The sequence below is a fragment of the Mugil cephalus genome, chromosome 1 (genome assembly GCF_022458985.1).
Source record: "Mugil cephalus isolate CIBA_MC_2020 chromosome 1, CIBA_Mcephalus_1.1, whole genome shotgun sequence".
Lineage (NCBI taxonomy): Eukaryota > Metazoa > Chordata > Actinopteri > Mugiliformes > Mugilidae > Mugil > Mugil cephalus.
In genome coordinates this window covers 46,381,950-46,509,503 of record NC_061770.1, presented here as the reverse complement: position 1 = coordinate 46,509,503, position 127,554 = coordinate 46,381,950, and the positions used below count along the sequence as shown (strand labels likewise).

The following is a 127,554-nucleotide window of genomic DNA, read 5'->3' as shown; positions in this document are numbered from 1 at the left end:
TGCAAGCAGCCACTTCTTTTAAATTAACAGTAATACTATCACAAAATGTGATGGCTTTGTTTTATGGCCTCCCTTCAGCAGTGCACGTATGAGCTTTACACTGTGGTTAACCACTCTGTTAACCACCAGTCGACAGCCATTCAGGACTCAAGAAGAATCCCTGAGGTAAATACTTTCTTTGTGTCACCACAGATGAGGGTGTTTGATGCCTTCCTGAAATGTGATGTTATACATGTTTCTCAAACTGATAAAGTCTTTACATGTTCCCTCCTCAAAACAGGTCTCGTACAGCTTACCTCCTCATGTACAGGAAAGGTACGTTTTAAAATGCACAGCATTGATTTCTGACCCTGTCTTTGGTTCTTTTAAGATTTTATATCCCAAACTTTACTTTCTCCTTCAATATGAAGTTGGTCAGGAGCTTAAAGCCAGATTTATGCTTCTGCATCAGATCTATGTCGATCTGTTCTTTTCTATTTTGTGGGATTTCAGTAAAAATAACTCGTGTCACAACTTCAACATGAGCTGCTCAGTTCCAGCCACAATTATCCTTTTGCAAAAACAGTTTAATGGAGACTATCATGAGGCGAATGGTCAGCAGCTCTGTACAAACTCAAAGCACAACAAGTGTCATCTCAACAGTGAAGGGACCCTTGCAGTGAATTTTAGAACACAGCAGAAAAACCATAACACCAAAACAAAAAGACCAAGGATGAACGGTGCTTTCTGTAAAACACAGGACGACACTGGCACAAAGACTGGAGTAAAGATCAATGGTGGCAGCGTGAGAGAAACAGTTCACCCAGAGTTAAAAGGAGAGAGTCTGAAACTAAGAAAAGAGGCTTGTGTCAGTGATATGAGTGACTCTGCTCAAGACGCTCACACAGTCAGTCTGGAATGAACCGACCCACTGAGTGGATCACCAAAGTATATCAGAAATCAGCATAAATGAATACAGGTGGAATGCGACCACTGAGAGGATAACTCCAAGATATGATCAGAAGATCAAGCACCTTAAATAGAAACAAGGTGAAAACACAGCATGACACACAAACTGTGATAAAGACAGAAAGTTTGAGTAAGAAAAGAGAAGCTAAAAGGTGTGAAGACAGATCGCTTGTGCGTTTACATGCACGTGAAAAACGAATTATTGCCTTAATCGGACTATAACAGGAGAACTTCAGTGCATGTAAACACTTTACTCCGATTAAAGTCAGAGTTCTCATTGTCCGATTGAGACGCCCAGATAATGCGATTGAATCGGATCTTCATCGGATGATGCGTGTGCGCATGCTCCACCACCGCTGCGCTGGCGTGTGACCCCGGAACAAACACGTCCAAGAAAGCCGACCGTAGAAGAAGAGAAACGGTGCCGTCTGAGGGATAGCGCGGATCTTACCTGCAGTGTGGAAGATGAGAACAGTTATTCTATTTTCTTGCGCTGCATTTAAACTGGGACAAGGACTGTAGTGAGAAAATCGAATTTTGAGCATAGCTCTATTAAACTCTGCATGTAAACGCACTGAGTGAGACCACCATGGATGCAAAGAAATAAATCGATGAATTACACTGGTTTAACTTTGTGCTGAGCTTCTTTTTTAAAAACATATATAATTATTAGTGGGTTTCTCTCCATGTTCCCTGTCTGTTACATCATTAATAACATTTCTGACAAACTATTTCTGCCACATACAATTAGACATTATGTCAGAACTGTTTATGTATGCTGACATGAAAGTGGTTTGTTTTTCCTCACAGTATTATCTGAGTTTTTTTTTTTTTTTTACAAGAGGAAGACTGCTAACATGAGTCATTTTCATTGAGGAGTTCAATTTTCATTTTATTCATTTATTTTCATTGTCCCTTTGATAGGATTAAAGGAGATCTAATAGAAGTAGAGTATGATCATAAATACATTTTGTTTTACATGATCAGCTACAGGCAGCAACCCCCACGACCCTAGTGAGGATTAAATGGTACAGTAGATGAGATAATATGGTTGTATAATAGTATGTTTGTTTATTTGTTTGTTTTCATTTTCCTGGGAGCGTGTCGACGGTGGCCCTAAACAGACAAACAACACTGTCTCTGCAGAGAAACATTTGTAGGCAGGTCATAACATGTGCCAGCATTTCCGGGTCCATGTTGATTGACAGATTTCCGAGGCTTTGACGTGTACCGCAGTAGAGGACCAACTCTCATCTTGTTCCTTGTTATTTAGGGAATTATTATTATTATTATTATTATTATTATTATTATTATTATTATTATTATTATTATTATTACCTTTTTAACGTTTCTGTTCCTTCAAAGCTACAAAAATAGTTCTGAAGAGACACTCCTCGCCTCTTGATTTAAGCTGTTCCTGTTTTTATTTTGCGGAAGCTGAAACTGAAAGTATCTTCAACCCTCTTCAACAACGGCCTCTGGTTAAATTAACTATCAGTGACAGGTCGGTGAATAGGAGTGATCTACAACATCACAAAATGGAAAACAACTTCCATGTCGTTTTTCGTAAAGAAACGGGATCGACCGAAACTAAGACAATCGACCTGGGAACCGAGGAACAGTTCAAACGCGTCACGATGCTGCAGCTGAGGGAGAAGATCATAGAGGCGTTTGAGTATGAAAACGTAGGAGGTAAAATCATTACGTTTATATCCAGGTACAGTCTTCCAGCCCTAAAACACAGTTAACTCTCTCTCTCTCTCTCTCTCTCAGATGATTTCAGGTTGATATTTGCTGGACGACAGCTGGAAGAAGACTCCACACTACTGTGTGAATATGGAATACCAACCTCGTCTGTTATACACTTAGTTCTCCGATTTCGAGGGGGAGGAACACCTTCTCTTCCTGAGAGGGGGGATGGCGGGATTGGTGACAAAGGGGGTAAAAACCGAAGCATGGAAAGGCTCTGTGATTTTTAAACCATTTTAATGACGTATCAAATCCGCTCATCAGTGACATAAGACCTCAAACAGTCACCTTAAGTTCAGTCCACAGGAAGTGTGAACATGTTGACTTGGACAGAAACATTCATTTGAGTGGTTGTGTAAATGTGTGTAAATATTAATCCAGGAACCTGCTGTTGTTATGAAATGCATCCCAGTTAAGACAGGAATAAATAATTACTGACGCATTTTTGAAACCATCTTCCACTGTTTTTGTGCTTTAGTCCTTTAAGTTTGTGTTGTCTGTTGTTTGACGTATGTGATCAGAGGCCCGTTTCACAAAGCAGATTTAGTGAAAACCCTGAGTTTATTAACCTTGAAATGAGGGTGTGTCCTGAAGGTCCCGTCGCTGATTCTGTCTGCTAATAACGGCAAACAACATCGGACTATACTGAGACTGTGTCAACGCAAAAATGATAAATAATTACCATACCCCCCCAAAAAAAAAACTTACTCGAAGAGCCAAACAAAGAAAAGATCAGCATCACAGAGAACAGAGGATGAGGGATGGAGGCGCGCACAGGTAAGCGCGCGCGCACACACAGACACAGGTGGAGCTTACAGGGATCCGTAGTCTCCTCCCTTTTATATCTTGCTCCCTCCACACAAGAGACTGGCCACCAGATGGCAGTCATTCACTGACATTAAATCAAGCACTTGGAGGAAGAGAACGGACAGATCTACAGACAGGGCACAGGAAGACAAGGCGACCCACAACAATTTACTGTCATTTACAAAGTTCATGTAATTATGAAGGAAATTCATAATACAAACATAATAAAACACATTAAATGCACCAGAACGGACTGCCTGGTGGCGACTGTACAAACGAGAGATGATAAGGAATAATAACCGTAATATTAATAATAAATGTAATAAAAGACATAGAAAGGGAAGTGAAAGTGTCCCCGGCGCTCCTTGACGTCAAATCAGGAGGAGGAGGAGGAGGTGACTAACTCTCATATTCACCCAGAGTGAGATGCGGCAGGAGCTCAGCAAGTGGCTTAACAACAACAACAACAACAACAACGCAGAATGGGGAAGATTTACCAGGTCACGATTCATGGATATAGGGGGGAGAAGATGCTGGTGGACCTCTGCAACACCGAGGAGCAGATGCAGAACATGACAGTGCTGCAGCTGAAGGAGAAGATAGCTCAGAGGATTCCCGAGTCCTCAGGTAAAGACGCAGAGAGAGAGAGAGAGAGAGAGAGAAGTGTTAGACACATCGTGTTTGCATTGAGGCACTATTTTGAACTCAATCCTCGAACCCAAACTTGATTTTCAGGGTGTGTCAGAAATATAGAGACAGATGTTTTCAACTCAACTTTTACACTTTTCACGTCCAACTCAAACGGTCAAGTTCAAAGTACAGAGGTGTTGACAGCAAAACGTTCGATCAAAAGTGAAAGTATGCAAGTCTATATTACAATGAATGTGTTATGTAATAATATAATATGTGTCTGCTTAAAGTACAAGACAATATAATCCTTTAAGATAATCTATCTATGGGGGAAATGACGCAAGGGTGAAACTAATTAAACAAAGAGCTCAGTAAGTACATTTACTTTACTCAAGTAAATGTACTTAGTTACTCTCAGCCTTTTTTTCCCCTCATCACTGATCCTCCAATCAACTGAGGAGCCACAAGGTTGTTTGTTTTAATTAATATGCCTTTTTGTGTGTGTCACTCTGTTTTATGTCACTCTGTGCAGGACAAGAATCTATAAGTCTGATCTTCGCTGACAAGAGGCTGGAGGAAGACTCTGAGAAGCTGTCTAAATACGGAGTCCAGCACATGTCTGTCATCCACATGACACTAAAGCTTCCTGGAGGACTGACAGTTTGACTGACGCCGTCTACGACCGCCGCTGCCACTACTGATACTGCTCCCTTTAAAATCTCCTCGCACTGTGTACAAATCTGAAAGCTTCAGCCTGCTGCACAAGGCTGGTTCTTGATGCCAGTAATCGTTTAATGATGGACTACTTGAAGCATCATTTCAACATTTTCATTAAAACTATTTCCTCTAACAGTGTGTGTGCAGATTTTAGGAGGCCTTCAGAATGCCACATAACCATGGCAATAAATAAAAAGCCATAAATACAGTTAAATTTTAAACTCACATTAAGATGAAGCATTCGGTGCATGTAGCCTCCAAAAGGAGGCTACAGGCTACATTTTTTTTTTTTAGGAATCATTATATTTTGACCATAGCAAGTTATCAGATGAAACATATTGTACTACTTATCAAGGGTACTTCATCTCAATGCTTACCAACTCACTGTTTTGTTTTTTGCGTTCCCAGTCAAGACTGACCAATATCACTTATTATCCAGACAAAGGCCCAAATCTCAAAAGCTTGACCACATTGCTACCACAATTAAAATATATCAATATCAACGATAACAAACTGAAGACAAATCCGCTGATGATTAAGAAGTCTCGGCTGACGTTGTGGTCACCTTTCATGCAGACCAAAAATAAGTTTTTGTCCTGGACATCCCCAGCTGAGAGGACAGGTCAGCTTCCACCTGGGAATGTCATTAGGATGAGCCCAGGCCCGGTGCCAAATGTCATATCCAGGGTGGATGACATCAAGTCCTGTTTCCAGCTTTTCCTCACACACTCCATTGTACCCCTTGTAAAAACCCTTTGTGATCCAAGGATGATCTATATATTTTAATTTCTTATATATACAGTTTTTATCCTTTTAAATGTACTTAAGAATTCATCATATGCCCTGTTTGTGTGATTACTGTTATACACATTATCCCAGGTTTGTGCCTTTAAATCATTTTTGAATGCTTTATTGATGCTTTATTGAAAATATTTGTAAACGTCTAAAGAATGTGAATGAAGTGCGTTGTCTCTCTCTCCCTCTCTATCTCTCTGTCAGTAGAGATCAGGCTTGCTTTCGCTGTACATACACTGCATGAAGACTCATCCCCACTGTGTGAATATCTGTAATACACACACTCTACTTGTTCTCTTCTTGTTTTTAAAACCATCTTAAACTGTTTTTGTGTTTTACAGTTTTTTTTACAACCATTGTGACCCATTTGTTAGGACTTTAAACACTTTTTCAAAACTGTTTACACACATCACAATTCTCCAAACAGTTCATTTCATGCTCAAAATCACGCAGTGTAACTAAACACAGACACACACTTCCAAAATACAATAATACACTAACACAGCTCACCAAATCTACCAAAGTGCTGAAGCACGTTGTCTTCCAACAGAAACATTTAGTCAGTCACAGCGTCATAAAAAACACTGACAACTGATGGAATAACACAAACTGAATCACTTTGCATGTGTCAAATCTACTTTTTTCCTTTACAATCAACAGATTATTGTGTTGATCATACATGTAAATTAATGTTTCATTTTTCATTTGTTGGGCATGATTTTTGTTCCTTTTTTCTGTACAACACTCGGCACAAAAAGTGAACAGCCCATGTCAGGGCAACTTTCCAGAACGTTTATGAAAACAGAAGATAGTAAATGACAGGATTTGCAGTAAACACTTTACTATATGGCAAATGAAAATGACTTACAGTCGAGTTAAGAGAGAAAACAAATCAGCATTTAGCTGTCATTCATTACTGTGAGGGACCGAGCTGCAAAGCATGAGGAGTCGCAGGTGGATTTTGAAAAATAATGGATTTATTTACCCAAAAAAAAATGAGAAACAAATTTCAAGAACAAATAATTAATTCCAGGCCTGTAAAAGAGGTCAAATAAACAAAACTAAACTCAGCCTATAATTATAAAGTGAGTGGCTGATTAGGCCAAGTACACAAAAGGGGGGACATCATAACACAATAACTAACAACGAAAGAAACAACACAGGACAGTTAATTTACCAGTTAAATGAACATTAAATTAAATCAAACTCAAACTATTCAAATAACCCCATATGTATGTAAAAATGTATGTGTGGTCATTTACATGTTTGTTGATGTGCATATGAATGTAGAAGTGTCACAAATCCAAACTGAAGTGTGTCGTGTGCAGGGGTTACCAATCTTGATGTGGCTGTGGGGCTGCTAGTGCAGCCATCACAATTACTGTATTGTCAAATACACAAAAAGAAAAAGGAGGAGAAAAAGTCTCTGTAAAAAAAGGAAGAAATAAAAAAACTGATCTGCTCGGTCGTCAGCATTGGGCCACATATTTTCATCCACATCACACCTGATGTCTTCTCTGGCCAAGCATCTTGGGAAGCATCTTTTTACATACCTTATCCAGCCCTTGGCAGTTGTCTGCTGTGATATCCTGGCATGCAGCAGCCATTGCATCCAGGTTGGTCAATGTTGATCACATTTGGTCATGTGGATGGTGATCGAATACTTTCCACCTCCAGGCTGGAAAACACTTCTTCTATTGGGTTGAGGAAAGGGGAGTAAGGGGCAAGGAAAAGGGACATCGTCCTGGGATGGGCATCAAACCAAGCTGTGACTGCATGTGCATGGTGGAATGCCACATTGTCCCAGGTGATCACATATACTAGCAAGTTACCCCCCAACTCACCCTTTCCCCCTCAGGGACCAGTCTGTCACACAGCTTCTAAAAACTGGAGAGGGCGTTTGGTGTTGAAGGGGCCAATTTGACTTTTATGCAGGAGCTCACCATTGTTAGATATTGCTGCACGCATGGTGATGTTGGCTCCTCTCTGGTCAGGCACAGCAACCGTGGCTCTTTTACCAATGATGTTTCTGCCCCGCCTACGTTTTTTGGCCAAGTTGAAGCCAGCCTCACCAATGTACATTATGTTATGTGGGACTTGATTGGTCTCCAACTCCATGACTCTCTGTAAGCAATCGAACTAAATGTATGTAAATGATTTAGAGTACTTTACGTATATAGGGTCATAGCAGTTTACTGTAAAACACATTATTAGTACAGTGTATTTTGGATTTACAATAATAACCTAACCTGGACATATTGGTGATGGAGTTTGTGACAAAGTGGGTCAGACCATTTGTCTCATTATTACCATCGTTAGTTTAGTTTAACCATACTTGTTTGTTTCAGCTATGTTCCCATCAGTAATCACCATTTTGCAGATACAGACTATTCCGGGTTTGTTTGTGTTTTGTATTATGTTTGGTTATATTTGGTAGCTCAACATCTTGGTTAAAATAATAGATTTAGTTATAGTTTATTGATTTACTTCTTGTTAAAATAAGTTATGTTGATATTCAATTGTGTTACTTACCATACTCACCATGTGGCCAGAGTTAAAGAAGGGAGTGCGGCGATATTTCCTGCTTATTTCCAGCGAGGCTGGGTTAGGAGGAGGAGAGGTTATTTAGGCAGGGGCCTTTTGTCTGTCAGGGGGGAAACAGTGTGCTGATCAGGTGTAGCAATTTACACATGATTTAAGTTGAATTTTGCATTTGTTATAAGTTGAGTTTTATTTAGTTCAACTCAGTTAACTGTTCAGTTATCTTTTTTTCTGTTGATTATACTTTTGTTGCTACAACAAAGCTAAAAGCACATGTAAATAAACACCTTGCGATCATTTTTTTAAACAAACGGCCTTGAATCTGCCTCCTACTTATGCCGCTCCAGTCAGCTTCCCAACAGAGTTCCTTGATGCGAACACTGTTCCCTTCAAAAGGGAATTTATAAAGTTGCTTCATCAGGACTCTGTGTTTAGCCAGAGTCCGAGAAATAGATGTAAGGCTGATTGCTGTGATGCTTTCAAAGACAAGGTTGTCTTGTAAAATATTGGCCCGAATTTCTTTCAGTTTTATTTCATTGTTGGCAATCACCATGTTGACAATGGCAAGCTCCTGTTCTTCATTCAGAAGCCTGCACCTGCCCCTGATGGACGTAAACGTTAAAGCCTTAGAGGAACGAAGTTATATATTACTATAGGGGCCAGAAGAATACAGTTACTGTAATTCATGTTACACTGTTCAGTAGGAAAGGCCTTTATACAATACAGTGAACACTGTAATCTACCTGTTGGTCGCACGAAAAATCCGGACAATGGATGCCACTGTGCTACTCTACGTGACAACCCATGGTCGATGATGGTAGCTTGTATTGACAAACAGTGTGAAAGTTAACATGTACTGTTTAGGTCTTGATTGAGCTCATGTGTAAAAGGAGTTGAAACTAATTTTAAACGTGTAAAATGTGTGTATTTTGTGACAAAAGAAGAATTGCGTGAACTGTATACCCCACACAGGCTGATGTTGTGGTAACTGTGTGAAGAGTTTTGAAAAAGTGTTAAAAGCATTGAACAACGGGTCATAGCCATTGTAAATAAAAAAAAACTGTACTAGCTATTTTAAATCTGTTGTATAAAGTCCAACATACAGGAGAGATATTAACATGAATTTCAGTGTGTGTTTATTTAGACAGAAACTTTATTAAATGATGCAGTGATTAAATCAGGGAACAATCTTCAGTAGCAGTTTTAATGCAGCATGTAATAAAACACAGTGAAGTAATAAGAGAATGCAGCTGTCTTAATGTCATTTAATGTGCACAAACAAGCAGGTCTGTAATGTTTTTCGCGTCTGATGCAATAAAAGATGAATTCTAACCAGATAGGAGACAGCTGTGAGCATGCATGAATAATAAATGAGTGTGTGAAGCTGTTTAGTTTCTGTGCCACACAGGGATGGATGTTTGCCTGGGAGCCACACCGTCACTGCAGGCGATGAAGTAAGAGCTGGTCTCCAGGCACTCAGGAGTCAGCTTCAGACACACAAAGCAGAACTCAACCTGGCAGCGAGGACAGATGATGTTCTTGCAGCCTGTCTTGTCGTGCTCCACCCTCTGACCACAGGTGGGACAGACTCGGATGGAGGGACAGGCGGTCACTCCCTGCACCTCTGTGAGGACGGTCGTGTTGCAGTTCTTGAGGAGCTCTAAGTCGTGGTTGATGCAGCCATCGTTGTCGCAGCGATCGGATCGTGGAGCTGCTCCTTTCCAAGGCTTCAGACACTGCCAGCAGAACTCGTACACCTTCTTCATGTCTGCTGTGCAGACTGTACAGCGCACACTGAGGTTAGTCAGGTCCTCTCTCTCCACGTAGCTTTTACACCCAGGACACTGTAAGAGGCATTAAATGAACAGCTGAACATTTCAGGAAATATGTGTCTTTATTTCCATGTTGAGCATTAGATGAAAAAGTTCATACCCCCTCATACCATTAACTGGAACTTACACCTTGTTATTTTATGTCACCAAAAATACTGAAACAGCTACTTGTCCAAAGGTCAAAGGCTGCATTTATGATGCTTTTATATGGCACTTTAGTCCAAAGTACGTGCTCACACTGAGCCAGTCTAGCTTCCCCAGGTTGAATATGTGAGCTGCCTGTTAGTTTGAACATCATATACATTCAGTACAGAACTCAGATATGAGAGTGCTTCTGGCCTAGCTTTATGTGTCTTGCATGTCTGCTGTAAGTCTGCAGGGTTTTTCAGAACGTAGCAGGACACTTACTGACTTATATTCACAGTATTCTGTGGCGGCCAGACGTGCCATATTCTCCTCAAAATACGCCATCTCTTCAGCCGTCAGCACAGCCAGCCTGCGCACCTCTTGATAGGACCACACAGCGCCACACTTCTGCAAGGTGCCGGTCTTCAAAGCAGGACACTTGAATTTGTACTGGCCCTGAAATTAAAATAACATACATATAGTTACTGTCCCAGGCAAGGATGCAGGGAAATGAGGGGAAAATCTCTTTTTGGTGGAGGTGAACTTCTAAGTTTTTCTCCTAACTGTAAAGTTACATTAGAATCAATAGGTGCACTACTAAAACCAATGTTTTATAATAAGGCCTCTTTGTGGTTGCTCAGTATAAATGGAAACAGTGTTAGAATGAAATTCTTTATGGAAGATGTAGTTTGTGTTGCTGCTAAACTGGGGTGAATTTAAGACATAAGTGTTTCTGTTATTTAGCCTATAGCCCAGTGACAAAGAAAAAGTAATACTGAATACCCTAACCTTCAGGAGATTTGATGTAGTGTAGGGCTGTAACAGTAGAAGGATGTTTATGTTTCTTATGCACCTAATCAATTGGTAAGTAAATGTATAGTATGCATTGTTAAATCGTCGTCTATAGTAACTATTCCTTCCAGCAATTCAAAATAATAGACTACTTCAGTACTTCAAACAGAGCTAAACTTAAATCGACATAGAAAATCAGGATTGGACAAAACGAAAAATAAACAAATAAATAAATGGATAAAACCTGCCTATAAAGCTAATGATGGTGGAAAGTACCTGATCCAGCAGGCTGCGACACCATCCAGTGAGAGACTCCGGGGTGACGGCGTGGCCGCAGGACATCTCTGCTCTAAGATTCAAGTCTCCTTCTTCAGGGGCTGAGGCGCACAACGACGAGAGACATTGAACTCAACACATCACCATCACGCTGCACAGCTAACACAACAAGATTCCATCTGTCTCATTTTAGAAAAACGCCAAGGAAATATCAGCATGCACAGCTAGCACGTAGACAAAATGACACTAAATGCACGCGGCCGCTTTATTTGGCTCTGGTATGAAATCAGCGCAATCATTATGAAATACGCGCAAATTCAAAATGTGATTTTAAGGGAGCTCGCTACAAGACAGCGACTGTTAAAAAAGTTCTTACGAAGTGGATCCAGATCATCTGGCCTGTTGACAAATTTCAGCGTGGTGTCTTTGGGGTCATATCTCTTCTCCACTGTGGTCATTTTGCTTCAGATCGGCTGGGCTCTCCGCGGCAAACTGCGTCTCGTCTGCACCCTTGTCTGCCTTTTTTTTTTTTTTTTTTTTTTTTAGACTGCGCGACCCAACAACAAGTCCGTCGGTTAAACACTTTCACTTTCTGAGGGGTATTTACAGGAACCCACGTGAAAGCAAAGAAGCAGTTGAGGAAAAGAAACACGCCCAGGTGACAAGACGATGTCTTGGAATAACCGGTAGTTTCCATTAATCAGCAGAGACCGAGGTTAAAATAGAAAGGCATTCACCTTTGGTTAGGCCACAGATACTCGGGAAAAGTTCAGTCCTGTAGAGTAAGTAAACTGTGGCAAGGCAACTGTGAAGGTTCAAATGCACCAGAACCGAGTGCTTGGTGTAGCAACAAAAGAAAGAATGACAAGGAATAATAATATTAATAATAAATATTAAATAGTAATAATAAAAAGCATAGAAAGGAAAGTGAAAGTGTCCCCAGCCCCCTGACGTCATATGGGGAGGGACGAGCCCAATCAGCAGTCTGTACAGTTATTCACTCTCAGAGACAGACTCGGAAGGAGCGCAACAAGTGGCTCACAAAAACAACAACAACAGCGCACAATGGGCAAGATCTACCAGGTCGTAGTTCACGGCTTTAAGGGGGAGAAGATGATGATCGATCTCTGCAACACCGAGGAGCAGATGCAGACCATGACAGTGCTGCAGCTGAAGGAGAAGATAGCTCAGAAGCTTCCCGAGTCCTCAGGTAAAGACGCGCATGTTTGCCCCGAGACACTATTTTGAATTTAATAATCAAAACCAAACTTGATTTCCAGGTGTGTCGGAATGTTTTAAATTTACTTTTACACTTTTCACTTCCAACTCAAACTGTCACGTTTAAAGTACAGAGGTGTTGGCCGCAAAATATTCGACCAGAAGTGAAAGTATGCAAGTCTATATTATTCTATCAGTTTATACATTGTTCGGACTTTTCCATAAGGAGTATTGTGTGAAACATAACAGGCTTTTGCTTAAATACGGGTTTAAGTTCCTCTTGTACTTTGTTTCCTCATCACTGATCCTCCAATCAGCTGAGGAGACTTCGGCCTTGAGTTGTATTGTGCTGCACGCAGTCATGTTTTAAGTAATATGCCTTTTTGTGTGTGTCACTCTGTGCAGGACAAGAAAACATAAGTCTGATCTTCGCTGACAAGAGGCTGGATGAAGACTGTGAGAAGCTGTCTAAATACGGAGTCCAGAACATGTCTGTCATCCTCATGACGATAAAGGTTCCCGGAGGACTGACGGTTTGACTGACGCCGTCTCCGACCACACCACTGCCACTAACGATGCTGCTTCCTTTAAAATCTTCCTATACCGTTTACAAATCTGAAAGCTTCAGCCGCTTGGTTTTTAATGCCAATGATCGTTTTATGCCGGACTACTTGAAGTGTCATTTTCTCATGTTGCACATAATAAAACTGTGTTCTCTCCGATGTCTGGTCTTTGATTAAGTGTGCACATTTTAGGAGGCCTCCAGAACCCCCACAATATCATGACAATAAATAAAAAGCCTTAAAATCAGTTAATTGTCTAGTAAAAGTGGTAGTGACAGCAGCAGGCAACATATCTTTACATAAGAGGGACAAAAGATAGAAACTAATCAAAATTAACATAACTGATTTTAGCTGCTAAGGCTAAAAAAGGTTATTCAAAAATAGGAAATGTCAATACAAAGCAGGCTATACCCAGCAGAACATAAAGCAGGCTTCTGCAGCCTATAAGGCCTTTCTTTCCCCTTGAAAAAATAAAGAAGTTGTGAGTGAAATGTTAATTTTTTACCCCTTTATCTGGGCAATTTGGTTTAATGGTGACTTTCGTCAGCCTTACCTTTAATTTCCCATTTTAATGTTGACATTTGAGTTGCACGTATTGCCTTTAAAAAAAAAAAAAAAAAAAAAAAAAAAAATCTGCTTTATTTAATTATAGCATATGCTGCGTTCATTTTCTACTTCTAAACAAATATGTCCCAGTCATCCAAGCAGAGGAGGAGCGTCCGATTACATCATAGTTTATTTAAACACATACAGTAACGGTTCTCGTCCTTTATCTTTGATACAGTCTAATTTCAATCTGCAGATATTGTCGGTTGACAGTTTTTTCCAGGTAATCCTTGAGTATTTCGATAATAATTAAAAAAAGAAGAAAAAAACCGACACCGCCTGAATGCATCATTACTGCAATAGGTCTGCTGCAAGGTAAGTGAAACAGAAAGCGTCCGAGGGTTTTAACTTCGCTGGAGACTCGCTGCTTGTTGTTCGCCCCGTCCGCGTCCCCAGTAATGTCGTGAAAGTGTCTCACATCTGAAGGTAAGTTCATCTTTTTCCTTTGACGTTCCCGTTGTTTTCGTCAATCCACAATGACAAATCAAAGCAAATGCGATGTATTGATTGTCAACGTGCAATTGTTTTGCAGCTCAACGTTGTAAAAGTGAACTGATCCTCTAGAGATTTGAAATGAATGTCGCTGATTACAGTACTAGTAAGTATGCAGTGGGTTCTGAAAGCCTTTCAGCCTTCAGTTATTTTTTCATTCCACACTCCGTAATAATGAACCGTGAAATTCATTCAGCCAAACCAAGTAATGGTGTCTGAAGTTCTTTTATGAGCTTTTTAACTCTGTCCAATCGATGACCAGTTCAAAGGTTAACTGGATACATGCCAAGAATAGTTAAAGCAACAAGGAACACAGCAAAGAGACAGAGATAAATGTGCAAGATCAGAAGTATTGAAACTACATTTTAATTATTGGCATCAGTTGAAGTGTTTTTTTTCCCCCATATACAATCCTGATAACAATAAAACACTAATCACATGAATCCATTGCTTGTTCAGTTTTCAGTAATGGAATGAAGACAGAAGCCCCCTACCACGGCTTGAAGAACCAAGGATCAACATGTTACTTGAACAGTGTGCTGCAGGTGCTGTTCATGACCAAAGACTTCAGAGAAGCAGTGAAAAGGTTTATTACTCTCCAACGTCATACTTTACAATGTATTTAAAGTTCAGTGTGTCTTTAAGTCACTCATGTATGTTTTTTTATTTAGGTACAGAGAAGAAAACACAGAGTGTTTTGACCATGACCTCAATGACTTATTTAAGAACTTACAAGAACGTACAACAGACACATCTGAAATAAGAAAGAAGCTGGGCATTGTCAAAGGTAGAGCACGTCAACACACAGAACAACACAACCTATGAATAGTCTGTGTGTCACAGGACCAATAGTACTTACTGTTTAACTGATTGATTAACCTTTTGTCTCTCTACTCAGTGTATGAACAACAGGATGCTGCCGAGTACTTTGAGAAGATTTTAAGACTGACCAGTCCTGAGGCATCTCAGGTAAACACTGCATCAACACCAAAGACAGTCTACAAGATGGATAAAAGAAATGAACACTTGTTTACAGGTTTCTTTATATTTGTGTTTCCAGATCTTTCGCGGGGAGCTGACACATGAGACCACCTGCTGTAAATGTGATACAAAGTCTGGCACCACTGAGCCGTTTTGGCATCTTCCTCTCGCGTTGATGGATTCCAGCAGCAAAGACTATAGTGTGGTAAGAACGGTTCTCTTCCATTTCCAGAAAAAAACATGTTACCATGATGAAAACGGACATGTCAGCTCCTTTTCCAACACCTCTTATGAGTAACAAATGTCAACGACTACAAAGATTGTGAAGCTTTGTACAGTTGGCACGTCCCAGTCAGGTCCATCACTATTAGAGTTGCCCTGGAAACATTTCCATTGTTGTTTTGGTTTATTTTAGTGTGTTTTTGTATTTGTTGTGTGTTGATGCATTCCATTTCTGTATTTGGTCATTTCAATGTAAGTCTAATTACATCCAAGGTACAGAAGGTGGAACAGAAAGGCCACTTTTATTTGGCCACTGATTGAAACCAAATCAGTACTCCTCTGCTGCTTTTTGTATTAAACTGTAGATTACTTTTAAGATGATTCTCTCTTGTTGCTGGTTCTCTGCTCCGTTTGATCGTCTCTTTGTCTCAGATTCCTCTTAGAAAGAGAAACTGGTTTGTACATTTTAGTCAGAGCTGAGATCAGAAGTAGATGACTTGAGTATATGTTTCAGGAGGACGGCATCCAGCAGTTTTTCAAGGCTTCAGTATTCAACGGAGACAATCAGATGTACTGTGACACCTGTGATGACAAAAATGATGCTACTACTGTGAGTAAAGAGCCATGAATGTTTCTGACTTCAAAGACAAACCTGATTTCTGGACCTGAATCTAGTTTCTCATGTTATTGTATTCAGCAATATGTAATCAGGAACCATCCAGAAGTTTTGATGTTGCTGCTGAAGAGGTTTGACTTCAACTACTATTACATGAAGTACTTCAAAATCAACCGTGTTGTGGCTGTTCCCTACAGTCTTCAGATACCAGAGGTACATTTACAGAGTCTATCAGTATTTGATCACAAATACTTTGTTTTTTATTCCTAATTTTAATGTCTGTCTCTTTTTTGTTGCTTTGATTAGGGTCAGACATATGAACTGTATGCAGTTGTGGATCATTTTGGTGATCTGATGAGTGGACATTACGCAGCAACAATCAAAGATGAGCCTGGAGACAGATGGTTCCGCTTCGATGATACCAGGGTCACATTGGTAACCACCTTCCCTTCAGTGTTACTGAGTTGTTACAGTGAAATAATGGATTCATCATGTTGTGTTTTGTTATTTCTTCCATCAACAGTTTGATTATCAGCCGTTCCAGGTGGACAACACTGAGACGTGAGTTTTAGTTTCATTCATATCACCACTGTATACCTGGACAGCTGGTATAAACGGGCTAGCAAGGCTAAGCCTTCCCAAGCTAACACAAATGAGAAAATTATTTTTTGTTTTAAATTTTGGTGAAACCAACGGTAGCAACAGCACCAAAAAGTCAAAAGAAAAACACAGAAACACAGACATCTCTAAATGGGCTGATTTATTACAGCAACACCGCCCACTGTCCACTTTCATTTAGACTTTAGGCTTTTTTCCGTAGTGCAGTATTGGTTGTCATAGTTTCAGTAAGTGAACATCCTCAAACAAAGCTACATAATTAAAATTATTGAATTATTTGTTAGTATTTTCCAGAAGTTGCACTTTTTATTTCACATGTTTTGAATGAAAACACCATCTGAGTCTGTTAAAAATGTCTGTCAGTGAAATGTTGTGATTGTCATGTCAGCCTTATGATTAATGCTTGAAGTGGTCACTGAACAGAACAACATTTGCAGCTAATTGTCGGTAAAAGGGAATAGTTCCCTCTCTAGCATCGCCGCTTGCTGCTTGTTTTGGTTTATCTTTATATTTCTTTTGTTTGTGTTTTCATACTCTGATATTCTATTCTAGTGTCTCAGATTCAGACTGAACAATCTTTCCATTCAATGAATTTGAGAAGTTAAATTTTTTTTTTGATTTGTCAATAAGGGGTGCAGTGAAGCATCCTCAAGCCGGACCAGTTGAAAACCAGTGATGCAGAGCGCTAAGAAAAGTCTAGTGTACCTGCAATTGATGTAACTGTGTGTATTGTAGGTGATGTTCCTTTTGAAGCTAACTATTTAATCGGTATTAGGCATCCACCAAATTTCATCACCAGCCGAAATAATAAGAAATAATAAGAAATAATAAGTTCATCATATTGAAATGAATTCATTTTTCAATGTATTTGAACAAGTGCACATTTGAACTTGTTTGGATATATCCGGTTTCACGGTTTGAAACACACAACGCATAAGACTGACATAATCTTGTCAAGCACACAAGTAACTATTGAAGAAGCTGAAGAAACTTGATTTCTTTCTAGATCATTTTTCCCGTAGGAATTGTTTCAAAGAGGATCGAATGTTTTGTTATTTTCTGAATGACCACATCCCGAAAATGCCCCTGGATACCACATAAGCTATACATTTCTTTCTTTTCACATTTCTCCCTCTAGATCCCGGAGTGCTTACCTTCTGTTTTACAGGAAGATGAAACGTAAGAGATACACTTTCATTACGAATGATGCCATCTAACTGTTTAGTACTTCACCTTATTTCATAGCTATTTTTGTTTCACTGCAGATGCTGACAGCTGCAGGCTCTCCCATAGTGGAGGTGTCCAACCCAACCCCCATCGAGATGACAACGACAACGACACAACGTCTGTTCCCATCGACAGAAATGTACCAGAAATAGTCAGTGTTGTTCCTACAGTTCCACCTCCTGGGCGATCTGAAAATGTAGAAAATCCAGACAGTGAAGTTGATGTTAGGAGGCCTGAACAAGACAGTTACCAGGATCATGACTTGTATAAGAATGTTGAAGATGAATATGTCGACAAACAGGGGAGTGATGAGGGGAAGAAAATGAAGGATGATGAGGAGAACATGGGAGGAAAGGCAGAAGCTGATGACCAGGAAGTAAACAGACAACTGATCTGTACAGAAACGACAAGTGTAGAGGATCAGGAAAAGGCAGCGATACAAAAGAACAGAGAAGAGAGTGAAGAGGAGTCACTGGTAGAAGATCAGCAGCAGGACAATGGAGAGTTAGTCAGTGTTAGACACAACAGAAATGAACATCAGGACAGTAAACAGAGAACTGGACACTATGTGAAAACTAGACGACCTATGTCAGTTGAACGTGTCAGTGTGGAGAAGAACGAAGATACTGAGATAATAACATATCGACTTATGCAAAAGGGAAAACATTCTGGGAATGATGAGAGAGTTGATGACACTAGACAAAAAGAAAGAACTGATTATCCAGAGTGTAAAAGGGAAATCAGTGACACATCAAGAAATTTTTCTCTGGGACAAATGGACCCGAAGGTTGATAGTAGGAGACGTGATGAGCACGTGCAAAGTAGAGGATCCACAGTACACTGTAGTGTGTATGTTGAGGACAATGGAAGGTCACATGAGAGACAGAAACAGGAAGTCAGACACAGCAGAGGAGATTTGAGACAGGGACTGTCAGGAAGTAGAGGACCGACACAGATCCAAGGAGAAATAAGAGATCAGGGGAGACACCATGGACCAGATGAAAAATCTGTGAGGCACAGCTCCATTAGAGAAAACAAAGAGGGAGGTGCAGGTCATTCAAAGCCACGTCCAGGTAAGAGAACCCATAGTGATACTCAAAGAAGTCTCAAGACAAAGCAGGCATGGGCAGAAGTAGAAGATACACCTCACAGAATGAACAGTGGTAGTCATGAGAGAAGATCTGATCAAAACACAGATGGTTTAACTAAAGATGTCAGTAAGTTAAACCTGAATAAGTCACCTTTCACAGAGACACAGACACAAGGACATGTAAGACTCTTTGGAAACAAAGGAGAGGACAATGAGGAAACTCAGTTAAATGTCAGTTCACCTCCAAGGAAAAGAAAGAAAGAAAAAAGACAAAAAAGAAAGAAAGAAAAGGGACAGAAAAAAAATAAAAACATAAGTTGTCTTTGGTCTTGTGTTTCTGCTCCAAAAAGTCCAGACGATGTGAACGAGAAGTATTGAGATGAAATATATGACACAAATGATTGTCTAGACTGCACGCTGTTGTTCATCGACAATGTTGTCTCATTAGTTTTTGAATGAGTGATTTTCAGCTAAATGACACTTATCACAGATCAATAAGTAACCAGACAGTATGGAGAACGCAGCCACGTGGACGAACCTCTCTTTGATCATATTCATGTGAAGTTTGGTGTCAGTTGCTCGTTGCATACATCACTTCCTGTTTAAGAAGCCAGGGCTGATTTAGTCACATTTATTCAGTGTGTAGAAATTCACACAGATGAACTGCAATGAAAATGTCAGTGCAGAGAAAAACACGTTTATTCTAAGTACAAACTGACCTGTCATATAATTTGTTGTCTTTTTACACCCAAAATGTTCTCCTAATGCAGCACGTCGTATAGTTTCAGACGTCAGCCTTGTTATAAATGTGTATGTGTTTAGTTATTTGTTCGTCAAGGACAGTTTTGAATGACCTGTGATTGTTGTTTACTGTCCAGTCACCTCACACCTGTAAATCACTGCCCACTGACTACTGCTAAAGAGTGTGTGATGAGAGCCAAACTACCGTGTCTGTGTTATATGAAGTACTTTGCTGTGATTTAAATAAATAAAGATATATAAAGCTTGTTTTTCTTCCCAGTTTCTTGTGAAGATGAGACTGTTTGTATCAAAAGAAGTAATTTAGGAGCAGTTTTGAGAGTAATAGCACAGGGTCCAGAAGAACAGATGCATCTATAGGTGAGAAAATGAAGGACTAGATGAGAGAAGAAGAGGTATGAAAAACTAATATAAACCCCTGAATTTCTGTGTGCCACGGGATTGTTTCAGCAGGAAGAGCTGCACACCAACTTCAGCTTCCTTACAGTGAGTCAGCTTCTAAAATATGTGTCCTCTTGTTTTACCCGTTCAACCTCATACCAGGTTCTGTGAATGGTTCCTTGTGACTGTAAAATATTTAAAAAAAACAACATAAATACCTCCCATGCGAACACACTCTAGTCAGGCGGTGACATGGATATAGGACCATCACCCCTCAGCCTGTATTTAGAGGAAGTCATGTGATGTGTGGGCTGCCATGAAGGTTTAGTTTCACTTTGTATCTCCTCCTGATGAAAGTTAAGAACTGCTGCGCAAATTTTACATATCTACGCAGGCAACAAGTCGCTTGTATCTGGATGAGTCTATAACTGAGTGAGTCACAACATTAACGTGCAGCTGTGAGACGTCAAAAATAGTCCGAGGGCGGGGCAGCAAGTGAAAGAGAAAGTGTTCGGAGCGATTCAAACTCACAGGAGTTATCCTGCTGTTTGTGTGGGAATTCCTTGTTTTGAAGGAATTTGTTTTACAACTGAAGGTTGACTCATGGTTTTCACGGCCTGAATTTGGATATCCTTTACCAAAATAACAATTCTGACTGGCTGTCAGCTGTAAGAGGTGGCTATCAGTTGTTTTGCAGCTGTCAACAGAAGAGACTGGCTGTCAGAAGGGTCTGAAAATGAATTTTTGGAGTAATTTGTTTTCCAGTTCTCCTCCAGGTAAGATATGCAGTAGATTCAAGTATTCAGAAACTTCACATTTTTGCTCATTTTATATTGTAAATTTTGTTTGAACTGGACGTAGTAAACGTTTTCTTCCTCAAGAGTGTTTTTTGTGTCTTCAGACAAGAGAACATTTTGTCTCATTCTCTGAATCCTCTGAATGCACTTGGTGAACTGTTGCTTTTCCTTGTCGGCTCTGTAAAGCTGTGACTGATAGACACCTCGGGATATTTCGTCAGATTACTTCTGTTTCAGTATTAATTATTAACCACTGACGTTTGGACTTGTCACAGTAGGGAAAGCAGAGGCCCAGGCCATATCATGGTTATGGGTTATGGGTACACCAGACATACCAATTTAATTTTCATCCATTTAAAACTAAATTTACAACACAACAATTAAAACATGAAGGTGTCTGAATGCTTTCTCCAATAGTTTATGATGCAGCCTGCAGGTGAAGATAGTTCTGTAAATTACGTGCCTCATTAACAATCTCCTCTGTGCAGCAAATAGTGAGTTCAAACACAAACTCTAAACCAGCCGTTTATGAGCTTCTTAACTCTGTCCAGTTGGTGACCAGTTGGTTAACTGGATGAACAATTAAAGCAACAAGGCACACAGCATAGAGACAGACTTTAAATTCTTTCTAAATACACGAAAAAAAAATGTCCAAACTACCTGATAATAATAAAATACTAATCACATGAATCCATTGCTTGTTCAGTTTACAGTAATGGAATAAAGACAGTCGTGTTTGTGTATCATTAACAATCTCCTCTCTGCAGCTAATATTAACTACCACGGCTTGATGAACCAAGGATCAACATGTTACTTGAACAGTGTGCTGCAGGTGCTGTTCATGACCAAAGACTTCAGAGAAGCAGTGAAAAGGTTTGTTTTATGTATTTATTTATTTGCAATTTCATGCTTCCTAGTGTATTTAGTTTGAACTAAAGCTTGCGGTGTACCTTTGTGTCACTTGTGTATATTCTTTGTTTAGATACACGGAAGAAAACCCTGACACAGAGTGTATTGATCATGACCTTAAGGACTTATTTAAGGACTTAGTTGAACGTACAACGTACACATATAAAATAACGAGGAAGCTGGGCATTACCAAAGGTAGAGCATGTCAACACACAGAACAACACAACCTATGAATAGTCTGTGTGTCACAGGACCAATAGTACTTACTGTTTAACTGATTGATTAACTTTTTGTCTCTCTACTCAGTGTATGAACAACAGGATGCTGCCGAGTACTTTGAGAAGATTTTAAGACTGACCAGTCCTGAGGCATCAAAGGTAAACACTGCATCAACACCAAAGACAGTCTACAAGATGGATAAAAGAAATGAACACTTGTTTACAGGTTTCTTTATATTTGTGTTTCCAGATCTTTCACGGGAAGCTGACACATGAGACCACCTGCTGTAAATGTGATACAAAGTCTGGCACCACTGAGCCGTTTTGGCATCTTCCTCTTGCGTTGGTGGATTCCAGCAGCAAAGACTATAGTGTGGTAAGAACGGTTCTCTTCCATTTCCAGAGCAACATGCTGGTCAGAGCAAGAGCAAACTGGGACACAAATTGTTTTTTTTGGTCTCTCTCTCGCTCTGTCTTTCCTCACTCTCGTAGACTCTCTCTTCTCTCTCACGAACACTCTACATTTTTTTTTTTTCACATAAGGATGTAGTCAGGTCCAGAATCACTGGATCCTCGGATAAACAGACACACGGCTGAACACTAGCAATTTCAGTCCTGAAAAGCATCAAGTGTTTGCTTTTAACCATGTCTTGCCCATAATTTATTATAAGGCGCTTGATCCTTTTCTGAGGTGAGAGTCTTGGTTTCTTTTGTTTTTGTATTCCATTTCTGTTTTTGGTTATTTCGGTGCCTAATTCAAGGTACAGAGGGAATAACAGAGAGCCAATTTTCTTTACTGTCAGCCTCAGTAGAATCAGAATGAGTGTTTTATTTTAAGGTAATGTTGCATAATGTTGCTTTAAATTTGCATTCAAAAGTCTCTAAGACTTTAAGGTATTAGCAGATACGATAATTATAGTACTTGCAACTCTGGTGTAGGATGATGATGAAATGTAACGTCTTATCCAGTAACTTTTTCTGTCTGTGATCCAACGCTATTGGCAACCAAAACAAAAAACGTCGACTAACGAAAACACTTATGACAAATGTGTCACAGTCAGAATCAGAAAGTCTTTAATGTCATTTCAAAAAAGATATTCAATGAAATTTGCAGTGAGCATCAACTTGGAGCTACGTTAAAAAGACAGGAACATCAAAACAGACCTGCATTCAGAATAAATAATGAATAAACTTTAAAAATGCGGTGTTAAAAACAAACAAACAAACAAAAAAAAGCAATTCTTCCAGAAATTAATAGCACCACTTCACTGTGTGATAAAGACCCAGTTGCTCTGGTTCTGTCAGAGTAAAAGTATCTGTTTCTTTTGAAAATGTAGTGAATAAAGTACTGTAATCCATAAAAAAAAGACTTAACTACAGTAACAAAGCATTTTTACTTAGTAGTAGTAGTAGTTCCCAGTAGTTAGATACTGGGAATGTCCATACTGGTTGTGTGTCTGCTCTCTCTGTTCTATGCCACTGTAGAAACAAAGACAAACTAGACTTTTGTAGAGAACCGTGCTTTTTGTATTAAACTGTAGATTACTTTTAAGACGATTCTCTCTTGTTGCTGGTTCTCTGCTCCATTTGATCTTCTCTTTGTCTCAGATTCCTCTTAGAAAGAGAAACTGGTTTGTACATTTTAGTCAGAGCTGAGATCAGAAGTAGATGACATGAGTATATGTTTCAGGAGGACGGCATCCAGCAGTTTTTCAAGGCTTCAGAATTTAACGGAGACAATCAGATGTACTGTGACACCTGTGATGACAAAAATGATGCTACTACTGTGAGTAAAGAGCCATGAATGTTTCTGACTTCAAAGACAAACCTGATTTCTGGACCTGAATCTAGTTTCTCGTGTTATTGTATTCAGCAATATGTAATCAGGAACCATCCAGACGTTTTGATGTTGCTGCTGAAGAGGTTTGAGTTCAACTACTATTACATGAAGTACTTCAAAATCGACCGTGTTGTGGCTGTTCCCTACAGCCTTCAGATACCAGAGGTACATTTACAGAGTCTATCAGTATTTGATCACAAATACTTTGTTTTTTATTCCTAATTTTAATGTCTGTCTCTTTTTTGTTGCTTTGATCAGGGTCAGACATATGAACTGTATGCAGTTGTGGATCATTTTGGTGATCTGATGAGTGGACATTACGCAGCAACAATCAAAGAAGAGAATGGAGACAGATGGTTCAGCTTCAATGATACCAGGGTCACACTGGTAACCACCTTTAATCACCTTCACTTCAGTGTTACTGAGTTGTTACAGTGAAATAATGGATTCATCATGTTGTGTTTTGTTATTTCTTCCATCAACAGTCCAATCAGCCGTTCCAGATGGAAAACACTGAGAAGTAAGTTTTAGTTTTATTCATTTTACCACTGCATATGTTTTTATTTTTCAAGAAATAATACAGTTTAATATTAAAATTAATTAATCTTCATCATATCATCTCAATGAACACAGCCCCAAAATACCCGTGGATACTTCATAAGCTGCATATTTTTTTCTTTTCAAACCTTTCTTTCGTTTCGTATTTCTCCCACTAGATCCCATAATGCTTACCTTCTATTTTACAGAAAAAAGAAAAGTAAGTGCACATACATTTTCGTTTTGAATGATGCCATCTAAGTGTTTAGTACTTCACCTTATTTCATAGTTGTTTTTGTTTCATTGCAGCTGATACTCAACACAGCTGTACGGTGTCCCATAGTGAAGTCCAGCCCACTACCAGAAACATCAATGACCAGGGTCAAGATGCTCAAATGATCAGAGAAGAAGGTGAAGTTGATGCAGACGACGGTAACGACACTGCAGCGTCCGTTCCGAACGACAGAAATGGACCAGAAATAGTCAGTGTTGTTTCTGTTGAAGCGCCACCTCCTGGACGCTGGGAAAATGTAGAAAATCCAGACAATAAAGTTGATGTTAGGCAGACTGAACAAGACAGTCGTCAGGATCATGACTCGTATCACGGTGGTCAAGATGAATGTGTCGACAAACAGGGGAGTGATGAGGGGAAGGAAATGGAGGATGATGAGGAGAATGTGAAAGAAAAGGCAGAAGCTGATGACCAGGAAGTAAACAGACAACTGATCTGTACAAAAACGACAAGTGTAGAGGATCAGGAAAAGGCAGTGATACAAAAGAACAGAGAAGAGAGTGAAGAGGAGTCACTGGTAGAAGATCAGCAGCAGGACAATGGAGAGTTAGTCAGTGTTAGACACAACAGAAATGACAGTATACAGAGAACTGGACAACACCATGACCCTCAACATGTTTATAAAGTTAATCAAAGAGATGAAATCATGAAAACAGACACATTACCATCAAACAGAGTAAAAAACCTGACTAGATATGATCTCTGCAGACAGAGCGATCCTGATGATAGAGAAACTTACACGAAAGGGAACATGTCAACAGATGATGAGGAGTGTGAACAAGAAAGTAAAAGCAGAAAACATGATAGAGACGGAGAGGACGAAAGAGAAGTTACAAGACACAAAGAACAAAATAGAACAAATGATGAACATCAAAGAGGAGAGGAATCCACAGTAAAATGTGACCACAATGAGGTTGTGGGGGAACAAAACGAAGGAAGATGTAGTCAGAGCATCAATGAAGATCAAGTGGAAACTAGACAGCGTAGGTCGAATAAATGTGTTGGTGTTAAACGCATTGGTGTTGAACATAAAGGAGATACTGAGATAATAAAATATAAACTTTTGAAAGCCAAAGATCATTCTGGGAGTGATTAGAGAGTTGGTGACACTAGACAGAAAGAAACAAATGATTCTGCAAATCAGTGACACATCAAGAAATGTCTCTCTGAGAAAAAAGGGCCTGAAGGTTGATAGTAGGAGACGTGATGAGCACATGGAAAGTAGAGGATCCACAGTACACTGTAGTGTGTGTTGAGGACAATGGAAGATCACATGAGCAACAGGACTTCACATGTCAAGTGTAAAGGAACAGACCAAAGAAGGAGAGCAGAGATTTGAGACAGGGACAACTGTCAGGAAGTAGGAGAAATAAGAGATGAGAGGAGACACCATGATCAGATAGAAAGACTGGGAGATACTGGACCAGATGAAAAATCTGTGAGGCACAGCTCCATTAGAGAAAACAAAGAGGGAGGTGCAGGTCATTCAAAGCCACGTCCAGTTTATTTCTTTTGCTTGTTTGTTTTTGTTTTTTTGTTTCTTTGTCTAGTCCTTTTAGTATTATTCATGTTTTACTCTGTTGTTTCTTAGTTTTTAGCGCCAGTGTTTTACTCACACAGGCCCTCCACCCTGGGAGCCATGTCTGGCTTGGGCAGTATCTGTGTGTCAGTGTGTGTGTCTATGTGTGTGCTTAAATGAGGGTCTGGGGTATAGGGGGGTTAGGGCTGTTTGTTTTTCATGTAAAGCAGTTTGTGTTACATTTTTATGTATGAAAAGTGCCCTATATATATAAAGTTTGATTGCTTGATTGGTAGTGATACTCAAAGAAGTCTCAAGACAAAGCAGGCATGGGCAGAAGTAGAGGAAGATACAGCTCACAGAATGAACAGTGGTAGTCATGAGAGAAGATCTGATCAAAACACAGACGGTTTAACTAAAGATGTCAGTAAGTTAAACCTGAATGAGTCACCTTTCACAGAGACACAGACACAAGGACATGTAAGACACTTTGGAAACAAAAGAGAGGACAATGAGGGCAATACTGAAACTGAATTAAATGTCAGTTCACCTCCAAGGAAAAGAAAAATAAGTCCATCATCGCCATAATAGATTGACAGTGTTGTATCTTTTTGAATGACTAATTCTCAGCTAAATGACATATATCACAGATCAATAAGCAGCCAGACAGTATGGAGAACACAAACAAGAATGTCCCTTTGTAGAAATTCACACGGATGAGCTTCAATGAAAATGTCAGTGCAAAGAAAAACACATTTGTTCTAAGTACAAACTCACCTGTCATACAATTTGTTGTATTTTTAATTTGTTTAGTTGTTGTTTTTTTCTTGAGATGCTCCTAATGCAGCACGTCATATAGTTTCAAATATCAGTCTTGTTATAAATGTGTATGGGTTAAGTTATTTTTTATTTTATTTATTTATTTATTTTTGGCAAAGTTTTAAATGAGCTGTCTTTGTTGTTTACTCTCCAATCACCTCACGCCTGTAAATCACTGTTCACTGACTACTGCTAAAGAGGAGAGTGTGTGATGAGAACAAAACTACTGTGTCCGTGTTATATGAAGGACTTTGCTGTGATTTAAATCAAAAAAATATGTTTGAAGTGATAAAATAAATATCATGATGCTTGTTTTTCTTGACAGTTTTTGTAAAAGTAAAAGGATCATGATGATCAAGGTAAGAAAGCTTTACAGAGTAAGAGGAAGATGAGTAGACAGCTTCCCTACAGTCAGTCAGCTTGGGTCAACCGGGTCAACCTCATACCAGGTTCTGTGAATGGTTCCTTGTGACTCTAAAATATGTTTTAAACAGCAACATAAATACCTCCGAAGCAAACACAAACAATTCAGACAGTCAGACATCGATATATGACCTCCAGCCTTTAGCCTGTGACAGTATTTAGAGGAAGTCATGTGATGTCTGGGCTTCCACGAAGGTTTAGTTTCAGTTTGTATCTCCTCTAGATGACAGCTGGTGAAAGTTAAGAACTGCGGCGCAAATTTTACATATCCACGCATAGGAAATGTAACACTGCCACATGTCCTGCATTTAATTTTATACAGTATGTCACAATTTTTGAATGTCACACAATATGCTAATTTGAGTTCCTGCACTAACAAACAACAAAAGGTTCTTTGAGTACAACATTCAACAAGTCATTTGCATCTGGATCAGTCAAGTGCAAGAACTGAGTTCTTACATTTTAATGGTCAGGTTATCTTTGCTCCACAATAATGTTCAGTTGTCATGTGAGCCGTCAAAAACAGTCCGAGGGTGGGGCAGTAAGTGAAAGAGAAAGTGTTCGGAGCGATTCAGCCTCACAAGAGATATTCTGCTGTTAGTGTGAGAATGACTTGTTTTGAAAGAATTTTTGAGGGTTGACTCATGGTTTTCACGGCCTGAATTTGGATATCCTTTACCAAAATAACAATTCTGACTGGCTGTCAGAGATCAGTTGTTTTGCAGCTGTCAACAAAAGAGACTGGCTGTCAGAAGAGTCTGAAAATGAATTTATGGAGCAATGTTCAACATCCTCCAGGTAAGATATCCAGTAGATTCAAGTATTCAGAAACTTCACATTTTTGCTCATTTTATATTGTTAATTATATATATACACACACATTTACCGGCGCGCAATTGATGACCTTATCAAACCGCACCCGGAGCCAAAACAATATTATACAACAAGTAGTTCCGACCAAGCAATCTCATTGGTCAATAAGACACTAAATTTTCACTAAAAATATCACTCCGCCATCTCCACATTGTCACGTCCTGAGAATCTATAACATGTAAACAAATACGAATAAGTTCCCTGGAGGTCAACTTCAATAAAATATACATCTGAATTTACAATTTCAGCTTTCTTTAATAAATATTCTGTTAGACCGCCCTGTTAATGCAGTCTCAAACTGGACTGATATGGACTGAAAAGGAATATTCCGTTACATAAAAACATGATGTTCATGTTGGAAATTATTCGGATCGGATATATCGGATAACGGCAAAAACTATATATATATTGGGGATTTCGTTGTTCAGATACATGGTATTTATTGATGAGTGTCAGTTGAAATTCTGCATCAAGAGTGTTTTTGTCTCTTCAGACAAGAGAATAATTTGGTTTATTCCCTAGATTCTCTAAATGCACTTTTAATTTTCATCCATTTGAAACTAAATTTACAACACAACTATTAAAATATGAAGGTGTCTGAATGCTTTCTCAAGTAGCTCAGTTTATGATGGTTAAGTAATTTACATGCATCATTAACAATCTCCTCTCTGCAGCTAATATTAACTACCACGGCTTGATGAACCAAGGATCGACATGTTACTTGAACAGTGTGTTACAGGTGCTGTTCATGACCAAAGACTTCAGAGAAGCAGTGAAAAGGTTTATTTATTTATTCTAATTTATTTATTTTCAGCTAAAGCCTGCAGTGTACCTTTGTGTCACTTGTGTATTTTCTTTGTTTAGATACACAGAAGAAAACACTGAGTGTATTGACCATGACCTCAAGGACTTATTTAAGGACTTAGAGGAACGTACAACGTACACATATAAAATAACAAAGAAGCTGGGCATTGTCAAAGGTAGAGCACGTCAACACACAGAACAACACAACCTATGAATAGTCTATGTGTCCTTATTGTAACAGTTTGCGTGTATCATGATGTGAGCTGTATCTTATTTACCCATTTAACAGGAACATCCTCCTAATTTTCACCATAATGGATAATTACTTATGATTTAGATTTATGAATTATTTAATTTAATAAATAAACTTATAATCTCTCTACTCAGTGTATGAACAACAAGATGCTGCTGAGTACTTTGAGAAGATTTTAAGACTGACCAGTCCTGAGGCATCAAAGGTAAACACTGCATCAACACCAAAGACAGTCTACAAGATGGATAAAAGAAATGAACACTTGTTTACAGGTTTCTTTATATTTGTAATTCCAGATCTTTGACGGGAAGTTGACACGTGAGACCACCTGCTGTAAATGTGATACAAAGTCTGGCACCACTGAGCAGTTTTGGAATCTTCCTCTTGCATTGGTGGATTCCAGCAGCAAAGACTATAGTGTGGTAAGAACGGTTCTCTTCCATTTCCAGGATTTAAAGATAAAAAGAATTAAAAAAACATACATGTCAACTCTATTTCCAACACCTCTTATGAGTAACAAATGTCAACAACTACAAAGATTGTGAAGCTTTGAACAGCTAGCACGTCCCAGTCAGGTCCATCACTTGGAAACTTACCCTGGAGACATTTCCAATGTTGTTTGGGTTTCTTTTCGTGTGTGTTTTTTTTTTTTTTTTCTTTTGCTCATCTGAGTTTATGCTTAATATTTGGTTTTCGTTGTAAGTCTAATTACATTCAAGCTACAGAGGGTGAAACCCAAAGGCCATTCTGTGTTTTATTTTAAGGTAACATTGCATGATACTGCTTTAAAATTGAATTTAAAGATCTCTAAGACTTTAACATATTTGCAGCCACCAAGTGGGAAACAATAAATGTCGTTACTCCTCTTACCCAGCTGTTGGTGTCTATATCAACTCAAGCAGTCAGTATCAGCAAATAATTACAATTAACACCTGGATTACTGCCAGGCCAACATCACTGATGTGTTCTTCTGCTTTTTCCCTTCAACCTAAAACTGTGACGCTCCACTTCTGAGCGAATGTCCAGTAATGCCAACAAGAACAGAAGGAGGCAAGGGACACGTAGTGCCCCCTGAGTAATGCAGTCTGAGTGCCATTATGAAATGAAAGGAGAAAGTTCAGCCTGTTTGTGAGAACTCCTAATATTATAGACCAGTGAATACCAGAAGTGCACTGGCCTGTTTAAAACAGTGGCAGGGACATAACTCAGTCTGTATTTTTACAGTTCAGTTTAAGGTGTGTGTTGGATTCACTGGCTTCTGGTGTTGAGGTTACAGACGGAAACCAACTCAGTACTCCTCACTGCACCCCTCTCCCTTCAAGCATGGATGAATGTCCATTACTGATTGTGTGTTTGCTCTCTCTGTTCTATGCTACTGACTGTGAAGGAATGAACAAAGACAAACTAGACTTTTGTGGATAGCTGTGCTTTTTGTATTTTTTGTATTTGATCTTCTCTTTGTCTCAGATTCCTCCTCGAAAGAGAAACTGGTTTGAACATTTTAGTCAGAGCTGAAATCAGAAGTAGATGACATGAGTATATGTTTCAGGAGGACGGCATCCAGCAGTTTTTCAAGGCTTCAGAATTAATTGGAGACAATCAGATCTACTGTGACACCTGTGATGACAAAAATGATGCTACTACTGTGAGTAAAGAGCCATGAATGTTTCTGACTTCAAAGACAAACCTGATTTCTGGACCTGAATCTAGTTTCTCATGTTATTGTATTCAGCAATATGTAATCAGGAACCATCCAGACGTTTTGATGTTGCTGCTGAAGAGGTTTGAGTTCAACTACTATTACATGAAGTACTTCAAAATCGACCGTGTTGTGGCTGTTCCCTACAGCCTTCAGATACCAGAGGTACATTTACAGAGTCTATCAGTATTTGATGATAAACGCTTTGTTTTTTATTCCTGATTTTAATGTCTGTCTCTTTTTTGTTGCTTTGATCAGGGTCAGACATATGAACTGTATGCAGTTGTGGATCATATTGGTGATCTGATAAGTGGACATTACACTGCAACAATCAAAGATGAGGATGGAGACAGATGGTTCAGCTTCAATGATACCAGGGTCACACTGGTAACCACCTTTAAACACCTTCACTTCAGTGTTACTGAGTTGTTACAGTGAAATAACGGATTCATCAGGTTGTGTTTTGTTATTTCTTCCATCAACAGTTTGATTATCAGCTGTTCCAGGTGGACAACACTGAGACGTGAGTTTTAGTTTAATTCATTTTACCACTCCATATGTTTTTGTTTTTCAAGAAATAATGAGCTCATCATATTAAAATTAATTCATTTTTCAGCATATTTGAACAAGTGCACATTTGACCTTGTTTGGATGTATCCTCTTTCACAGTTTGAAACACATAACACATTAGATTGACTTTATCTTGTCAAGCACACAAGTAACTATTGATATTTGGCTGAAGAATTGGCTGTAAAATCATTTTTAAATTAAAACTTAATTTCTTTCAAGATCATTTTTACTTTTTGGCAGCAGTTCAAATCTTCTTTTGTTTCGTATTTCTCCCATTAGATCCCGGAGTGCTTACCTTCTATTTTACAGAAAGAAGAAAAGTAAGAGATATATTTTCATTTTGAATGAGGTTGTCACTTTAGTACATTTAGTTCCATAGCTATTTTTTCTTTCATTGCAGCTGATACTCAACACAGTTGTGGGGTGTCCCATAGTGAAGACCAGCCCATTATGGGAAATGTGAATGAGCAGGATGAAGATGCTGAAAAGAACAGAGACAGAGATGAAGGTGAAGATGATGCAGAAAATGGTAATGACACTGCAGTGTCAGTTTCCATCCACCGAAATATACATGTAGGAGTAGTTTCTGTTGAAGCGCCACCTCCTGGACGCTCTGAAAATGTAAAAAATCCAGACAATGAAGTTGATGTTAGGCAGACTGAACAAGACAGTCGTCAGGATCATGACTCGTATAAGAATGGTGAAGATGAATATGTCGACAAACAGGGGAGTGATGGGGGGAAGAAAATGGAGGATGATGAGGAGAATGTGAAAGAAAAGGCAGAAGCTGATGACCAGGGAGTAAATGGACAACTGATCTGTACAGAAACGACAAGTGTAGAGGATCAGAAAAAGGCAGTGATACAAAAGAACAGAGAAGAGAGTGAAGTGGAGTCACTGGTAGAAGATCAGCAGCAGGACAATGGAGAGTTAGTCAGTGTCAACAGAAATGAACATCAGGACAGTAAACAGAGAACTGGACACTATGACGTGGTGGAGCAAAGCAAAGGAAGACGTAGTCAGAAAATCAATAAAGATCAGGTGAAAACTAGACGACCTATGTCAGTTGAACGTGTTAGTGTGGAGAAGAACGAAGATACTGAGATAATAACATATCGACTTATGCAAAAGGGAAAACATTCTGGGAATGATGAGAGAGTTGATGACACTAGACAAAAAGAAAGAACTGATTATCCAGAGTGTAAAAGGGAAATCAGTGACACATCAAGAAATATTTCTCTGGGACAAATGGACCCGAAGGTTGATAGTAGGAGACGTGATGAGCACGTGCAAAGTAGAGGATCCACAGTACACTGTAGTGTGTATGTTGAGGACAATGGAAGGTCACATGAGAGACAGAAACAGGAAGTCAGACACAGCAGAGGAGATTTGAGACAGGGACTGTCAGGAAGTAGAGGACCGACACAGATCCAAGAAGAAATAAGAGATCAGGGGAGACACCATGGACCAGATGAAAAATCTGTGAGGCACAGCTCCATTAGAGAAAACAAAGAGGGAGGTGCAGGTCATTCAAAGCCACGTCCAGGTAAGAGAACCCATAGTGATACTCAAAGAAGTCTCAAGACAAAGCAGGCATGGGCAGAAGTAGAAGATACAGCTCACAGAATGAACAGTGGTAGTCATGAGAGAATATCTGATCAAAACACAGACGGTTTAACTAAAGATGTCAGTAAGTTAAACCTGAATGAGTCAACTTTCACAGAGACACAGACACAAGGACATGTAAGACACTTTGGAAACAAAGGAGAGGACAATGAGGAAACTGAGTTAAATGTCAGTTCACCTCCAAAGAAAAGAAAGAAAGAAAAAAGACAAAAAAGAAAGAAAGAAAAGGGACAGAAAAAAAATAAAAACATAAGTTGTCTTTGGTCTTATGTTTCTGCTCCAAAAAGTCCAGACGCTGTGAACGAGAAGTATTGAGATGAAATATATGACACAAATGATTGTCTAGACTGCATGCTGTTGTTCATCGACAATGTTGTCTCATTAGTTTTTGAATGAGTAATTCTCAGCTAAATGACACTTATCACATATCAATAAGTAACCAAACAGTATGGAGAACGCAGCCACGTGGACGAGCGTCTCTTTGATCATATTCATGTGAAGTTTGGTGTCAGTTGCTCGTTGCATACATCACTTCCAGTTTAAGAAGCTAGGGCTGATTTAGTCACATTTATTCAGTGTGTAGAAATTCACACAGATGAACTGCAATGAAAATGTCAGTGCAGAGAAAAACACATTTATTCTAAGTACAAACTGACCTGTCATATAATTTGTTGTCTTTTTACACCCAAAATGTTCTCCTAATACAGCACGTCGTATAGTTTCAGACGTCAGCCTTGTTATAAATGTGTATGTGTTTAGTTATTTGTTCGTCAAGGACAGTTTTGAATGACCTGTGATTGTTGTTTACTGTCCAGTCACCTCACACGTATAAATCACTGCCCATTGACTACTGCTAAAGAGTGTGTGATGAGAGCCAAACTACCGTGTCTGTGTTATATGAAGTACTTTGCTGTGATTTAAATAAATAAAGATATATAAAGCTTGTTTTTCTTCCCAGTTTCTCTAAAAGATGAGACTGTTTGTATCAAAAGAAATAAAAAAAAAAAGGAGCAGTTTTGAGAGTAATAACACAGGGTCCAGAAGAACAGATGCATCTATAGGTGAGAAAATGAAGGACTAGATGAGAGAAGAAGAGGTATGAGATACTAATATAAACCCCTGAATTTCTGTGTGCCACGGGATTGTTTCAGCAGGAAGAGCTGCACACCGACTTCAGCTTCCTTACAGTCAGTCAGCTTCTAAAATGTGTGTCCTCTTGTTTTACCCGTTCAACCTCATACCAGATTTTGTGAATGGTTCCTTGTGACTGTAAAATATGTTTTAAATAGCAACATAAATTCCTCCCATGCGAGCACAATCTAGTCAGGCGGTGACATGGATATAGGACCATCACCCCTCTGCCTGTATTTAGAGGAAGTCATGTGATGTGTGGGCTGCCACGAAGGTTTAGTTTCACTTTGTATCTCCTCCTGATGACAGCTGGTGAAAGTTAAGAACTGCCGCGCAAATTTTACATATCCACGAAGGCAACAAGTCGCTTGTATCTGGATGAGTCTATAACTGAGTAACTGAGTCACAACATTAACGTGCAGCTGCGAGACCTCAAAAATAGTCCGAGGGCGGGGCAGCAAGTGAAAGAGAAAGTGTTCGGAGCGATTCAAACTCACAGGAGATATCCTGCTGTTCGTGTGAGAATGACTTGTTTTGAAAGAATTTGTTTTTACAACTGAAGGTTGACTCATGGTTTTCACGGCCTGAATTTGGATATCCTTTACCAAAATAACAATTCTGACTGGCTGTCAGAGATCAGATGTTTTGCAGCTGTCAACAGAAGAGACTGGCTGTCAGAAGGGTCTGAAAATGAGTTTTTGGAGCAATTTTTTTTCCAATTCTCCTCAATTCTCTTCACATTTTTGATCATTTTATATTGTAAATTTAGTTTGAACTGGACGTAGGAAACGTTTTCTTCCTCAAGAGTGTTTTTTGTGTCTTCAGAAAAGAGAACATTTTGTCTCATTCTCTGAATCCTCTGAATGCACTTGGTGAACTGTTGCTTTTCCTTGTCGGCTCTGTAAAGCTGTGACTGATTGACACCTCGGGATATTTCGTCAGATTACTTCTGTTTCAGTATTAATTATTAACCACTGACGTTTGGACTTGTCACAATAGGGAAAGCAGAGGCCCAGGCCATATCATGGTTATGGGTTATGGGTACACCAGACATAGCAATTTAATTTTCATCCATTTAAAACTGAATTTACAACACAACAATTAAAACATGAAGGTGTCTGAATGCTTTCTCCAATAGTTTATGATGCAGCCTGCAGGTGAAGATGGTTCTGTAAATTATGTGCCTCATTAACAATCTCCTCTGTGCAGCAAATAGTGAGTTCAAACACAAACTCTAAACCAGCCGTTTATGAGCTTCTTAACTCTGTCCAGTTGGTGATCAGTTCAGAGGTTAACTGGATGAACAATTAAAGCAACAAGGCACACAGCATAGAGACAGACTTTAAATTCGTTCTAAATACACGGAAAAAAAAAATATCCAAACTACCTGATAATAATAAAACACTAATCACATGAATCCATTGCTTGTTCAGTTTACCACGGCTTGAAGAACCAAGGATCAACATGTTACTTGAACAGTGTGCTGCAGGTGCTGTTCATGACCAAAGACTTCAGAGAAGCAGTGAAAAGGTTTGTTTTATGTATTTATTTATTTGCAATTTCATGCTTCCTAGTGTATTTAGTTTGAACTAAAGCTTGCCGTGTACCTTTGTGTCACTTGTGTATATTCTTTGTTTAGATACACAGAAGAAAACCCTGACACAGAGTGTATTGACCATGACCTCAAGGACTTATTTAAGAACTTACAAGAACGTATAACAGACACATATAAAATAACGAGGAAGCTGGGCATTGTCAAAGGTAGAGCAAGTCAACACACAGAACAACACAACCTATGAATAGTCTGTGTGTCATAGGACCAATAGTACTTACTGTTTAACTGATTGATTAACTTTTTGTCTCTCTACTCAGTGTATGAACAACAGGATGCTGCTGAGTACTTTGAGAAGATTTTAAGACTGACCAGTCCTGAGGCATCTCAGGTGAACACTGCATCAACACCAAAGACAGTCTACAAGATGGATAAAAGAAATGAACACTTGTTTACAGGTTTCTTTATATTTGTGTTTCCAGATCTTTGACGGGAAGCTGACACATGAGACCACCTGTTGTAAATGTCGTACAACGTCTGGCACCACTGAGCCGTTTTGGCATCTTCCTCTCGCGTTGGTGGATTCCAGCAGCAAAGACTATAGTGTGGTAAGAACGGTTCTCTTCCATTTCCCGAGCAACATGTTGGTCAGAGCAAGAGCAAACTGGGACACAAATTGGTCTTTTTGGTCTCTCTCTCGCTCTGTCTTTCCTCACTCTCGTAGACTCTCTCTTCTCTCTCACGAACACTCTACATTTTTTTTTTTTTCACATGAGGATGTAGTCAGGTCCAGAATCACTGGATCCTCAGATAAACAGACACACAGCTGAACACTAGCAATTTCAGTCCTGAAAAGCATCAAGTGTTGCTTTTAACCATGTCTTGCCCATAATTTATTATAAGGCGCTTGACGCTTTTCTGAGATGAGAGTCTTGGTATCTTTTGTTTTTGTATTCCATTTCTGTTTTTGGTTATTTCAGTGCCTAATTCAAGGTACAGAGGGAATAACAGAGAGCCAATTTTCTTTACTGTCAGCCTCAGTAGAATCAGAATGAGTGTTTTATTTTAAGGTAATGTTGCATAATGTTGCTTTAAATTTGCATTCAAAAGTCTCTAAGACTTTAAGGTATTAGCAGATACGATAATTATAGTACTTGCAACTCTGGTGTAGGATGATGATGAAATGTAACGTCTTATCCAGTGACTTTTTCTGTCTGTGATCCAACGCTATTAGCAACCAAAACAAAAAACGTAAAAAACGAAACACTAACGAAAACACTTATGACGAATGTGTCACAGTCAGAATCAGAAAGTCTTTAATGTCATTTCAAAAAAGATATTCAATGAAATTTGCAGTGAGCATCTACTTGGAGCTACGTTAAAAAGACAGGAACATCAAAACAGACCTGCATTCAGAATAAATAATGAATAAACTTTAAAAATGCAAACAAATAAACAAAAAAAAGCAATTCTTCCAGAAATTAATAGCACCACTTCACTGTGTGATAAAGAGTTAAATGTCAGTTCACCTCCAAGGAAAAGAAAAATAAGTCCATCATCGCCATAATAGATTGACAGTGTTGTATTGTTTTTGAATGACTAATTCTCAGCTAAATGACATTTATCACAGATCAATAAGCAGCCAGACAGTATGGAGAACACAAACAAGAATGTCCCTTTGTAGAAATTCACACGGATGAGCTTCAATGAAAATGTCAGTGCAAAGAAAAACACATTTGTTCTAAGTACAAACTCACCTGTCATACAATTTGTTGTATTTTTAATTTGTTTAGTTGTTGTTTTTTCTTGAGATGCTCCTAATGCAGCACGTCATATAGTTTCAAATATCAGTCTTGTTATAAATATAAATTTTATTTTATTTATTTATTTATTTTTGGCAAAGACAGTTTTAAATGAGCTGTGGTTGTTGTTTACTCTCCAATCACCTCACGCCTGTAAATCACTGTTCACTGACTACTGTTAAAGAGGAGAGTGTGTGATGAGAACAAAACTACTGTGTCCGTGTTATATGAAGGACTTTGCTGTGATTTAAATAAAAGAAATATGTTTGAAATGATAAAATAAATATCATGATGCTTTTTTTTCTTGACAGTTTTTGTAAAAGTAAAAGGATCATGATGATCAAGGTAAGAAAGCTTTACAGAGTAAGAGGAAGATGAGTAGACAGCTTCCCTACAGTCAGTCAGCTTGGGTCAACCGGGTCAACCTCATACCAGGTTCTGTGAATGGTTCCTTGTGACTCTAAAATGTGTTTTAAACAGCAACATAAATACCTCCAAAGCAAACACAAACAATTCAGACAGTCAGACATCGATATATGACCTCCAGCCTTTAGCCTGTGACAGTATTTAGAGGAAGTCATGTGATGTCTGGGCTGCCACGAAGGTTTAGTTTCAGTTTGTATCTCCTCTAGATGACAGCTGGTGAAAGTAAAGAACTGCGGCGCAAATTTTACATATCCACGCATAGGAAATGTAACACTGCCACATGTCCTGCATTTAATTTTATACAGTATGTCACAATTTTTGAATGTCACACAATATGCTAATTTGAGTTCCTGCACTAACAAACAACAAAAGGTTCTTTGAGTACAACATTCAACAAGTCATTTGCATCTGGATCAGTCAAGTGCAAGAACTGAGTTCTTACATTTTAATGGTCAGGTTATCTTTGCTCCACAATAATGTTCAGTTGTCATGTGAGCCGTCAAAAACAGTCCGAGGGTGGGGCAGTAAGTGAAAGAGAAAGTGTTCGGAGCGATTCAGCCTCACAAGAGATATTCTGCTGTTAGTGTGAGAATGACTTGTTTTGAAAGAATTTTTGAGGGTTGACTCATGGTTTTCACGGCCTGAATTTGGATATCCTTTACCAAAATAACAATTCTGACTGGCTGTCAGAGATCAGTTGTTTTGCAGCTGTCAACAGAAGAGACTGGCTGTCAGAAGGGTCTGAAAATGAGTTTTTGGAGCAATTTGTTTTCCAATTCTCCTCCAGGTAAGATATGCAGTAGATCCAGGTATTCAGAAACTTCACATTTTTGATCATTTTATATTGTAAATTTTGTTTGAACTGGACGTAGTAAACGTTTTCTTCCTCAAGAGTGTTTTTTGTGTCTTCAGACAAGAGAACATTTTGTCTCATTCTCTGAATCCTCTGAATGCACTTGGTGAACTGTTGCTTTTCCTTGTCTGCTCTGTAAAGCTGTGACTGATTGACACCTCAGGATATTTCGTCAGATTACTTCTGTTTCAGTATTAATTATTAACCACTGACGTTTGGACTTGTCACAGTAGGGAAAGCAAAGGCCCAGGCCATATCATGGTTATGGGTTATGGGTACACCAGACATAGCAATTTAATGTTCATCCATTTAAAACTGAATTTACAACACAACAATTAAAACATGAAGGTGTCTGAATGCTTCCTCCAATAGTGTTATGATGCAGCCTGCAGGTGAAGATGGTTCTGTAAATTATGTGCCTCATTAACAATCTCCTCTCTGCAGCAAACAGTGAGTTCAAACACAAACTCTAAACCAGCCGTTTATGAGCTTGTTAACTCTGTCCAGTTGGTGATCAGTTCAGAGGTTAACTGGATGAACAATTAAAACAACAAGGCACACAGCAAAGAGTTTAAATTCTTTCTAAATGCGCAAGAAAAAAAAAATAAAAACAAACAAGTATTATCACCATGTTTTAATTGTTGTCAGTAGTTGAAATGTGTTTTCCATATAAAATCCAAACTACCTGATAACAATAAAACACTAATCACATGAATCCATTGCTTGTTCAGTTTACCACGGCTTGAAGAACCAAGGATCAACATGTTACTTGAACAGTGTGCTGCAGGTGCTGTTCATGACCAAAGACTTCAGAGAAGCAGTGAAAAGGTTTGTTTTATGTATTTATTTATTTGCAATTTCATGCTTCCTAATGTATTTAGTTTAAACTAAAGCTTGCGGTGTACCTTTGTGTCACTCATGTATGTTTTTTTATTTAGTTACGGAGAAGAAAACACACAGTGTATTGACCATGACCTCAATGACTTATTTAAGAACTTACAAGAACGTACAACAGACACATCTGAAATAAGGAAGAAGCTGGGCATTGTCAAAGGTAGAGCACGTCAACACACAGAACAACACAACCTATGAATAGTCTGTGTGTCACAGGACCAATGGTACTTACTGTTTAACTGATTGATTAACTTTTTGTCTCTCTACTCAGTGTATGAACAACAGGATGCTGCTGAGTACTTTGAGAAGATTTTAAGACTGACCAGTCCTGAGGCATCTCAGGTAAACACTGCATCAACACCAAAGACAGTCTACAAGATGAATAAAAGAAATGAACACTTGTTTACAGGTTTCTTTATATTTGTGTTTCCAGATCTTTGACGGGAAGTTGACACGTGAGACCACCTGTTGTAAATGTCGTACAAAGTCTGGCATCACTGAGCAGTTTTGGAATCTTCCTCTTGCATTGGTGGATTCCAGCAGCAAAGACTATAGTGTGGTAAGAACGGTTCTCTTCCATTTCCAGGATTTAAAGATAAAAAGAATTAAAAAAACATACATGTCAACTCTATTTCCAACACCTCTTATGAGTAACAAATGTCAACAACTACAAAGATTGTGAAGCTTTGAACAGCTAGCACGTCCCAGTCAGGTCCATCACTTGGAAACTTACCCTGGAGACATTTCCAATGTTGTTTGGGTTTCTTTTAGTGTGTGTGTTTTGTTTTTTTTTTCTTTTGCTTATCTGAGTTTATGCTTAATATTTGGTTTTCGTTGTAAGTCTAATTACATTCAAGCTACAGAGGGTGAAACCCAAAGGCCATTCTGTGTTTTATTTTAAGGTAACATTGCATGATACTGCTTTAAAATTGAATTTAAAGGTCTCTAAGACTTTAACATATTTGCAGCCACCAAGTGGGAAACAATAAATGTCGTTACTCCTCTTATTCAGCTGTTGGTGTCTATATCAACTCAAGCAGTCAGTATCAGCAAATAATTACAATTAACACCTGGATTACTGCCAGGCCAACATCACTGATGTCTTCTTCTGCTTTTTCCCTTCAACCTAAAACTGTGACGCTCCACTTCTGAGCGAATGTCCAGTAATGCCAACAAGAACAGAAGGAGGCAAGGGACACGTAGTGCCCCCTGAGTAATGCAGTCTGAGTGCCATTATGAAATGAAAGGAGAAAGTTCAGCCTGTTTGTGAGAACTCCTAATATTATAGACCAGTGAATACCAGAAGTGCACTGGCCTGTTTAAAACAGTGGCAGGGACATAACTCAGTCTGTATTTTTACAGTTCAGTTTAAGGTGTGTGTTGGATTCACTGGCATCTGGTGTTGAGGTTACAGACGGAAACCAACTCAGCACTCCTCACTGCACCCCTCTCCCTTCAAGCATGGATGAATGTCCATTACTGATTGTGTGTTTGCTCTCTCTGTTCTATGCTACTGACTGTGAAGGAATGAACAAAGACAAACTAGACTTTTGCAGATAGCTGTGCTTTTTGTATCTTTTGCATTTGATCTTCTCTTTGTCTCAGATTCATCCTAGAAAGAGAAACTGGTTTGTACATTTTAGTCAGAGCTAAAATCAGTAGATGTAAGTAGATGACATGAGTATATGTTTCAGGAGGACGGCATCAAGCAGTTTTTCAAGTCTTCAGAATTAATTGGAGATAATCAGATCTACTGTGACACCTGTGATGACAAAAATGATGCTACTACTGTGAGTAAAGAGCCATGAATGTTTCTGACTTCAAAGACAAACCTGATTTCTGGACCTGAATCTAGTTTCTCATGTTATTGTATTCAGCAATATGTAATCAGGAACCATCCAGACGTTTTGATGTTGCTGCTGAAGAGGTTTGAGTTCAACTACTATTACATGAAGTACTTCAAAATCAACCGTGTTGTGGCTGTTCCCTACAGTCTTCAGATACCAGAGGTACATTTACAGAGTCTATCAGTATTTGATGATAAACGCTTTGTTTTTCATTCCTAATTTTAATGTCTGTCTCTTTTTTGTTGCTTTGATCACGGTCAGACATATGAACTGTATGCAGTTGTGGATCATTTTGGTGATCTGATGAGTGGACATTACGCAGCAACAATCAAAGATGAGCCTGGAGACAGATGGTTCCGCTTTGATGATACCAGGGTCACACTGGTAACCACCTTTAATCACCTTCACTTCAGTGTTACTGAGTTGTTACAGTGAAATAATGGATTCATCAGGTTGTGTTTTGTTATTTCTTCCATCAACAGTTTGATTATCAGCCGTTCCAGATGGACAACACTGAGAAGTAAGTTTTAGTTTCATTCATTTTACCACTCCATATGTTTTTGTTTTTCAAGAAATAATGAGCTCACCATATTAAAATTAATTCATTTTTCAGCATATTTGAACAAGTGCACATTCGATCTTGTTTGGATATATCTTCTTTCACAGTTTGAAACACACAACACATTAGATTGACTTTATCTTGTCAAGCACACAAGTAACTATTGATATTTGGCTGAAGAATTGGCTGTAAAATCATTTTTAAATTAAAACTTAATTTCTTTCAAGATCATTTTTACTTTTTGGCAGCGGTTCAAATCTTCTTTTGTTTCGTATTTCTCCTATTAGATCCCAGAGTGCTTACCTTCTATTTTACAGAAAGAAGAAAAGTAAGAGATATATTTTCATTTTGAATGAGGTTGTCACTTTAGTACATTTAGTTCCATAGCTATTTTTTCTTTCATTGCAGCTGATACTCAACACAGTTGTGGGGTGTCCCATAGTGAAGACCAGCCCATTATGGGAAATGTGAATGAGCAGGATGAAGATGCTGAAAAGAACAGAGACAGAGATGAAGGTGAAGATGATGCAGAAAATGGTAATGACACTGCAGTGTCCGTTTCCATCAACAGAAATATACATGTAGGAGTAGTTTCTGTTGGAGCGCCACCTCCTGGACGCTCTGAAAATGTAAAAAATCCAGACAATGAAGTTGATGTTGGGCAGACTGAACAAGACAGTCGTCAGGATCATGACTACTATAACAGTGGTCAAGATGATTGTGTCGACAAACAGGGGAGTGATGAGGGGAACATGGGAGGAAAGGCAGAAGCTGATGACCAGGAAGTAAATAGACAACTGATCTGTACAGAAACGACAAGTGTAGAGGATCAGAAAAAGGCAGTGATACAAAAGAACAGAGAAGAGAGTGAAGAGGAGTCACTGGTAGAAGATCACCAGCAGGACAATGGAGAGTTAGTCAGTGTCAACAGAAATGAACATCAGGACAGTAAACAGAGAACTGGACACTATGACGTGGTGGAACAAAGCAAAGGAAGACGTAGTCAGAACATCAATAAAGATCAGGTGAAAACTACACGACATATGTCAGTTGAACGTGTTAGTGTGGAGAAGAACGAAGATACTGAGATAATAAAATATCAACTTATGAAAAAATAAATATTTCTCTGAGACAAATGGACCTGAAGGTTGATAGTAGGAGACGTGATGAGCACATGCACAGTAGAGGATCCACAGTACACTGTAGTGTGTATGTTGAGGACAATGGAAGATCACATGAGCAACAGGACTTCACATGTCAAGTGTAAAGGAACAGACCAAAGAAGGAGAGCAGAGATTTGAGACAGGGACGACTGTCAGGAAGTAGAGGACTGACACAGATCCAAGGAGAAATAAGAGATGAGAGGAGACACCATGATCAGATAGAAAGACTGGGAGATACTGGACCAGATGAAAAATCTGTGAGGCAGAGCTCCATTAGAGAAAACTAAGAGGGAGGTGCAGGTCATTCAAAGCCACGTCCAGTTTATTTCTTTTGCTTGTTTGTTTTTGTTTTTTTATTTCTTTGTCTAGTCCTTTTAGTATTATTCATATTTTACTCTGTTGTTTCTTAGTTTTTAGCTCCAGTGTTTTACTCACACAGGCCCTCCACTCTGGGAGCCATGTCTGGCTTGGGCAGTATTCTGTGTGTCAGTGTGTGTGTCTATGTGTGTGCTTAAATGAGGGTCTGGGGTATAGGGGGGTTAGGGCTGTTTGTTTTTCATGTAAAGCAGTTTGTGTTGCATTTTTATGTATGAAAAGTGCCCTATATATATAAAGTTTGATTGCTTAATTGGTAGTGATACTCAAATAAGTCTCAAGACAAAGCAGGCATGGACAGAAGGAGAGGAAGATACAGCTCACAGAATGAACAGTGGTAGTCATGAGAGAAGATCTGATCAAAACACAGATGGTTTAACTAAAGATGTCAGTAAGTTAAACCTGAATGAGTCACCTTTCACAGAGACACAGACACAAGGACATGTAAGACTCTTTGGAAACGAAGGAGAGGAGGTTAATGATAGTAAAAACATTTTAGGGATTTCGTTGTTCAGATACATGGTATTTATTGATGAGTGTCAGTTGAAATTATGCATCAAGAGTGTTTTTATCTCTTCAGACAAGAGAATAATATGGTTTATTCCCTAGATTCTTTAAATGCACTTTTGCTTTTCTTTGTCTGCTCTATAAAGGCCTGATTGTTCGACAGTAGAGTGAGCACAGGTTTAATCACTACCCTCAGTACAGTAAATGAGACATTTTAATTCATGGTCTTTACTATATTTGACTAAAATCCTGGTTATGGGTTATGGTAAATGTATTGTCACCCATATACAGGTACGCCAAAAAAAGCAATTTAATTTTCATCCATTTGAAACTAAATTTACAACACAACTATTAAAACATGAAGGTGTCTGAATGCTTTCTCAAGTAGCTCAGTTTATGATGCAGCCTACAGGTGGAGATGGTCCTGTAATTTACATGCATCATTAACAATCTCCTCTCTACAGCTTTTAGTAAGTTCAAACACAGTTACACAAAATCTAAACCATTGTTTATGAGCTTCTTAACTCTGTCCAGTCAATGATCAGTTCAAAGGTTAACTGGATACATGCCAAGAACAATTAAAACAACAAGGCACACAGCAAAGAGACAGAATTTAAATTCTTTATAATTGTACGAGAGAAAAAAACAAGTATTACCACCATGTTTTAATTGTTGTCAGTAGTTGAAATGTGTTTTCCATATAAAATCCAAACTACCTGATAATAATAAAACACTAATCACAAGAATCCATTGCTTGTTTAGTTAACAGTAATGGAATGAAGACAGAAGCTATTAACTATCACGGCTTGAAGAACCAAGGATCAACATGTTACTTGAACAGTGTGCTGCAGGTGCTGTTCATGACCAAAGACTTCAGAGAAGCAGTGAACAGGTTTATTACTCTCCAACGTCATACTTTACAATGTATTTAAAGTTCAGTGTGTTTTTATGTCACTCATGTATGTTTTTTATTAAGGTACAGAGAAGAAAACACAGGGTGTATTGACCATGATCTTAAGGACTTATTTAAGGACTTAGAAGAACGTACAACAAACACATATAAAATAACGAGGAAGCTGGGCATTGTCAAAGGTAGAGCACGTCAACATACAGAACAACACAACCTATGAATAGTCTGTGTGTCCTTATTGTAACAGTTTGCGTGTATCATGATGTGAGTTGTATCTTATTTAGCCATTTAACAGGAACATCCTCCTAATTTTCACCATAATGGATAATTACTTATGATTTAGATTTATGAATTATTTAATTTAATAAATAAACTTATAATCTCTCTACTCAGTGTATGAACAACAAGATGCTGCCGAGTACTTTGAGAAGATTTTAAGACTGACCAGTCCTGAGGCATCTCAGGTAAACACTGCATCAACACCAAAGACAGTCTACAAGATGGATAAAAGAAATGAACACTTGTTTACAGGTTTCTTTATATTTGTGTTTTCAGATCTTTGAAGGGAAGTTGACACGTGAGACCACCTGTTGTAAATGTCGTACAAAGTCTGGCATCACTGAGCAGTTTTGGAATCTTCCTCTTGCATTGGTGGATTCCAGCAGCAAAGACTATAGTGTGGTAAGAACGGTTCTCTTCCATTTCCAGGATTTAAAGATAAAAAGAATTAAAAAAAACATACATGTCAGCTCCATTTCCAACACCTCTTGTGAGTAACAAATGTCAACACAACCAAAGGTTGTGAAGCTTTGAACAGCTAGTACATCCTACCAGGTTCATCACTCGGAAACTTACCCTGGAGACATTTCCAATGTTGTTTGGGTTTCTTTTAGTGTGTGTGTTTTGTTTTTTTTTTTCTTTTGCTCATCTGAGTTTATGCTTAATATTTGGTTTTCGTTGTAAGTCTAATTACATTCAAGCTACAGAGGGTGAAACTCAAAGGCCATTCTGTGCTTCATTTTAAGGTAACATTGTATAATACTGCTTTAAAATTGAATTTAAAGGTCTCTAAGACTTTAACATATTTGCAGCCACCAAATGGGAAACAATAAATGTCGTTACTCCTCTTATTCAGCTGTTGGTGTCTATATCAACTCAAGCAGTCAGTATCAGCAAATAATTACAAATAACACCTGGATTACTGCCAGGCCAACATTACTGATGTCTTCTTCTGCTTTTTCCCTTCAACCTAAAACTGTGACGCTCTACTTCTGAGCGAATGTCCAGTAATGCCAACAAGAACAGAAGGAGGCAAGGGACACGTAGTGCCCCCTGAGTGATGCAGTCTGAGTGCCATTATGAAATGAAAAGAGGAAAGTTCAGCCTGTTTGTGAGAACTCCTAATATTATAGACCAGTGAATACCAGAAGTGCACTGGCCTGTTTAAAACAGTGGCAGGGACATAACTCAGTCTGTATTTTCACAGTTCAGTTTAAGGTGTGTGTTGGATTCACTGGCATCTGGTGTTGAGGTTACAGACGGAAACCAACTCAGTACTCCTCATTGCACCCCTCTCCCTTCAAGCATGGATGAATGTCCATTACTGATTGTGTGTTTGCTCTCTCTGTTCTATGCTACTGACTGTGAAGGAATGAACAAAGACAAACTAGACTTTTGCAGATAACTGTGCTTTTTGTATTTTTTGTATTTGATCTTCTCTTTGTCTCAGATTCCTCCTCGAAAGAGAAACTGGTTTGTACATTTTAGTCAGAGCTAAAATCAGTAGATGTAAGTAGATGACATGAGTATATGTTTCAGGAGGACGGCATCCAGCAGTTTTTCAAGTCTTCAGAATTAATTGGAGACAATCAGATGTACTGTGACACCTGTGATGACCAAAATGATGCTACTACTGTGAGTAAAGAGCCATGAATGTTTCTGACTTCAAAGACAAACCTGATTTCTGGACCTGAATCTAGTTTCTCATGTTATTGTATTCAGCAATATGTAATCAGGAATCATCCAGACGTTTTGATGTTGCTGCTGAAGAGGTTTGAGTTCAACTACTATTACATGAAGTACTTCAAAATCAACCGTGTTGTGGCTGTTCCCTACAGTCTTCAGATACCAGAGGTACATTTACAGAGTCTATCAGTATTTGATGATAAACGCTTTGTTTTTCATTCCTAATTTTAATGTCTGTCTCTTTTTTGTTGCTTTGATCAGGGTCAGACATATGAACTGCATGCAGTTGTGGATCATATTGGTGATCTGATGAGTGGACATTACACAGCAACAATCAAAGAAGAGAATGGAGACAGATGGTTCAGCTTCAATGATACCAGGGTCACACTGGTAACCACCTTTAATCACCTTCACTTCAGTGTTACTGAGTTGTTACAGTGAAATAATGGATTCATCAGGTTGTGTTTGGTTATTTCTTCCATCAACAGTTTGATTATCAGCCGTTCCAGATGGACAACACTGAGAAGTAAGTTTTAGTTTCATTCATTTTAACCACTCCATATGTTTTTGTTTTTCAAGAAATAATGAGCTCATCATATTAAAATTAATTCATTTTTCAGCATATTTGAACAAGTGCACATTTGACCTGGATATATCCTCTTTCACAGTTTGAAACACACAACACATTAGATTGACTTTATCTTGTCAAGCACACAAGTAACTATTGATATTTGGCTGAAGAATTGGCTGTAAAATCATTTTTAAATTAAAACTTTATTTCTTTCAAGATCATTTTTACTTTTTGGCAGCGGTTCAAATCTTCTTTTGTTTCGTATTTCTCCCATTAGATCCCGGAGTGCTTACCTTCTATTTTACAGAAAGAAGAAAAGTAAGAGATATATTTTCATTTTGAATGAGGTTGTCACTTTAGTACATTTAGTTCCATAGCTATTTTTTCTTTCATTGCAGCTGATACTCAACACAGTTGTGGGGTGTCCCATAGTGAAGACCAGCCCATTATGGGAAATGTGAATGAGCAGGATGAAGATGCTGAAAAGAACAGAGACAGAGATGAAGGTGAAGATGATGCAGAAAATGGTAATGACACTGCAGTGTCCGTTTCCATCAACAGAAATATACATGTAGGAGTAGTTTCTGTTGAAGCGCCACCTCCTGGACGCTCTGAAAATGTAAAAAATCCAGACAATGAAGTTGATGTTAGGCAGACTGAACAAGACAGTCGTCAGGATCATGACTCGTATAAGAATGGTGAAGATGAATATGTCGACAAACAGGGGAGTGATGGGGGGAAGAAAATGGAGGATGATGGGGAGAACATGGGAGGAAAGGCAGAAGTTGATGACCAGGGAGTAAATGGACAACTGATCTGTACAGAAACGACAAGTGTAGAGGATCAGAAAAAGGCAGTGATACAAAAGAACAGAGAAGAGAGTGAAGAGGAGTCACTGGTAGAAGATCAGCAGCAGGACAATGGAGAGTTAGTCAGTGTTAGACAGAGCAGAAATGAACATCAGGACAGTAAACAGAGAACTGGACACTATGACGTGGTGGAGCAAAACAAGGGAAGACGTAGTCAGAACATCAATAAAGATCAGGTGAAAACTAGACGACCTATGTCAGTTCAACGTGTTAGTGTGGAGAAGAACGAAGATGCTGAGATAATAACATATCGACTTATGCAAAAGGGAAAACATTCTGGGAATGATGAGAGAGTTGATGACACTAGACAAAAAGAAAGAACTGATTATCCAGAGTGTAAAAGGGAAATCAGTGACACATCAAGAAATATTTCTCTGAGACAAATGGGCCTGAACGTTGATAGTAGGAGACGTGATAAGCACGTGCAAAGTAGAGGATCCACAGTACACTGTAGTGTGTGTTGAGGACAATGGAAGATCACATGAGAGACAGAAACAGGAAGACAGACACAGCAGAGGAGATTTGAGACAGGGACTGTCAGGAAGTAGAGGACCGACACAGATCCAAGGAGAAATAAGAGATCAGGGGAGACACCATGACTGGGAGATACTGGACCAGATGAAAAATCTGTGAGGCAGAGCTCCATTAGAGAAAACAAAGAGGGAGGTGCAGGTCATTCAAAGCCACGTCCAGGTAAGAGAACCCATAGTGATACTCAAAGAAGTCTCAAGACAAAGCAGGCATGGGCAGAAGGAGAGGAAGATACAGCTCACAGAATGAACAGTGGTAGTCATGAGAGAAGATCTGATCAAAACACAGATGGTTTAACTAAAGATGTCAGTAAGTTAAACCTGAATGAGTCACCTTTCACAGAGACACAGACACAAGGACATGTGAGACTCTTTGGAAACAATGGCTTGTTTTTCTGTTACTAAATGTCTCTAAAACAAAAAGGTGATATGAGTGAGGTGTATTAAGATGAAATATGTGACACAGTGGCGTTCTGGGCTGGCTAACTACATCAATCTCATACAATGTTGACACCCTGTGGTGTTTAACTATGTAGACAAATGCAGACAAAAAAAAAGAAATAAATAAAGAAATATATATGACACAGTTCAAAAAATACTTACTGCTAAATACTAAATACTAATACTACTGATCATTTTTATAAACGCCAGAATAGATTGACAGTGCTGTATCATTTTTGAATGACTGATTCTCAGCTAAACAGCCCTTATCACAAATCTATATTCATATTTATTTATTTACTTATTTATTATTTTACTTTGTTAGTTAGTTGTTTCTGTTCATTTGAAGTTACTTCAGATTTTTTGCAAAATGTTCTCCTAACACAGTATGTTATGATTTAATACCCGAGATTGAAAGGCAATGTGGATTTTGAACATCAGTCTTGTTATAAATGTGTATGTGTTTAGTTATTTTATCTGTGATTGTTGTTTACTGTCCAATTACCTCAAACCTGTAAATCGCTGACTAGTGTTAGAGTGCTCAGTGTTTATCATGAGAACCAAACTACTGTGTTTGTCTGATATGAAGGACTTTTGTGGTGCTTTAAAAAAATAAAAATGTGTTTAGAATCATTTTAAATATCACAAAGATTGTTTTTCTTGACGGTTTCTGTAAAGGTCAGTAGATCATGATGAACAAGATAAGAAAGGATTAGAGAGTAAGAGGAAGATGAGCAGACAATGAGTCTGTGTCTATCAAAAGAAACCAAAAACAGCCATGAGAATAATACTGCAGATATGAAACACTGTAGCTTAATGAGTATATTTCTATCTCAACTCCATGGTGCATTTCTATCCCCATCCCCATCCTACCCCTTACTGTGTGTACCTGTCTCCCTGTACAGCTAACCTCACATGTACAGACATTTGCAAACTTATTTTTTTCAGACTGACATCTAGTATTGCATACTTACTTGATCTTTTTATTGCTGATTATTTAAAATCCATTCATATTCTTCAGTTTTATTCTCGACCTTATGTAATTTAGCCCTCAACTCAAACATGATTGAAAATGGTGTAATTGATATGCATGTAATATTATTCAAATAAATATTTTGCAGAAATCATAAAGAACAAACAAGAATTATGGCGATCTTTCACAGTGCAACGGCATTTAAAGCTGTACAATGCAAAGAGTTTAATTTCAGGGAAGCGTCTCTGCTCTCATCCTGGCCCTGTGTTGTCATTTTTAATGAGCCTACCTTTTATTCCACCTTCATGGAATTCCCCAAAGATATTTATCTCTTATTACTTTCAGTTTCTCCTCTGCATTAATAAGAATTCACGTAATCCTGTTCCAGTCTGGACTGCCCATCCCTGTATTTATTTACTTTTAAGGAAGTCCCACTATGCTTACTGGACTTGTAACGCATACCTGGTTTTACTGAACTAAATTTAAAACATAAGGAGTGAAACTGCTCTTTATTGTTCCGCAGTAAGATGAAGATAAGTACATGATCCACCGCTCCGGGTAGATGCGTTCATTCTGGACTAATGGGCCGTACTGTATAACTTAAGAACTGAAGTCATGGTATTTATTTCAACAGGCAAACATCAAACTGATCTATTCAAGAGTTTTTATAATTTGAGGTTTTCTTGTACAAAAGAAAAACGTAAACACAAGGAAACATAATTTAATTAGCAGAATGAGGAAGCAGCACACACAAATAGAGATTATACAGGCTAAATGGCAATGAGCAAACATGAAAGAAGCAGGACACATAAAATAACTACATATGTTGGTGGATATCATGATATGACAAGATAAGATAATTCATCCTGCAGTGGGGGAAAAATATTGTATGTGTCTGTCATTCATCTAATTTAGGTAAGAATCAATCCACTTTGGCAGCAATTACCTCACAAATAAAGGTGCATATACACACACTAAATCTTAGTTTAATAAATTAGATGGAATTGAACGCTTTTGTTTATTTAGCCATGTCTGCTGATTAATTGTCAAAATAATAGAAACATTCCCAACAGTTTTACAAAATGAAAAACAGTTGAATCAACAGCTCTTTCACAGTTATTTTAAACAAATTCTGAATATTATAACCTTCATGAAGCTGAGATCTAGTTGAGGACTGTTATATTAGGATGCATTTCATTTCCAGTTATGAAGAAATTAAATTTCATCTAAACCAGAGACACATGTCTAATTAAAACAAAGGCAGACTTGCATCAAAGCAAAGTGAACATACAGTCTGGTGTTGTTCCTGTTATTTCCTCTTCCATACAGGTATAGAGGTCTGTCTAGGGGCGACACCACTGGAGCAATGTGGGGAACTCCTGCTTCTTTGGTAACATTCGACACTGGGCTTCAGACACACAAAACAGAACCGCGCACTACACCGGGGACAGACAATGTTTTTACAGTGTAACTTGCTGTGCTCCAACAGTGAGCCACAGGTGGGACAGGCCCGGATGGAGGGGCAACCAGTCACTCCAAATATCACAACATCTGGGCAGGTTTTCAGAGTTTCCAGAGACAGGTTGCAGCAGCCATCATTGTCGCAGCGGTCTGACCGTGTGCGTGGACCTTTCCATTCCCTCAAACACTGCCAGCAGAAGTCATAGGGCTGCTCTCTGGTTGCTGTGCACGCTTTGCAGCGAACTCTCAGGTTGGATCTGCTCTTTCTCACGACAGAAGATGTGCATCCAGGACACTGTGAGGTAGGAAACAGTAAGGAAAAAAACTTTATTAGCATGTAGGCCGACATTTTAAGTAGCAGGTTGTTGTTGTTGTTGTTGTAAGGACACTTACTGGTTTGGTATCAATGTTTTCCAGGTAGTAGTTGAGAGCCAGAGTTTCTTTAAAGTACTTCTTTTCTTCTCGGGTCAGAAGAGCCATTTTACAAACTTCTTCAAAAGACCACTCCACATTACAATTAGGCTGGCCACACACAAATCTGCTTTTACCCTGAAACAAGGAAAAGAAACATGTCACAGGTTGGAAACAAACCACTCAACTCACTCTGGAACAACTCCAACCAAATGTTAGATGGCGCTGTTTTTTTTTTTGCCAGTCGGGGTTAGTTCTTGTTTCTTCTTCCTGCTTCACTTCCATCAATGGTGACTTTCACACTTTCACAGAAATTTCTGAAAAATTCTGCCAAAAGTTTGCCAAACGTGAGTTAAGCAAATGTCTGCATCTTCAAACCTCCTCAATTAACCTTAGTGATTCTTTATCGATCCAAAGCTATCTTTCGAAAACTGTGGAGATGGAGAAGCATCAATACAAGAAGAAAGTGGAAACGTGCTAGTACCGAGGTAGGTATCTCATCTTCTACTACCGCTTTTCCACACTAGGGTTGTGGGGGTTGCTGGAACCTACTCCAGCTGTCATCCGAGTACACCCTGGACAGGTGTAGTCCATCGCAGGGCTAACACAAGCCCCTTTCACATTGAGCGTGGGCCGACCCGGGTCGACCCGGGTGATGTGGAACCCGCTTGATGTCGAATTACCCGGGGTTTTATCGGCTCAGCTTCAACGTCAACAGGAACACCACATCGACCTGGGTTTTCCGCTCTGACGTTGATGTATCTGCCTGTTAAATTCTGATCTTCGCACTCAACGGCCTGTCAAACTATATGACTGTAGGAGCTCCAGCTCAAAAACAGAACAAAAATACACCAAGCTGTCCAGTGTTTACTTGCAATGTACGTGATGACATATTACAGGGAAGGAAAAACAGGCACGCAGCTCTCACAGCGGAAGGCTGGACCTGGGACTTCTGGAGATGTGAAAGCGTGGACCTGGGTCACCCCGGTATTTTTGATGTGAAAGGGGTAACAGAGACAAACAATCATTGGCACTCACACCTATGGTCAATTTGGAGTCACCAATTAGCCTAACAAGCATGTCTTCAGAGGTGGGAGGAACCCTGGAGTACCCAGAGGAAAGCCCAGAACATGCAAACTCCACCAAGAAAAGCCAGCTGGACTCAAACCCGGACCTTCTCACTGGGAGGCACCACAAACAGTTCATAATCATTAAATTAGGATGAAATAGAAGGGTTGGAGTTAAACTAAATGAAGAGCAATTTGGGAGCTTCTTTGTATATAAATTGCAACCCTTTATTGTCTGAAGATGGGGGAATTGTTCCTGCTGTTTGACCCATCCATTTGTTTACACAGTAGTGTGTTCAGTGGGAGCAGTGGGCTGCAGCCTCAGGTGGGTTGCGCCCAGGGAGCAAATTGGGGGTTAGGTGCTTGCTGAGGGCACCACGGCTACACCCCCAACCACTACTCCACAGCTCCCCCAAAGAGCCAGATTGCTGTTCCTTCCTTGGAGCGCTCTCTGACCAACGCAGACCGGGAACATCCCCATCACTGTTCCCTCCTCAAATCCTCCCACTTGCTCATTTTCCCTGCTTCTAACATCAGCTAACATCAAAATGTAATTTGCTTTCTATCCACTGACAGGCGCCACGATGACAGGGTAATCAGTGTTGTTCACCTGAGTAACTGCATGTTACATATTCTGAAACTGACGCAGTTGAAAGGAATGAATCCGCAGCCTACCTGGTGGAGCAATACACGACACCACGCGGTGAGAGACATCGGGGTCACTGCGTGACCACAGGACATCAGAGCTCTCGGAGACTTGAACCCTTCACACAGAACTGAGGACGCACAGACAGAAAGCGCGTCACTATAACGTAGCGCGTAAGGTGTACACACAGGCGTCACTTTGAACCGTTTGACAATGACTGCTGGAGGACTACTTACAGTCTAAATGGTCCTCTCCATCGACAAAACGGAGTGTCGGATCCCCAGGATCGTAACATTTTTCCTGGAGAGCCGATTCGTTCGAATCCATTTTCGTCTTTATGGCCCGACGTCTGCATACGCTTTCGGTTGCATTGATCACAATCCGGCGTTAGAGGTGTGGTCAGGGGTGGGGTGTCTCTCAGATCTGTTGCTGGTTCCTGTTTGGGTCCAAATGCGCACACATACGTAACAATATAAAAACTGCAAAGTTGCTTTTTAATCAGGAACTACATACTGGATCATCAGCGAAACACAGACCACATGGCACAGAGGCAAACACCCACAACCATGCACACTACGATGAAACCAGACTTGTTTTTCTGTTTGTTTATTGTTTTTACCTGAATTGCAAACTTATAATGATCAGTTGAGTATGTATCTGCCTGTGGTGCGTTATGGTGAAATAAACGTGACAAATGGAGCAAAAACGTCATTATGGAATAATGAATCGAGTGATTTCTTCTTCGAATGATACCCACTGTTAAAAAGAAAGTGATAGAACTCTGGCGGGGATTTCCTGCCGCTGCCACTGCTATAAGGCAGCATCACACCTTTGGACAGCATTTATTGTTAACCGAGACGTGGTCAGCGACACAAACAGCGCAGAAATGTGTAAGACGGACCAACTCGTTCTTCACTCGTTCACGGGTGAAGTAAAGAAGATCAACCTGTACAAGAGAAAGGACAAGCTGCAAAGCATCCAAAACATGACTGTGCTGCAGCTGAAGAAGACGGCGATGAAGGAGTTCGGCAAGTGCGCAGGTAAATTCGATTCAATTCAACTTTATTTATAAAGCGTCAAAAAGAACGAAAAACAATACAAACTGTCTAAAGACGCTTTACAAAATTCGGTTTGAAACCTCCACAGCAAACATGTGGCAAGGAAAGGAAAGGTGGCAAGGAAATATAAAGGGACCCATCTGACTGAGACCGGACAGGCAGAAACAGACACGAGCAGGAGATAAACATACATCTGTCATACGACTAAAGTAGAATCTGATGACGGTAGAAATACAACATATAGCTGATGATGTTTTGTGGCAGTTTGATAGTGAATATAAATAAAGCTGTTAGTGGCAGCAGTTGTTTTTATCACAGGTGACTGAATTACAGGCAGGTTGGAGGATTGTTTATCCGGGTAGGAGTGGTTAACTGCAGGCAACGAAGACTCAAACAGACAAACATAGAACAAATACTTTAAGACAACAAATTTAAGTTTAAAAAAAAAAACTCTTCAAATTATCATTTTTGTGCGTGTATTTGTTATTAGTAAAGCAAATATGTAAACCAAGTGGCATCAAAACCTTTGCAGTTACTTTTTCCTGAATATGTATTTCATGAAATTAAATCTCCTGCAGTGGACGTTTTGACCAGACTCTGTTTAGATGAATATAAACCGATCTGTGCTTCCTTCCACGGTTTTAACACAGCTCACCTGTACAGATGTGATTTTCTGATGGGCGTAAAAAGTGAAACCCTTTTTTGTTTTTTTGTTTTTTTTTCGTGTGTGTGCAGGACTGACCCCAGATATGGTTCGACTGGTCGTCGTTGACAAACCTCTGGACAACGACTCTGCCCCACTGTCTGACTACGGCATCAAGGAGATGTCTCACGTCCAGATGGTGAGGAAGGTTCACGGAGGCTGATAGAGAGGCTGAGATCATCATCATCATCATCATCATCATCATCATCATCATCACCATAATCATCATCATCTCTATCGCCACCATCTCTGCATATTCTACAGTTATTACATTACATTTTTCCATTTTCTTATTTTCCTGCCTGTTGCCTTTTGTCAACGTTAGAGTACAATGTATGAAAGACTGGGACTGTGTGAGGAAGTCCAAGGAAAAACCTTGCAGCAATATTAATTTTCCCTTTTCATAGGTTTGTGAATTTGCTGATAAATTAAGGTGCCACGGAATAAGAACATTCAAACTGTCACTATAACCCCAGACCTGTAAAGCTCACTGTTTACGTATACACTCATATTGTGGTTACCACAGTTAGCTATTACTTTGTTTATTGATGTATATTTTTCTATTTCTATTCTCTATTTATTTAAAATATCCTTGAAGTGCTTGTGCTTAATTTATTCCGTCTCACATGATCCGATTGAAATCAAAAGACGATTACAAACTTTCTGGATGATCATTAGGTTGTTATGTTTGTAGGGAAAACGAGCAAACAACTATAATTATTAGAAATTACAGTAGTTATTAGAAATAACTATTCTCAAAATAAAAAGATGAGATGAGCTCTCAGAAATGTTCTGCTCTGTGTTGTGTGGTACTGTTCTGGATGCCTTGACTCAGACATGATTGAAAATGGTGTAATTAATGCACACATCACATTATTTACACCGTATTTAATATTTTACCTGCAGAAAACATAAAAAAACAGATATGAACTATGGAGATTTTCCACAGTGCAGCAACATTTGAAGTTTAAATTATGTGTGATGTGGTTTTAAATGAGCCTGTGTCCGGCCTGCAGGAAAGGCCCTGTTATTACTTTCAGTTTCTTACAGCAGTTAAAAGAAATCACGTGACCCTGTCTGTTCCATTCTGTATTTATTTACTTTCAAGCAAATCACGCTATGCTTGCCCATTTATGAGAAGAACCTGGTTTCACTGAACTACATTTAAAAGCTGAGGGGTTGAAGTGCACTTTATCGCTCTGCAGTCTGGATAAGATGGAGGAACCATCCACCGCTCTGGGTCAATGAATTCATTCAGGGCTAATGGGACTTATTGCATTACTTTTCTAACGCCACTGTTAGGAATTAGCATCAAAATGGTTATTGAAATACTGTAATAATATCAGTATTGTTTCACAGGATTGATGCGTTGCTTTCGCTCAGTTTCAGTCGGACAAAGGTGACGTTAATGAGCAATATAAAAAACCTGGAAACACATCAAACACTTGTGTATATCAGGTACTTTCCAGCTACGACTCCAGGGACAAGAACTGAAGCCGAGTCTTACGATAAGGAAATGAAAAGCTGACGGGCAGCGTGATACTCTTGTTTACCAAGGAGCTTTAATTCCTTTGTTTTTCTATTGTGCCGCCGCAGAGCCACAGACCTGTCTTCATGGTGTTTTGCACTGCGTTAAATTTAACCCGGATGAAGACACTCTTATTCCTCTCTGTAAAAATCATGCATTTAAGAAAGAAGAAGGACTTAATGCAAACTGTAGTCAGGCTACTTATTTCAACAGGTGAACATTAAACTGATCTAATTGATAGTTTTGTCAGGTTTTGCTGTACAAGAGAAAGAGTAAACTTAGAGTAACCTGTCTTCCTGCATTCCTCAGCTAACAAACGATTCTCTGTGTCCAACCAGTCAGAGATAGTTATTTTATTTTATTTTATTGAAGTCAGACAATGGTTTCTCAGGGCCAAGTGCTGCTATGTATCATTATATTAACGCCTACTAATGTTATATTTGCTGTGCTGTGCTATTTATCAGCATGGAAACAAAATATAACCGCATATTTCCTCCTTTTTTCCATTTCCTCCGTTCACAGAGTGACGAAGCAGCACACACATACAGATTACAGAGGCTTAATATAGCAATGAGTGAATATTAAGGAAGCAACACTAAAATGTGTCAGATATTATGATGAGATCATCAAAATATTGCATGTGTTTTTCATTCCCAGAATCAGTTGTGAAGCGATTGTAAAATGCTTTGGCAGCAAATAAAGATGCATATACACATTGCCAGTTCATTAGGTATAGTAGTAAAAAAGGAACGTATTTTAATATCACAATCACGCAATAAATCTTCATGAATGTGTTAATGTTCAGTTTATGTCCAAACAGAATCAATAACGGCTGTCATTCTACTCTATGATCATTTTTGGATTTATTAGGTGGTTTACTTTCTTTTTTTCTTTTTTCTTTTTATCCATCATGTGCACTGTCCTCATCACTGCTAATGTCCACACCGTGGGACAAATAAAGGGTTATATAATTACAAATGATTATTCTATCCAATTATCTTAGTTTGTGGTGCTGTTAAATTAGATTGAATTAAACACAAAGGTGTTTCTGTTTATTAAGCCTAGTTCACTGGCTTATATTAGGACCTGCCTTATGAACTGGCTGGTGAGCACAGGATGGCGAAATCAGATATCATCTAAACCAGAAACATATATCTAATTTAAACAAAGGCTGACTTGCATCAAAGCAAAGTGGAAAACATAGAGTCTGGTGTTGTTCCAGTTATTTCATCTTCCATACAGGTATAGAGGTCTGTCTAGGGGCGACAGCACAGGGATGATGTGGGGAAAGCTTCAGACACACAAAACAGAACGACACCCTACACCGGGGACAGACAACATTTCTACAGTGTAATTTGGTGTGCTCCAACAGTGAGCCACAGGTGGGACAGGCCCGGATGGAGGGACAACCAGCGACCCCAGATATGACAACACCTGGGCAGGTTTTCAGAGTTTCCAGAGACAGGTTGCAGCAGCCATCATTGTCGCAGCGGTCTGACCGTGTGCGTGGACCTTTCCATTCCCTCAAACACTGCCAGCAGAAGTCATAGGGCTGCCGTCTGGTTGCTGTGCAAACTGTGCAACAGACTCTCAGGTTAGATTCATTTGCTCTCACGACAGAAGATGTGCATCCAGGACACTGTGAGGTAGGAAAGAGTAAAGAAAAGCACTTTATTAGCATGTAGGCCGACATTTTAAGTAGCAGGTTGTTGTTGTTGTTGTTGTAAGGACACTTACTGGTTTGGTACCAATGTTTTCCCGGAAATAATTCAGAGCCCGGGTTTCTTTAAAGTACTTCTTTTCTTCCGGGGTCAGAAGAGCCATTTTACAAACTTCCTCAAAAGACCACTCCACATTACAGTTAGGCTGGCCACACACAAATCTGCTTTTACCCTGAAACAAGGAAAAGAAACACGAGAATCACAGGTTGGAAACAAACCACTCAACTCTACAAAGATTTAGAGGAGTCTCTATGACTGCTGTTAGCCAACAGTGTCAACATCACACATCTGTACACCCATACCTCTACACGTAAAAGAAAATGTTTTTAATCAGAGCAGGAAACCTTCCATGGATCAGTGGTTCAGTTCTGATGCTCTCATGTCCAGGGGCTATAGGGGCTAGTATCTGCCACTTCACAATTTACAGGCTATTTGCACTACTGCTAATACTACAGAGTACTGCTAATGCTACAGAGTACTGCTAATGCTATATTTTCATTACTGTCAGGACTACATATCACTCTTGCACTGCTGAATCTATTCATTCCTGCAATACTTTGTATGTTATACTGTACTCAGTATGGTGATAGAATAACAGAACAAGTATTTGTAATGACACTTTTACACATAGCTGGCCTACTGCTGTATATTTTAATACTTTGCTGAGCCATTGCATATACCTGAACGACAATAAAGTCTGTCTATGCACAGTGGAAACGTGCAACGGTTAACGATAGTATATACTAGAACACTCAGGAGATGAGTGTTTCTGTCTCATGCTACTTTATACTTTTGCTTTACTTTTTCATAGTAATCAGATATGCAAAAGTATACTTTTTCAACTTTTGGAGGATCTGGTGATGTTACTGTATTTACATATGTTACTAATACTTTAAGAAACAAGTCTATAAACCCGATGCAACATAAACAGAAGCATTGACATTATTACTTTTTATCACCCTTTTTTTCTGCAGCTACCAGGAGTCCCTCCACTCTTAATAGCAGCGGTGTATTTCTAAGCAGTGAAAACACAGGCTTCCGCTCGTCTAACAGTTGCGCATATTCTGAAAAGATCCAAAACTGACGCAGCTGAATGGAATGAATCCGCAGCCTACCTGTTGCAGTAATACGCCACACCACTTAGTGAGAGACATCGGGGTCACAGCGTGGCCACAGGACATCAGAGCTCTCGGAGACTTGAAGCCTTCACACAGAACTGAGGACGCACAAACAGAAAGCGCGTCACTATAACGCAGCGCAACACATCACTCCACCACCGTTTAACAATGGTCGTATGAGGTCTACTTACAGTCTAAATCGTCCCCTCTGTCGACGAATCTTAGAGTCAGGTCCCGAGGATCGTAACACTTTTCCCGGAGAGTCGATTTATTTGAATCCATCTTAGTTTGCCTCGACTGCTGCAACAAACTACACAGACGCTGTCGGAAGCGTTCGGCAATATCGGCCATTAAAAGTGTGGTCAGAGGGTGGGCGTTGCGCTGATGTGGTGAGGGTGAGTGGCTGGTTACTGTTTGTCCTGATGCGCGCACACACGTGGCAAAGGGAAAGCTGCACATTTCTTCGTATTTTAAGTGTCGCTCTTTTTTTTTTTTTTTCCATGTTGTTGTGCATGTTGGTTCGTCGATGAAACACAGACCACGTGACACAGAGACAATGAGTTCACGCCCACAAACAAACAGCATCCCCGTCACGCTGAACATGCCCACCACGGTGAAACCCTTTTTGCCTAAGCTGCAGACTCATGAACGATGAGCCTGAGTGGAGAAATGTCTATGGTGCGTTGTGGTGAAATACACGTAACAGATAAAGTGAAAGGGAATGCTCAGTCACGTGATTTCTTCTATTTGGTGGGGTTGACAGGACAGTGTTTGTTTATCTGACTGACGGCCAGTTGTCTGAAAAATACCCTAACATCCCACAGTTAAAAACGAAAGCCCTCCTCCAACGGGCTTTCCCTTCATCCACACTTTTTTTTTGCCTATAAAAGTCTATTCACCTCTTCACCTAGTATCAGACAACCTTTTACCTGCGAATACTAGTGACCTGCAAAAACAAACTGCACAGCATGTGTAAGACGGACCAACTCGTTCTTCACTCGTTTACAGGTGAAGTCAAGAAGATCAACCTGTACAAGAGAAAGACAAAACTCGAGTCGATGACAGTGCTGCAGCTGAAGAAGAAAGCGGTGAAGGAGTTCAGCAAATGTGCAGGTGAATAGAAACAGGCCATATAGCAAATTTAATATTTAAAATATATTTAAATTATTTTTTGTGTGTGTATTTGTTGGTATGTAAAGAAAAAATATGTAAGCTAAGTGTCACCAAAAACCTTTACAGTTTGTATTTCTTGAAATAAAATGACCTGCAGTGGACATGTTAACTTTAACACAGCTCACCTGTACAGGTCTGATTTTCCGATGGGCGCAAAAAGTGAAACCCCATTGTTTTTGTTTTTTCTCGTGTGTGTGCAGGACTGAGTCCAGATATGCTGCAACTGGTCGTCGTTGACAAACCTCTAGACAACGACTCTGCCCCACTGTCTGACTACGGCATCAAGGAGATGTCTCACGTCCAGATGGTGAGGAAGGTTCACGGAGGCTGATAGAGAGACTGAGATCATCAACATCATCATCATCATCTCCATCACCACCATCACTGCATATTCTATCTATAGAATATAAATATGTTATATAATATCTATAGATATTAAATCACATATTGATTAAAAAACTCTTATTTCCTTAAACTCAGAGAGTTGCCTTGTTCAGCATTAAAGTGTAAGGTATGACTGACTGGGACTGTGTGAGGAAGTTAAAAAGAAAACCTTGCAGGAATGTTATTTTTGTCTTTTTATCTTTGTCTTTTTATAAGTTTTGTAAGTGAATTTACTGATAAATTAAGATGCAAGGAAATTCGAATATTCAAGCCATTGTTATGACCCCAACCCTGTGAAGCTTACTGTATACAGATGTATACAGATATATACTGGTTATACGGTGAGGATGTCTTTGTGGGGGAAAAAATATATTTTTTTTAATTTAAAAAATGTAGATTGTTTGTGCATTGTATTTTGTTTTGTGTCATAAGTTCCCATTAAAATCAAAAACAATTCAAAGCTCACCAACTTTATGTCTCATCATTAAGTTGTTGCCTTTGAGGAGATAAGCAAGGAAATGTAAATAACTATCGTCAAAGTAAAAATGAAATGAGATCTGCAAAAATGATCCAAAACAGGCATCAAACTCAACTATGGAATAATCAATAAACTCTTTGGGACCCCTTGACTCAGACATGACTGAAAATGATGTAATTAATGCAGACATTGGTTACATTATTCAACTCTTTACTGGCAGAAATCATAAAGAACAGACATGAATTATGAAGATCTTACACAGTGTAACAACATTTGAAAACATACAGTTCAAAGAGTTTAATTTCGGAGAAGCGTCTCTGTTCTTGTCCTTATTATTTTGAATTTTGTTTCGACAAATCGAGGCATGTATCCCTTCTAGTCGTGACTCTCCGTCTTAACTGTCGTGTGATGTGAGGTTATCGTTTGTACCGCCTTCACGGAAAGCCCCGAAGATTTTTTATTTATCTGTTATTACTTTCAGTCTCTCGCAGCAGTTATAGGAAATCATGTGATCACTGCATTTATTACAAGCGCCTGGTTTGTACTGAACTACACTTAAAATCTAAGGGGTTGAGGTGCACTTTAGTGCTCTTTGATCAGAATAAGATGGAAGAAAGTACGTGATCCCCCGCTCTGGGCTGAGGCCACTGTTACTACTGGATGACCATAGTGGACCATGTAGTTTGTGGTGCCGTTAAATTAGATCAAATTAAGCACTAAAGAGTTTCTGTTTATTTAGCCACGTCCCCTGATTAATTGTCAAAATAATAGAAACCGTTTTAATAGTGCCACAAACCACAGCCTCAAAAGAGAAAAACACAGTAGAATCAAGAACTCTCTTTTAGTTATTTTAAACAAATGCTGTATATTATAACCTTCATGATGCTAAGATCTAGTTCAGGACTGTTATATTACGACCTGCCTAATGAACTGGCTGGTGAGTGTATACACAGGATGAAGGAATCAGATTTCATCTAAACCAGAAACACGTGTCACATGTCTAAACAAAAGCTGACTTGCATCAAAGCAAAGTGGAGAACAAAGTCTGGTGTTGTTCCTGTTATTTCCTCTTCCATACAGGTATAGAGGTCTGTCTAGGGGCGACAGCACAGAGGCAATCCATATCACATTCATCACTGGTCTCCAGGCACACAAAACAGAACTCCACGCTACACCGAGGGCAGACAACATTGTTGCAGTGTAATTTGGTGTGCTCCAACAGTGAGCCACAGGTGGGACAGGCCCGGATGGAGGGACAACCAGCGACCCCAGATATGACAACATCTGGGCAGGTTTTCAGAGTTTCTAGAGACAGGTTGCAGCAGCCATCATTGTCGCAGCGGTCTGACCGTGTGCGTGGACCTTTCCATTCCCTCAAACACTGCCAGCAGAAGTCATAGGGCTGCCGTCTGGTTGCTGTGCACACTGTGCAACAGACTAACAGGTTGGATCCCTTTGCTCTCACGACAGAAGATGTGCATCCAGGACACTGTGAGGTAGGAAAGAGTAAAGAAAAGCACTTTATTAGCATGTAGGCCGACATTTTAAGTAGCAGGTTGTTGTTGTTGTTGTTGTTGTAAGGACACTTACTGGTTTGGTTTCAATATTTTCCCGGAAATAATTGAGAGCCAGGATTTCTTTAAAGTACTTCTTTTCTTCCGGGGTCAGAAGAGCCATTTTACAAACTTCCTTAAAAGACCACTCCACATTACAGTTAGGCTGGCCACACACAAATCTGCTTTTACCCTGAAACAAGGAAAAGAAACATCTCATGAGAACCACAGGTTGGAAACAAACCACTCAACTCTGCAAAGATTCAGAGGAGTCTCTGTAGTCGGATTTCCATACAACGGCCTACCTCCACACCGCCTCATCCACTTTAAATCACTATTTCCATTGCTAGAAGGTGGGCGGAACGAGGCCAAAGGGTTAGTTTTCTGGGTACTTTTTAATACCTCCTCTAAAGTCAGTCTGAAGTAGGTGAATTGGGGCTGAAAATGTGACGTAGGACGCTGCTTACTACTGATTGGTCAGAAAAAAAATCAGCGGCAGGTACAAACCCGGATGTTTTGGTTTTGACTAGTAATAAGTTGCTCACATTTTTAAATGATGACTGTAAAAGTAATGTCATTGTGGACCAGCCCAGAGGTGGGGGCTTTTCTGCCCTTGTTGGGAGAAGAGATGTAAGGCGGGAGTTGGACGGGACCTCTCGGAACGACAAGGTTTTCCATCGGATCGCTGCTGAGATGGCCAAATTTTGCTATATCAGGACGGTAAAACAAATAAAGGACAAATTTAAAAACTGAATGCCGATTATCGGGCAGCCAAGGGGCACAACAATACGAGTGGTGCTGACTGAAAAGTCCCGAAATGGTAAGAGGACATGGACGCGATATGCGGCCACAGACCAGGGAGCGCCGGTAGGGAAGCTTCCATTGAATCCATTACACCATTGGCGCAGTCGTCCTCTACGTTTTTATCTTTTATTACGTTCATTGTGTTCTGCTCGAAAGGTCATAACTGCATGACTTATTGGAACATAACTTCGTGTGGCCGGCTGTTGCTGGTAGCAACAAGCGTGGGTATGGCTAAAGTCCACAAAACCAGGGGAGAGGGGTCAGGCTCAAGCAATGGAAAAGGTCCTTAAAAAAAGCTGGGGCGGTGCAGAGCCAGGCCGTCAATGGAAATCCGTCTTATGACTGCTGCTAGCCAATGGTGTCAACATCACACCAGAAATTAAGGAATCAAAATTCCTTGGCAGTCTAATCTAATCTAATCTAATGGGTGTTCACTAATGGATGTCACTTTGACACCACCTGAATTGCTGCATATCAAGCACACCTCCATAGCAATAGCAGACAGGGGTCAGCATGGACACCATGAACGATCTAACAGCCCCATAAAAAAATAAAATTAAAAAAGAACTGTGATGCTTCCTGTGTCTGTGAAGGTTCTCAGTCATCCAGGTCATGGTAATACAAAAAAGTGTTGAATAAGGTCAGCTGGACTTGTGGACCTGTGTTCTGACTCAGAAACAGCATGAGCGTTCTCAGCAATGTGAGCTACAATAGCTAACTTTAAGATGAGCCTTGATCATCCATGACTTTTCTTGCAGGCTTGCTGTTGTTCCTTCCTCGGAGCAACTTTTCGAATGCACTGATCGAGACTAGAAACAAAACAGACCACTGCAGACTAGAAATTTTTTGTCCTTTTTCCTGCTTCTGACATCTATGTTCAAATGTCTCTGCATCGTGTATATAAGCTTGTAAACTATTCTGTTATAGTGGAGTAAAAAGCACAGAGTACATTTTTTACTTCAGAAATAGAACGGCTAGCATAAAATCCAATTATTCATGTCAAGCACAAGTACCTCAAAATGATACTTTTTTCTTTCAGCTTTTGGAGGATTTGGTGATGTTCCTGGAATTAGATGTGACTATTACGCTGAGAAAAGAACTAAAATGTTCTGTAAAATTGAAACTGCCGTTTGTTTTGGCTTTTCATCAAGCGTATAAGGAAGGTGTGTCCAACTTTTTGACTGGTATTATGTAACACACAGTGTACTGTTTATAACCTTGACTTACTTGTACTTAAGTTGAGTATTTCTGTTCAATGCTACTTCATACTTTTGGTTCACTATTTTCAAAGTAGTTTAAAATACACTTATGAGATTTTATGCCACTACATTGAGACCGAGCAATTGCAGCTTGTTACTGTCACTGTGGACAAATGATTAGAAATTAATCTTTAAAAAAAAGCATGACGTGCAGGCAAATGACGAAAACCCTTGGTACACAGAGTGCTGCTTATAAGTACTTGCATCTCTCAGAATTTTGCATATTTCTGCATAAAAATGACCCTGAATATCAGCTGATTTTCACATAAGAGCTGAAAGTAGACAAAGAGAACACAAACAAACAAATGAACCAGAAACGTTATGCTTTGGAATTGGTTTATTCAGGGAAAATTTGCCAGTATTACATATCTGTGAGGTGCAAAAGTCAGCCTATATTTTAATTTGCTTTCGAGCAAACATTATAGTCCATCTGTTCATAAATATTTCCAATTAACGCACAGTGACTCAGGTGTATCTCTCTTGCATTTGTTTGTTTGGGTTCTCGTTGTGTACCTCCACTGGTGTTATCAGCAATGTTGATGCCGAAACAGACAGTTCTGAGGGTGGGGGAATACCGTTACAGTTACATGTGCACAGGTTTCGTTTGTGAACGTGGGGTAGTGCTTGTACAGTCTGAGATTGCATCTCGTAAATTAGCTTGCCAAATTCCCTCTGTTATAGTGCAATCGAAAGAACAAAGGACATTTTAAACTGCACCAGAAACAGAAAGGCAAAGATAAAGGGCATCATGAACTGGAAACAGTCCAGTCCATAAACAGAAGGATTGGCATTATTGCTTTTTATCACTTTTTCTGCAGAACAGAAATCTTTCCATCTGGTAATAGCAGCGGTGTATTTATGAATAAGGACATTACAGTCCTCAATCTCAACTTCCCACTAGTCTCTCAGAACTGCAGAAACTACTTGGATGAGTGGCAAAACGTCTTCTAGAAGTTATACATGTCCAGCTCCCTTTATTAAATGCCTTTTGGATGCCTTGACCTAGATAACCTTCACAGACACAGGCGTCACAGAATTTCGTCTAACAGTTTCGCTCGTCTAAGATCCGAAACTGACGCAGCTGAATGGAAAGAATCCGCAGCCTACCTGTTTCAGTAATGTATCACACCACTTAGTGAGAGACATCGGGGTCACAGCGTGGCCACAGGACATCAGAGCTCTCGGAGACTTGAAGCCTTCACACAGAACTGAGGACGCACAGACAGAAAGCGCGTCACTCTATAACATAGCGTAATATGTACACACATCACTTATGATAACGCATCACTTTGAAACGTTTAACGATGACTGATGGAGGTCTACTTACAGTCCAAATCGTCCTCTCCATCGACAAAACGAAGCGTCGGGTCCCGAGGATCGTAACACTTTTCCGGGAATTTATTTGAATCCATCTCGATGCTTTGATTCCTGCACAAATTACGGAAACATCTTTCGGTTGCATTTTGTGAGTTGGTGTGATATGAAGAATAAGGTCTGGCTCCCGTTTGTATCGACATGCGCAGACACACATTGGTTTTGCAACGAAAAGAAAACCCTGCACATTTCTCTTATTATGAAGCCTTCAGTTTGTCGATAAAACACAGACGACGCTACACAGAGACGATGCGCGCTCATGTGCTCAGTTTTGTCAACAAATACAAATGAACAACAGTTAGCCAGTTACACTTCACATGCACACCATAATGAAAACAGAATTAGTTTTACCTGAGCTGCAAAATTATGAACGATCAGCTGGAGTGGAGATCTGTCCGGCTGAACTAAAACGATTAAGGAATGAGGAAACGTCTGATTATTTTTTTCTCTCAGTCTGCATTGACAATTACAGTAACTAAACAGTGGGGGGCTGTCCAGGGTGCATGTTACGTATCCATGCTATTGTTTGTTTAATGATTAGTAGCGAATTGTCTGAAGATGCCCGATGTTAAAATGAAAGCGATAGCTCCGTGGCGGGGGATTTCCACGGCGCACAGTATAAATACCCCACTCACCTGAAACAACCTTTATCATTGATCTGGAAATATCGGCGGCTAACAAAACAAACTGCGCAAAATGTGCCAAGTCTTTGTAAATTCCTTTTCAGGTCACATGAAGACGATCAACCTGCACAAGGGAAAGATCCAACGCACGACGGTGCAGCAACTGAAGGAGGAAGCAATACAGCTGTTCCCAAACTGCAAAGGTAAATAGAAACAGATCACAGAGGAGCAGCAATCAAAAAAAAAAAAAAAAAAAATCCACGCAATTGTGTTATTAGTCAAGAAAACTTTATAAGAGCCCTCAAGGGTCATCTGTAAATCGATGTCACCCAAATTTGTTTTGAAAAAAACAAAGATTGTTTTTTCTTGAATATGTATTTCTTAAAATTAAATCTCCTGTAGAGGACATGTTAACTGGACTCCGTTTAGATGAATATAAACTGGCCTGTGCTACCGTCCACGGCTTTAACACAGCTCACATGTAGAGATTTGATTATTTTTTATTTATTTATTTTTTTATTATTAGTATTATTATTATTATTATTTTATATATCTGTAAAAGTGTGGTTTTTATGTGTGTGTGTGCAGGACTGACCCCAGATATGATTCAACTGGTCGTCGTAGACAAACCTCTGGACAACGACTCTGCCCCACTGTCTGACTACGACATCAAGGAGATGTCTCACATCCAGATGGTGAGGAAGGTTCACGGAGGCTGACTGAGAGACTGAGATCATCATCATCATCATCATCACCATCATCATCATCTGCATAGTCTCAAGAATTTATATCACATATATTTTAACATACATTCCATTTTATTTTTCTTAAACTCCAGAGTTGCCGTCTTCAACATAAGAGCGTAGGCTTATATGTATACAGTCAAAACATTATGATCACCCCAAACCTATGAAGGATGCAATTTATGTTTTGTCATTGTTAAAACTGTCCAAAATTAATGTATGTCTGTGTGACAACTTTTTACAAAACTTTTCCAAAAATTGTTCCTGCTTTATGATCAATTATGTGTCATATGATCCCATTAAAATCGAAAGCAATTCACGACTTGCTTGTTTTTGGATGATCGTTAAGTTAAAATGTTTGAAGAGATTACAGGAAAACGTGAAGGACCACTGTCAATATATTTATTATTTGAGCATAATATTTTATTTTGATATAGTGCAACAAGCCCTACTTAGTAATGTTTAACATTAGTTTAAAATGTTTTAAATCTGAAAACCTAATGAATTGGTCATAAAGTAAATGGTTTATTTTCTTTCTTCTTTTTTTTATTTTTTACGAGACATGACTGAAGATTTACTATAAATACTCAGGTAGCAGTAGGCCAGTGACTTTCTCAGCATATGACTGCATCTGGTGACACAGAATGAACTCTTAGCGTGAAGAATATGTGCAATTATGAGTACAGAGCTGCAGCTTTTAGCAAATGAAACAGGGGAGGGGGAAAACCTGCAGTTCCTCGAATATCCACTAGAGGCTGGCTCCAGCTGTGAGTCCCATAGACCTCCATGTTATAAACTTGTTTTAAAAACCAGTTTTGTTGTCTTCAGCTAATTTATCTCTTTTTTTTTAATTATTGGACAATACAATGCAGACAATGAACAAAGTATGAACACAGTATGAAAAATGTGTGTGTGTGTGTGTGTGTGTGTGTGTGTGTGTGTGTGTGTGTGTGTGTGTGTGTGTGTGTGTGTGTGTAAAAGGTGATCTAATGATAGTGGAACTGGCTCAGGCATCCTCTCAGGCATCATGAAGGACTGGTTTAAATTAAAGCCTTTATTACTGTATGGCAGTAAATACAAATCCATTTAATAATTAATTGTCGGTTATTTATTCAAGTGTCAAACAAATAAGCAAAAACAAACGTGAACCCCTAATTTGCGCGAAGCTTGAGTGACCCTTCAGGCTTTCCGTAGCAGACAGTCTTCTCCTTGTCAACATGGCCGCCTTCAGGAGCGGGGTGACTCCGCGTTGCCTTGGAAGGTGTTTCCTGCATCAGACTGGAAAATTAAACCGCGGCGGCAACAACTCTCTATCAGACAGCTGGAACCACGTATGTTTTCTTTACAGTTTCGAGCCTTTTACTTCGTCGCTGCTCCTTAAGCTAAGACACAAACGCTAGCTTTCTGCGGCTAACTCGCTAGCCGGTTAGCATCATCACTGCGGAGTTCTGTAAGTGCCTTCTGCGTGACTTTGACAGGAGGAACCTCCTCAGAGGACGCCAGTCGTTTTGTAACACAGTTAAATGCCCACATGTTTTAACCCAGAACCATATACATAGTCTTGAAGCATTGAAATATGTGACTAACGGACTATGTTTTGAATGTCTTACGCCACTTAACTGTATGTCCACATGCTAGCGAGGCTACGTTGGCAACTCTCAGCTTTGTCAGCCATCACCAAACCCAAACCATTTCTCCTGGCTGGAAGCAAATGCAAATTTTAAATTCTCCTTTCACATTAGTTTAGTTTTAATTTGAGGATTACCTTGGTTTAAACCTTGCCTATAATTTAGGCCAAACTCAGCTGTTGTGCCACTAGAGGTCACTATATCTCAGGTTTTACTTGAACCTGCTGCACATCCGTTTTTTTTATTTTTTTAAGTTAATTGACAAGAAGTGGCACAGCCGTATAATAGTGTGTTGTATAATTTTGAGTTGTATCCGTGTCAGCTAATTTTCAGCACCAGGTAAAGGAGCCTCTGGCCTTTTGTAGTTACACTAGTGTAATAAGCGGCCCACCTGTAGTTCAGTTGGTGTGGTACGTTTCAAAAGAGGTGAAAAAACTGCCAAATATTTTGCACATTGTATGGGAAGATTGCATAAAGTGATATTTCAATTATATAATCCGATCAACTGTAATTGGATACTATACATGTTTTCTTTTTGCCGTTAAATGATTAAAATAAGAATACTCTTTGATTACTCTTATGTTTGATTAACGGTCTTTGTGGAAAGTGTCCACCTGGCTGATACGCAGTCCCTCTGGTGTCCACACAGCAGTTGCACCAGAAGTCCCAGCTTCACACAGTGTTCGAGAGCCACAGTCCTGTCACGAGGACTCTGCTGGGACGCAGACACCATGGAAAGTTCCTGTGGGTGAATGCCGTGGCCGTCAGACAAAACAGTTCACAGGTGAGTTGGCAGCGAGCTGATGTAGGCTGTCACCTTTCACCGTGGGACTTGCAACAATTGTCATGCATTGAGGTGACATCTGGTGTTTTTTACCACCTTGCTTGTTGTTACCATTAAAGGAAATTATTGGTTAAGGAGTTAGTAGTGAGTAGATTTACAGTAAGTTGCTTCAGTTTTGTGTACAAAGGTGATCCACATACAGACTCGTTCTGATAAGAATTGAGCCTGACTAGGCCAAGCCTGTGTGATGCAACCTGATATGACCTTTGATAATGATTTTAAGACTACTATAGTTTGAGACCGTCTTAAGCCCTAGACAGAATGCATATGTGCTGTGTTTTATATTATAGTGTAAATATGTTTACACTCATAACTCTTAATCAGGTATAATTGTGGCTCGTGTCAGACAGCCCTGACATCCTGACTTTTATAACATCATATATCACTATACTGCTTGGAAGATAATGGTAATATCTGACTATAAAACTATTAGTGACTTTATCTGTATGTTTACACACTGCATTTGAAATTGATGAATCAATGTGAAGCCTCAGTTTCAGACCCACTTGATTCTTATGTCGTTTTATGTTGTGTTATGTTCATTTTTTCAGATTCCTGTTGAAACCGTTTCTTTGGCAGTACCAGTAGCAGACAGCCGTGCTCTTCCTACAGTCCCGGATCCCTCCCCGAAACTTGTGTCCGCCGACCCCACCCTTGTTTTATCCCAGCCAGTCACTGAGCAGGTGCTCGATGCTGCACCCACTGCAGTGGACGTCCTTCAGGCTGCTGCTACAGAACCCAATTTAGCAGATCTGGGACTGGGCGCTTATACGCCAGTGGGTCTCGTCCAGAACATTTTAGAGTTCATGCACCTTGATCTAGGTTTGCCCTGGTGGGGAGCCATTGTTGCAGGTGAGCACAATTTAAAACGTCTCTCAGCCACTTTGGAAAAATAGAAGTTTGTCATTTGCCAGAACAAATAATGTTTTATTCACACCGTTTTCCTTCTGCTTCTGTTGATTCCTCTCTTCGGTATAGGAACCGTTCTGGCTCGACTGGCTGTGTTTCCAGTCATAGTGAAAGGCCAGCGAGAGGCAGCCAAGCTGAACAATGTGCTGCCTCAGATCACCAAACTAACCAACAAAATGAATGAGGCCAAACAGAGTGGAAACAAATTTGAATGTAAATGTTCGCTCCTCTTTCTTCGTTTCATTTGTATGATCAGTCACACTTCTGCTCAGCTAATCCTGAACTCCGTTTTTCCTGCTGCAGTTGCCAAAGCCTACTCTGAACTGAGCTTGTTCCAGAAGAAGAACGACGTGAACCCTCTGCGTGGCTTCCTGGTTCCATTGGTCCAGGTCAGTTAATTTAACATTTAAGCATATTTTTAAAAGTAACATACATCTATTTTCAGTCTGGATACAAAAGTTGTTTTGTTGTGGATTTATTTGTGTTTTATTTTCTATATTTAAGTTTTTTTTCTACATTTTCTGTCTGTCCTGTGTACATTATTAGGACAACTCACTCCTCTGTCACTGTCCCTCAGGCCCCAGTCTTCATTTCTTTCTTCATCGCATTGAGAAAGATGGCCTATCTACCGGTACCCAGCCTACAGACAGGAGGTCTCCTGTGGTTCGTAGATCTGACGGCATCAGATCCTTTCTATATTCTACCTGTGTTCGTGACTGGAACCATGTTCTTTATCTTGGAGGTAAGGCCGCTTTTACTTAACTCATCAAATGTAAAATACTCATCCAGTTCATGAGTATTTCAGTTCTTTTCTGCAGTAATCACCACGTTGATCTTATTTTCTTTCAGCTCGGTGCAGAGTCAGGTGTTGATAACCCCAACCTCCGAGCCATGAAGACTGTGTTCAGGATTATGCCCTTTGTCATCCTTCCTCTCACTATCAACTTCCCCACGGTCAGTCCTAGTTAGTCCAGATCAAAACACCACTTAAATTCTGCTGCTGCTAAATCTTGGCGATCTGTGTCTAAAATGTGTTTCTCCTCCAACAAACTTCAGGCAGTGTTTACTTACTGGCTGACCTCAAACTGCTTCTCCCTGGGTCAAGTCGCTCTGCTCAGACACCCATTGGTCAGAAAGAAGTTGAATATCCCAGAGAGGATCACACATCCGGCCTCCGTCATGCCTCAAAATGAGGGATTGATTGAAAGCATGAAGAAGGGTTGGTGTTGCGGGGATAAAAGTGGTTGATTGGTTTTAAAATTGCATTTATTGATGATTTAAAGTTGCAACTCTGAACATTTCTTGTGTTGGAATGGTTTGATCTACAGGTTGGAAGAACGCTCAGCTGGCCCAGCAGCTGGAAGAGAGAGTCAGTCAGTCAGCCAGGATAAAAAATCACCTGGATCTCGCTGCTAAAGGTCAGTTTCTCTGCTTTTGTTTATTGCTAGGCTTGATTCAGAGTTGTCTATAAATGATGATAAAATAAGATGTATTAGTCATATACAGTATATATGTATAATCTCTCTTTTTTGACAAATGCGCAGCTTATTTAAAGATAAATGTACAATGATTAAAAAATAAATTTAAAAAACACAGCCTTATAAAATGGTGTGTTAAGTAGCGCCCTCTTGTGGATTTCATGACTTCTTGCAGGCAAATTAAAAGAAAAGTAAAAATGTTTTTGACCCAAAATCCCAGACCACCAGACCTAATGTTTTCTGACATACTGAGTGTTTCATTTTTGCCCGCGCTCTGGCTGCAGTTCAAGGGAGAGACACACACATTTTGAATCCCTGTAAGACTTTTAAGTGTGCTGCAAAAATAGCACGTGGCCCTGACATGAATGTTTGAAGACGTAAATACACATCTGAATCCTGCACTTAGCTGAATTTACTTCTTTACAGTATTTGACTCATGTTGTTTATTTACTGCAGCTGTTTGAAACTTCAAACTAAAACACTTGTTTGAACTATTAAATATCAAGCGTTAATGTGAACTGAATCCTTTGGTTTTGGATTATTAGTTGAACAAGATATTAAAGAACATTTTAATCACTATTTACTTGCCTTTTTATATATCAGATATGAATTAATTGGTGTTACAAATTATAAGTTTCAATTATTCAACAAATAGATAGATTTGTGAGACTTCAGATTTCCAGTTGTGTCTTGTGTCAGTAATTTCTCTCTCTCCAGTCATTAGCCAATTCCGTTTGTCCTGAAATGGTTTGTGTTTTATTCAGTAGTGCTTTCCCTTCCTCCCTGCAGGACCGCTGAGGCAGACGTTTACCCACAATCCTCTGCGGCAGACACCTCCAATTGCGGCAGCATCAGCTAAAGACAAGTCAGCAGGAGACAAAGCAAGGCCATGGAAGGACACTATTGGATGAATCTGACCGGCTGTTAGCTTGACAGTAGTATCAGCCGTGTACATATTTATGAACTGAAGAGAGGGAATGTTGGGGAAAGTGAAATGTTATGTGCTATTCTTATTAAAACGTAAACCTTAAAACCATTTCTTTGTCTTGATTATATGGTACAAATTACACACAAGTCATTCTGTGTTATCAACAAGTCATTTTATTATAAATACATGTTTGCAGTTCAACTGTTTTACATTTGACAGCCAGGGTCTGAGTCAGACTCTGCAAAAGAATTAGTTAATTTGTGTAAAAATAGCCCTTTACTTCACTAGACCTTTAGAGCTAAGAGTAAAAAAAAACTTTTTCCAACATGTGTGTAAATGCACAGTTACACAGTCTGATCTCTTCCACTGCTTGTTTTCCTTGTGCAAATAATAACCCCGCGGCTGCTTCTGTGGTCAGCAGTGCTTTCATTTTCAGATGTGGAACAATTTAACTACACTACACTATTTTGCAGCCTTAACTTAAAATCAAAAAAAAAAAAAAATGTGAGTGTAATTTCACTCAAACCACATATTGATTAAACAATTCTCAACAGGTGTTGATTTCTTCAGGAGTGCGTCAAAATGTTCTCTCTGAATTTTCGCCAACGGGCACCCGGGCGTCATCATTCGTACATTCATTAACGTGATCACCGGGTCGTGGCTGACAAGTCAGAGAGCTGGGTCCAGCTCCAGCTCAAATGTCCATCCACTGAGGCCTTGTGGCAGCAGCAACTGGCCAAGATGAGTTTGAGTGGAGAATTTGTGCGTCTCTGGCATGGTGTTGAAACCAAGTGTCTCTACTCGTCCTTGTCCATCTCCGTCAGAACAGAGTAGCAAACCTTCTGAATCAGTATACCAGATTTAGCTGAAAGGGGTAGAAACAAGTGGAAAGTTAGAACATCTGCTGAGAGACTACACTAAAAAAAAAGACCGGTGGTATAGGTGTAATAACAATGACTATTGTATCATGAGCCCAAAAACACTAAAAAAAATCCTGCACTCCTCTTACCAATGATTCTGCGTAGCCACAGCGGCCTCCTATTGGCTGGAGTTTTGCAGCAGAGGAAGTAAACGGGCACTCCGGACAGGGCGATGCCGATGCCGATCAGAGAGTTGATGGTGTCGCTGTAGAGGGGCACCACCACCAGGAAGACGGTCAGGAGGCAGAAAATGATGGGGTAGAAGAGACTGAGCTGTGAAACGAGGAGAGAGGGGGAAATGGTGAGATTATGGTGTGAATTATCAACAGTAAGATGGTCATATTCAGTTCTGTAGCTCAAAACCAAAGCCACGTCAATACTTGGGGTCTTGAGAAGTCACTGCAAATATCTAAAAGTTATCATAGGTTATCGTTAAAGAATCATTATTTGTGTGGAGTATATTTAAAATAGATCTGGTTTTGGTGCACTGGGTTTTCACTTTCTTTGTGCTTTGCTAAATCCATGGAGTAGTTAGGAGTTTAATACGTTTGAGCATTGTCCAAAGACAATCATCACAATCCAAATGTTCTGGGGTTCAGGTGTAGCTGTGGACTACTATCAGGATATCTATACTTCCTGTCCAATGAACCAGCTTCAGACACAAGACCTGAGTTGAAGTAGCAAGAATTTGGCCTTAGACTGCGACCAGAAAGGGCTACACAATGTTAGCTAGCTTGCAGACATCTAGCTTGTAGACAAGGTATAACAAGATGTTCTCATCTTCATTCTTTCTAACGTGATTGTTCAACTGATCAGAAAAGAGTCAACTGATTTACCTTAAGAGGTCTTTTCCTGTCTGGCTGCTTCCAGCGCAGATATAGTTGTCCTAAAATGGACAGACCAACAAAAAACCAATAGCTGAAGCTGTAGTAGTTGATGAGCCTGAAGACGTCCTCTACACACAGGTATATGAGAGCCATGATGCCCTGCGGAGAACAACATTGGAGGTCAGGTTAAGTAAAGCGGCAGTGAGTGGGGGGGAAAAAAAGACATGATGGCAAGGGTTGACTGACGTTGAAGAGCAAGGCGGGGACGGGGGTGTAGCGGTGGACATGGATCATGCAGAGGTAGTCGGGCAGGTGGCCCTCTCTGGAGCCCACGAAGAACAGCCTTTTGAGACATGAACGCACAATGGTGATGGGGGTTGATGACTGACAGTGAGTGGGGGTGTCCATAATGCAGGGATTACGTGGCTGTACTGAAAAAAGGAAGAACCACTCACCTGGAGGAGGCCAAGATGGAGGCGTTGAGTCCCCCAAAGCAAGATAGAGCCACGGCCAGTGGAATAGTCCAGTTCATCACACCAAACACCTGGTCTGCAAACGTCTGCAATGAAAAGATAGTGGAGAGGGAAAAAAAAATAGGTGACACAGTTATGTCTATGAAGGTCCTCAGTCATCAAGGTCATGGCAATCCAATAGGTGTTTAAAAAAGGCAACTGGACTTGTAGAGTTTTGAGAAGATGTTTCCCCACTACTTCAGAGTAACTTCTTCAGTTCAGTTTTTAAAAACAATTTACTGACGGTCAAAGGAACTTACCACAGCTACAGCATCACTGTCCAAGATGGCATTCATGGGGAGGATGGTGTAGTAAGCTACGTTGGTCAGAATATAAATCACGGTCACTATGGGCATGGAAATGGCGATGGCCAGGGGCAGGTTCCTGTAGTTCAGACAAACAAACAGCAGAGGGAGGCAGGAGACATCAGACACAGATCCTCAATCTGAAATGCAGGATTTCTCTGTCAAGGGTCAAGAGGTCGATTGACCCTGTGAGTGTGGGAAGGTTGGGGATTGGAATAAGGTCCGGTTCTTTGTCACTTAATCTGCCTGAGAACTGTGGGAGAGACTTGTGGCCTAATCACATGTGTAGTCCTGATTCATTTGATCAGCATTTGGCTGAGTGAATCAAAGCCTCAAACACACACACAACTTTCAGACCTCTACATGTGCTCTTAGTTCTTATTGAAACCTATAGTTTCTCAAACTACTTGTACTTTATTTTATAATGCTCTATAAAGACAAATGGAAATTGTACGCAGCTTATTTTAAGCATGAAGACTAATTCTGAAACTAGTGTGTGATAATGTTGTCACAAGACGAGACACAAAAGAGGAAGATCGAGGTGTAAGCTCGATCTCACAATCATTACTCATTTATGTCCATGGGAGTTTCATAACTTAAATATGACAAACGAAATTTCTCCTCTCATGTGCAATTTGTTCCATGTGTGTCTTACAAAAAAGCACACACGTGATCTGGTGTGACAGTTTTTTTCTTTTGTACGTGAAAAGTAAATGATGTGGGTAGAATCTACTGTTGCCTTCCTGTGCTAAAATATTCTCCAAATTTTATTAGGTGTTAATATGATGCAGGTTGATACAGGCTTGAAGTCATACACTAGTGTTTCCTTGCTGAACTGCAACTGTAAGTGGAAATCTCTTGCTAAAATTAGCATGATTTTGAAGATGTTGTGTCAGCCATCTTTCCTGTGCTGGCAGTGAATTTATTTGTGATCTTGCTACGTCCAATATGAACAAGAGGATAGTTTATCGTGAATAAAACATTGTTTCTGTTTCTTTTTACGACTATCGTACAATAAGGAAGTGAAAAACTGATCCTTTGAGGGTACAGACTGCCGGCAACGAAGGCCGACTGTGATGTCATCACGTGGTGCCCGTGTCCGGACTGAAAATTTGTACTTGAATACACTGTGAAGACTATGACCAGCTGGCACATATGTTCTGCACTGTATAAAAAGAAAGGACAGGAAAGGACTGTTTATACCAGCTGGTGGCAGCAGTCTGAATTCATCCTTCAAAATAGTGAAATCAGCCACTGTGTGCTAGGAGGCTAGTAAGCTTGGAAGAGCTACGAACCATCATACAAAGCTGGCCTCTCCTAAATCATGCTGTTAGCCTCTGGTTTATTCATGCTAGTTCAGGGGTCTTCAACGTTTTTCAGGCCAAGGACCCCCAAACCGATGGAGAGATTAAGTAGGGACCCTGTACCTACAATATGTGTTCTATATTAAACTCAGTCCAGTGCTATTTTGCTATTTGTAAATATATATCATCATTATTATCATTTTGCATTCACTATTAAGCTATCCCTTATCCCTTTACTAAGATATGTTGGATTCATGTTAATGTGTATTTAAAGAAACTTAAATTTGTGGGAGAAATTTTAAAAAATATATATATAAAAAAAAATTAATCGACCATCAATCAAGATTTTGCGTCCTCACAGCAGTGCCCCTGTGGACCTGCTGTTGAAGACCTATGTTCTAGATCAGGGGGGTCAAGCCCATTTTACTTCAGGGGCCAGGCTCCGCCCAATTTGATCTCAAGGGGGCCAGACCAGTAAGACAGTAGCTTATTAACTTGTAAATAATGACAACTCCAAATGTTTCCCTTTACTTTAGTGTACAGAAGTACAAGTAAATGTAATGAACAACCATATCTTTCTTAAAAAGTGCAAGGTGCAAGCTCAACTGCTGATATCTTCAGTGTAATTTTTGCAAATTCATCAAATGGGCCAGACTGGACCCTCTGGCGGGCCGGCTTTGGACCCCGGGCCGTATGTTTGACACCCCTGTTCTAGATAATCATGTTGTCTTATCATGTCTTATTTGTGTAAGACACAACAAGCTGAATCAGCTTTGTATGTTGCGGCCTTAACGTCTCGAGATATGCCGACGTGACTTATCACTCTAGCCATTCCTGTATCTCAAAATGTAATCTGTTATCCCATGTTTTGCGCTGGAACAAGCTCTCCTCACCTCTCGGGGTTCTTGATCTCCTCCGTGACAAAGTTGAGCGTGTCCCATCCAGAGTAGGAGAACAGAGCCGAGTACAGAGCCAGAGCAATGTCTCCCGGATCCCGAGAGGACCCATCGAACAGGCCCTCGAAGTTCTGAGTGTAACCTGAAAACACCAACGTCGTGAGCTCAATTCATTACACAGTCTGCATACTGCAGTTTTAAATGACCTAACAGCAGATGCCTCGTATACACATGTTGTTATTTTTTTGTGCAGGGTTTGAGGTGTAGGTCGGGGATGATTTTCGCACCTTGTCCAATCTTCACCAGGCCGGTGATGATGACGGCGATGAGAGCGATAACTTTGGCGTAGGTGAAGAAGTCCTGGACCCTGGTGCCCCACTTCACGTAGGCGCAGTTCACGAAGGTCAGCAAACCTGAGGGCAGCCGAAGCACACGCACATACATCCATGTATTACCAACACACGAGCACACACGCACAACCGCGCTTGTCGGACGGTCTCGCTGGTGACATTTGCTGCGTAAACTCAGCGTGTGCCAGCGTGTTTCCGTGTGAGAGTGCGGCTGATTTAAGGAAACACTGCTGCTGACTCAAGCAGACTTTGCTGTTGTTTGTCAGATGAGGAAACAGCTGAGTGCAGCACATATAAGCTCACACACACACACACACACACACACACACACAAGGGCGCACAGTTACAGTTGTGGGCCAAAATTTAAACGCTTGAAAGGAAAATTCTGTTGCCACCACCGATCTGATGACCTTGTATATTTCGGCCCAAGATTAGGGATTTATAACCATTTCCACTTATTGACCCATAAATTTTACTACCGATGCTTTTTTCTTTATAGTCCTCTTTTATCTTTATTTAATGTGCTGGGAAAACATGTTTTTGTGCTTCTCCTCGCTACTTATCTTTCTCAAGCGTCTTATCAGCACATGATCCCTCCTACTCCAGAAAAGTAGAGATAGTAGGAATTACTACAGCAGTTAACCTAGACTCTGCCATTTAACACAAATTCCGTTTTGTTTAGAATAAAATATTTAGACTCATTTCTCTCGTTTCAAGAGGAATGCTTCTTGCATAAATCAAACTCCTCAAGTCTGATAAAGAACTGACTGATGAAACTAATTCACCTGCAAACAAGCTGAGCGGACACATTTTTATCTCCAGCTGCACTTGTCAGTCCACGCTGACCTCCACATCAGCTGGGAGTTGAGACAAGACACCGAAACAGGGACGCGTCACCCCTCTCTCCACCGCATGTCCAGCCACCGCAATCATAACACTATCGCCTTCCTGCGCATTGACAGGTGGACGATCATAACAAGTCGGCTCCCAACAGGACGCCCGCTCAAACACAACACCCAAGACGGAGGCGACCGGCGATGGGCGGCGGAGAGGGAGGCTTTGCCGCACAGGAGTAGAGGCGTGGTGTGTTGACAGTGAAAGGCTAGAAGGGTGGGAGGTGTGAGATCAGGTTTGAGACGGCCGGCCGGTAGTGGAGGTCAAACACGATCCAGATGTGAGGTGAAATGGAGATCTTTGGAAGCTGATTTGTTGTGAGCTCGCGTGCAGATGGGAAGCTCTGAAAACCAGGCCTCCGACAGTTAGCATTAAGCTAGCGTGCGATGTGATGTACGACCGCAGACCTAAAACACCTTTTTCTTTAGTGAGCAGATTTCTCCAAAGGTTAAAGGGTTAATTTTGTCAGAACTTTCCTGTACTGTAACGTTACATACTTTGACTGCAAATTTCCACATGAGATCTGACACATCTGAAATCAGCTGATTTCTCAGCAGAAGATGAAAAGATGAAAAGTCGGGATTTTTGAATATCTGAAGTCAAATTACTAAAACCTCACGTCAGAATTAAGAGTTAACAAGTCAAAAATGATAAAATGTGAGTAAAAAGTAGACCTTTGACTCACTAAGTAAAATTATAGGATACTAAATTAAAAATGTTTCACTTTGTATTCTTGTATTTTCTTACTTTTAAAAGGTTAGAAGAATCAGAAAACACAGGACATGATGTTAAGCTCGTCCATTGTGTCAATGTCTCATAATATTGACTTTGTACTCTCAAATACACTTGGGACATGGAAGCAGAGAGGAGCTTGAGAGAGATCTGTTGAAGTCCGTTTCCACATTTAAGACAAGATAAAAGTGCTTGAAACGTTGTAATGATAAAAGAAAAAGAGTCAATAATTATGTGCCCTGAGGTCAGGATTTGTTATCATTATGTACACAGATAATGAAGTGAATAATACTGATTATCTCCTCGCTATCACAGCACCTGTTAGCGGGCAGTGAGTGTTAAAAGCATGAAAAATTGGTATTTAAATGAGTTCACCAGGGGCCGTATTGTGATGGCTGGACGACTGGGTCAGAGCATCTCCAAAACTGAAGCCCTTGTGGGGTGTTTCCAGCCTGTATTGGTTTACTGCTACTGTAGCTCAAATTGCTGCAGAGGTTGATGCTGGTTCTGATAGAAAGGTGTTAGAAGGTATTTGGTGCATATGGAGAACATGCAGCGATGAAGGAAGCTGGCCTGGTCAGAGGAACACACTGGGAAACACATGGTACCAGGATGAACTATGGGAAGAAGGCAAACTGGTGGAATTGGTGTGATGGTTTGGGCAATGTGGATGTTACTTTGACCCGTACCACCTACCTAAACATTGTTACAGAGCATGTGCACCCTTTCATGCAAATGTTTTTCACTGATGATGGCCTCTTTCTGCCACAACCACAAGTGTTGACTTTGCCTCCAAATTCCCCAGATCTCAAGCCATACAAACAAGTCTGATCTGTGGAGGCTCCACATCGTAACTTAAAGGATCTGCTGCTAACATCTTGGTGCCAAATGCCACAGCACACCTTCAGAGGTCTAGTGGAGTCTATGGCTCGATGGGTCGGGGCTGTTTTGGCGGCAAAAGGGCGACCAACACAATATTAGGAAGGTGGTCATAATGTTATGCATGAGCCGTGTATAGTATGAGAGGTCAATGCAAAATGTTCTAAGTCAAAATAGTTATATTGCTAATAGCAATAATACGTCATAATTAGGAGATCAATTGTAAAAATTACTAAATATAAATCAAAATCTGTGGTACGTCAGTGAGTCAGTGAGATTCAACATTAAAGGATGGTAAATTATAAGATAGCAAGTCAAATTTAGACTTTTTGTCCACAATACTTCACTTTGATTGATTTAGAAGCAGTCTTGCTGTTTGACCTAATCTTCTCCACTACATATTGTAAACGGATTTGTGATTACAATGCGAAAAGAAAAGACTTTAACAGAAAAAGAAATCGATAATTTGAGATGGAAATGTGACTTCTGACACACTGCGTGAAACAAATTTGAGATTTTCAATCCAAATTTCAAAATTATAAGACCATACATTATAAGATACTACGCAAAAAATTAATTTGATCAGTGATGTGACTAAACCCTGTCTCTGACCAACTGTAACAGGTCCATTTTTAATTGGTGTCCAGGGGGGCGACATTTCAGCAGATTCCTTTCAATGAGAGGTTCACTGACCAGCAGCCGGTCTTGCTCGTCTTTAAGCCTCTCACCTGTGCTGAGCTGTCAGTAACCTGTTAGCCTCTCAGGTCAGAGTCTCCCTTCAGTGAGCACTTTATCTCACGCCTATCAGCCCTCCTCCAAGCAGTCCTTATCAGCGCGCGTAGCACGAATGTGTATGTGTGCGCGTTTCTAAGACTGTGCTGGTGCACCTTTCAGTACGGTGGCTGGGCAACGTAGTTATACTGATAGCAAACTGTATGAATACCTTGAATGTCAGCGCTTATCTGGGAGATATTCCCTTAACGAGCTCTCTCTGTCTGGATTCTTGTCTCTGTGTTTGGTTGCCTGAGTGTTGGTATTTCTGTGTTTGTGGAGTAGTGCTCGGTTGCCTCGGTGAGCACTTTGGGGATTTTCTTATTAGTCTGATTAATGCAGTTCATCAGCTCTGCTCTTTCGTGTCTGGTGTCCATACAGGAGAAAAGGTTAGCTCTGCCTCTACGAGGAGTTTCCTGCTGCTCCTAGTGACTCGTGTCCACGCTGTGATTTGAGGCTGAGTAAAATTGCCTTTTCCCTTACTTCCTAACTCAGATCTTAGTTCCTCTTTCATCTCCCGTCAGCGCTGATACAGACCTGCTGACGGAAGCCCGGGCGTCATCGTTTTTCACTTCTCTCTGTCTCTGGATTTCACGTGCTTTGTCTACTTGTGAGGCTGTGGCTGGTGCAGACATCGTCATAAGCAAATATCACTCACGTACTGACACACACGCCCGTCCACACACACTCCAGACATGTACTTACATATGCAAGCAGCAGCTAGCAGCCTGTTGGCCAAGTATGGGGCTATACAGGTGGGGAAGATGGGCTGCACCATGTAGTTGGAGAACGTGATGGCGATGACGGCCTGGCTGGTCGGCTCGATGATCAGCAGGGACGTCCAGAGACGGATGAAGGCGAGAAATCCCCCGAACGCCTCCAAGATGTAGGCGTACGAAGCCCCGGACTTGGTGATCGTGGTCCCCAGCTCGGCGTAGCACAGGGCCCCGAACACGGAGAAGATCCCGCCGACGGTCCACACCACCAGGGAGAGGCCGTACGAGGCGCTGTGGATCAGGACGCCCTTGGGCGAGACAAAGATCCCCGAGCCGATCATGTTCCCCACGATCAGGCAGACCCCGTTCAGGAGGGAGATCTCCTTCTTCAGCTTCATGGACTCCTGCGAGCCTTCGGACTTCAGGGATGGGGCGGCACCGTTCGGCGCCTCTTGCGTAGGAGTGGGGCTGTACGACGCCATTGTTCAAGTTTATTCAGTAGTTCTCTAAATAAGATTGCAGTCACAAATTAAGAGTTCCTTCGGCCTTGACGTGCGATGGAAGATTTCAAGTTTTCCTCCGGCTATCTGTGTTTATCTCCCGCCATCTGTTAAGGGAACACACACACAGTCATATCAGAGATGCCGTTACCACGGACACTGATTGTCACATATATTAAATACTTAAATACTGTGCTGTTTCAAGTCAAACAAAAACATATTTGCATGCCAGAGACGCTAACACGGGAACAAACTAAAAAAACACAACAGTAGTGTGGACACTGCTGGATTTGAGAGCGGTTTGGCGGATTGGAGAGCCATTGGGCCGCACGGCAAATGGCCTTTTAAGGTTGAGTGTATTGACAGAGAGAGAGAGGGAGAGGAGCAAACATGCCTGAAAACACCGGCCCTTCACTAGTAACCGCAAGCTGAGGAAGAATTAGCGGCTGACACGCACACCGTCTCTCAGAGCCGCCCAGATATCCACCTACACACACACCAAGAATCTGACAGTGTCAGCGTTAGTGGCCGTGTCACATGTTTTCCAAAGTTCAGTACGCTCAGCTTGTACGGAGTTTGACGATGAGACGGACACGTCAGGCGCGCATGTCCAGTCGCCTTTCTGCACCAGTAAAATCTGTGCAAATAGACTCTGACTTTCCACAGCGTAATGTACTGACACACAACTGAATTGCCTCAAATTGAATTAAGTGTTAATGAAGCTTTGAATGAGAAGGAAATGTTACACGACTAAGCATCCACCGCAGAGTAAATTTGAAAAATGAGATGTTATTTTAAGATGGACTCAGTGATCTGCTGATTGTTCTATTGTTCTATCTTCTGACATTTCCCTAACACCGCATACGTCTACATGTATTTAAAACTCTTACTTTTAAAGTTTTAGCCCTTCTCTTTAACAAACGGATGCATAAATTGATCAAACTAACTACTAAGGTCTTTCGCTGATGAACAGTAACAAACATAGTTGCATTAAACTAAGAACGGTGGCTCAGACTATGGAAAACTGGTGCTTAGGAGACCACAAAATTAGTCAGAAACATGAATCTAGATAGAAAAAACGATGACGCGCATGCACGTAAAAACTGATCCTGAGATAGTAAAACAGAAGACGTCAAATGCGCAACACGACTCCAGAGGTAGAGGAGACGCTTAAAAACAAAATGAAATACCCCGATTTGAACATGCACACATGCTTTAGTCTAGCTTTGAACTGAAACGTAGAATGAAAATCAGACACTCGTGAGTTCGCGAGGAGAAGAGTAGCTGAAGTTCAGGTACCTTAAGGCAGCAGCAGGTCACAGCACGTGGGTTCAGGAAGGACTGCAAAGAAGAAGAAAGAGAGTCGATCAAATGCCCCGGCATGTGACACGTGCAATGGACACTGATAGGCAGGGCTCTGACAGAAAGCGAGTACAAGGTACAAAAGCTGCTGATAAGTAGTCCTCCTTGAGTTATTCAAGGTTACATCCTGGATCCAGGAACTCCTCTGAGCTCAGCTGTATGCTGCAAGTCAGAGATAGCTGGCTCAAGGGGGCTGAACCAGTAACATAACAGCATGATAACATACAAGTAATGACAACTACAGACTTTTTTTTCCATTTGTTTTAGTGCAAAGAAGAAAATTCAGAGAATGTTTACATTAAACTATGCTTTTAAACAAAATGTCTTAAGAAAAATAAGTGCTATTTGGGCACATTGCTGTCTGCTGTTTAGCCTTGGGCCTCAGTGTTGTTCTGTCCACTTCTCTTGGGAAAACATTAGCCAAATTAAGAACAGCGGTTATTTTCATTGAAAAACTGTAGTCGTCTGTCTAATTTTTGCAAATTCACGTTGCGTGCCAGATTAGACCCTCTGGCGGGTCACTTCTGGCCCGCTGGCCATATGTTTGACACCTGTGCTGTAAGTGCAAATCGCACTCCCTTTGCGGCGATTAAAAAAGCAGCAGACAATGAGACGAACACTGCATTGTGTTTTGATGAGTCAATATGTCATATGGAAGATAGAAAAGATCTGACAGAAGACACTGAGATATCAGGAGACGGCTCATCTGGCTCCAGGTTCTATCAGAACATCCTTCTCTTTTTGTTAATATTCAAGTCCACAAATGATAAACTGAGTCTGTTACTCTTGTGTGTTAATGGTAACAAATACCTGAGTCAGTCGGTAAAGGCTTGTTGGGCGGATGCAGTGGAGTACGAGCAGCTGTTTGGGGGAGACTCACCTTCTCCAGATGCTCCTCCGCTCTGGTCCTCTCTAAATCACTGCATCAGTCTTGCCGGCTGATCAGAAAAGATGCGTCATATTCGACTCCCCTCGGCCGCTCGGCGTCTCATGGCTGAGTCTCTCCTTTAAAAAATCGACAGCAAGCGCCCTTCCTGCGTCTTCCTCTTGCGTCTCCGCGCTTCTGTTTCCTCTTGTTTTCACTTTGCGCCGCTGCGCTCCTCAGCTGATAGACTTGTGGCTTTTATGCGCTCCTGACTTCCAGCCCTTTACTACCAAGGAAACGAGTCAGGGGGGAAGGAGGGGAGGGAAACAATCCATTGCCACGCATTGTGCCTCCTGAGTGAGTTTCGCCTTAAACCTATCGGCCCCTAATTAAATTATCGGGCACTTCAAACAGGTGTTATCGCCGCTAGAGGAACTGGGCTGTTGCCTGTGGCACATCTGATAAATGCTGAAGCGAGAACAACTGCAAGCAAATGACAATAGGGACATTATTACGCATTTAATAATGTAATGCGCCGATTTGCTGACACAGTTTTAAGTGCAAGTCATTATAGTGATTCTGATCAGGCACTGAAATGGATGGAAGATGCGACTGAGATTAATAAGCATCGTCACCAAATGATATTCGGCTAATTATTTGAGTGCTCTTCACTTCTGTACAGGAACAAAATATATATATTTAGGTTTAATTATGCGCCGTCAAAGTCTTTATCGTTTGATGGGGAACCATCAGTGGACGGTGGCTCCCCCTTGTGGATTTAAAGTAGACTGGCGGACATATTATACATTGTGGCTCTGGACTTTAAGTTCATGGTGACCTTAATCACATTGACAATCAGGTTTATTGCCACATATTCTCACAGATATAAGGAAATGGTCCAATAAACATCAGCGCATGTAAATAAAAAAAAAGTAGCGCGAAAGCACCGCCTGTTAAAACAAATACAAATACATTAAACAACCCGCCCAGTCTCCATGGCCTGCAGTTATCCACTCTGGCCTGAATGCATCCTCCAGCCTGCCAAATGCTTCTTATATTAAATCATTCTAGAGGCCAAGCAGATAAAACACCATTGAAGTATTGAAATTGCATTAAATGTGTCTTCATCATTGTTATAATGTTCAGTTTCATGTTGGAAAAGCATCAGAAAGGCGGCCACTCAATTTTTGGAGGATGCAGTTTATGGAGCTGCTAAAGTGTTTCTGTTGAACAGTGCTACAAACCACAGCCTCTAAAATGAACATGAATCAACAGCTCTGTCGGTTATTTTAAACAAATGCTGAATACCAAAGCCTTCATGAAGATAAGAATTAACACAGGATGTTAAGCTATGTTACTGTGTTAAACAAAACACATACTGATATATACACAAATAATCTAGTTTTAATAAGAAGTATTTTCTAATCCAATGAATTAAATACCCAAAAAGTTTAAGTTTCTTGAGACATTTGTGTGACCTTTAAAAAAAAAATGTTCACGAATTATAAAAAAAACTACACTCACTTTCCTCATAGTAATTCACAAAATAAAAGAGCCTGCAATGGTATAAAGTTTAAAGAATACTGACTAAAGACTCTTGGCTGTTCTTCCAACCAAGAAACTCGTGCAACACATTAAAACACCTTTTAAAGACTTTTCCGGAATAAATTGTCAAATAAGTGCTAACTATCAAGTTCGTTTATTCAGATCACACATTAGTGCTTAACACGCTGCTTTTTTACTACTAGTATAGCATGCTGTTTCAAATAAATACATACCAAGAACAACTGATGTTAGGATGTACCTACTAAAGTCACACATGAATGGCAGCGTTAATTACCAAAACTGAAATGAATGAATGGTCGGTGTGGAGGTCTTAATCTTAGAAATGGGTTGTTGATTCCCCATTGAAAAGAGACTAAATGAGCATAAACAATAACCTTTAACACCTTTAAAATCTTTTGAGTTGACTTGAGTCGATTAACGCTTATTGATGAGTGATCTGAAGTCTGTAAATGCCTCTATCACACCTTGGGGCTTCTATATTCTATCCGTTCCTTTATATAACCATTTTCTTTGTCCCCGTTTTTTTTTTTTTTTTTTTGATTGAGACACGTCTCTTGTCACTCATGAACGCATGTGGACAAACTTCTCACACATGGCTCCTTTCACTCCTTTTGTCCCACTCTCGGCCCTGGGCATTCTTTTCCTTGGTTACCGGTTGTCATGGTTTCAGGAGCCCCTGTAGGCTAAAAACTGTAGGGATTAAAGGCGGCCATTTTGGGGACAGCTGGACCAGGTTGGTCCCTGTTGCCCCCTGTCCCGCTCCCAGTCACTCTGGGGGGAAGAGGGGTGGCATTGTGTGCGGATTAGAGCTTCCTGTGTGTCAGCTCATTACATGTGGTGGTGGGGGCACGGCGGTGAGGGGGGGTGAGTAGAAAGAGTGAGGGAGAGAAATGAAAGAGAAAATGAAAGAGAGTGCATATAAAAGAGAGTATGACAGAGAGCGGGGAGGAAAAGGCAGGGGGGGAGGGAGGGAGGGAGGGGGTTTAGGGAGGGAGGTGGTAGCCTCTACAGCTGCACCCTCAATCACACTCATACAGGCCCTGATTATCCTTTTCACACACACATACAGAGTGCTGGGGAACTGAAACATATTAAAAGACACTGAGGGCAAAAAAAGGCAGAATTAGGAGACAGCTAGCCCGGCTCCCCAGACAAAGGACCCCCTCCTCCCAATCCAGACACACAGAGAACTGGAACAAACAAGAGAAAACTGACCACAGCGTGCATGCCGGTCGCACACAAAATAAGAGTCATGCAAGCAGAATACTTAATCAGATAAATGAATTCAGTGAGACACAAGCTTTAACTGGACTCAGACAAACAACAAACAGGTCTCTTTACATTGCCATTTTTTTTATTAATCTTTTACACATCACATGGGAACATATTTTGTCATTGCTACCAAAAAAAAAGGTGGTGGGGGGAGGAGGGGTACACAGGGGAAGCAAAGCATACAAAAACTAAACTGATCTAAGCAGGAATGCAGCGAGTGCAGACAATTTGTGTAGAACGCTCTCAAGTGCTTTGAGAGAGCGGGAGGTGGGGAGGGACATAACGGACGGGGCTCATCGTCGTCGAAGGTTTAAGGATGCAGATGAACAACAAGAAAAAAGGACAATCGTCAATAAGGTCATGTGCTGCTGGCAAGGTTTACAGCTCTACGTAAAGGCCTGTTCACAAAAAGTACTGATAATCTAGCACAGTCGTCGTCATTATTATTATCAACGGCGTCACAGTAAAAACAATCAATTTGCTAGCACGTGTTTGTTTCAGTAGATGTTTTCGGGCAGCACAGGGCACAGTGCAACTCACAGTACAACTCAGCACATTAGAAACATGCATTCAGCAGCATCACATTAAAAACAAAAGGAAAGAAGAAAGTATCAATAAAAAGGCATAAAAAGTAACTGCAGCTCATATATACAGACAATGGCCATTACTAATTTGGCCTGTTTTGGTATGGAGTTCATTTTGTACTATTAAGGATGCTCCTCTTGTTTTTTTTTTTGTTTTTTTTTTGTTTGTTTGTTTCTTTTAAATCAGCTTATACCGCTTGTTTAATATCGCACAGTATGTGCCGAAATAGGTGTCAGCAAAAAAGGCACAAACGATTCTCATCATGGTAATGCTGCAAGTAAGTGTGTGTAAGATAAGGCCTCACCGTGGTCTTTGAAATACAAAAATACATAGCTAAAATACTACATTCACTTTTTTTTTTTTAATTGTACTACAATATAAACTAGTTCTATCTGTCTAATTCAAAAGGTAGATGTGAATTAGTAATGCTAGAAAACAAATTCTATAATAAAAATACATTCCCTTGTCAGGACCGTTTAAAAAATGACCGCAGCCGTTCAACAATGCTAACTTCCTATGCCGTAGTGTCCGTGGCCTTGCCAGCTGTATCAGAACTGACGCTGATTGGTAGAGGATCCGCGCCATCACCTTTCTCAGGGGACTTAGCCAATCCTTGCTTTTCATCTTGTTGTCCATCCTTTTTGGCTGAACTACGATCCTCTGCAGCATCACTGGTTAGCGCCTTAGAGGGGGTGTTAGACATCACTCCAGGGTGTGTTTTCATATGGCCCTGTTGATGGAACAGAAAGAGTAGCCATTTATAGAAAAAATGAATAAATCCACACAACAAGACATGACAATACACTACCACTTAAATAGCTTCAAAAAAACACCATCAAATCCTCTCTAATTCTTACCTTCAGTCCGCTTCGACTGGCATATGCCTTTCCACAGTGGGAGCAGCTGTAGGGCTTGTCTGGGCGAGGAGGCTGGGTATGTGCTGCTGGGGCTGCAGTAGAGGGCTCAGAGTCCTCTGACGGCCTTTCTGCTACATCATAGCCCTCCTCCATTACAGTGTCTTTCTCCATTTCTGAATCCAACGGTAGCAAAGACTCCCTAGGTGTGGCGCTTTCACGCTTCCCTTTTCTGTGGGCAGCGTTGCTCTCCTGTGACTCATTTGGTCCGCCGCCACTGACCTCTTCTGCTTCTACTTTTGGGCTGACAGGAGGGGTTAGTTCAGGTACGGGATTTGCATTTTTTGGGTTTGAACTGGGACTTGTAGTGGGTTCATCTGCGGAGCAGATTTCATCTTTGTTAACCCCAGTTTGCAGCTTGTCATTTTCAACAGCAGGCTTTGAAACACAGAGTGAAAGAGGGGTGTCATCGGCCTCTGAATCTCCATTCTCTGCGGCTGAATGAGAACCAGCTAAGGGTGCTTTGAAAGGGCTAGTGCTGCTCAGGTCAGTGTGGGTCTCCTCCTCAGAGTATGCGGAGGGATTCACTGGGCTACCATCAGCTGGGGCGTTGTCAGCTAGACGCAGGGGGTCCTCTGCTCCTGCTGAGGAGGGATTATGGGTCAGAGGTGGACTAACACTCGGTGTTGAGCCCTCAGATTCTTCCATTTTCACAGAAGTGTCATCATTAGTGGTGGATTTCTTAGATGTAGACCCTGAGTTGAGAGCATCAATGGGAGACTTAGAGCCAGTTGTCAGGGCCAGAGGAAGGAGTTGAGGTGCTTTAGATGGGGAACTACTGGATTCATTCACCCCATTATCAAAGGCAACACTTGCTGTTTCTGCACCATCTTCAGGTTGCATGTCTTCGTCGGGTGGTATCTGCCCTCCCAGATGCAAGCGGATGTGATGCTGAAGAACCAATGCGTTGGTGAACTTGCGCGGGCACAGAGGGCAGGAGTTCAGGGCACGGGCATTGGGTGGTCTAGCACGATGAGTGGCCAGGTGGGCCCTGAGGCTGCCCTTTGTGGAGAACGAACGGCCACAAAGCTTGCAAGGGAATGGACGCTCTCCCAGATGTGTGGCCTGGTGTAAACGAAGAGCCCTTGGGCAGCTGAGGACACGCAGGCAAACAGTACACTGATTAGCAGCCTGAGCTGTGGGCAGAGAAAGGGTAGTTGTGGTAGTTGTAGTGTCTGAACCTGAGACTCCCTGGCTGGTCAGTAGTCCAGTAGCATTAGCACTAGGGCTTAGTCCAAGAGCAGCCAACATTTCCCTACGGTAGGCACTGGAGGTGGTGGTCAGGTCATGGCCCTGTGTGTCCCCATTGGCTTCAGCAAGGCTTTGTGATGAAGTGGAGGCAGACGAGGAGGAAGAGGCACCTCCTTGTGGCCGCCTTTCAAGCTTTTGTACCAGCCGCTGCAACTTGGACGTGTCTGAGGTCTGGATAGATGTGGTGGAAGATGATGAGGAGGGAGAGGAGGTGGATGGTTTGGGGAAAGGTGGGAAGGGGAAAGGCAGCTGATGAGGTGAAGTGAGGTGGGAGGTGGATGGGTGGCCCGGGGGACGGAGAAGTGCAAGGTGGTGAGGGGAGGTACCTCCGGGAAAGAGAATTTTAGGCAGGTGAGCCAGTTGGGAGTATGGGGAGGCTGTATGGAGGGCTGAGTGAGGAGGAGTGTTTTCATCAAAGCGTTGCTGCTTTGCACCTTTAAACTGACTGCTCATGGACGAAGAGGAAGATGAAGAGGAAGTTGACAGTGCTGTGCTAGATGCGCTGGCAGCCGCTGCAACCGAGGCTCTGTTTAGCTGTAGCAATGAATGGGCTGTGGACAGCAGTGCCATGTCCACTGAGGGGGGAAGAGGTAAGGAGGAAGGTGAGGGCCGAGAAGACGCACCAGACAGGAATCCTAAAGCCATGCTCTCATTCATCCCAGGAACACTTCCTTTCACTGCATTAAATGACTCGTCATCGTCAGCCCTCCGTTTTCGTCTTCTCTGGATCGACCCTGGAGCTGATCCGCTCTGCATTTGCTCTGAGAGTGCTGGGGGCAGCAGAGAGAGGGACAGCTCTGGATTCTGCTCTCTGTGTCGCAGGAAATGAGCCTTCAGGTTCCCTCTGGTTGTAAAACGGCTCAAGCAGACCGGGCACTGATAGGGCCTTTCACCTGTATGCGACCTCAGATGGATCTGCAGTGATGAATCACTGCTTAGCACCTTCCCACAAAAGCGGCAGACGTGCTGATGACGTCCTGATGAGGAGGCAGAGGTTAGAGAGGAGCTGGACTGGAGGTCTTGGGAATGGCTGGTGGTAGGAAGGGGAGGGGTCGGGAAACCAATCCCATTGCTATGGCCAAATGAAGAGGTGTTGGAAGATTTCTCATGGAGGTAGCGAGGCGGGAGGCCCAAAGATAGGGACAGTGGGTGGAGGGAGGCAACAGATGAGCTGAGAGAAGTTGCAATAGATGTGGAAGAAGATGAGGATAATGAGGAAGAGGTAGAGGAGGATGGAGCTCTACTTCCATTTACATGTGAAGTGCCTGATTTGGAGATGGTTGGTTGGGGGAAGAGGGAAGATGGAAGTCCAGTCAAAAGTGATGAAGCCGTGGTAACTGGAGTGGCAGTGGAAGGATGTGTTGGTGATAAAGATGCTGCACCTGTAGACTTATAGTTGTCTGCACTGTTGGCCTGTGCATTATTATCTTGACCAAAGACCGCCCCTCCAAGCCTTAGAACATGTTTACAGATCTCCTCGGTTATCTGCATCTGGTGGATTTGGCGCTGCTGTAAAACCCTCAGCTCCTCTAAGAGCACTGCCAGGGTAGGAGACACCTGTACCTGCCCTTGCTCCCCTGGTGAGATGGAGGCCTGCTGCTGACCTGGACTGGAACTGCCACGGTGTGTGGGCACACACTGAGAAGAAGAGGATGAGGAAGAGGAGGTAGTGGTTGTGGCCGAGCTGCCCATTGGTGGGGAGGTCATGGTGGAGTGAGAGTTTCCCTGGGAACCAGAGGTTTGGCCCAGGGGAGGGGGCGAGTGAGTCTGGGAAGACAGCGATGGGTGCGGAAAGTCTGGGGAGAGGGAAGAGTGGGTGTTGGGGAGCGAAGTGGTGAAAGAGGCGATGTGGCTGGGCCAGTGGGGAGGAGGTGAACTCTCGCTTGGTAAGGAGGGCGCGTGGAGCCCTCCCGGGGATGGGCGAGGTGCCAGAGGTGGTTGGCAGTCTTGGAGAGAGGTTGGGGATGATGAGGAGGAGCCAGATGAGGTTACCTCTGAGCCCAGAGATGTAGAAGGTGACTTTATGCCCAGGTGGTCATCTGTGGATTGACAGAAGAATGATGAGAACTTTTTAAAACCTGAGAACTTGTGCTTGTTTGCGCTGTTGTGCAATACCGAATCTCAAATTTCCACTCATGTAAATTCATTAAAGCGTTCTGCCTCAGTTACAAAGAATGTTTGTCCCAATGCTTCCAGTTATTGTTTACCATTTTAGTTTGCACATTTGTGTGCATAACAAAAAGATACAGTTTCAGCATCAAAAAGGAATGCCTGCTAGGAAATGGCCTCGAACACAAAAATAAACAAGTGGAAGAAACTCGACAGTCTATGAGTCTTTGTAATGTCTTGTCTCAATCTGTGCTCTGCGGAGCAAAACTCCTCAAACATCTTGCACACACAAAAAAGCTCACAGACCACCTTGCTGCTATGGCAACACATTTTAGAGGACAATGGGCATCACCAAGACAACCCATAACCCCTCTTAACCCACCCCCTCCCTACAGCGGTTATGTCTTTCATCTCCCTATTCACCCTTCCCCCTTACGTCACAGTGGAGGTCAAGGGTCAGGCCATGCTAAGGGTTCTGGGCACTGTCCAGACACTCTGATTGGTCAACTAATCTGACCTCTGCCGCTCAGGGGTCGAATTCTTTCAAAATCTTGAGCACAGAGTGAGAAAGAGTAAAAAGAAAAAGAAGGGGGAGGGTAACGACAATGGAGAGACAAACTAACCATTCCCTCCTGGAGAGGTATAGTGATGGAATGAAAGACTGTAGCTCAGAGAAATTCCTTCCCTCTGACTTATAAACAAACCTGAACCTGCAAGAAGCACAACTGGCCAAACGTCTACCTTAATTTGTAAAGGTTTACCTGCAGAGGCTGGTGCATGCACTTGAAGCTGCTATATCCCATTGCAGCACAATGCAAGAGCAATCTCCCTGCCTCTCTGAAACTTTTTTTTCTCATCCATCTGAACCTCCCCCCCACCCCAACTGTGTAGGAGTATACAGTCAATAGGACTGAGGGGTGAGAAAGAAAGGGGAGGGAAGTATTGAGAAGGTGGAAAATGGGCGAGAGAGGGGTGCATGAGAGAGAAAAAAAAGCACGGATGAAGAGCAAAAGAAGAAGCGAATGGAAGGGTGGAAGATTAATCTTTACCAAAAACACTACCTTCCCTTCCCCCCAGCCATGCACCTTATTGTTAACAAATAAGAGAGTGCCCTATACTAATCAAAGACCTCCAGCAGTTAGCACTGAGCAGCCTGTTCCTAGAGGACAGACGGCCCACGAAAATGGCCACAGACGTATGTTAGTTAATCCTACTCCATTCACTTCACAGGGACAAGTTTATTGGCCCTGACCAAAGTGCTCAAGGCCTCCATTTAATAGAGCCCACTGGACTAAATGACTAGGCAGGAGGTTTCTGTAGTTGACAAACTAAACCGTGAAACTTTTTAGTCTGTTAAATCAGGTGCATTTAGAATTTGGTCATGTATGCGTAAATCTGTAAAAGTAAAGTAAATATAAGAAAAGAAAAGCCCCTCATAATAATAGACACTGAAGCCGTAAACGGCACTTTGGTAAATATTTTCAAACTCTGAAAGTGATTTCAACACGCACCCGTGAGAATACAGTTTACCTTATGCGATCTCTCAAAAGCTCAATAAAAAAGAAAAAAAAACGCATGCACACTTGGAAAGGAAAGGGTTTCTTTACCGTGAGAGAGCAGCCGTGGGCCCCCTGGATCCGCGTTAACGAGATGCTGGGGTCTCTTCTGCTTCCGGCGTGACATGATTCACGGCGAGTCAAACAGAGAGGGGGGCATCAGTCGGTTGAATGGCACTCGGCACGTTTTTGCGCTCTTGGGCGAGCTCCTGAACGCATCCAAAGTTCAAATGTCACGCAATTCCCTCGAACCCTTGCTTAAAAAGAATGAAAGGTGTTTAATCTGTATTAAAATATCGGTCTCTCATGGAGGAAAGTTAAAGAGAGCGGTGTTTGGAAATCCGCCGGGCTCCACCGTGTCATATGAAGCCACCGTTGAATGCGTGTGTGTGGCTGTTTTCTAAAGTCTCCTCTCCCCCAAAAAACTTGTCCAATTTGCGCCCCTCCTCTCCCACTGCTGCCCCGCTGCATGCACATACAGGGAACACACACACACACACACACACACACACACACACACCATGCACACACACAGAACCACTCCTTGTTCTGTGATATTTGCATTTCAATGGCGTATAACACACAGCCTCCCTGGTTCACTCTTTCTCTTTCTCGCCAGCTTTATTTTTTTTTCTTTACACACTCACGCCGCAGCTATAAACTTTCAATAAAACATGACAATGGCGTCAAAGCCGTTGGGTGCCTAAAAAACAAATTAAAATGGGCGTAAGATTTGGCTTTATGTTACAGATAAATGTTTTAATCATGGCGGGGAGAGAATAAAATCATGGGTCTAATTAAGATGCAGCTAAAGAAATCCAACAGGTGACTTATGAACCACCTGCTTACAGCACCCATTAGCGCTCCATCTACTGCCTCATTTGTAATCATAAGCGAGGTAGATTAATAATAAAATTATACGTGGGGCTGTAATATCCTAATAGCAGATGCTTTCCATCAAAAAGAGTCGAGAATCAGTCTTCCCGGTGTTGTTATTGTGCCACATGAGAACTGTGCGGGCGATTTTTCTAACCTTTGATTTCCATAGGGCCAATTATCAACAGCAGTGCAGTGAGCAGCTTCTGTGTGCAAGTGGGGCCACACATCCATTCCACATGCATGCATGTAATTCGTGTGTTATCACCAAGCCCTAATACCCCCCCACCTTCCCTCCCCTCCGAAAAAACGCATCTTACACTGGAGCTCTATTTAAAAGGCAGAGAATAGATGGGGATCTTTGACAATGGCGAGCTGGACACAGTTGAGTGAGCATCTCCCCTCTCTCACTATGAACCCCCGGATCCACTGCTGCACAGCACAATGCCCCTCTTTCACCCCCCGCCTTTGCTCCTGTACCACGTGGAGAAATGGATAAAAGCAAGAGAGAAAAAAAGTCGGAGGAGGTGGAGGAGGAGGGGGGGCCATATTTAAGTAGGTGTCTCAAATTATACATATAGGCTGTTCACTTAGAACCAGTGTAAGAAAATGGGGGTATTATTTCATCCGTATGGCTGCAGCTTAACCTGCTCAAAGCAACAACAAGGTGACTCCAGTCAAGCTTGTTAACATCATTTGGGAAATACAGAGAATGGAGCTGGGAGTCAAACAGATTGTTTTTCGTGTCATGGTAGTGAAAGGATAAAAAATATAGACACAAGAAAAACCCAAATGTAACAAAACCACATAAGTAGTTCAAATAAAGTTACTTATCTTTATTTAAATTTTTATATTTAAGATATTTTAAAACATGAAAAATTTTATACTTGAACAAATATAAATTTAACTTATATACTGTATTATACTATTGGGGTTTTAGTGCACTAAAAGTCAATCATTTTCTCTATGTAGTTCAATTGAACTATAAATGACTTTCCTCCATATTATTATTATTATTATTATTATTATTATTATTATTATTATTATTATGGATCAGTCTCATGTCTGAAATTATTTATTTATCTTTTATTTCCGGAGTTCAAATACTGGCATTTGATTGGTGCAGCGTACTCGCAACCAGCCAATCAGATAAACGTCACCTGCTGCCACCTGCTGAGCGAAAGCTAACTGGTAACTTTTGTCCGTTGTCTGTTAAAACAGACGTTAATATCTCTGTAAATGCTTTACATATACAGTTTATGAGTGTCTTGGTGTCTAAACGTAGCGTAACAAAAAAAATATAATTAAATATAAAAGTTTTTTTTGTTGTTGTTTTGTTTTTTAAAAAAGCCAGGTAAATTAGTTTAGCTTTAGCTAAAAGCACTTAGCTAATGGCCGTTAGTGTAGCTAAGCTCGCGATATTTGAAACTCTACATACAACCCAGTAACAGCTGAGACATTAATCTATAATTTCCTTTATCTTGAAACTGTTAACTGATTTTGTAGAGTTTAAGTCCTAGTAGGCTACAGGTAAAACCCTCGAGAGCTGACCAACTAGTTACCATAGAAATAAAAATCGCTGGGAGTTGGAGTTTCGGTAACGTAAAAATAATCCTTGGACGTTTTTTGAAGTTTTTGTATATTTAAGGTAATAAAAACCTATATTACTAATATTCACAGTGCCTTATCTGAAGACCAAGAACAGTTTAAAAGTGTAATTTCACATTAAGAGAATCACCAATAACAAAACTAGTGATTTTTGAGTTGAATAATTCATTCAGTACAGTTGTATTTCCTCTCAATGGTTAAGGTTTATAATACCTGTATACCACCAATACTTTCCACAGCCTTGCCCATGTCTCTCTGCGACGACACCCTCTTGTGTAACTTCCCAAAATGTCGGGCCAAGTTGAGCGGCTTTGCCTGGGTCACAGCCTGCTCACACGTTTTCTGTGACCAGCACGGGTCCGGCGAGTTCAGCCGCTCCCCCGCCATCTGCCCAGCCTGCTCCTCAGCGCTGTCTGGGAAGCTGGACATTGTGAGGACGGAGCTGTCTCCGTCTGAAGAGTACAAAGCCATGGTGCTGGCAGGTCTGCGGCCAGACATAGTCCTGGACATCAGCGCCCGTGCGCTGGCCTTCTGGAGCTATCAGGTCAAGTTCCTCTCCAAACCTCCACTGTCTGCTCATGTCCTCTTTTATAAACCCACCTGACACCTAGTGTCTGTGTCCACAGGTCCATCAGGAGCGCATGTATCAAGAGTACAGTCTGTCACGGGCCGACACGCAGCTGAAGCAGATGGAGAAGGTGTTGACCCAGCAGAACCAGAGCAGAGAATTGGAGCTCTCCGCCATGAAGGGGGAAATCGCTTCCCTCAAAAAGGTAAACTGTGCTCACTCATAACATTACACTACAAAATGAAGAGCCGCATTAAGAATTGGTCAGATTTTGTTGTTGTATTGTCGTGTATTGACGAGGAGGACAATATACTACAGTGTCCTTAGAAAAAAGGTCTCTGGTTGTACTTGACCTGCCAAAAAAAACATAATCGAACATCTAAATGTTGTTGGGCAGATGATGGAGGAGTATAAGAGGAAGTACAGTGAGTTATCTGAGAGGCTGATGGAGAGGAACAGACAGTACCAGAAGCTGCAGGGGCTGTACGATTCTCTTAGGCTGCGTAACATGGTGGTGGGTGTGGGGGACAGAGCCATGCTGCCACAACCTGCACATCATCAAGACTTCAACCCTGGTAATAACAGCACACCGTTCACTTGTTGTCTTTAAAGGTCTTTGCTGTGTGTTTTTTAAGTCTGTGTTATGTCCACGGACTTAATAAATGGTCAGTCCTTTCATATGCACTAACTTTACAAAACAGTTTAAAAGTTGCTGTTCATATACAGAATGAAGAGTAGGAAGTACAAGAAATGTGAATGTTCCCAGGTATCCGTTGTTAGTTTTAGATAACAGCAGAAACACTGATGGACTGACGACATTTTTGATCCGTAAAGTTAAAATGTAATGACAGATATAAAATATGTGTTTATTAGAGCCCGATTCTTCAGAAAAAAAGTAGCTGGCAGAAAATGATGTGCCAGTTATCGGGCCTGTTGGTCAGACAACACAAGCAATCTGACAATCTCAGCTTCTGCGTTTATTGACTGTGTTAATTAGACATTTTACACACTGAACGACAAATGGGTCAGTTATTTGATTAGGTGACATGTAGTCCATATTAAAAAAAAACTATTAGTTCCAGTCCAAACTAATGTTGGGCAGAGAAATAAATATTTTTTTTTGCTGATGATGATGCAATATGGACAATGCTAAACAACACAAAGGAAGACACATGCGTAGGTGTTCTGTTAAAAAGAAGTGCTAATCGAGACAGAACAGCGGGAGTAATGAGCTGATGGTCTGTGTAAGGGAATTTTAGTCAGAGCAACAATGAAGGACATCCATCAAACCTCTTGTCTGTCACTTAGGGGTGGCTCAGCAGGCGACTCCTCAGAGGAGCCCTCAGTTCCCCTCCCTCTGCCCTGATGGGGACAGACGATTCTTTTCCTGCTCGGAGAGTGACGGAGCCAGAAGCTTCTTCCATTTCAGCTCCCCTGCCGGGGACAGGGGTCGGCCCTTTGTCAGCAAGCACTGAGATGAACAGATCTTATGGACTGCTCTTCGTCAGGTTACTGTTGCAATGTTTTCTCTTGTTTTCACGTTAATTTATTTGGAAAGTGCTTTTTCGTGGTATTTCTGGTTGCGAATCTGAGCCATAAATTTCTTTGAGCAGTAACATGAAACAAATAGCTAAACTATTAACTTGTATTCCTGTCATTATATGTTTTCAGTGCAAGTAAAATACAGTGTCTCAGACGTCTTTTCACAGTCTGTCAGCATTTTATTGTGTGATTAACATTTGAAAAGTAGGGGACTAGGCTGAATGTCACCCGAGCTGAGGAAAAGAGAAACAGATGCATCACAAATATCATATAACGTGGAAACAGATACTACACTATGTCACAGGAACGTGGTTTATTGCCACATCAGGTCTGCAAAGACACATTTCCTTCACTGGTGTCCACTTGTGCTACAGTACGACTAAAGATAGGAGTTCTGTCATACCTTTGATTGATCATCTTTGTCAACTTGAACAAAGCAATCGATCTGAAGAAATCCGGCTTAAACCTGAGCTGCTGATTTGTTATTTGCTGGAAGCGTTTGGATGTCGCGTCAATGGGTTTGTCTCTGCATAGTAAACAACCAAAGCAGATGGCTGGACAAGACGGATAGAATGGATAAACAATGTAGTGAAAATGGTAACAGGGTTGTTGAATTGTCGCATTATCATATCGTAGTGGGACATTTGAATAGAGCACAGAGCCAATGTAATCAGCAACACCTGTGCTCTTCCTAATGTGACATGGTCAAATGCATTATTCAGATCCAAGTGTCCCCACTGTTTTAAGACACTAAACAAACAATGCTGACTTTAAAAGATTTTTTCCCCCGAAGGTAAACAAAAGTCACATTTCTGACATCATAGATTTGTTCATTCACAAAATAAGCCCATCTTTTACCCAACATCAACAGAGTACAAAAAAAAAAAAATTATAAATATAGACAAACGTAACAGGGAGGACCTCTATTTACAAAACGAGACATAAAGCAGGCACAAACTTATGTAAAACCTTCTTCCGAATCCAGCAAAAAAAAAATAACACTTGGTCCTGTTGGTCCGTGCTTGGTTCATTCACTCTGGGGTTTGTAGCTGACCGAGACAGCGTTCTGACTTTGGCTGCTTTGTTTCTTGCCGTTGACGATGAGGAGCAGAGGAGAGAGCACTCGTATACTTCGGAAATCAAATGACTGTCGTGAAGAGGACATGGGGAAAAAAAAGAAAAAAAGTGTAAGATTCTCAGATAAACATTATGATTTAAACAGCGAACAGGATGTGCTTAATATTTACCTTATCTTTATGAGTTATACTGTGTCGCTTGACTTGGGGTTCAGGAATGACTACAGAATCACCTATTAGGACGCCCCAGCTGTTGGCTGTGTTGTAAACCATCACCACTATACAAGTCTCCTCGCTGTCGATCATACCAAAAGTACTGGAGAAAAGAGAGCGCAAGAATTTAAACCCCATCTACACAAATCCTCAATAAAAGTGTTGTGCGCGCAAATGAACTGATGACAAGGCTGCACTTACAAGGCCATGCGACCCTCGGAGGCCAGGCTGAACACCACCTTTCCCAGGGCGGCCACCCCGGCATTGTGGCCATGTGTGAGGGAGGAAAAAGTCTGAGGCTCCAGGCTGCCAACGCGTCCGGCCGGGGACCGAAACTGAGGAGACGAGCAGGGACCTAAAGCCGACGTGTTGAGGTTTGAGAGCATCATCCGTAACTGTCGCGCTTTCACCTTGCCCTGCAGATGTAGACAGACATCACAAGTTATTGGAGTAAAGAGAGACAGAACTGCACTGTGCTGCCACCTTGTGGTAGAAACCTGGTTTGTGCGGTATCTTGTTCACTATAAACAGTGAACGCCACCAGGCTCAAAGGTGATATTTTATAACAACTGTTATATAACAATAAAAAGACCAGAAGACTCGATTATAGATACAAAAAAGAAAGGATGTGACCTCATTACTATCTAATAATTATTATAATATGGCATATTTCCTGTTTGTTTTTCACATATGTAATCTTCATTTAAAATGCTATTTTCTTGATTATCTAAACCTTTTTAGTCCCACTCTTAATACAAGTAAATGATTTTGGTGAAGTTCTTTCAAAACTCAAGGCCTAGATGTTATTTTACAAATCAAATTGCTGTTAATGACAAAATATAAACTGGCAACCAAGCGCAGTTTTCATTGTTTTGTGACACTTCATATACAAAATTATTAATTGTGAAAATGCTACATAGGAAATATTTAGTTAAAAAAATACCTATTTTCATCAGATTCTCTTCTGAAATGTTATGACACTGAATTACTGTCTATAATGTGTGACGTTCTGCATGTCTCATTCTGCTGTGAAGCAGAAAAATCAACATCGGAGGTTGGTAAACGTTCTTTAACATTAATAACGTGAATTCTAATCCGTGTGAAAACACGCCACGCTTCCTCTTGCCTTGTTCTGTATGAGTTGTGTGACTTTCTCTAGATACTCCAGCAGCTGCCTCTCTCTCTCTGGCGGCTCGTCCCAGCCCGGGTCGAGCGCCGCTGCTCGGCTGTAGCCGCCGAGCGCAGACCCGAACATCTCCTCGTACTGGAACAGAGTAGCCCTGTTGAAATGCAGCTCCGGGTAACAAGAGGCGGCTCTGTCCACATTTTCCTACAGGGAGGTAAAATGGGAATAAAATATAAGTGCAGAAATAGATTTATTAACTGTGCTGATATGCCCAGTGCTCCAGTGTGTGTGCTATAACTGCATGTGTACTCACAGATTGTGCATAGGCACTTAGAGCTTGTTGAGAGAATTGTGGATTCTGTCCACATGTGAAAAACAAGGACACGTAAGCGTTTCCCAGAATATCTGCAAAAACAATAACATAAAATACTCAGATTGTCTTTGAGCAGAGCAACATCATTGCATCTAAATGAGGAGTCTCTACTCACACCAGGACGTCCCGTCCGTGACGTCCAGCTGGACGGCTTGTCGGGCCATGTCCACACTCTCCAGCACCTGTTTGCCTTGTGCGGCGCTGTCAGCCGCTGGCAGCTGCCTCAGCACCATCGACAGGTTGCGTAGGGACACTTTGTTCTTGTTCTGCCAGTGTGGGAGACAAAGCACAGACTGATGAGTTCATGAATGAACCCCGTTTAAGGAACAATGGAGAAGAGAAAATAAATCAGGTGTTCAGAAACAGCCAAGAAAATCGTTTTTTTTTTTAAGGGTACGACAGGATGACGATAGAAGATTTTAAATATAAACGCTGTGGATATTTCTTTCTTTTCTCTTATCACACCTGCTGTAAGGCACCAGTGAAGCAGTTCTTGGCACCGGTCAGATCTCCTTTCTTCCAGTACTGCTCCCCCAGTGTGTTCCAGCCCTCCACCAGGCCAGGCTCCAGCTTAACGGCACGGGAAAGGCACTCCTCTGCAACAGCACTGAAGTCTGGAGCCACATTCAGACACCTGCCCTTCTGCAGCAAAAACTCCGCCTTGTGTTTGAAGCCCTCTGTTGGAAGTTGTAAACGAGTGTGACTGATATTCTGCAAACCAAAGTCTGACTGCATGTTAAGGAAATGCAACACTCACCTTCTTTCTCCTGCAGCTTTGTCAGGGTCCGCTCCATCTCTTGTGCAACGTCGCTTTGCTTCCTTCCAGCTTCCTCCACGCTGTGAGTCTCAAAATAGCCATCTCTGAAATTGTACAGTTCATCCACGAGTTCCTGTGTTGGAACATTATGGGAGGATGAGAGCTGGAAAACTGGGTCATGAACACAACAAAAGCTGCATGAAGTAGAGTACAGAGATAAAATAGGAACTATTCCTATTTGGCACCAGCCTTTTTAAATCTAACTGTAGAATATAAAGTAGGGCTGCTGACGTAGTATCAATAAAATCTGGGCACCAGTAAATGTCTGTTAGCGTGACAGCTTCAGACAGTTGTTATAGTAACGAGTCGTTTACGATACGTCCAGCTGACAGCACACAAAACTGACACGAAGATGAGTCAAGCGTGCAAGTGCAAAGGCTCGATAAGCTTTTAGTGTTCGTATAAATGTACGACACTGTCGAGGGGGGTTTACCTTCATAATTTGCAGCTCGCTTTTGTCCATCCCTGGTTCACCATTCTTCTCTTCCGCCATCTTTGCGTTTACCTTAGAGCACTTAGTCTGGTAGCGACAGCAGCGGGGGCCAGAGTGGCACGAACGGCACGAAATTACAAAAGAGATATTAAATATAAGACTCTATTGCCTACAAGCTGACAGAAAATAGTAATTTCTACGAGAAAACATCGCGAATGGTAATCATTTTAGCACATGAAATAGGATTCCGTGGTGCCGGAAGTAGTCCGTACACAAAACGAGTCCGGCTTTGAAGATTAACAACAATAGTTTGTTTTATTTGGTTACTCACATAAAATGTCAACGCAAGTTAATCAAAGGGTCGCTATTTATTTATAGATATAGACTATTAGACACCGTAGTTGAAAGTAGCAACAATGGTTGAAGTGGCGTCAGTTACCCGGAACCTTCAATCTATCGGTGAAGATGCTGGTCCGACACTTTTTGGCCCGGTACCATACAGTGTTCTCTTGAAAGGGCGGACTGTGTTAAACTTTTGTCAGCTACATATCAAGCGTGACTGTAGTTGGTGTGTTGTATTCTCGGTGCGCCCAGCTCGTCATGTCGGACACATGGAGCAACATCCAGGCGCACAAAAAGCAGCTGGACTCTCTGCGGGAGAGGCTGCAGCGGCGACGGAAAGACCCGGCGCAGCTGTCCGCGGGTACCTTCAGGCCAGACACAGAGAGGCTGTTGACATAGTTGTCTGCAGCGCTGCAACAAATCGTCATTCATATTAATGACTAATCGTTTATTCTGTATATTACAGATTAGCTGCAAGTCTCCAAGATAAAATTTCAAATCGCATAATTTGTAAAGTTACATGAACTTTGATAGCATTGGTTACATTAATTTGGTTTGCTTATGTGATGGGAAATTTAAATCCATTAATGTTCTTCTTTAAATTTTGTTATATTCTTATCCTACACATTTTTTTTTTATTTTTTTACCTCATATGAAATTAACAATCCTCTTTCCCTGCAGATGGTGCGTGCAGCACTGATGCTTCTACAGCCAGGAGTGACAGCCCCACGCCCTCAGCTCCACTCGTCTCTCAGGAGGAGACAGAAAAACCACCAGACCCCGACCTCGAGAAGAGGCTGCTGGGATATCTGTCTGATCTGAGCCTTTCCCTGCCTACAGACTCCCTTGCCATCACCAATGAACTCAACAGTGTAAGTATTTATCCCAAAGCATAGAAATTTGTGTGGAAAAAAACAAACAAAGCGGTGCCTCATGTGATTTCTTCCCGTTGTGTTCATTTCTCATCACAGTCTGAAACAGCTGTCAGTCACGGGTGCATCCGGAGTCTGCTGCTCAAATTCTCCGCTCAGGAGCTCATTGAGGTCCGACAGCCTACCTCAGCTTCTTCTACTGCTTCATCCTCCGCTTCCCCCTCCACAATTGTCGTGTCCGTGGACCACACAAAACTATGGGCTATGATCGGGTCTGTGGCTGGAGCCCAAAGAACGGGAGTGAAGAGAAAAGCAGAGGACCAAACACTCAGCAAAAGAACTGCCGGCTTCTCGCCTTCCCTTCAGAGTTCTGCGTCTCCTCCACGCTTGTCCTCCATTTCCCTGACTCCGGCTTCCTCCTCGCAGATGGCTGGGCCCTCGACGTCCGGGGGCGGCGCTGAGAAGAAGGGCAGGAGCAGTAAAAGCCAGTCGTCTCATGTGGACATGGAGATCGAAAGCCTCCTGAATCAGCAGTCCACCAAGGAGCAGCAGAGCAAGAAGGTAAGAGGGAGGACCGCTATGGCCACTTAGGCTTTCAGACAGCGGGAGCCGAAGTGTTATGTGGATATTATTTATTCTCAGGTGAGCAGAGAGATTCTGGAGCTGCTTAACACCAGCACAGCCAAGGAGCAGTCCATTGTGGAAAAGTTCAGGTCTCGTGGGCGAGCACAGGTCCAGGAGTTCTGCGACCATGGGACCAAAGAAGAATGTGTTCGCTCTGGAGACACACCTCAGCCGTGCACTAAGTTACACTTCCGGTCAGTAGTTTTAAAACTAATTGTAGCGTATTAACCTAGTTTTGGACTTGATGCGAAATATCAAGTGTAACTGGGTACGGTTGGGAACAGTGACAAATAATGTAATTTATTTTCATAGTAGTCTTGATTGACCATAATCATGTAAGAGAAAGTTGTGATATGCGGATGTATTTACAGTAGGTAACAGTGATACAGTAAATAACACATTTACATTGTAATTAAGGGTTTGTACTCCTTTTGGCCTGGAGGTGGCACTGTAGTCATTGTAAACACTGCACAGCGTCACGATTATTTGAATCAATAGGAGACTACCGTATTTTCCGGACTATAGAGCGCACCTCAATATAAGCCGCACCCACAAAGTTTAAAAAAAAAAAAAGGAAATGTACATATATAAGCTGCTGATATCTACTGAACTGATCAGTTTCCGAACGGTGCCTGAAACATAAAAGTAAAAGTGCTGATCAAACAAAACAGAAAAGTTATTGATTGGTTTATTCATCCTCCTCCTGCGCACTGAAACCACTGAAGTCACCTTCTTCAGTGTCGGAGTTGAACAGCCTCAGAAGAGCTTCATCACACACCTTTTCTGTGTCTGTGTCAGTGTTGCTCTCCATGTCGCTGTCATCCCGGGTAAAGCTGGCTGAAAATGATGCTTTTCGCATGCGGGCAGTTTTTGTGAAGGATTTATTGCAAAAAAATAAATAAATAAATCCACAGAAAAGCCGCATCTTTGCATAAGCCGCATGGTTCAAAGCGTGGGAAAAAAGTAGCGACTTATAGTCCGGAAAATACCGTAATCCTTGTTTAAATTAATGTGTAAAGTGGAGCAAGTTCTGTACAGATTGTTGGTTGACAATAATTATTTTAGAACAATTTCAATATCAGCCTGAACCGTCATCGTCTTGTTGAATTTGAAGAGAAAAGCTTCATCAGGTTTATTACACTGACCTTATTGGGTGATTGAATAGATACACTGTGAGATGTTCCGTGGCTCGGCTTATGGGTGCAGTTTATAAGTTGGAAAACTCTGGTTTCTCTGTGTGACCTTTTCTGAAAGTGTTCAAATTAAAGTTAAAAACCTAAATCTAAGAGAATGTTTGACTTCATGGTGTGTATTATATATTTTGTCATCCAGTCGCATCATCAACAAGCACACAGACGAGAGCCTCGGCGACTGCTCCTTCCTTAACACGTGTTTCCACATGGACACCTGTAAATACGTCCACTACGAGATCGACAGCCCCCCAGAGGCCGAGGGGAGCCTCCTCCCCCAAGCGGGGACCACAGAGCTCGGGCTCCACGCGGGCGACCCGGACAGTAACGTGGGCAAACTTTTCCCTTCTCAGGTGAGCAAGAGGAAAGGCAGCCGAGATGAATGTAGTGAGACAGAATGAACACAACGCAAAGCAAGATTTTTTTGCTTTGGTTCCCAGTGGATTTGCTGTGATATCCGCTACCTGGACGTCTCCATCCTGGGTAAATTTGCCGTAGTGATGGCCGACCCTCCCTGGGACATCCACATGGAGCTGCCCTATGGAACTCTGACTGATGACGAGATGAGAAAACTCAACATCCCCATCCTCCAGGACGACGGTTTCCTCTTCCTCTGGGTCACTGGCCGGTAACTAAAACAACCTCTTTGTATACAGTAGAATTTAAACAATAATTCTTACATGTTGTTGAAACTTATCCTTCCCTTCTTTCTCACAGGGCTATGGAGCTGGGCAGAGAGTGTCTCAGCCTTTGGGGGTAACTTTCACCTTTTGTGCATGGAGTCATCAGGTTTATTAGGGACGCCATCTTACTCGTTTCTCCTCTTCCAGCTACGAGCGTGTGGATGAAATCATATGGGTGAAAACCAACCAGCTTCAGAGAATCATCCGCACCGGCCGGACGGGTCACTGGCTGAACCACGGGAAGGAGCACTGCCTGGTGCGTTTGACGGACGGCCCTGCTGGGCCTTGAGGAACTTTACCTGCGGCAGCTTTTGTGAGTTCACAGGGTTGTGTATCTTAAAGGTCTTCAATGTAAAACGTGTTTGTCTTCAGGTGGGTGTGAAGGGAAACCCGCAAGGCTTCAACAGAGGATTGGACTGTGATGTCATCGTGGCTGAGGTAAACCACTATACATCTTCTGGCATACATGCATGCATACTGCTGTTACCCATGATTCTTTGAGCTTTAGAAGTGTCTCTCTCTCTTTCCGTCTCTCAGGTCCGCTCCACCAGTCACAAACCAGATGAGATCTACGGCATGATAGAGAGACTCTCGCCCGGCACCAGGAAGATTGAGCTCTTCGGCCGACCCCACAACGTCCAGCCCAACTGGTAACACGCAGTCAGGCTTTAATCTTAAAATCTTAAGGGCAGCCAACTTTTCGGCACATTTTCAAACGTCCTTTTCGCCCTTTCCCGTCCAGGATCACTCTTGGAAACCAGCTGGACGGCATACATCTGCTGGACCCCGAGGTCGTGGCTCGGTTTAAGAAGCGCTACCCAGACGGCGTCATCTCCAAACCCAAAAACATGCAGTGACAACGTGATCAGCGTCTGGTACTTTGTGTAAAGACTGTTTTTATTTTTTTATACTTCTTCTTCTTTCTTTTTTTTTTTTTTTTTTAATAAATAATGACATCAAGATGCACCGTCTCCGTCCTGGTTGAGAAATATTCGTGAACAAATCATGTGAGTCTGTTTTGACATTGACGGTTTCATTTCTTCTTTTTTTTGCATGTAAACAGCTTATTCAATGCAGCAAAACATTTTTTTTTTACCATCAATAAAAACACAAGAGACAGTTTAATACATTTTTTTGTTACTTTGTTAGTTAGGAATGAGGGTTCTTTCCATGCAGTGTGGACGTTTGGATCAATATCTGTTCAATTTGGGCAAATACAGACCAAAGATCTGCAGTTAAAAGGGATTTTAATAACACAAACAGGATTTTTTTTTTTTTTTAAATTATAAAAACATTAAAAGCATGGCTAACAAAATAGCTGACAGAAATACAATGTCTGAGGAGCTTCTTTTACAAAAAGGGGCAAACTAGAGTAGAAAATCTGCTTAACGTCCTCAAACCTGGTCTGCAAATATTCAACACGGTTCCATCACAGCGGTCGTGCATTTATACGCTAGGATTAGCATCTTTATAAAAGGGCTAATTCTTTACTATATTGTCCTCGGCATGCGTGACTTAGTGCTTCAGGGACCCAATGGTGGAATTAAAATCGCCTTGATTAGATGTTCATCATCACGCTGAAGGCTAACGGCCTCTTTTTGCCTCCTGAAACAGCCACGTTCTAATCAGCAAACTAAAAGCTGTTTAAAAAAAAAGTTTAAAAAAAGGAAATATGGTAGAAAAAAGTTTTCAAAAAAAAAAAAGATAATGCACTTATTGGTAGTGAATGCTTGTAAACATCTCTCTATGTTCTCTCTCTCGTCGGTGTCGGTTCGGACTGTCCGGTCCGAGTGGTCTTGTGAAAACTGCAAACCCAAGTCTGTTTCAGCTGGTTCCCCTCCTGTCCCGGTCCTCGTTGGAGCAGATTAAACACTGAGAGTTCTGCGCAGGCAGTTTAAAGGAAAAAAAAAAAAAGTTGCTCTGCTATTGTTGATCTCATCTAAAGGTTAGATGCGTTTGCTCAACTATCGGCCTCTGCGACACAGGTCCATTTGCAAGGCTCGGACGCCTCAGTAGGTGGCGTCCACTGCGTTGATGTTGCTGTCCAGCTGGTGCCTGAACGACAGCCTGGCCTTGGTGGAGAAGTAGATCTGTGAGCCCCGGCTGAGGCTTCCGGCTCCTTCGCTGTCGCTGCCCCAGGACGTCGTGGAGGACAGACGTGGCTTCATGTCCTCTATGGGGACTGGGTTCGGGGAGACAGAAAGAAAGCAAAGGTCAGGCCGCGCTGTGGCGGAACACCACCTCACCTTGATCTACGCTCACTTTTCTTGAGCTCATATTCACCTGCCGCCGGGGGACACTGCCTGCTCTTGCAGCGCTCCTTGCAGCGCCTGTAGAAAGGGAAGCACTGCAGCATCTTCACGCCCATGGCTGAGCCGTCTAAAGAGAGGAGAGTGGAGGTGATTACAGGCAACTTTCATCTCACGTTTAAGCTGAGTTATCACGGCGGCGGCACGTCTCCGCTGACTGTTCCCTGTCTCCTCCCCGGGTCACACTTTAATGGAATTATGATGCTGCGCCCCGGCGACATGACGGCTTAATGTAAGCTGACACTTTCACCGAATAGCGCGGTGGCCCGGCAACCGGCCACTCAGCCGGTATTTACCACGCCATCATCACCAGCATCCACGGTCTAATCCCGGGGAAAGGACGTCAGTGGTCTACGACAGCCGCAGACGCTGCTAAGCTTTCTCCTGACAACCGAGCGCAGATTACACAGAGGTGATCTGATGGAGGCGAGTCACGGCCGGCGTGCGCGCTTTACGCGTCTCGGCGGCGGGGGCTTAATATTGCGGCTTGTCACTCTGTCTGGACTCTACGCAGCCGCGTTTCCACCACAGAACCCCGTTCGACCTTGGCCTACGAGTCAGTCAGAGGCGCACTTTCCCTGAGTATTGTAGCATTGTCCACGCATCTGCGGCGCCGGGCGATAAGATAAAGCCAGAGCCTCACCTCGTGCCAGCGTAGAGACGCATTTGCTTAGAATGAAAAAAAAAAGGTGTTTATTTAAGTCTAATCAGGTTAAGAAATAGGTCAAGTGGAATGGAGCAGGGGGAGGTGATGGAGCTAGATGGTTTCGATTTTATCAAAAGTAGGCTGAAGGTTCCTAAACTCTGACACGTAACTGTTCGACTATAAAACGCCAGAAGCCTGAGAAAGGCAGAGGAGGAAATGCACAACGCATTACACGAACCGTTTAACCAGGTTTACTTTGGGATGTTTGGCTTTATGCAGAGCGAAATTGGAGTGTATCATAAGTGAGATCTGGGCGGTTAGAGCATAGTTTCACTTCTTTTCTTTGGCCTTTATTTAGAAAAATAGTGGGGAAAATGGTTTTCAGAAGGGTGGCAGAGGGTTGCACAACCTCAAATAGATGCAAAATGATCCCAAAGAACAAAAATAACCACCACACTGGTAAGAAGCCCTCTAGACATCTGTATCCAACAGTCTCATAATCTGCCCATGGCTGTAAACTAGACGGAACAGTGGCTATTTTCCATATTATTTCACATTTAGGATAAGTTATTTAAATGTGTTGTTTTCTACTAATGTTACACTTTGACTGTAGTCATAAGCCAGGGCTTTCATCTTCGCGTTCTCCCTCCTGAGAAAACTTTCCCAACCTTCCTTTCTTTTTTTACACCTCACTAAAATGCACTAGTCCGCCCAAAATCCAACCGTGCATTTGATTTCAGCCGGTTAGACACTAAAAACCGTTCCGTCACCGAACCCCTTGGTGGGGAAACCCTCCCCCGGTGATCCACCGAGCCCCATTGTCTATTGGTCACGGAGGCACAGGTTTGGGTATCTGATGGCAAACGGCAAAAGGGTGATTGCGACATAAAGAATGAGGGCAGTGTAGTTTTTTTTCCTCTTCTCGCTCTGTGTGTTTACAGTCAATTCCGGCTTGACTCAGCGAGGACGTTTCGCTGAGACGTGACACCTCACACACACGCTCGGAGTCAGTCAGAGAGGAGAGGCGTGCGTCGGCCGGGAGAGTCGTGACCCGCTGAAATCTCCCTGCCCTGCTTCGTTCAGGTGCGGCTCTGAAATTCTACCCATTGACTGACACAGTGGATCCATTATGTTTAAATGAAACTCGCGGCGGTGGTGCGCATTGTAAAGAGAAAAGGACGGGGACGGAGCAGGCACACACAAACACACACACACACATTCGCGTGCATGCACGCACGCACGCACTTATTAAAGCCCTGGTCAGTGGTGAGGAATTTCGGGCACAGATCATGATTGGCTGTGGGGGTCTGGCAGCACACAGCAGGCTGGGAGCCCGGAGCAGAAAAACAACCTCAGATGGCACACACACACTGACCACAGAGGGGAGGGGGAGAATTAAAAAAAAGGAGAAAAAAAAACACTGGCTATTGACTGAAGCAGAAAAGGAAGAAGACAATAATTCGTTTTTTTTTTAACGACAGGATTTAGAGTGAGCGAAGAGGATGAAAGCAAAAACGGTGTTTATCCGAACAACGGGGTTTCACCCACTCAATCAGTGCTGATGTGGAGTATTGCGCAATCCCTCCGGAGAGACATTTGGCGAGCGGCCCCTGGCTCATGGTTCAGGCCTGTGTCGCTTCACGTGTCGCAGCTTTTCATCGTCCCGAGTGCGTGTCCGTGCATGCGTGCGTTCACGGCGAAACCTGACAGCGCGGTTAAGCCGCTTGGGATCGAACTCGTACCTCGGCGCGCCTCAACGGGCCTCGGCTGATCTGGTTTGTGAACAGCGCTACCTGCGAAGCGCATATGGTCACAGTGAGGAGGCGACCGTCCTCCCGCAGCTCCGCGTTGTTTACTCAGCTGCCGGTTTACAGTCAGACTCTGGAGATTTGCGCGGGGGGGGGGGCAAAAAAGTGTGGATTTGGTGTCACAGGACTGCCGCTCACATTGTGTGGCATACCAGCACAAGTGTGTGTGCGTGTGTGTGTAGTCCATTAATAGCAGCACACAATCCGCTTTCATTCATGTTCATCAGAGGCAGAGTGGATAAAGCAGCTTTAAAATTGCTTTGATAACAGATCAATCCCTGAAACGAGGCGCTGCCTCTCCTAGCTCCTTGATTAAATGTAGTTTGAACGTCTGACAATTGATCAGATGGTCAATAACAGTAAACAGCAATGAATGCAATCATTCTGCAAAATCAGCACCTTTACCTTTGATGTTCACAGGACAATTTGGTGGTGACTTCCACATATGCTCTGAGTACAGTGTAGAGTTTAGGGACTGTGTGGAAATTATCACTGAAGTGCAAATTTGTCTGTCTTAAGAACAAAAACCTAAAACAAGAACAAAAAATTACTTTTACTATAAAGGTTGAGAAATTGTTAGAAGACTATATTTTTCATCAACGAGACAAAGACATCGAGTCCATTTTGGGAAAGACGTGGAAGAGTCTTCCGTGCTGATATAGGAGCTGTGGAGCTATCCTGATTGTTTCCAGGTCTAATTCAGGAGTAGAAGACCACCAGCTTCCATAAACCCATTGATCCTGAACCTGGATGAACAGCTGTCTGTATGTCTGGGGACATGGTCTAATCCATGTCCAAGAGGGATCTCATCAGAAGACAAAGAGCAAAGATTTTGCTCTTGTTTTGAAGCGTGCGACCATCTTGGGCTATGAAAACAGTCTTATTACACAGTATGGAAACTCATTTGATCCAAGTTTGTGCACTTGCACCTTCATACATGCATGTACTTTTCAGGGACATAAGGACACGACACTGACACAAATCTACTAGTGGATTAATGGGACTATTACACACTTTGCTGCGCATGGAGAAAAGAAAAAGTCCTCCCTGTGGTTTGACCTAGGAAACACTTATACAATGTCAGAATAACACGCCTGCCTTTGTTTAAACCTTCTCGTCTCAATGAAACTTGTAACATCCAGCACCAGCATACATTAAAGAAAGCACTGATTCAAACAGGTAGGTCACACATTTCTGTTTAAATAGCATTCTGGAAAAAGACACAAGAATAAAAGATTAACAAAAAGCAAACAACTTTCTGACCTATTTTCCTCTTCCAGTAACTCTCGTACAGTCCCTAATTTGTGAACTTTTACACTACAAAATCACAGCTTCACAAAGTTTGAGGAAGTTCACTGCCTCTCACTAGCTTTTGACATTGTTTTCTGCCATAGACTGGGACAGTGTTGAAGTGCTCCTGGAGACGTCCGTGCGCGCACACGTGGAAGGTTGAATGAAAAGCTGCGCCAGACAGGCTAATCTGAGCTTTCATCTAGAGTACTGTACATCACCTAATAAGCTGATAAGGACGTGTTTGTGTTTATATATTCAGCTGACAGGAAGTGGACGCATCTCACGTTTCCTCGTTGTTAAATGGAGATGAGGCTGACATAAGAAGCGTTTATGGCGCTCACGTAAAAGAGGGACTTGGCAGTGACAGCAGCACAGATAATAAAATAATAATAATAAAAAAAAAACTGAACTGTGTTAGTGTAATGAGGAACCCTCCCACTGACACACCTCCTTCTCCAAGATTCTAACACCCGTCTCGTACTTAACCCGTTTGCTGAATAAAACTTGAATGACATGTTTTATAAATCATTTTTACCCAGCAACAAATAAAACCCTTTACTTATGCCTCAGTAATAACATATTTAATATTTTCCAAACTGTGCCATTACATACCTGGTGAGATAAACGCGGACTTGCAGACTGTTAAGAAAATGTTGGTATTTCTCCAGCGACTAATCACTCTTCGCGTGCGTTCCTCCTCATTAAAAAGTCTGCGCAGCTGAGTTCTTGCACGTCCCGAAATCTGCGTCCTTACTGGCGGGGTGGGAAAAGGTTTCGGCAGCGCGGAGTGCCTGAACTTTAAATAGCTAATCCCCAGAGCGCGGTGAGTGGACACGCCTGCTTTCTCTCACCCTCCCTCTTTCTCCTCTTCTTCCTCCTGTGCTGTGCGCTTTCTCCCTCTCCCTCCCTCCCTCCCTCGCTGCCGACTGTCCTCACTCGCTGGCGCGCACTCATCACACGCGTTGTTGGCGACATATTTGGCCACCATCTGCATATCTGTTGATACTGATAACACGAAGTATTGTCAGAAATAGATGCGCGCTGTATAAATAGGACGGAGTCACGGGAGATATGCGCAGCGACAGATCATAAATTACTCACGGATGAAGGTGATGTGACCTCTTAAACTACGGCCACGACACCACAGTCCAATCATTTCTCCTCATACGTTAGACTGAATTTTTTGTTTTTTAAAGTTGACCAACATGTGGTGAAAGTCGACTAGTCGGTGACGTCACACACAAAAACACTGTAGAAAGCAGTGCTTTGCGATAATTAAATTTATATTCTTGACATGAGTACGTATTAATAGCGTTTCACACATAAGAAGCTACGGGGGCAGTTCTGCGAGGTAACTGAACCCTGTCTTCTCAGAGGCGTTGTGTTGTTATTGTCACGTGATTGGCGACTAGTCGACGTCATCATGGCACAGCAGTAAAGTCAACTAGTCGACTGTTACAGATACTCTTATTTAAAGAGATTAGCACCTCAACCCTGTTCTGGTCTCATCCACTCACACGCGTGTGCATAAATTAAGCTAAGCTAAGTTAAACTAAGTGTGTTTACTGCACACATATATGGAAATACACTTTTTTAATGAAACTGCTGTAGACAGCAGGCAAGGTTTAATATAATTTGAAACATGTGTGGTGAAAAGCAGAAAAAAAAGAATTCGGAGTTGTTTCTTTCAGCCTTCGCTTGGAGACGTGCTTTGTTTATACGTAAGCAGGGCTAAGTTTTTCCTGTTTAACTGCAAACCAAACATCACCAAGGCTTTTTATTAGATGACGGTCCCAGAGCGGCACTTTCATGTAGAGTTCAAGCCAACCAGTACGTCTAGTTATCTAATGGCACCAATCCCAGAATGGACACTTACGTGTAATGATTTGTATCTTGGCTAACGCACTGAGCATTTCACAGAAGCCTCTTTGACGTTCAACGTAGCACAGAGGACCAGCACAAGCTTCCCAGTATATGATGCTTTCAAGGAATAAAGGTGTGGCCAGATGTTGCTCCCCTGTCACCATAAACTCCGATGAGTCACGCAGAAGCTGGCTGCAGCCGGCTCAGGTTGTCTTGTACTCACGTCTTTATGCAATGTACACTACATGTGAAAACAAGTCGCCTAGAAATTCCCTCTACGACGAACGCGTGCGGGTCGTGACGCTGCACCCTGTGACTGGTTTTAAAGTAGGGCCCAGGCCTCCGTGGTGGTTTACTGCTTATTGGGGGCAGGTCACTGGTCGCAGGGATTTAGTCTGGTGGAAAGTTACCCAGATGAGAGCTCCGGTCCCAGATCTCCCAGGAAACGGTCTGTGCAACCGCAGGCTCATTTCCAAAGCGTGCTGTGAACTGAACCGGGGACTTACCCATGTGCAGATTTTCCAGCCCTTGTGGGAATGTCAGTCTAGTTCGGCACGATGAAAGTACGAGTAGATAAACATTTGTATTTGTCTCACTCAAATCCAATAACAGTTTATTGCTTTGGTATTTGTGGCATTTCTGAGCTAACAGGACAGAAGTGTCTGACTATAAATGGCTTCTTTATAATTGAAAATCAAATACCCTAAATAGGGATTCTAAATCAACATACTCTGTTAATTCTATTATCCTGGTTTCATTAATCCAGAATGTCCATTAAATTGGACATAATTAAATAAGCACCCCTTTCCCCCAAATCCAGTTCCCAGTTGTCTCAGAGTCATTGATTTCACTTGTATCAACTCCATCTGCTGTTTTAACCGACAGCAAAAGAAGCACTGAATCTGACATTCTGGCTCTGCCGGCGGCTGAAAGGTTACATCTCTGGCTGTTGCGCGCCACAAAATGTCTTGTCATCGCTGTGACACTTTACGTGGTACGTGCATGGGCCGACAGATTTACACCTGCGGATGTGGGTGAAGGACGTGCGTGACTCTGTGGGACATTGTCTCTAATTTTAAACCTGCTCTGTGTGGATGATTAACAGCAGGGCAGCAGGCTTGGCCCAGAATCCCAAAAACCGACGCGTCAAAAACGGGAGAATGCCAGAGCTGATCTGAAGTCTACATTTACAGACATATTAGTCATGTAGTCGTAAGCGACTACTAAGCTGAAAATTTAAACACATCCCTTTTCTTTCTTTTATGAACCATTTCCAAACTTGCACTGAGGCTCTTGGCTTTGCAGCGAGTCAAGTGATCCCTATGCAATGTCACCTCAGTGCATTCACGCACTCATTCCTCTCCTTGTAAGGTGACAAGTGTCCCCGCTATTCTGCCTGTGGCCTGATTATGATTATGAGGCAACAGTGTATAGCTTCCTGCGAGTCCACCGGGAGGTTCAGATATCAGGAAATGCACCACTCCCACTGTCCCATTGGCCTCAAGTACCTATGTGATATTGGAAGCTGTCAGCCGGAGGACACATTGTCATATTGACATCATCCCTTGTGTATTTTTGTCCCTCTCGTAAATTAATCCCTCAGTGTCGCTGCTCCCCCGGCGGAGAGGCGTCAGCGCGCACAGCAAGGCCAAGACAGAAGTAAGGTAGAAATTTAAAGCAGTGGCTTGTAGTATCCCATTCACAATCTAAAACTAACAAGACACAATGGCACGGTGGAGGGGAACGGGAAGAGTCCTCGAGCAAGACCTGAAATTCCAGTATGCACAAAGGATGGACAAAAAAAAACAAAGACGGATTCTGTAAATGAGGAGAATAATGTTGTTTTGTGTGAATGCATTTAGGTGAAGCAATACACCTTGCACATTGGCAATATGGTTTCATGACGCAAAAGTGTTCAAATAAAAGTCTCAAATAAAAGTTCCTTAAGACAGTATCAAAACAGTTATTTCCGTATTTATTTGTATGCATGCCTGAATGTATATGAGAGTTCAAAAAGTACTTTCTCCTAAGTCAAAAATAAAAAAATATATATAGACACAGGTTATCCATTCTACAGTTGCTTGCGTGTAATATGTGTGGATGTGATAAATGTTTCACGGACTGTAATTAGTCACCAAAAAGGTTAACACCTCCGATATTTCAAAAGTTGCAAAAACCTTATTCTTTTCTGTCTTGTAAATCATTGCAGAGCCCATCTGGCGTCAGGCGTTGCGTATTATGTGAAGCTATTAGGGTTGTGGTAAACACAGATTTCTTCTCCCTCAACAGTTTATATTATCTGGTTATAAGGTCACGAACTTGCATAGCCGCGGATGTTTAGGAGAGCATTCGTAGGAACTAGCTGCTTACAGGTGTGTGCGTGCGTGTGTGTGTGCACGTGTGTAGCCTCACGTCCATACTTCCATCTGAGTCGAGGGTCATTTAAGTGTAACCTTCTTTCATTTGCAGTTCTCTTTGCAGAGAGCAGAGAGCACGGCAGACTCAGTGCGTAATGTCCCTGCAGCCATTGAGCTGACAGTTATGCAACCATGAAAAAAATAAGGCATTCAAATTAGATTCCAATTAAAATTCAGCATAAACAAACTAGCACTCGCAGGATCAGACCAGTCTAGTCCTCTGTGAACGTTTTCTGCTCCCCCTCCTTAAATCCCAGATCCCCCCCACCTCCCTGTCCCCTGTCCCCTCCCTCCTCCGTCAGACCTCCAAACATTCCCACACCCACAGTTTTGTTGATTTTCTGGCTTGTCCGCATGTGTCTGTGCAGCCGGGACTGACTGGTTGAAGTCGCTCATGGCTGGTTCCCACCTCAATTATTTCTAGTCTTCCCCACCCCCCCCGTACAGTGTGCAGGGAGATCGACACTTCTCGCTCTGAGTGATTACATTACTACTGAAGGAGGGCGCGAGTCTAATCACAGCAGTATCCTACATGCCATGTAAATGAGCTGATTATACTGGATGTAGTAAACAGATAATCTTGGGGCAAAGTGCAGCTGATCTTCAGCCTTTCTTACTTTTTTACAGTCTCTTCACATTAAGCAAATGATCAAAGGGCTGTCAGTCTTTTCTCTGTTCATTTCCACAGTGTTAAAAAAGGCAGTTCAGACAGTTGAGATAAAATGTTGCTATTTCATGCCTTTTTACAAACTTATCATTTAAACCCCTAATTTTTCCATTAATATGTAAATTACTTACTTCCATCCGTAAAAATACAAATAAATGGAATTGCTGAACAAAATGCTTTCAGCTTCTGAAGAGACAGAATAAGCCTTGCGCAGAAAACATGCTGTTCGGCAACACGCCCGCATTTATTAACATCTGTATCAGTAACATAACTTACAGCTAAATGCATTTGTGCATGATATTTAAATTTCACTTGATACACACCAAACCGCATGAATTAAAGTCAAATTTAAAGCTAAAATAGTCCAGATGAGCTTTAAGAGAACATAAGCGGTTAGCACCCAGTTTAGCTTTGGCCATCATGATTAGATTATATTTCTGCTGGGTTCTGTTTTGCGTATTAACGGGGTGAATTACGGATGTTTTTGTTTACCTACAGCAAATTTTTTAGGAGAAAAATCTAATATTACCCCTTTTAGTTTTTTGAGGTTAGCCTCGACCATCTTAGCAGCTAGCTGCAGCGTTTTTATGTTAGCTCGTTAGGTGGTGGGCTATTTGGGGAAAAGAGTAAACAGAAGCATGTCTTAAATGCTCAGGCTCGACCAAATAAACAATTACCATGGTAATATAATACAGAGGTTCATTTTCATGTAATTTAATCTAACAAACATCCCTCCAATGTATTCACTTCAAGACAGTTCTGAAGCACTTGCTCCTTGCTGCTATTAAATGATGCAAACAGGAAAAGGTGACATTATGTCTTGTTGGTAATGTGTAGTTCAGGAGTAAATGATCACCTCCTGGGCTCATATGATACTACAGTTCCAGAGACAAAAGTCCTGTCAGCAAATTTAAGCAACTTTTACCTTTGGAAGATATTTCATCCAGCAGCCTGCGTGAGTCAGTTTATGAATCTCCACAGTGTGATTCGTCCTGGGTGTTTTTGCATTAGTAACCTTCTCTGAGGCAACATTTTGATTTAGTTGATTATTTACAATAAATACAACTTAATGAACATCGGATTGTTCAAAAAATTAGCAAATGACGAATATCTGGTTTAAAAAATGAGTTGGTTTCGGACGTGGTGAGAGAGTTGCTGAATGCGCCTGACTGTCTGCTTTGTGGCTTCTCCTCGGGTCATTCATCGTGTGGCTGACATAATTAGTGGGTGGTGGACAGTGCTGAGTTATCAGTCATGTGTGTCTGAGTTTGTGTTTGGCCGCCAGTGGTTTCAGCATGACTGCTAAATGAGGGTGCAGTTGCGCTGAGAGATCTCCTCAAAGATACAGACGTGAAAAGTGAAAGAGGGGAGTACGCTCCATATACGCAGGTTCACAGGAAGTTTTTTTTTCATCATCCTGCTTTGTTCACTCCATTTTTACCGTTCTGGTCTGTACTGGTCCATGCTGCACCCCTACTCTGGGCTAGATCAGTCCAGCCTCAACTAAGTCAGAGAGCGAGACAAATATAACAGAAGAATTTCATTCTGTTCCTCTCCTCTCTGTTTTTCAGCAACTTATTTGGCTTTCAAGCGTCCCTCAGAGCTTTTGTTCGCTTACATCAATAACTGTCCGCCACACTGTTTAACGGAACTTGCTTTCCCCCTCTGAAGTCTTTCAGTTCAGCTTCGATTTGCATGAGAAGTGACTGAGAACGGGCCCCTGTCCCGTTTAACTCCCTTTGTCCGACCATTCTTTTATTCCAAATTCTTCACACTTACTCTCCTTCCTCGCTTTGTGCTGCACATTATGTAAGGCAGCTCCTCCTCATTTAGCCGAGATGGTCACGGCAACACAGTTCCTCCTCCCTGTACTGGAAATACAAGAAACGGTTTGAAAATAATTTGCACTCGAAATGCAACTCAAAAAAAAGAAAAAAAAAAATGAAAAGGCATGCAGGAAATTTATGAACTGCCTTCTTATTGTGGCTAAGCCTATTTTTGAAAAATCTTTTACCGACATCATTAATGAGGGAATGGGGCCAGTGAAGCAGGTCTAATTGTATTTATCTGCAGTGGCTTTAGCATTAAGCTACAGCTTCGGGTTATTTGGTGCCTCTCAGGGGACTGTGTCTATATTTACCTGGGAGCTGCTCCGCAACAGGCTTTTAACGTGAAAGTTAGGTAACAATTACCGCGAAGCCGCTCCATGGCAACAAAAGATTAGGAGCTTAACCTGCACCTATGCTAACAGGCGGTGCTTGTGCAGACAGTTTACCGTTTGTGGAGCTGTAGTGCTCACAGTGTCCACAGGGGGCGTTCTGACCTTTGACCCTGTCTCAGAGCAACAATCCTGTTGCAGCTGGCTGTCTGACTGCTTTGGCACAGTGTGAGGTGAGTCGTTGACAGAGATCCCGAGTGATCATGCACAAGTTTCTCAACTGGATAATCTGAGTTAGCGAATGACACAGTTGGTGCCAAGGTTTTAGGAAGCAAACATACAGGATATATGTTATTATAGTCACATTGTTTGGGGACAAGATGCCCTGTCATTAAACCTGCCTTTATTAAATTACAGGATGAAGGCTGTTTTTTTGTGTGTTGGGGTGAGGTTAAGCTTAGATTAAGTTTTAGGAAAAGCGCCCTCTGAAAAATAAAAACATAGTGTGTTGAAAGGAAGCTACATACTTTATATAGTGCACAGTCCATGTCAGACTGTGACACATGTTTAGCGCAAGGCCGTGACGAATACCATGCAATGTTCTGATCAATAAGCTGTACTACAGAAACCTTTTAAGTATATTTACTGAGCAAAAAATATGGGAACTTCACTTTCCACTGAAGTTTGACAAAGTCATTGACATTATTTTTGTTTTTCTATGATTATATAAAATGAAAATGTATCTGAGATACTCAAGGTACAAGAAATATTTAATGATAAAAACATGCTGGGGTGGCGAAAGCAAATGCAGCAAACATATGGGCTCAGTCATTTTTGAAAAGAATCGCCAAGTGATGTATGGATTTATTCTGTGTTTATTAGATTTAATGATCTAATGATCAGAGACAAGTTATAGACAATCAAGAGCCATTACACTAACTGTGCTACATTTGAGTTGAAAAAAGATGTCAAATGTTTCTAATTCGAATTCACGACACCTCATCGAGATCTATTGAATTTATATTCAATTATATATTTTTTTTCAAATTGCATCATTCACAAGGTTAGGATTAGCGTGTTTAGCTTAACATGACAATAGCTCTTGATGACTGCTGAGGCTTACTGGTAATCTTATCTGGGTGTCATCATAACTGCTAGCTAGTTTCCTGTTTTGTTATCACCCTTTCTGCCCACCAGAGGTCCTCATTCTTTCAGTCTGTGCTCATCACCTGTCTGCCGCACTCACCTCACCTGTTTCTAACCACCTTATCAGTGACCCTGTGCATATATATCTGTTTTCCACTTTTTGGTTGTGTAGGGTAGTGTCCCAGGTTTTTTTTTTTTTGTCTTCCTGCCTAGTTTCCTGGTAATCAGTATGACAGTGATCAACAAACCATGTAAATTACTTCGTCCTTCCTGCTTTGCTTGATTCTCTTCCTTTTTTGTATCAGAATATCATGGAAATTCAGTTGTGTTGCTACAGTCAGTCACATTTGTTTAATTAAGCACGTCTTGTTTGTCTGACATTTTATGAAACACAACTGGGTTTGTTATTGACTAGCACCCAGAAATGAACTAAACTGCCCTTTGAAAGTACACCAGTGAGATCAAAATGCAACCCGCCTGGCTAAAAACAAGATGGGACTTAAGATTTGATTAAAGCGTAGCTTTTATTATTTTGTGAGATTTAGTGCAAATATGTTCTATACAGGCCTTCAGCAGGGAAACTCTTATTAATTCAGAATTATTTACAGCCAATGCATCTCAAACAATATGCATAAAATTGAATCTCCCCAAATAACAGAACATAAAAGAAAGATGAAAGACAGAAGTAAAGGTATCAATGGGTATCAAAAGATCTTCTTCACAGATATTTTGCTGGACAGATGAAGAGATGCGTCCCTGGCCCTTGTGAAGCAGGTTAGAGCAGGATCATCGTCCTCACTTTCACAGTCCGCTGTCATCCTGCGACGGGACAGAGGTCACATGTTTATTTACATTTTAGATAGAAGGCGAGCTGTCTGGTGACCGAAAGGGCTGTTAATAAATGTGCAACTGATGGTAATGTGTAGACTTTTGTTGATACAGTTAACATGCGGATGTGTCTACATTTCCTGGCTAAGTTATCACTTTGGTACACAGTGTCTTACAGTGTTTGCTGTGAATGCAGAAAGGTAACATTCTTTCAACTCTCATCGCTATACATTCAACCATGTGCTAAATCCAAGATTAACCTTTAACTTGTATAGAAAAGTACATGTAAGCATGTCTCCATTTGACACTTTTCGCAAATCCTGCCAAGCTATTAGATTACTTACAGTTTATAAGTAAACATGTTAATTTTCAGCTGATTTATATCAAATAGGACATCATTTAAGATAACTCAAATTTGACAATCAGGGGGTTTAATCTCATCTCTTTGTCTGATTTTAAATATTTATGTTACAGTTTTCACTGTCACCTATTGCATGTTAAAGGACTTGTTCGCTTCTTTGGTCAGAGAAAACAGAAAATTAAATGGATTTCACGCTACACTGTAACTATGAAGCTAACACTATCAGCTGATTAGCTTAGTCGAACATGAACGACAGAAAACTGGGGGAAACAGCTTAAGTGTCTCTGTCCTAAGGTAACTGACTCCTCTCAAGTTGTTGCCACACTGAGTTAAACAAGCTATTTATACTTTGTTTAAAACTGAGCTTTAGACTTAGACAACTTACATAGTTGTAGGCCTTATTGTGTAGCTTCAAACTAAATAGTTTTTTTAAAGCAAGTACGGTAAGAATTAGTTTAAAGAAATAGTCTGGGGTATGAGGATAGTCAGTTAATTGCAAAGATGAACAGAGACGACAATAACTAACATGTTCAAAAGTGCTTGCTATACACTTAAATAAATTAGCCACATATAGTCTGTTATGTCAAAAATGTAGTGTTAGATACTTACGAAAAGTACAATTTTATATCACTGTAGGCTTAAGTCTACAAAGCTACAATAATTTAAAGAAATAGTTCTGAATAATTTGTAAAGTTGTTGGCTTTGTTGACGAGCAGCCAGGTAGTTTAGCATAGCATAAAAATTAAAACTAGCAAGTTTCTGTTTAAAACTAACCAAATCCCCACAATTTTTTTATAGACTTAGTTAAATAAATAATATGATGTGTTGAAAAGAGCTGCGAAAGATTTTAAATTGTAGGCTAGAAAATAACAATATATTTACTTTTAGAGATGAAAGGATGATACTAGCTCTTGGATGGTAAACCTCATACGGACTATGGTAGACAATGAATTTAAGATTAACACAAAGATTAAATGGATGTCCCTTTAAAATTATCCTGGCTAAGCAAAAAGATGAAAAAGTGGAAACAGTTAGCCTGGCCCTGTCCAAAATAACAATATCCACCGACCAGCGCCTGTAAAGTTAAAGTATTTATCAAAATGTCAAACTATTGCTTTAATGGGCGCAGTTCCTCTAATCAGTGAGGACATTTTTTCTGTTGATTAGCATAACTGTGGGTAATCTACCCACTTCCCAGTCCACACATTATCAACACTGGATCAAACTTTCTCTTTCCTGTTTCCCCTAAACTGGCCGACCCGATAGAAAAACAGTCGCAACCAACACTGCGCTAAAGCAATGCAAGGAAGCCACTAAAATGTCGAGCCATTCATAGAGCTGCTCGGAACATCTGGCTCACTTCCAACATCCAAACCACTCGGTACAGAAAATATTGCTTCACAGTGTTGGTCCTGTTTGATACAGTTGTTTATGGTTTTATGGCTTTCCCTTTTTATAACCCACGCAACCTTTGAGGCTCAGGAAAACTGATCGTTATGCAAATATTTAATCCATTATATCCCTTGCCCGTTTGTCTTTTCTTTTTTTTTCTCCAGTTTCAGGATTTGTTCACCTACATCTTTGCTGTCCCGACAGTCTCCGCAGATGCATCCCACACAGCCGTTGATCACCTGGATGCTGCAGAGCACCAGCTGCAGCACGCCCATGGCCAGCAGTATGGAGAACAGAACCACGTGCCACAGCACAGCGTTATTGGGGAACACACAGGTCGTCCACAGCGTTTGGTTTACAAGGTAGCTGCCATTGCCCCTGTGCGCGAGGAAGAACAGCAGTAGAGCATAAGCAATGCACAGGACGCACACAAACAGCACAACAGGCCAAGTCTGAGGTGAATGGAACAAGTGATGACTCAAATGGAAAATATAAAGGGGAGGGAAAGTGGAAACAAAATGACATTCATACAGTATTTGCTTTCTTATTTTGAAACGATGTATCTAGATTCATTTGTCTTAAATTGAGATGTATTTGTTTCAAGTGAAAGCGCTTGAAAACTCTAGAAGTTTCTTCTCCTTCAACGTTCTCAGAGCCGCTGTACAGTATGTCTCGTGATCTGAGAGGATCGCTTCTCGTTTTTCAAGTCAGCACTGTTGGAAATATGGCATGACTAAAGTAACAGAGGAGACAGTAAACCGGAGCCCACTTAGAAAACAGAAACCAAAAAGGAGAACCTGAGGGATTGTGGAGGAAGCTGAGGTTGAATATTAATAATCCACAGCTCATTGTGTAATGAAACTTGGTTCCCTCCTTGTGGTGGCACCTCTAAAAGTGGACTGTCAAAGCTTGTGGAGTGCCTCAGTGGCGCCGTCATCCTTTGAGCATTGGCCAACCACTGATCCACTGAGTGGATCAAGATAACAGCTTCTCTACGTTTGTAAGTCTTTGAATGATTGTTTGCAACGGTTTACATTTTCAAATACTAGATCCCTTGATCTAGATCTTTTCTATTTCATAGATTCAGTGTTAAAAGTGTACAAGGGTGACACAAAAGGTAAAATTCTTCTTGGCTCTGTGTGCCCCCTACTGGATTTTAAGAATATTGCATATCTATATAGTTTATGATGGAGAACTGACTGTATTCTACTTGTCAAAGTTTAAAAAGGAAATGAAATGTAAATGATGAGAAAAAGAAATTACAAAAAAAGGAAGAACTACAAATGGAAATATATATGTATTGTTTTTTTGTTTGCTTTTTTTTTTTTTTTGCTGCTCAAGGCGGCAGAATATTAATGAGGGCTCTTTTTTAGTCATTGACTGACATCTCCGTTGAAGTGCGTACCCAGGAAAAGAACATTTGAATGGAAATGACGAACGAAATACTCACGTGCCGAGGTTTTCAAAGGGGTACTCCCAGTTACCATTGACCAGCTGGCACTTGGGTCCAATAGCCAGACCGGCTGAGGCCACACTGGTGCAGTAAATCGCTCCAATCAGGCCGAAGGCAGACGAGAAGACCGAGCTCAGCATCTGAATGAGAAATGAAAATACAATATTAGGTTGTCTCCAGAAAAAATGTGTATTTCTGGCATCTTTGCAGCTCTAAAAGTAGACTTCTTCTTCTTCTTCTTCTTCCTCCTACGTTTTTATAGGAATCACACATACACCTTAACAGACTGACACACTCACAAACAACCTGGCTTCATTAGTGGGAGATTCAATGGAACGATATGTTATATATTTTTTATATGAATGCATGAAATTACAATATGTCACCATGATCTGCTTGTGAACTGAACCTGTAAAATGCTGCATACGTCGCCCAATAATAGTTTGACATCTCAGGCTACCAGATGAGAAACGTAAGCAGGCGCAGCAAACTGTAGCCACGGAGGCTAAAAACAAACGAACTGGATCAGACTCAGAGACATTTTTCTACCTGACATACACTCTTCTAATAAACTTCACGTGTAGTAAAGGTGTAAAACCAAAGACGCAGTAAAACATGGGTAAATAGTGGAGATGCTAGGAAGATGGATTTCCAGTAGGATGAGATATAAGTGGTGTGAAATGGTAAGATGCTAGTTAAGGTTAATTGTTGATTCTAAATTGGCTGTAGGTGTGAGTGTGAATGGCTGTTTACGCGTTAGTCCTGTGATAGACCTGTCCAGGGTTTACCCTGCCTCGTACCTGAAGACAGCTGGGATAGGTTCCAGTGGACAAATATTACAGAAAAGTGAATGAATTAAATTAACCACTAAAAAAAATAAAATCTCTACTCAAACAAAAGTCAAGTACAGCAGAAATACTTCAAAAAACAGGTTTGTGGACTATTTATTTCCTTCAAAAAATGCGCTAAAGCACTCATGGCAGAAAGCTATTGATCAACTCTAACACAATGGACAGTTTTGTGTTTTTATTTACTTGGGTGATATTTCAATTTTAAATTGAAGACTGTTGTGTATGGCTCATAACAATGAAGTTGTGTTGCCTTGATCGGTGAAGTTAATCCGCTACTGTAATTCTTCTTGAAGTGACTAACCTGAACTAGAGTGAATGGCTCCATAACTCTCTGATTAGCTGTGTAGCTCATGGTTAATAAGGAGAAGTGGTTTATAGGATTTAAGATAAAGAGCTGCACTTCCGCAAAACATGATGTCTTCAAATAGTTACTGCAAAAGAGCACAAGTACACCATAAAAGGGTGCGATAAACATAAGCCTATATGAACATGACGCCTCTGTCCATATG

General features: G+C 41.2%; 14 protein-coding genes across 25 annotated transcripts in view; 5 read left to right on the top strand and 9 right to left on the bottom strand.

The window, feature by feature from the left end:
• Positions 1-9,306: 9,306 nt before the first annotated feature.
• Positions 9,307-11,783, bottom strand: LOC125018699 (probable E3 ubiquitin-protein ligase ARI5). The gene is made up of 4 exons (XM_047602832.1): positions 11,590-11,783; positions 11,214-11,314; positions 10,428-10,601; positions 9,307-10,031 (listed from the first exon to the last, which is right to left on the bottom strand). Exons 1-4 carry the CDS (start codon positions 11,669-11,671, stop codon positions 9,576-9,578), a joined length of 813 nt encoding a protein of 270 aa, XP_047458788.1. The 5' UTR covers positions 11,672-11,783; the 3' UTR covers positions 9,307-9,575.
• Positions 11,784-13,967: 2,184 nt separating this feature from the next.
• Positions 13,968-19,855, top strand: LOC125022589 (probable ubiquitin carboxyl-terminal hydrolase creB). Its single transcript, XM_047609366.1, has 12 exons — positions 13,968-14,026; positions 14,133-14,198; positions 14,552-14,678; positions 14,764-14,879; positions 14,991-15,061; positions 15,153-15,278; positions 15,810-15,905; positions 15,993-16,124; positions 16,218-16,346; positions 16,435-16,472; positions 17,668-17,708; positions 17,795-19,855. The coding sequence occupies exons 2-12, from the start codon at positions 14,174-14,176 to the stop codon at positions 19,222-19,224; spliced, it is 2,331 nt and encodes a 776-aa protein (XP_047465322.1). The 5' UTR covers positions 13,968-14,026; positions 14,133-14,173; the 3' UTR covers positions 19,225-19,855.
• A 544-nt stretch (positions 19,856-20,399) lies between these two features.
• LOC125022562 (ubiquitin carboxyl-terminal hydrolase 21-like) lies at positions 20,400-50,193 on the top strand. 7 transcript variants are annotated; one of them, XM_047609304.1, is made up of 21 exons: positions 20,400-20,762; positions 21,551-21,656; positions 21,766-21,887; positions 21,999-22,069; positions 22,161-22,286; positions 23,601-23,696; positions 23,784-23,915; positions 24,009-24,137; positions 42,153-42,190; positions 42,517-42,557; positions 42,638-42,745; positions 45,037-45,166; positions 45,251-45,366; positions 45,578-45,648; positions 45,740-45,865; positions 47,003-47,098; positions 47,186-47,317; positions 47,411-47,539; positions 47,638-47,675; positions 47,998-48,038; positions 48,119-50,193. In XM_047609304.1, the coding sequence occupies exons 1-21, from the start codon at positions 20,723-20,725 to the stop codon at positions 49,051-49,053; spliced, it is 2,823 nt and encodes a 940-aa protein (XP_047465260.1). In that variant the 5' UTR covers positions 20,400-20,722; the 3' UTR covers positions 49,054-50,193. The 7 variants fall into 7 exon arrangements, with proteins under 7 accessions (XP_047465260.1, XP_047465251.1, XP_047465306.1 ...); XM_047609295.1 differs by having other exon boundaries at positions 42,638-42,766; XM_047609313.1 differs by lacking the exons at positions 20,400-20,762; positions 21,551-21,656; positions 21,766-21,887; ... (3 more) ...; positions 23,784-23,915; positions 24,009-24,137 and adding exons at positions 38,493-38,863; positions 39,661-39,757; positions 39,868-39,983; ... (3 more) ...; positions 41,701-41,832; positions 41,932-42,054 and having other exon boundaries at positions 42,638-42,766.
• Positions 50,194-51,238: 1,045 nt separating this feature from the next.
• LOC125022692 (uncharacterized protein DDB_G0292642-like) lies at positions 51,239-54,678 on the bottom strand. Its single transcript, XM_047609570.1, has 4 exons — positions 54,355-54,678; positions 54,148-54,248; positions 52,388-52,543; positions 51,239-52,289 (listed from the first exon to the last, which is right to left on the bottom strand). Exons 1-4 carry the CDS (start codon positions 54,443-54,445, stop codon positions 51,843-51,845), a joined length of 795 nt encoding a protein of 264 aa, XP_047465526.1. The 5' UTR covers positions 54,446-54,678; the 3' UTR covers positions 51,239-51,842.
• A 3,076-nt stretch (positions 54,679-57,754) lies between these two features.
• On the bottom strand, positions 57,755-60,919 carry LOC125022672. The gene is made up of 4 exons (XM_047609533.1): positions 60,438-60,919; positions 60,244-60,344; positions 59,145-59,300; positions 57,755-59,046 (listed from the first exon to the last, which is right to left on the bottom strand). Exons 1-4 carry the CDS (start codon positions 60,847-60,849, stop codon positions 58,630-58,632), a joined length of 1,086 nt encoding a protein of 361 aa, XP_047465489.1. The 5' UTR covers positions 60,850-60,919; the 3' UTR covers positions 57,755-58,629.
• A 1,555-nt stretch (positions 60,920-62,474) lies between these two features.
• Positions 62,475-68,029, bottom strand: LOC125022679 (uncharacterized protein DDB_G0292642-like). Of its 3 annotated transcripts, none has more exons than XM_047609558.1 (5): positions 67,907-68,029; positions 67,225-67,325; positions 67,005-67,105; positions 63,872-64,027; positions 62,475-63,770 (listed from the first exon to the last, which is right to left on the bottom strand). In XM_047609558.1, the coding sequence occupies exons 2-5, from the start codon at positions 67,307-67,309 to the stop codon at positions 63,342-63,344; spliced, it is 771 nt and encodes a 256-aa protein (XP_047465514.1). In that variant the 5' UTR covers positions 67,310-67,325; positions 67,907-68,029; the 3' UTR covers positions 62,475-63,341. The 3 variants fall into 3 exon arrangements, with proteins under 3 accessions (XP_047465514.1, XP_047465508.1, XP_047465499.1); XM_047609552.1 differs by lacking the exon at positions 67,907-68,029 and adding an exon at positions 67,623-67,751; XM_047609543.1 differs by lacking the exon at positions 67,907-68,029 and having other exon boundaries at positions 67,225-67,608.
• Positions 68,030-69,828: 1,799 nt separating this feature from the next.
• Positions 69,829-74,529, top strand: oxa1l (OXA1L mitochondrial inner membrane protein). 2 transcript variants are annotated; one of them, XM_047591666.1, is made up of 10 exons: positions 69,829-69,968; positions 70,918-71,049; positions 71,661-71,961; positions 72,088-72,231; positions 72,322-72,407; positions 72,596-72,760; positions 72,868-72,972; positions 73,075-73,237; positions 73,347-73,436; positions 74,286-74,529. In XM_047591666.1, the coding sequence occupies exons 1-10, from the start codon at positions 69,855-69,857 to the stop codon at positions 74,405-74,407; spliced, it is 1,422 nt and encodes a 473-aa protein (XP_047447622.1). In that variant the 5' UTR covers positions 69,829-69,854; the 3' UTR covers positions 74,408-74,529. The 2 variants fall into 2 exon arrangements, with proteins under 2 accessions (XP_047447622.1, XP_047447615.1); XM_047591659.1 differs by having other exon boundaries at positions 70,915-71,049.
• A 50-nt stretch (positions 74,530-74,579) lies between these two features.
• Positions 74,580-86,575, bottom strand: slc7a7 (solute carrier family 7 member 7). 2 transcript variants are annotated; one of them, XM_047591646.1, is made up of 11 exons: positions 86,203-86,575; positions 85,330-85,371; positions 83,520-84,137; positions 79,476-79,601; positions 79,186-79,330; positions 76,944-77,067; positions 76,627-76,730; positions 76,418-76,514; positions 76,181-76,330; positions 75,434-75,617; positions 74,580-75,289 (listed from the first exon to the last, which is right to left on the bottom strand). In XM_047591646.1, the coding sequence occupies exons 3-11, from the start codon at positions 84,010-84,012 to the stop codon at positions 75,222-75,224; spliced, it is 1,491 nt and encodes a 496-aa protein (XP_047447602.1). In that variant the 5' UTR covers positions 84,013-84,137; positions 85,330-85,371; positions 86,203-86,575; the 3' UTR covers positions 74,580-75,221. The 2 variants fall into 2 exon arrangements, with proteins under 2 accessions (XP_047447602.1, XP_047447593.1); XM_047591637.1 differs by having other exon boundaries at positions 86,273-86,575.
• Positions 86,576-89,159: 2,584 nt separating this feature from the next.
• Positions 89,160-95,944, bottom strand: si:ch211-212k18.5 (sal-like protein 2). The gene is made up of 3 exons (XM_047591625.1): positions 95,562-95,944; positions 90,538-93,884; positions 89,160-90,410 (listed from the first exon to the last, which is right to left on the bottom strand). The coding sequence occupies exons 1-3, from the start codon at positions 95,635-95,637 to the stop codon at positions 90,195-90,197; spliced, it is 3,639 nt and encodes a 1,212-aa protein (XP_047447581.1). The 5' UTR covers positions 95,638-95,944; the 3' UTR covers positions 89,160-90,194.
• A 1,590-nt stretch (positions 95,945-97,534) lies between these two features.
• LOC125013077 (E3 ubiquitin-protein ligase CCNB1IP1) lies at positions 97,535-100,263 on the top strand. 2 transcript variants are annotated; one of them, XM_047593378.1, is made up of 5 exons: positions 97,535-97,577; positions 98,234-98,538; positions 98,621-98,767; positions 98,960-99,137; positions 99,871-100,263. In XM_047593378.1, the coding sequence occupies exons 2-5, from the start codon at positions 98,242-98,244 to the stop codon at positions 100,035-100,037; spliced, it is 789 nt and encodes a 262-aa protein (XP_047449334.1). In that variant the 5' UTR covers positions 97,535-97,577; positions 98,234-98,241; the 3' UTR covers positions 100,038-100,263. The 2 variants fall into 2 exon arrangements, with proteins under 2 accessions (XP_047449334.1, XP_047449342.1); XM_047593386.1 differs by lacking the exon at positions 97,535-97,577 and adding an exon at positions 97,803-98,034.
• On the bottom strand, positions 100,263-104,420 carry ttc5 (tetratricopeptide repeat domain 5). The gene is made up of 9 exons (XM_047593363.1): positions 104,143-104,420; positions 103,650-103,782; positions 103,358-103,569; positions 103,008-103,158; positions 102,833-102,924; positions 102,520-102,723; positions 101,595-101,809; positions 101,352-101,496; positions 100,263-101,251 (listed from the first exon to the last, which is right to left on the bottom strand). Exons 1-9 carry the CDS (start codon positions 104,200-104,202, stop codon positions 101,132-101,134), a joined length of 1,332 nt encoding a protein of 443 aa, XP_047449319.1. The 5' UTR covers positions 104,203-104,420; the 3' UTR covers positions 100,263-101,131.
• A 193-nt stretch (positions 104,421-104,613) lies between these two features.
• On the top strand, positions 104,614-108,813 carry mettl3 (methyltransferase like 3). The gene is made up of 11 exons (XM_047593355.1): positions 104,614-104,845; positions 105,166-105,356; positions 105,456-105,917; positions 105,999-106,174; positions 107,313-107,523; positions 107,611-107,798; positions 107,888-107,926; positions 108,001-108,109; positions 108,226-108,291; positions 108,391-108,503; positions 108,596-108,813. Exons 1-11 carry the CDS (start codon positions 104,743-104,745, stop codon positions 108,708-108,710), a joined length of 1,773 nt encoding a protein of 590 aa, XP_047449311.1. The 5' UTR covers positions 104,614-104,742; the 3' UTR covers positions 108,711-108,813.
• Positions 108,814-109,083: 270 nt separating this feature from the next.
• Positions 109,084-114,699, bottom strand: si:ch211-237l4.6 (uncharacterized protein LOC446130 homolog). The gene is made up of 3 exons (XM_047593398.1): positions 114,522-114,699; positions 110,137-110,232; positions 109,084-110,035 (listed from the first exon to the last, which is right to left on the bottom strand). Exons 2-3 carry the CDS (start codon positions 110,219-110,221, stop codon positions 109,863-109,865), a joined length of 258 nt encoding a protein of 85 aa, XP_047449354.1. The 5' UTR covers positions 110,222-110,232; positions 114,522-114,699; the 3' UTR covers positions 109,084-109,862.
• A 7,966-nt stretch (positions 114,700-122,665) lies between these two features.
• tm4sf5 (transmembrane 4 L six family member 5) overlaps positions 122,666-127,554 on the bottom strand; it is a 6,551-nt gene continuing 1,662 nt past the window's right edge. Inside the window, exons 3-5 of the mRNA XM_047573398.1 lie at positions 126,192-126,334; positions 124,927-125,119; positions 122,666-122,979 (exon numbers count right to left, since the gene is read on the bottom strand). Of these exons, the coding sequence (XP_047429354.1) occupies positions 122,962-122,979; positions 124,927-125,119; positions 126,192-126,334 (354 nt within the window). The 3' untranslated portion in view covers positions 122,666-122,961. The remainder of the gene's footprint in view (positions 122,980-124,926; positions 125,120-126,191; positions 126,335-127,554) is intronic.

What these genes read in the sequence shown, in the direction of transcription:
- LOC125018699 (XM_047602832.1), bottom strand. Translation starts at nt 11,671, where the DNA reads ATGACCACAGTGGAGAAGAGATATGACCCCAAAGACACCACGCTGAAA. An exon ending in AGATGATCTGGATCCACTTC is followed by an intron (nt 11,315 to 11,589) that starts GTAAGAACTTTT and finishes TGTGCGCCTCAG; the next exon opens with CCCCTGAAGAAGGAGACTTG. An exon ending in GTCGCAGCCTGCTGGATCAG is followed by an intron (nt 10,602 to 11,213) that starts GTACTTTCCACC and finishes TTTTAATTTCAG; the next exon opens with GGCCAGTACAAATTCAAGTG.
- LOC125022589 (XM_047609366.1), top strand. Translation starts at nt 14,174, where the DNA reads ATGAATGTCGCTGATTACAGTACTA. An exon ending in ATGATACCAGGGTCACATTG is followed by an intron (nt 16,347 to 16,434) that starts GTAACCACCTTC and finishes TTCCATCAACAG; the next exon opens with TTTGATTATCAGCCGTTCCA. An exon ending in CAGGTGGACAACACTGAGAC is followed by an intron (nt 16,473 to 17,667) that starts GTGAGTTTTAGT and finishes TTCTCCCTCTAG; the next exon opens with ATCCCGGAGTGCTTACCTTC.
- LOC125022562 (XM_047609295.1), top strand. Translation starts at nt 20,723, where the DNA reads ATGAATTTTTGGAGTAATTTGTTTTCCAGTTCTCCTCCAG. An exon ending in CAGATGGACAACACTGAGAA is followed by an intron (nt 42,191 to 42,516) that starts GTAAGTTTTAGT and finishes TTCTCCTATTAG; the next exon opens with ATCCCAGAGTGCTTACCTTC. An exon ending in TGAAGATGATGCAGAAAATG is followed by an intron (nt 42,767 to 45,036) that starts GTAATGACACTG and finishes TTGCTTGTTTAG; the next exon opens with TTAACAGTAATGGAATGAAG.
- LOC125022692 (XM_047609570.1), bottom strand. Translation starts at nt 54,445, where the DNA reads ATGGATTCGAACGAATCGGCTCTCCAGGAAAAATGTTACGATCCTGGG. An exon ending in GTCGTGTATTGCTCCACCAG is followed by an intron (nt 52,544 to 54,147) that starts GTAGGCTGCGGA and finishes TCCTTGTTTCAG; the next exon opens with GGTAAAAGCAGATTTGTGTG. An exon ending in AAAACATTGATACCAAACCA is followed by an intron (nt 52,290 to 52,387) that starts GTAAGTGTCCTT and finishes CCTACCTCACAG; the next exon opens with TGTCCTGGATGCACATCTTC.
- LOC125022672 (XM_047609533.1), bottom strand. Translation starts at nt 60,849, where the DNA reads ATGTTCAGCGTGACGGGGATGCTGTTTGTTTGTGGGCGTGAACTCATT. An exon ending in CAGAGGGGACGATTTAGACT is followed by an intron (nt 60,345 to 60,437) that starts GTAAGTAGACCT and finishes GTGCGTCCTCAG; the next exon opens with TTCTGTGTGAAGGCTTCAAG. An exon ending in GTGGCGTATTACTGCAACAG is followed by an intron (nt 59,301 to 60,243) that starts GTAGGCTGCGGA and finishes TCCTTGTTTCAG; the next exon opens with GGTAAAAGCAGATTTGTGTG.
- LOC125022679 (XM_047609543.1), bottom strand. Translation starts at nt 67,414, where the DNA reads ATGTCGATACAAACGGGAGCCAGACCTTATTCTTCATATCACACCAAC. An exon ending in GTGATACATTACTGAAACAG is followed by an intron (nt 64,028 to 67,004) that starts GTAGGCTGCGGA and finishes TCCTTGTTTCAG; the next exon opens with GGTAAAAGCAGATTTGTGTG. An exon ending in AAAATATTGAAACCAAACCA is followed by an intron (nt 63,771 to 63,871) that starts GTAAGTGTCCTT and finishes CCTACCTCACAG; the next exon opens with TGTCCTGGATGCACATCTTC.
- oxa1l (XM_047591659.1), top strand. Translation starts at nt 69,855, where the DNA reads ATGGCCGCCTTCAGGAGCGGGGTGACTCCGCGTTGCCTTGGAAGGTGT. An exon ending in GAGTGGAAACAAATTTGAAT is followed by an intron (nt 72,232 to 72,321) that starts GTAAATGTTCGC and finishes TTCCTGCTGCAG; the next exon opens with TTGCCAAAGCCTACTCTGAA. An exon ending in GATTGAAAGCATGAAGAAGG is followed by an intron (nt 73,238 to 73,346) that starts GTTGGTGTTGCG and finishes TTTGATCTACAG; the next exon opens with GTTGGAAGAACGCTCAGCTG.
- slc7a7 (XM_047591646.1), bottom strand. Translation starts at nt 84,012, where the DNA reads ATGGCGTCGTACAGCCCCACTCCTACGCAAGAGGCGCCGAACGGTGCC. An exon ending in TCCATCTTGGCCTCCTCCAG is followed by an intron (nt 76,515 to 76,626) that starts GTGAGTGGTTCT and finishes ATGTCTCAAAAG; the next exon opens with GCTGTTCTTCGTGGGCTCCA. An exon ending in ACAGGAAAAGACCTCTTAAG is followed by an intron (nt 75,618 to 76,180) that starts GTAAATCAGTTG and finishes CTCGTTTCACAG; the next exon opens with CTCAGTCTCTTCTACCCCAT.
- si:ch211-212k18.5 (XM_047591625.1), bottom strand. Translation starts at nt 95,637, where the DNA reads ATGTCACGCCGGAAGCAGAAGAGACCCCAGCATCTCGTTAACGCGGAT. An exon ending in CCCACGGCTGCTCTCTCACG is followed by an intron (nt 93,885 to 95,561) that starts GTAAAGAAACCC and finishes GTCAATCCACAG; the next exon opens with ATGACCACCTGGGCATAAAG. An exon ending in CCAGTCGAAGCGGACTGAAG is followed by an intron (nt 90,411 to 90,537) that starts GTAAGAATTAGA and finishes TTCCATCAACAG; the next exon opens with GGCCATATGAAAACACACCC.
- LOC125013077 (XM_047593378.1), top strand. Translation starts at nt 98,242, where the DNA reads ATGTCTCTCTGCGACGACACCCTCTTGTGTAACTTCCCAAAATGTCGG. An exon ending in AAATCGCTTCCCTCAAAAAG is followed by an intron (nt 98,768 to 98,959) that starts GTAAACTGTGCT and finishes GTTGTTGGGCAG; the next exon opens with ATGATGGAGGAGTATAAGAG. An exon ending in TCATCAAGACTTCAACCCTG is followed by an intron (nt 99,138 to 99,870) that starts GTAATAACAGCA and finishes TCTGTCACTTAG; the next exon opens with GGGTGGCTCAGCAGGCGACT.
- ttc5 (XM_047593363.1), bottom strand. Translation starts at nt 104,202, where the DNA reads ATGGCGGAAGAGAAGAATGGTGAACCAGGGATGGACAAAAGCGAGCTG. An exon ending in GCGAGCTGCAAATTATGAAG is followed by an intron (nt 103,783 to 104,142) that starts GTAAACCCCCCT and finishes GTTCCAACACAG; the next exon opens with GAACTCGTGGATGAACTGTA. An exon ending in TCACTGGTGCCTTACAGCAG is followed by an intron (nt 103,159 to 103,357) that starts GTGTGATAAGAG and finishes CCACACTGGCAG; the next exon opens with AACAAGAACAAAGTGTCCCT.
- mettl3 (XM_047593355.1), top strand. Translation starts at nt 104,743, where the DNA reads ATGTCGGACACATGGAGCAACATCCAGGCGCACAAAAAGCAGCTGGAC. An exon ending in CCCGGCGCAGCTGTCCGCGG is followed by an intron (nt 104,846 to 105,165) that starts GTACCTTCAGGC and finishes CTTTCCCTGCAG; the next exon opens with ATGGTGCGTGCAGCACTGAT. An exon ending in TCACCAATGAACTCAACAGT is followed by an intron (nt 105,357 to 105,455) that starts GTAAGTATTTAT and finishes TTCTCATCACAG; the next exon opens with TCTGAAACAGCTGTCAGTCA.
- si:ch211-237l4.6 (XM_047593398.1), bottom strand. Translation starts at nt 110,221, where the DNA reads ATGGGCGTGAAGATGCTGCAGTGCTTCCCTTTCTACAGGCGCTGCAAG. An exon ending in GCAGTGTCCCCCGGCGGCAG is followed by an intron (nt 110,036 to 110,136) that starts GTGAATATGAGC and finishes CCCCGAACCCAG; the next exon opens with TCCCCATAGAGGACATGAAG.